The following is a 118,027-nucleotide window of genomic DNA, read 5'->3' on the forward strand; positions in this document are numbered from 1 at the left end:
TTTCTATCTACTGAAGATAGTAATATTAATGATTTTCTATCTACTGAAGAGAGAAATATTTATGATTTGCTATCTACTGAAGAGAGAAATATTCATGACTTTCTATCTACAGAAGATAGCAATATTTATGATTTGCTATCTACTGAAGAGAGAAATATTTATGACTTTCTATCTACAGATGATAGCAATATTTATGACTTGCTATCTACTTAAGAGAGTAATATTTATGATTTGCTATCTACTGAAGATAGTAATATTGGATTGGTTTTGCTAAACAGAACCGATTAGACATGCTAATATTTTAATCAATTTGCGCTATTTTTCCATATTAAGGCCCATTCAGTGATTTGTTCATCAGTGATTTGTTCATCCGGACGATCGTAAAAATGATCAAAATTCAGATTTTGGTACTTGTCATTGTCATAGATAGAGCTAGTGGTTCAGCCGAAAGCCATGTAGACAAAATAAGACATTTACACGAAGTCTGTAATTTATATACTGACTGTATATAAATTAGCTACATGTGTTTGAATGGGGCTTCAACTTCGTCAATTCTGCTGTTCTTTGTTTTTGCCAAATTTTTCATTAAAAAATACCAAGGCAATTTGATTTGCGCTGCGATCACTGAATGGGACTTTTATTTTTCTATAAAATGCTGAATAACAAAATATGATACTGTGTACAGGTGGAAGGTCTAAATCAGTGTTATTATTGCCAAGTTTTATAGTTACAAACACAAAACAAACTAGATTACGTTTAAATCAGTGCTTGAGGGCGTTGAAATGAATTTTTGATTGAAATATCACTACCATTGTATTCCATTGTACCAAAATATAAATGAAGACCTGAGAGCAAGAAGACCGTAAGTCCACTTGGCCCCTCAACATGTATACACTAAAGTTGCGCATAGTTTGGTAATGTTTTATACATGTTCAGGGGCCAAAGCAAATCTTTCACAACCTTTCATGATGTTTCACCCTGGAACATGTATTAAACATTATAAAACCCTAAGGGCGAATTTCTCGACGGGTGGCTTAGCAATTGGCTTGTCTAGCCTCAAGGCTTAAGAGGTCGTAAGATCAGGCTTAACTGAAAACGTATTTCCCGAAGCACGGCTACCATAGCCTCGAGGCTTCGTTAGCCCGTGGGCCAGGCTTGTAGGATTAGCCCCAGGCTTCAGTAAAATTTGCATTTCTCGAAATTAGTCTTCTGTAGCCGTAGTCTACGCAAGCCTGTTAGACCAGGCTTACAGCGGCTTTTCTTGGCCCTGCCTCAGAGCAGGTCTTAGGTCGTAAGCCTTGGTCTATTTCAATTTACAAATTATTTAAATTGTAACGCAAAGTTTATCTTTCATATTTTTGACGGTCTTTCAATTAACATGAGTAAGAATGGGGGAGTGGGGAGCTCTTGCCCCCCCCACAAGAAAAAGGTAAATTAGGCCTACTTCTGAGAGTTATTAATTAACCTCATTATTTGGTCATTTTAACCTTAAAAACTCAATTTTTAAGGTTAAATAAATTGCATTTATCCCACTTTTGTACCATTGGCCTATATGTCACCAGCTTTAATACCTTAAATATGGCATTTGTACCATAATTTTTTTTTTCAATCCCCTCCCCCCATGACAAAAAGAAATCTACGCCAATGTTCCGGGGACACATTCCAAGCAGATCCCATAACTCCTCAGACCCACTCCACCCCTTACAAACCCAAACAGCATGAACGATGCCTGCCCCTCATTTATTATGTTTGCCCCCGCTTTCCCCACCCCGCCCCCAAATGATAATGTCTAGTTACGCCACTGTGGGTAAGTAATTGTTCGATTTAGTTGAACATTTCAGCATTTTATTTTAGTGTTCATTTGAGTTAGTTGAATTTTTTAAGTAGCTGTTGCTATCATAAGACCTACTCATTTTGAATGATGGTTTTTTTTAACAACGAATATAATTTAAAAAAAATTCTTTCATCATCATCATGATCATCATGATCATCATCATCATCATCATCATCATCATCATCATCATCATCATCATCATCATCATCATCATCATCATCATCAAGACCTATATGATACCACCTGTCCCTATCCAAGACTTAATAGTTTGATACTCGTAGCCTACTTTCATAAGTAGGCCTATTACAATATTATTTTGGAGTGCCTATATATTATACCAGGTTGGACATCAATTTAATACAATAGAAGAAGGACAAAATTGGTAAAGATATAGTAAATATTTGACACGAAACAATAATGCATGCAGTATTAAAACTGATTTACGGATCTTGAAGATGCATATAATATTGCTATATCTTCTACTTAAATAATTATAAATATTGTACCAACAGATAACTTCATGTGAGATCTGAGAAGACTACTGATATCAGCAGTATATAGCACGTTGGTTGCTTTCCTTTTTAGGGGAATCACAGATTCCTTTCCATTAGGCTTACAGTTTTACCCTTTTTGGGATGCAAAGAAAGAATCACGAGTATAAAGCATAGACGTATCATTCATACAAGTTGGACTCATAAAAGTCAAGTGGAAATAAAATAATACATAAAAGACACAAAAACAGACAAAATATTCTTGCATCAAGTTGTGTACGGTATAAGCCCAAGCACAAGACCGCGGGTCCAGGCCCCGGGGGGGGGTCACTCCCATTGTGGCCTGTACACCATCCGCGATAATCAACTTTTGAAAAGCACCCTAAACAAGGATTTAACCCTTGGCTAAAACGACACCCTAAACAGGGATTTCATTCCTAACATCAAATTTCATACCCTAAATTTCATTTCCGCGTATTTAGAAATTGCAATTTTGCTACCCTTTTTTTTTTTTTTCATGTTTTTGACACCCTAAACGCGATACGCGCGGATCGTGCCTACCCACGAAAAACGACCCTTTTACGCGTTTTCATTATCGCGGATGGTGTACAGGCCACAATGGGAGTGACCCCGGGGTCCAGGCTAATCTTTGCGCCGGGAACATTGCGATAACGAGACGGCAACCTTGTTAGTATACGGTAAACCGTGAGGACCACAGCTTATGTACATCTACCTCCAACAGCCTATACAATTAAGTCGCTGGTTGAAAGGGACGAGGTTGTCAAGCGTTAAGCCTACAAGGCCACTAAGACTAGGTTGAATTTGCGTTGAAGAAATCCGGCTAGAGTTAAGACTCGGGCTTCGAGAGCGGGCTAGGCTTAGTAGCCTCAAGGCCACCTTAAGACTACGGCTTAATAAGACTCCTGTCGGGAAACTCGCCCTAAGAAACTATACGTAACTTTAGTGTATACATGTTGAGGGGCCAAGTGGACTTACGGTCTTTTTGCGCTCAGGTATTCAAATGCAAAATGAAAGCGCTTTATAAAATTTTAAGTACACAAGGCACCAAAAGACATCTACCGCGTGCCATTTGTCATCAATTGGCTTTTCCATTTAATATCCACACTCCTTGTGCACTGTGGAATATTGGGGGAGTTTGAATTCCAATTGGAACAGCTCCATTTGAATTTCATAAACCTGAATCTTCCACACAGAGAGATAGAGGGTGAGTTTCTAGTGTTGGTTAGTATGTTAATTCCATTTGAAGTTCATACTCACCCCTTCCAATAATCTTCTACAGAGGGAGTGTACTTTAAATAGATTAGTTCAATAGTCTGACTAACCCATACACCTATCGATGTGAACAAAAGACTTTATTGTTTGAATAAACATGTTCAAATATGTTTTGTGTTTAAATGTCACTGTAATAATTAATATATCATCATTCTTGAAGGTTTATTTCGTGATTTTAGTATCCTGTTTTAGGGTATGGTTCAATTCGCTGTCGTAGTGCACGGTAATAGGCTAGTAACCATTGTTTACTGCTCCAAGCCTGGGCTCATACACATGTTTCGTAAATTGAATTAAAAATTAATGTGAATTCTTGTTTAATGGTTCGACGGGTGGGGGTCACTCTCGAAGTACATAGGTTTACAACCGATTTTAAAATGAAAACTTTTTTTTCATTATTATACGCCTCATAAACCAATGCCGACGTCCAAAAATTACTTCAGGAATACTAATATAACAATGCCACCTCCGTTGCCTGCTCCGTAACAGGCCCTGCTCCGTACATAAACGTAAAGTGCGCCACCAGGCTTTTTGTTCACCAATATCAATCCTAGAGGGCTCTCTATTACATTTATTGACTGTCTCGCAGGGAGCCTGCCGCGCTCCCCCGGACTCCTCAATTTCGAACAGAAATTAATCAAAAATTAGTATACTAGTATTTTGGGTGTCTCTTTTTCGTCAAATTTTGTATATTTTTTCGGTATACCGGTAATACATGGCCTATGGTTTCAAAATCCCAGCTGCACATCCATGACCAAACTAAAACCGAGACCCCCACCCATGGGCATCACTGAGTCCGGGGAGACCGTGTGACAATGTCCCATCCACAAATTTGGGAGGGGGGGAGCTGGGCACAATATCGAATGCGCCCCCCATTTTCGGCAAATAGGTCCTAGGCCCGACCTAGGCCCTACCGTAGGCCCACTTCCTGTCTAGGGTCCTAAGGGGTGGTGCAATAATTATGTGTACCCCGGGGGGGAATTATAGGGGGGGCAAAGATTTTTGGCAGGCCAGAAGGGGGGGGGCAAGCATGTTTTGGAAAAGGGGGGGGTCAAGCGATTTTTGGCAGGTCGAAAGGGGGGCAAGCAATTTTTGGCACAGATATTTTGGGTACCGTTTCTACATTACGCCCTAAAAAGGCATAGCAAAACGTTAGGAACACATTCAAATATGCAAAATTTCCTGCTCGCTGCGCTCGCATTAGGTATATAGGCCTAAGACAATTTAAGGTTTTATAAAATTCGGGTTCCCCAAAATCTTGCATGTGTAAGGGGGGGCAAAGATTTTTGGCACGTCAAAACGGGGGGGGGCAAAGGTTTTGGGCACGTCGAAAGGGGGGCAAAGATTTTTGGCATGGCCAAAGGGGGGCAAGCGTTTTTGGCAGACCATTTTGAGAATTCACCCCCCAGGGGTAGGCCTACACATAATTATTGCACCACCCCTAAGTAGGCTCAAAATACAGGCATATACCTTGATATTTGGCTAAAATAGTATGAAATTGTAAATTTTCTCACGCTTTGCAGGCGCGAACTTCATCCTCTATGCCCATAGGCCTACATAAAATTTTCCAACGACTGAGGGTAGTAGGCCTACAGGGAAGTTAGAACCATGGACGTACTAATAAGAGTACGTCCATGAGGGAACCATGATACCGTAGTAGCTCTTAAAATAGGGCAGCACCAATACGAAAATGTCATACCGATAAATGATGTGTCTGAGGGGGGACACAACCCCCCCTCATCAGACACCCCCTGCGTTGCGCAAGCATATTTAACAAAAGTTGCAGTCTGAAAACTTGTGTGTCCATGTCCCCCACAATCAACTTCCGATTAACGCCTTTGCCCCCCCCCCCTAATTTTGGTCATTTTGTTGTAAAAACAACCATTCAATTTCAATTGGTACATTCAGTATGTGGTGTGCGCCCAGAAGCTATGTCCATCAACATTTTCTAACAGGAATTTTTATTTGTCCAGGGTTACAGCATTTTAAACTTTTGACCAATTAGCATGCCTGTTAGATTTCCACACAGCTTACGACAACTTCCGGGGCAAGGGTCATCTGAAAGAGCGGTTCAAAATGTCGTCGAAAACAGCATCGCAACAGTCCGATACGCGGTCAGAATTATCCGAATTGGTGAAAAGAAGGACAGAAATTGCAGTAAGTATTTAGACACAGCTATTCCTTATATTTTCATGTATCGAACTATAGGAACTGATTGTCGAGTATGGCTGTACAGAGTTGCAATCGTGGTTTCAAAGTTGATCGTATTGTTAAGCTTACTCAAAAAAATCAAATCCATTCACAGAAACTGGTAAGATTTCAATCATTCATGTTACATGTACAAGTGTTATTGGCTATTGCCATGCAGTATTCAAAATATCCGCCGTGCTGCCGGACATTGCTGTTTTATTAAAATTAGAAATGTAGATTCTGTGAAAGCATTTCTGCATTTCTTCAACATAAAAATCGCAAAAGATTATGTATAATGTATTGTAGTGAAAGGCTGTCGAATTCTGAAACTTAACTATTTTATACAGTAATTTTTGTGTCAACTTTGGCCTTCTTGTTTGATATGATGGCTGAGTGGTTAAGGCGTTGCGCTGCCGGCCGGGACACAATCAAACTTCTTACCAAGTTAAAATTATGCAAATTTCCTAGCACTGCCCCACCGGCCACGCACCCACTGCATGACATCACGTGCACAGAACTGACGAATCATGTGTGTAGGATCGGTGAAATTTTTGTAAAATTTGGCAAAAAACAGCTCGTGCATATTGTCCATCTCCGTTGAAAAACTGCAACCTCCGCAGTGAAATCCATCAATGCATCATGACCACTTGAAATAAGCTTCCAGCCAAGTCAGAAAAAATATTCCATGTCCAACAAAAAATTATAACCAAAATTACAGATAAATGAAATTTGAGTACCGGTATCTTCAGTCATCGAAATTTTTGCTCGTTTGACGCCAGAAAAAAGGCAATTTTCAAACGGCAATATTTTCCGAACGGAACCATTGATTTTCATTCTGTTTTCGCCATAGCCGAGCAGCCATCTTGAATATTACAAAATCACTGAATCAGCCCTCGAATTAAGGATCTGAAGGGGCACGGCAACTTTTTTAGGGCAAGTTGACAATTGCCGTGGATTTTCACTGAAAAGGCAAGGCAGCACGGCAATTTGTAATATTTCAAAAGGGCATCAAGGCAACTGTTGAAAATTTGAGAAGGGCACCAAGGCAATTTTTCAAAAGCGAATAGATGCATTACCGTCAGCTGAATTCGACACCAAAGTAAAATTCGACTCTCAACTTTACACTAAAACTAACCTGATTGCTTAAAAACCTGCTTTACAGTTTAATTTACTTAAATTTTGCGATCCCTAGTTCTGAGCTACAAAACTGACTCGAAATGTAGCGATGAAACAGCTGTAACTTTGGTAATAATATTGATCAAATTCGCCGGGATAAAAACTATTTCGTGCAAAACATATCTAGAGATGGGCTCACATGTACAAGATAAGACGATACCGGAAGGGTATCGCCATCGGTTTGCAATGGGAAGTCAATGTTTGATAATTGAGAGAACAATTGATTTGCCCAGCGCTCAGATTTTGTTCACGACACGAGGTCAAGGACGCTATAGTTACTAACAGCGTTTCTGATTGGCCGATAGTACGTTGAAGGTATTTCTCTGACCAATCGAGAAAATGAAATCAGATTTCTAGTAACCAGATAATGTATAAGCCGATGTGATTGGCTGAATATGTAAGCTTACGTAGGGGTAATGAATATTAATTCACAACAAACTATTGTGTATACTGTGATTGATAGCTGGGTTACGATGCTCAAATATATAGCGATCGTGTTCAAGATTTTCGATTTAATTTTCCACAATTTTGCTGGGATTTAACCAGTACTTGTTAATGATTTTATAATGAAGGGGCAGGGCTGGCCGGCTAGGGCACCCACGGCAACTTCATTTAGGGGCACGGCAAGTGACTGCCGTCGGTAAAGGACATATTTTGAGGGCATTGCGGCAATGGGGGTGGGCACCCACGGCAATATGCCGTCGGTGCCGTGGGTTAATTCGAGGGCTGCACTGAATAATGCATGTCTGAGCCCGGTAAGGTCAAAAATTCATTCATAAAACCATGTCGGGTCAATTGCAAAGATTCTGATCGGCCGAATAAGACCACGTGTTTGTGACGCGTTGGGTTCATGAATATTTAATGAGCAGCCTGACACGGTAAATAAAGATAACGGGGATCACCAAAAGTCCGATGCTATGCACTTTGCATGCTTAGTGGTGCCTGGCGTGCTAACTGGCCCCTTTAATTCTAACTTCGTACAGCGTGAATGGGGGTAGTTCGTTCGTGCGGGAGATACGATCGACGAGGGTTCGAGCCTTGGGCTTGCCTTAGGTGAAAATTCTCTTCCCTCCCAAAAAGTTCCTATATGGTCATTTTCACGGTAAAGGGTGTAACTTTGGATTTTTAACATTTTGATCCGTAGTTTTCTAATAAAGCCACAGAATTCCATGATTTTTGGCCACATAAGTCATCTAGTTAGCAGCTACCTTGGGTAGCATAATCATCTTCGGGAGTTACTGCGTTCAGTTTTAGCAGGCTTAAATGTACCTAATATTGCCATTTTGAAAAACTGTAAAAAACAGTAACATTTTGTAAAACCCTGTGTTTTCTTCAGTTAGTTCATGGATAATTTTTCTTATCCTGAAAGTACGGTCATATGTTCAGTAAACACTGCCACATTAGATTTAATTGTGAACAGCCCTGTATTTTTGAGAACCGGACTTCGATATTTGTCGTTTCAGGAGAATTCATTTTCCGTTAACAATTGTTAACAAACTTTGTGGGTATAGCTTTGGTTCATAATTCTTGGTTATTTCTTCACTTCTTCTTGATTCATAACAGTTGATATCTTAACTTGAAATGGGTAACAAAAATTAGTTGATTTGCAAGCTTTTAAAATTTTTATAAAATCTTGACTTCAAAGAGCCGATTTTCCGTTAACCTTTTTGAAGCCTCCGAAACAAACTGTTCAGCAAGCTTGGGCAAATATAAATAAAAGAGCTCATCCAATCTATTTATCAAAATGTAGCAAAGTAGATCCTCAAGTCACTTGTTTTTAAATCATGGAGATATATATCACCGTTTGAAAATGGGACCCAATACAAACTTTCCGTTAACAATTGAAGCCTCCGAAACAAATGAAGCCTCCGAAACAACAGTAAACTTAATTATCATCTATGCATATCTAAATTGGTATGTGCCATATTGATATCTGCATTGTAATTGTTGCATGATATGTGCAGAATGTCATAAAAAAAAAAAAAAATTGATATTATGGTTAATGCTTGAAAAATATACTGATATCCAAGAAAGCCCGTTTCGGAGGCTTCACATGCAAATAACACCATACTTAACAAATGGGTGAAAAAATTATCATGTTATAAATCTGCAATATCTGCCGCATAGAATCATTGATTCAATACACACAAAAAAATAACAGCTTAGATGATCCCAACAGTGAAAAAAAAAAAAAAACTACTTCTGCCATGTTTAACCATTGTAAACATGAAGCCTCCGAAACAAAAAAAATGACTTGCTGTGATAATTTAATTTTTGTCACAACTGAAATTCAATACTTGGAAGCAAAGCATGAAAATTGGTAATTGTGATATTTTTTACCTATTTTTTTATGTCAACTTGTAGTAGTTAGCCAAATATTTTACTTTTATGATCACCTGTGTTGTTAACTGAAGCCTCCGAAACACAAATCGCTTGAATTGCCAATTCTAAAAATAACTCCAATTTCTGTGAAACTTGGCTGGGAGGTTCCTTTCATCAAGTAGTATTTGTACATGAAGTTAGACATTTAAATTATTTTAGGAACCCAATTAAAACTTAAAAAATATGTTTAAGGTTGGGAAATTTCCATTGCAAATGACCCTTGATGTTAAAAATTTTCAAAATTGCAATTACAAACATAGCAAAACATGGTATAAAATTTAACTTATATCTGTTGACTTACTTTGGAATGGGATTTCACATGTATTCCAGCTTTCATGTCATAATTTTCTGAGCTTATGTAAAATACATTTTTTTTTTTTTTTTAACCAAAATGTTATGGAAATGTCAAATTTTTTATCAGAAATCAAAAGGTTTAAGCCTTGAAACACTATTTTACTGGAATTTAAGTTGCTTCTATGCATGATTACAGTCAACAGAAACATATTTAAGTGGTTTGAAATTTTGACCCTAAAAATCAAAAGTTACACCCTTTACCGTGAAAATGACCATATGGTCAGGAATCCTTCAATTCAGTTCAGAAATTTAATTTAAGAATTTAATTTAAGAATTTCTTCTCGCCCCCATACACTGCTTGCTTATCACGTGCAGATATAGGAATGTGCTTCGTCCGTGATTCGGAAGTCACGTAAAGCCGTTGGTCCCGTGTACAGGAAGAGTCAAACCCTGTGCACGTTAAGTGTCGGAGCAGAGCAGGAAAAGAGAAGGGGGACCATCTCGGTTCTGATATCTGCAATCAATCCTAGGTTCCAGGATCGTGCATAGGTAAAAAACTGTGCACGTTAAGCCCGTGCGACAATACTCAATTTGAGGTATGCACGTGTATATAGGAAGAAGAAGAAGATGAACAGTAATGAAGTAGGTATGACAGGTGAATTCAAATTTGCCATCAAACTGCATCATTTTATATATCAAATTAATGCCCTTGAGTAAAGAAAGACAAAACTGAAAACCTTTTTGTCATAGCACTTTCCGTAGCAAAGTTACATCTTGTCAAAGATTGACTTTCATCAAAAAGATTCTGCTGGCAAAATTCCCCAAAACGGCATTTCGGGGGTGTTTCTAGATCTTAGTCTCATTATGATAGCAGCTTTTTTAATGGAACTGCTATCAAAATCCCTCTAAGTACCGTATAGAAAACATATTTATGTAGGTTTCCTTGACCTACCTGTTCTTTTAAATTTCTATGTAAAATATGTATTGTGTTCTAGGCGAATAAGGTTTGCCTGGCATACCTAAATGAAGGAAGCAAATACCCTCACTGGGACTAGTCAACTGAGCTGTGCACTGTGTAGGGCCTCATCATGCTCTGTTACTTCCTATTCGGCCGGCAAGGAGGACAAACCATTGCCATCATTACCATCCTTATCATCCTCATCATGATCCTGGACAATCTTTTCATTCAAAATCTAATACATGTAGTCAGATTCGCTCACCGTGTAAAACAATGGAAGTTCAGAACTGCCAAGTACACACAGCCGGTCACGACGGGCGAACACGTCAAAAATGTTGTTAAAATTGCACTTCAACCAAATTTTGGATTGTTCAAAATTGGCAATCTTGACTCAAAAGTTGACTCATCAAAATAACTTCCATTCAAATTTCAACCAAGCCTCAAAATAAGCAGGCACCCAGGAGCCATTTACCCAATGGTCATAACATTTTGGCTCCTGGTCCACACCAAAATCAAGTGAACCAGGCTCTACATTTAAACAAAAATTAGAGCCTGGTAGTTAAACTGGTTTTTGTACACATACAATTAAAATCTAAAGTAAATGATTCCTACATGTAGCTCTTTAAAAATGACTCCTGGTTCACTAGATATTCACAGGACCAGGAGCTGCTTTTTCCAAATGTGTGGCTCCTGGTCAAGATCTGCTTATTTCGAGGCTTGACTTCAACATAAACAGAATAAAAACTAACATCTGTTCCGTTGCAAAATATGTTGAATGCTGACTGACCGAAAAACAATAGCATCACACTCTAGCATTAAATGCAAGGTCTTAGCCAGGTGGGTGTGTAGAAAAATAAAGTAGGGTAACTTTTTAGTGACTGCGCCGAAGGAGCGCAGCGTGTGCGCAAATTGCACATGAGTGTCGGAGTCCTTTTAAGATGCTTTCTGAGGCCAATTTCTATTCTTTGTTCATATTGTGACAATATGAAGCCTGAATTTTATACCATCTTACCGGTAATTAAAAAAAATCCATCAAAAAATTTCTTTATCATATTTATTTTTATTTACCTTTTTGCGGGAATAAATTGACATTTTACAATAGAAGGCTTTGGAAATTGGACTTCAATCATTGATACATTTTATAGACCATCATTACAAGCATGTATTCCATGTGGATTCGCATGAAAAGATCATCCTATTAGTATTACATATAAATTAGTCCACAAACACGATGAAATCGGCAGTCGTGTAATAAGCTTCTCACACCGGTTTATCTATATCTTGTGCATCACACTGCAAGCCCATCACTTGGTCTTCATTTAACGGTACCTACTTTCCACAATGACATTTTCCATCATTTTCGTAGGCATGATTTAATATTGATTCAATGAAGCAGCTGATTATGAAACTCAATTTTACAACTTAAAATTTCATATTTTTTTGTGAAAAATAATGCAATGCAAACTTGCAAAGTCTTAAACATGCAAGTAGCAATAAATTTAACTGGCTTAATACTTTCAATGAACGGCCGGCCAGGTAGGCCGTGGTAATAGAAAATCGGCCGTGTTATTTTGAATGTGGCCGCATAAATCACAGCCTGCACAGCTGACTGGCTAAGCCTTGATTGAATGACTAACTATTGTGTGCAAATCAGGCTTCCCGTTAGTAAAGCGTCATTGCGCCCAGACGCGTATTTTACAAATTTGGGACGCAAGTTCACATGGCTAATCAAGCATTTTTGCGTGCATGTCACATGCATGTGGACGCATGAACAAAACTTGAAATTTAATCATTAATTGATGATAAAATAAGAAATTTTATTCTTTTATATTTTTAAGATAATAAAAGCCCCAAAATTTTGACCCACCTGCTAAGAATTGAAGTAAATTCTGCAATATTTGTAAATGCAACGTCAGGAAATTGTGCACTTTTTGCATGCTTTCCGTAAAAAGATCGCTGTTTGATGGGGAAGTCCCGATTGATTTGTATACAAGCAAGCATGCTGGACTGACGACGTGCAGCTAACGTGTGGTTAATGTTTATTTAATTATTTATCACAACCTGACAATATTCTGTTTTTAATGTTTTAAGTTTATTTTCTCATAAATAATCTATGTTTCCTTTATTACGGTATTATCGTTATGATGAGCAATTTTAAAGACAAAATCTAAATGATAACCTTTTTTTGTATTATTTGTGGCAGCGCGTGTTTTAGCTTTGTAGCATCAACAACACGTTAATTTAAAAAAAGAAATGCAGATCGAAGTAAAAGTACGAAAATTTGCTGAAGATTGATAGACTTTGAGCATGTTTTTGCAGCTGTTTCTGACCATGTTTCGGACCAAAACTGACACAGAAATGAGAAAAATTATCATAGCGAATGGAGATGGAATATCACGACAAAAATGCACTTTTATTTTATTTTAACAATCAACATTTGATGAGGTGTAGACCCGGGGTACGTGTGTATCGTGAATTTCAGATGGACGCACAAAAATCTGTCTGGACGCAAGTTTTTGCAACCTTGTCAGCAAACTTGCGTCACTACGGACGCACATTTTTAAAACCTTAACGGGAACCCTGGTGCAAATTCAAAGATAGTGTTCTCCAGTAACTCAGTAAGCAGACAAAAGACCTGTCAAAACTGTTCCGGTTATCCAAACACTCGAGGATCAGAAGGATGTTTCACAATAGAGTGATTCATGCAGCAAAGTGGCAGCATGAATACATGTAGTATAGGGGTACGGCTTTAGCTAAAGATCTGTCCGGCCGTCATTTGGACGGCCTGTTACAAGAATGGAAGGCCTACATAATGCTAAAGCCATCCGAGAGGCTGTCCCCCCAAAAAGGCCTTAAATGTGATACAATCAGGCCAAAAAAAAAATTGTTGTGTTGCCCTCAACCGTCCGTTGGGCGTCATGTTGAATGTTACAAACCACTATTAGGAGCCTCTAAATGTCTAAAAAAGGCACTTTATGATGCGTTTTCGCAAGTAGGAGCCTCTAAATGTCTATAAAAAGGCACTTTATGATTAGTTCCAATAATTGGAACTCATGGCTCGACCGTGAGTTCCAAGGAGCTATGTGTATGTGTCGCCGCGATTTAGCGTGCATTCATCGCCATATTCACATAGTCCATGTGGACTTTTCACTGCTCATAAAAATCACTCAAAAATCATCTTTTTAAATATTTCTTTGGACAAAAGCTGATGCGTAGAATAAGTTGAGCAATCACAGATGACATACATCAGTGACACAGGTTTCTAAAGTGAGTATATACTAATGCAAACTTTCCAAAATAAAACCCTGGAGGCACCCTCACGGGAGTACCTACAACTTGAGAACAAGTCCTCAAACGTTCGAAATTTGTAGTTACTACAACTAACTTTATGATACATTTTCACAAGTTCAATCTTCGATGGGCGCCATTTTGTTTACTTCCTGGTTTGGTGAATCGCCAGATTTTGGCCATTGGCGGCGCTCTTCCAGAATCCCAGACTGGGTTGGACGCCCTGCTTTCAAATCCTGGCTAATGCCCTGAATAGGGGATTAAAAAGCTGTGAAGTGTTGCCATGTGTTTCTTTAGTCCAGTTTGTTATCAAGATTTTGTGGGGAAGCAATTCAGGCCCAGAACACAATCATGTTAGTAAATGAATGTTATGTTCTGGGACTAATTATTCGGACTGCAGTGCACTGGGACATACAGGATCAGAAAACTTGTCAAAACCTAGCTAAGACCATGTATACCGGAAGCATTTTGTAATATTTAATACAGACAACAAAGTTTGACCGCTTACAACTAATAAGGTCTTAAATCCAATTTTAAATGAAGTGGCTATTATTGGCTGCTGGTTCTAATTATGACACAATATCTGTCTTTGTTTAGGATATATAACTGGTACCTTACCTTAACCCTAACACGTAAAAATCTTACAAGGAAAACCACTGCGCATACATACATTCCACGTGATGCCATTGCATAATGACCCTAAGTCATTTATGGTCACTAAGTCGCTGGTCGGGACAGCGACTCCCCGTGGCATGAGGTTGGTGATGGTATGCGTGGCACCCGAGGGGTCCCGGGGGTGCCAAGTAAAATCTTTCTTCATCTTCTCTCCTTTTTCGTTCCTTCTCTGCCTTCCGATAGCAAAAAAGCATGTTCCTTGTTTGGGTTAATTCTAATTTATGGTCTGTTTTCTCGTCATTACACCCATTTACATAATTCATTGTGTCGCATTTTGTCTTTTCAACAGGAAACCTTAGCCAATCTTGAGAGACAGATCTATGCATTTGAAGGCAGCTACTTAGAAGACACAGCATTGTATGGCAATATCATAAGAGGGTGGGACAGGTACCTCACTAACAAGTAAGTTATTGTATTGTGTGTAATAGTAGCCCATCTAATAAATGCTCCCAGGGGGTGGAAGACACAGCATTGTATGGCAATATCATAAGAGGATGGGACAGGTACCTCACCAACAAGTAAGTTACTGTATTGTGTGTAATATTAAATAAACACAGCCAAATTAAAAAGTCGCCACTAGTTCCATACACAGGGATCCCCATTTAATCAGAGTCTGATGAGTTTATGGCAAAATAATTTATATAATAATTTTCTATACACTTTCCTTCGAAGGTTGATTCCAAATTTGATATCAAAAGTTTAATCATCGTGAGCATAGGAACCGTTGTTTGGAAATTTGTGCAATATATTTATTTTTTTATAAAAAATTAAATAAAAAGAACTTTGTTTACTTCATTGTGATTGGTTTATCTTTTTGCAGGAATACTAACAGCAAAACAGACAAGAGAAATCGCAAATTCAAGGAAGCAGATAGGCTATTCTCCAAGTCATCCATCACATCACATGTGAGTAGTTGAAATCATGCTCATCTATCAGGGCACAGTTCTTTAACCCCAATTCATTATGTACATTCATTGCATGACCTCTGAAAATTTGGGTACAAAAACTCATACCTTGCAACTTGAGGTCAAATTTAGCGCTATGATTGTTGAATTGAGGTTATTGAACTATGCCATTGGGATGAGGCCATTGTGGTCCAAAGTGGTTAAAACTAACTCACAATGACCTGCTCACACAAAATGAGCATAAAGTTGACAAAATAACTTTCTGAGATTCCAGATTTGAAATCCTTATTTTATACTTAAAAGTCATACCAAACATGTTAGGATGGCTCCTTGCTTTGGTCATCAAAATCAATATTTCCTCCAGAATTTCTTTTTGTTCTCTGTTGAATTTGGTCATGTTTAATGGACTTTATCTTCTATAGTGCCCTGCCACTGGCGATTTTACGCTGATTTTGTGGGAGCAGGTCATTATGAGATCAGGCTCTCTGGTTCTCAACCCTGGAAATGTTTTGTCAATTAGGGTATGTCAGGCCTTCTCAACTGGCGGCGTACACTCCACTTGTGGCGCTTGGAGTCAGTCGAAGTGGCGCACAGTAATTTTTCACATAAATTTTGAACAAAAAAGCTGTGAAAATACCAAATCTGGGCCTTAAAATCCAGGAGATTCAGGGGACGCTACAGACTCTGTCGCTACTTAGCAAAGTCCTCCCTTGACATGTTGGCACTTCATGATCACTAAAATTTTCCAGTTGGCGCTTCAAATAAACTAGTTGAGAATGCCTGGGGTATGTTCACCCTCAGAGGATGAATTGCATATTTCCCTGCATGCACAATGATTGGGAAATTTGACCCAAATTATCCAATGTAGCAGCACTCTCTCACTGTTGAATTGTATATAAAAGTGGTTATTTTGATATTGCTCTATATGGAGTGAAAAACAAGGGAGTGCACAGTTGTCAGCAAGCCTTGAAATAAGCAGACTGGAATCAGGAGCAATTTGTTTTGAACATTGCTCCTGGTTCACTGGGATTTTACAAGAACCAGGAGCAATTTCTGAAGAAACAGGAGCAATTTTCAATATTAAATCCTTTTCTGCATATATACAATTCAGCATACCAGCACGATTGCATCAAGTGCAAAACTGTAACCAGGAGCAATTTATTTTAGAAAATTGCTCCTGGTTCATGTGAATTTTACAAGGACCAGGAGCAATTGGTGGCTTTACGAGGGTAAATTTGCCCCCCGCGCCCGCTTATTTCAAGGCTTGGTTGTCAGCCTCCTAATGGACTTTCGTAAATAGGATGCCATGGTGGTTAAAAATACTTTTTTTGGACTTAAATTTTTTGGTTTGTTAATACCAAAATTTGTATTTGGGTGACAAAAATAAAAAATACCCTGTTCTATGGGCGGATGGACCTTTCAAGTAGGGTAGGTCGGTCGGGCATTTTTGTGCAAATGAGTATGACCCAATTTGCAATTTTGGGAAATACCCAACAAAAATTGTTCCTGAAATTTTCGAAATTTGGGTCGGCATTCATTTGTATAGGACAAATTTGTTTCCCAATGTTTTAAAAATCTGGGCGGTCAGGCCCCTTAGAACAGGTTTTTTTTTTGGTCACCTTGTCTATACATGTACACGACTACACATACATGTAACTCAACTCTTTGGTACCAGGACATAACTACTCTAGGTAGAATCTTAACAACTGTTAATTATTATGATTCAATTATTATTTTCAGGCATCACTGGGCCTATTGTCAGAACAACAATCTGAAAAAAGTAAGTACATTTAAACTGATGTAATGTTATCTACATAATTACACACAATACAGTAACTTTCTTGATCATCTGAACGCGGTGTAGTTTTACTCATGGACGTACATAAGACCTATAATAGATATAAAGACGCATACTAGTAATTGTACAGTTCATTCGTCAATGATTCAAGTTCAAGAAGTTTTGATCATATGAATAAGCCCTGCGAATTATTAGATAGTGTTAATTTTTACTGTAATTAAAGCACTTCAGGTCTTTAAAGCACTTCTTAGTCTTTCACAGGGTATTTAACTGCCACATTGGTAAATCACTCACTCTCACTGTCTCTGACATGCCATTGGGGCGATGTGATTGCAATGGCGACACACAGTTACCTCTTTTTTGGTCTTTTGTTGTTTTTGCCAGCTAGTCCAGAGATTTTTTTGTCCACTCCTGGAGGTCTATCCATAACTTGCCTTGTCTACCTCACTTCCAAGTCCCATCTACTTCTTCATGAAGAATAGTATTTAAAAGGCTATCCTTTCATCTCACATACATGTCCCAAACCACTGCAAATGACACTAGTGTTATTTCAATGCATTGGAATAAGAATTAAATTGAATTTGATTTTGGCCATTTTTCAATTCAATTTAGTGAATTGAATTGAAATGTTTGGTTATTTCGTTTCAATTCAATGCATTGAATCTAAATGTTTTTATTCTTTCATTTCAATTCAATTCATTGAATCGAAAATGCATACAATACAACATGTATTTTGATTCTGCCATTTCACCTGTATTATCAGCTTATCAGTTAGAATACACTTTCTCCCTGAACTGCTTTTAGCCAAATGCCCAATAAAATGTATCAGTGTTGGTAATAAGAATTGAATTTGAATATGAATTGAATTCAAATGCTGTGAATTGGAATTGAAATTGGTTAGCAGTTAATTTCAATGCATTGAATTGGAATTGAATCAAAATGATTTAAACCAAAGAACAATTGAATTAAAATTGCATCAAAATGATTTTATAAAATTGAGAATTTAATCTGAATTGAATTGAAATTCATTTTCTGAATCGAAATAACACTAAACGACACAATATTGCTTTAACCTGTATATTTAACATCTCACAGGAGAACCCAAGGAATCAGTGAGCAACAACCAAGAAGGCCACGTCAAAATAGAAGTGACTTCAGATGGAGGGAAAATACATAATGAACAAGCTAATATTCATGTAGGGGGAGAGACAACAGAGAAAGAGAAGGATAAGGAGCCTAAAGAAGAGGGGGGTGCATCTGGTACAGGCAATGGCGGAAACAGTCATAGTTCTTCCAAGTCTCACAGAAGTTCACATAAGAAGAGAAAAAACAAAAGCAGACACAGGTAAAATTTCTTTTGTGATTTTTGGTCATCTTTCGAGGCATATATATGGGTTGTTGAAAAATAGTCTAAAATAACACACAGCGAAATAGTTGTGTGTTGTTTATGATTGGCCATTGGCCAATGAATTAGCATAATTAGCTCATGAATATTTATGGAGTGTAATAATAGTTGTTGTTACTGTTAGTTGCTGTTTTAATGATCATACTTGTATGTGGAATATTATGAAAGAATGGGAATATTGCTAGTTGACAGGGTTTCTGCACAATTCTGTGTAATTACCCGGTCACACACTTTGCATACCGGGTACCCCTTCAAATGCAAAGTCCAACACATACAAAATTTAGAAAATGTCCTGGTTCATATATTCAATGATATAGAAATATCCGATATTTTAATTTGGTAGTGATAGATTACGAAAATTTACCCTTGTTATTATGAGAACATATCATGGGATTATGGCCATAATGATTAATAGTATTACTTATAAAAAAAAAATTGAGAAGAAAATCCCCATTCCTCTTTTTAGATTCTTGAGCATCCTGGTGGAAAGAAATTGTTACAATATAAAGACTACCTTTGGGGAATGTGTTATTGTTTCACAGTTGAATTCACAAAAATGTGGAATATACCCCTTCAGCAAAATTATACGTACATGATCTACTGGCACACTCGCAAACCGACCTTTACCGCACACACCGACATCGCCTGGCTAATAATTACTTTGTCAGCAGAGATACTAAAATCAATACCCAGGATCGATACACGTGAATGGACTATGCACGAGTTTGAGATGAGACGAAAACCTTTGGATACCGGGGTAGAAAATGATGAATATCTCCCGTAAATGATTTCGTATAAAGAAACCAGATAAGGTTCCTTGCACTTGAATATATATTTTGAACAGATATGATAGTCGTTAGCTTGCGTCATGAGAAAGAAGCTTGCGTCTTGAGTCAAAAACTGACAATAATTCTGATTTATATGTGCCGAATTATATAGCGCAGTGTATAGGCCAATCGTGGAGGTAGTCTAAAAGCATATGACCTATGGCGTACCATGCTCGACTCACACACAGCAAGGTCAGTCACCGGCCTAATCGGGGCTATTGTCAGTAGCCTTACAATGTAGTCAGATGTCCTTTGGCCCATTATGCGACTCAAAACTATTAAATAGGTCGATACAAAATGGCCATGCGTGGCGGTGGATTCAACCTACCATGGCGATTTCTGCCATGAAGATATCGGGGTGATGACACTGTGCCGCATGCTAGCCATATCCCCATTCTTTCAGGCTGGGGGTTTCTCAGGTTCATTGTTGTCATTTGGTTCCATTTTTAGAGTCTCATAGATTACCTCTTGATCAGTTTACAGTCACCGTTTGCATCGTACATGTAGTGTAAAGGTCCGTTCATACTATGCCGCAATTGGGATACGATGCTTTGCCGCACTGCATCGTGCTGCAAAATACTGCATTGTGGTATCGCAATAAAGTTAAATACATTTTCACTTGGAAATGTGACAAGTTGCGTGATTTGAGGCATAAAGTAATCGATATATCGGCACCGCACCGCAAAGCAATTGTGGCGTACTATGAACGGACCTTAAGTGTACATGCACTGTGCGCACAAGCTTCAAACATTTAAAGTGGTTATCTTTATAAACTTTCCATTATTATGTTCTACACCAATACCTCAATAAGGCAACGAAAAAAGAAAACCCTGTTCTACGGGCCCGACCGACCCAGATTTTGAACATTTTTCCTGTACAAATGAATACCGACCCAAATTTCGACAATTTCAGAGAATTTTTTTTTTTTGTATTTTCTCAAATTGCAAATATTTACAGATTTTGGTAATTTTTTGGGTCATTTCCAAAAAAAAAAAGCCAGACCGACCGACCCTACTTGCCCGTAGAACAGGTTTTCTTTTTTTTCGTCGCCTAATGGCAACTTGATTACTATGCTAGCAAGGTTGGTCACTTGTTAAGTTGTTTACCCAATTGCTAAACTTATAATTGTAATTATTTCATTTGATGTACAGATTGGAACAGAGACTGAAGAAAGCCAGAAGATCAGGTGGGTCTAGTGGAACTACTGAACACTGATAATTAATCCCATGAGCACTTACTACCTTCTGATTGGCTGCAAGAAGACTATTATGATTTATTGAGCCAATCAGCATCATGGTAAGAGGATCAGGTGGAGCAACTGAACACTGATAACTAACCCCCATGAGTACTACCGGCTGATTGGTTACAAGAAGACTATTATGATTTATTGAGCCAATCAGCAACATGGTAAGAAGACCAAGTGGGTCTAGTAGAACTTCTGAACACTGATAATGAATCCCATGAGTACTACCAGCTGATTGGCTGCAAGATGACTATTATGATTTATTGAGCCAATCAGCAACATGGTAAGAAGATCAGGTAGGTCTAGTGGAACTACCGAACAGGCGAGCACTGATAGTTAATCCCATGAGTACTACCAGCTGATTGGCTGCAAGAAGACTATTATGATTTATTGAGCCATGGTGGAGCTACTGAACACTGATAACTAACCCATATGAGTACTAGGTGCTGATTGGTTACCAGAAGACTATTGTGATTTACAAGAAGACTATTATGATTTATTGAGCCAATCAGCAACACAGTAAGAATAGTTGTAGAGCTGAAGAGGATTCATATTATGGATGCGGATCCCAAACTACCCCAGAGCAAGATGACAACACAAGAAATGCACACTTTGCATAAAAAATATATTGTTCGATTTGAAGGGCCAAATTATATACAGAATTATGTTTCCTTGTTTCAAAATGTGTCAGTGGGCATGAGATTTTGTAGGGTTCAAACCCAATTCATTAAAAAATTCAAGTATGGTAAAAGTGGTAGTTTGTGCACATGCAATTTTTTGCAATTTGCCAACTTTGAACTACTTTGCATGTACTTAAATTTATGATTTTTCATTTTTGTTGAACAAATTTGCACAATTTAAGTTTTGCGGTAGCTGTGTTGAGCGTGTACAGCGCAAACAAATTATTCGCCAAATATTTTTTCACTTTTACAGTTAAGTTTGCCATGTTGTGTTCTAGTTATAGTTTTTGTTTGTATTTTTTTTCAATTTTTCCCTTTCCACTTTACCTTGAATATTGATTATCATGCTTGTGAAAGAAAGGTCCGAAATCGAATGCAAGGCCATCGTAGGTGCAGTGGAATGTAATAGCTGCCATTTGCAAAATTTCAATCAATGTGCTTACTTTTGATCAAATTAAAATTTGAGGATTGAGAACCAGAAAGCCGTAACTCATAAAGAAAACTTTTGTTAGTTACGGCTCTCTGGTTCTCAACCCTCAAAATGAAGATAAGAGTACCAACTACATGTAAAGTTGATATCCTGTGTTAGCTTAAGGGGGTACTACACCCCTCGATAAATTTGTGTCTATTTTTGCATTTGTCTCAAAAACTAATAATACAGTGGTAACAAAAGTTATGTATATTATAGAGGGCAAGGAATCCAATTACTACACTGGAATTTCAGTGACCCAAGACAAGCGGTTTGTTATTTATGATCAGAAATAAGGTACCGCTAGGATGTACCTCGTTTCCTATCATATATACTGAACCGCTTGTCTTGAGTCACTGAAATTTCAGTGTAGTAATTGGATTCCTTGCCCCAATAATATACATAACTTTTGTTACCAGTGTGTAAGAATTTTTGAGAAAATGCAAAAATAGTCCCAAATTTACCACATGGGTGTAGTACCCCCTTAATGGCCATTACTAGGAAAGTAATACAGAACATCAACGATTTACAATGAGCAGGTTGTGCTGCAAACAATAGGTGTTTTACATAAGGCAGCTATTACATTCTACTGCTCTTTCAATGGTCTTGCACTCTGCCCACATAATGTAGGTTTGAAAATAAGAGAATGAATGGGGTATTCCAGTTGAAATCAGCGCCTGTGGAAGACATGACCTTATGCTCCCAAACATTTGGGTGTAGATTTCAAATGGAGTCGCCCATTCAGGTAAATCCCATTTGAAATTGTGTGGAAGATTAAGGTCATGTCTTCTATAGGGTTTATGGATTGTAACTGGAATAGCCCAATAGGATACTTAAGGCCAGTATACCAGAGGGTTATAGTAGATTTAAAATTGAAAAAGCCCAATTTGAAACAACTAGAAGAGGGAAATTTAATCTTGATGGAGAGAGAAACCACTATTGTGTTTCTAAGGAACGACAACCTATTATGGAAAAACAACCCTCTGAAATGATCAACATGGTGAACTTTTTGGAACAATTAAATATGAGTCTAAGATTATTTCTCTTTTCTAGATCCTTTCTTTCCCAAGTTTATGGCACACTTCTCATAATTGAGTGTTTTTTTGTATTGATTTATTGATGTACATGTATTATTTTGAGGGCATGGTAGACTAGCGGTATGGGCTCACACTCATAATCAGAAGGTTGCAGGTTCGAGGCTCAGTGGTGGTACTTTAGTGATGTACCCTCAGTGGAGTCAGACTCAAAATGCCAAGGAAAAAGAGATGGGCCCTATGTGAGCATTCTCCAGCATAACTATACCTTACTGACTTTACCCTACATTCTAAATTTGGTCACCAAACATGTATTTGTATGTATAAAGTTTATATTGTATTGTATTTCCATTCAGTAGAGTGTAATAAAATTGTACAGGATAACAAAATGATTTTGTTTCTCAAGATGAGCTTTCATGGTAGACTTGTGGTTAAGTTCAAGAGATTTCAGTTCATATGCATTACAATTGTGCGAATTGTGTTCAAGTTGCCGTATTTGGCAGAGTAATAGTACTTAGGGAACAACCCAAAAGTTTCATGAAGTCCTATAAACGAAAGTCCTTTCGTTACAAGGCTAACCCCCTCCCTTCTAACGTAAGTGTCAAATATTGAAAATTTCAACCCATATTCATAGGACACAGGGCAGTTGCTATGGTGGATGAGGTTGTGGAGGGGTGCGTCAATGCTAGGATATTGATCACGTGCATGGAAGAAACAAATATTTAATTTTATTTAAAAATATTTTTCTTCATACTTTTTGGCACAAAAAAATAAGACTTGCTGGATTTTCAAATAAAAGGAATCAAAGTGCGGTGCAGCTGCTTTAAAAAATGAACTTACAAGTTGCAGGTTGCGAGTACTTCACTCTATTGATTTGAAATCATTTTGAAGCAACCACTGTAAAATGTCAATATCGTACTTCAGAAAATATTAAAAATTATATATAATCCTCAAAAGAAGATCAACTTGGACTGATGTTTTAACTACTTTTGTACAAACGTAATTAGACTTTTTGACCCCCTCCCTCCCTAACAAAAGGACTTTCGTTTATAGAACTTCAAACTTTTGGGTTGTTCCCTTAGAGAGGTGATTAAATCTAGGCTATAGAGCCATTTCAACAACACCCCTCATTTCAGGCATGAGATTGCACTTACCAAAAAACAAACAAACTGAAAATGAGTGTGAAATTGGGCAAAAAGTAGTAGAAATATGTCATTGAACTTTGCACAGGAGGTCAAGTTCACAATTATTCAAACTTACTCAAAACCCACACCATCGTCATCCTCTGGCTATATAAGGATTCAGAAAAAGTATACTTTGACCGAGGCCTATGACATACGGTTATGGAGTTATGGGCAGAAGTGTAACATTGTGACATTATGTCAAACTTTGGCTCAGCAGGGGGCGAAATTGAAAATGGTCTCAAATTATTCATCTTGTTGCAAGAAAGGAGAACAAGAATACCGTATTCATTCCAATAAGCGCCCAGGGCGCTTAACAAAGTCATTTTGCATGGGCGCTTATTTTTTACCTGGTTTACCTAATTTTTCCGTAAGGACGTTTATTACAGACAAATTGACGTAGGTTATAAAAGGGTCCCGAGGCGTTCTAGTAGCTTTTCTGATGCAGAAAATGTATTGCAAGTTTACACAGGACTTGTAGTCCTCCAGCTATTTCACTGTATCGACGTCTATCTGTCACTTCAACATTAATGGTACCCTTTAGTAAATTGAAAATACCCTGGGTGGGCGCTTATTGGGGCATGGGCACTTATTGGAATGAATACGGTAGTTATAAATCTTTATAAGAGTATATAATTATCCAGGTAACAACAATTGTCAAGGTCAAATTGACTCAATATAGAATTCATCGCAACTCAATGGATATTGTCCTATTTTGCTTTCAAGGTAACGAAACAACCAGCATAGGGGAAAATGTTCTTTTTCTGATATCTCATGGCAAAACAAATTAATATTTTGAGACAATTTTCAACAAAATCAGAGCAATTTTCATTTTCGTCCCCTGTGGAGCCAAAATTCGAACTATTCAGTAAAGTTGCATGATTGGTAGATGTATAAATTAAGCATGCAAAACCATATCTTCTAAGTTTATTTCAACAGACACAAGACAGACACATGAATTGACTGGACATTTGTTTTGTTAAAATTAAAAACCTTTATTCAGAAGCAAAGCAGTCTTGAACCAATGACATAGAAAAGGACTAGCAACGTGTTCACAGATTCAAACTAGCGTAACACTGACTCTAAAGCTTACCATAGCTTTAAACTTGGCATTATTATTTATTTGGACAAGGACAGTATTTCACAGTGTCGGACTGAAACAGTGTCTTCTCTAGAAGTTGGGGCTAGCAGTAGCAACATATTGGACTGACGGTGCTCCCCAAATATGCCAAATTGTTGAGATTAGTTCAGTTTAGATTTATTCACATAATATCACATCTTAAAGGAGTATTTCGTGATCCTGGCATCCTCTTTTTATGATATTTTTCAGTACGTATCCATGAAAAAAGCTTATCCCCAAAATTTCAGTTGATTCCCATTTTGCATTTCCGAGTTATGCATGATTATGTGTATTTACACTGCTCCATAGACAAATTCAAATTTCACGATATCTTTGCTAAACGAATTAATTTGCAAGAAATTTTTTGTACATAAACATTATGTAGCCAGAGGTTTCCAGTGGTATAAAAATCTCAACTTTTTTTGAGAACAGTGGGGGATGAGGCTGTGGATCACGAAATGCCCTTTTAATATGAAAACAATTTATGAATAAAATGATATGGTTACAATTTAATAGTATTATAGAAATAATAAATTTACACAATATAAGTATTGTTGGCAATGGACAAGACAGAACTGAAAAGGTATAATTAACACACAAGATAATTAAGGGTAAGGCGACGAAAAAACCCTGACTCAGATTTTCCGTTATTTCGAGATTTTGCCAAAAGTGGACAGAGTTTGATTGAAATTGTTATGCATGTAACATCAGCTGTTTTTAGCTGCGGGTAGCAGCTCTATAAGTCACCATGTCTCTCCGTTAGTCCGTCCGTCCGTTAGTCTGTTAGTCCGTCCGTCCGTTAGTAACAAACGCTAAAAAATGCTGTTACGTCAACATCGTTTGTCGCATGGCTATGGTACTTGGTGAGAGGGAGGGCCTATACCGGCCCCATGCTGGAAAAGAGTTTCGTCCCGAAATATGCTAATTAGGTCATTAAAGGGGCATTACACGATTTTCAACAATTTAGTAACAAACGCTAAAAAATTTTCAAAAATTTTCTGCATTTTTGAAATTTAGATTTTTTGGATGCAAATACTCTTCTGGCATTATTTGCATCAACATCGTTTGTCGCATGGCTATGGTACTTGGTGAGGAGATGGGCTATAGGGCAATTAAGGAAAATTGGGAAAAGTGGGGAAATGAGGGGAATGGGGAAATTAAGGGCAATTTTGGGGAAATTGAGGGAAATTCAGGTGAATTAATTGAAATTGTGGGCAATTAAGGGAAATTGAGGGGAATTGGGGAAAATTGAGGGGAATTAAGGGAAATTTGGGGAAATTGAAGAGAATTAAAGGAAATTCAGGTGAATTAAGGGAAATTGACAAGAATTAAGGGAAATTTGGGAAAATAGAGGGAAGTTAAGGGAAATCCTCGATGTCAAGACGCTTTTTTCCCGAAAATCGTTTGGACATCAAAAGTGTCGAAATCAGTTTCGAACACTTTTGATGTCAAGACGCTTTTTTCCCGAAAATCGTTTGGACATCAAAAGTGTCGGTACAAAACGGGTACTTTTATTCAAAAGGGCATATCTTCAAAAGTTGTGAGCCGATTGAAATAATTGTTTTGGTTTATAAAAGCTAACGATTAAAGGGTTCTTTACATACCAAAATATATTTAATCAACTCTTCAGAAATAGGAGAAAAAGAGGGCGCAATGAGGGGCCTCTTTTTTTTTTGGGACACCCTGTACTTCTAGGACTTTCTGCACCCGAGATATAGCCAAATTAATTTTCACTGGCGGCCATTTTGAAATTTTGGCAGCCATCTTGGAATGATAGGCTCTAGGCTGTTGTATATTACTCAATTAGATTCCTTGACCCTGAAAACATGGGTATAGACATCAGAATCGTGCTGCTGGGTGCTTCTCTGACCAAGTTATGGTGATTTTAAGGGATTTTGGCGGCCATCTTGAAAAACGCCCTCTACCAAGAGTTCCCCACACTTTTCGATGGTGCAGACTCCTCTCATTTTATTCAGCGTCCTCAAATCTATAAAGAAACACCTTCAAAACTTGTTGTACTCAACCCGAGAAGGGGACTTCCATTCTGTACCCTACTAAAGCGCAATTTATGAGTAAAATATGGCAAATTTTCAATCACGGCGGCCATCTTGGATTTTAGGGACTAAACGGTCTTTAAAAAAATGGAAACATGTTTTATTTCAATCTTTGCCTTCCAATGCAATGAAATCAATTGAGAAATTGCTTTTAACAAACAAATCACACGACTTCCCCTTTGTTCAACATAGTGATGTGCACTATATGCGCAAGATAATTAAGGGTAAGGCGACGAAAAAACCCTGACCATGTCTCTCTGCCAAACTGCCTAATTTATAATAGATTGATCTACCTTAAATTAGTTTTTAGTAGCAATGGAAAGAATGCTTAATATTGTTTAAACGGCTCCATGGAATTCAAAGTTTAAATGCAGTCTTTTGCACTTTTGGTACGTCTCAAGATGCCCAAAATTTTTCAGAATTTAATGATATGACAAATTTCTTCTAATCTTAGTTTACCTATTTACTTGTACTTGTTCTTTAATAAAATAGTTTGTCTGCCACAGAGGGTATTTTGATTATACTATAATCATCGAGATTATCTCGATGCTATAATCAATCGACCTGGATTTTAATATGATTGGTCATAAAGATTTATATTAAGCCTCCAAAAAGTAATAAAGGCTATCCATAAGTGGGTATTGTAGTGGCTCTCTCCTTAAGCTATCCCAAAGAATGGATTGACTTTGTTGTAGTGGCATCCGGTAGAGTCCGGTATCTGGAAGTCATCATGACTGACAAAGCTGTCATCACCTGCTTTCATACATGATATCACGGTGTTTGGTGGAATTCCAACACACCTGCAAGAACAATATAGAAATGAAAATCAAGAAAATACGGATCAAGTAAAAAAAATACATTGTGGGTAAACCAATAGAAATTTCAGTTGATTCCCATTTTGCATTTCCGAGTTATGCATGATTATGTGTATTTACACTGCTCCATAGACAAATTCAAATTTCACGATATCTTTGCTAAACGAATTAATTTGCAAGAAATTTTTTGTACATAAACATTATGTAGCCAGAGGTTTCCAGTGGTATAAAAATCTCAACTTTTTTGAGAACAGTGGGGATGAGGCTGTGGATCACGAAATGCCCTTTTAATATGAAAACAATTTATGAATAAAATGATATGGTTACAATTTAATAGTATTATAGAAATAATAAATTTACACAATATAAGTATTGTTGGCAATGGACAAGACAGAACTGAAAAGTTATAATTAACACACAAGATAATTAAGGGTAAGGCGACGAAAAAACCCTGACTCAGATTTTCCGTTATTTCGAGATTTTGCCAAAAGTGGACAGAGTTTGATTGAAATTGTTATGCATGTAACATCAGCTGTTTTTAGCTGCGGGTAGCAGCTCTATAAGTCACCATGTCTCTCTGTTAGTCCGTCCGTCCGTCCGTTAGTAACAAACGCTAAAAAATGCTGTTACGTCAACATCGTTTGTCGCATGGCTATGGTGAGGGGGAGGGCCTATACCGGCCCCATGCTGGAAAAGAGTTTCGTCCCGAAATATGCTAATTAGGTCATTAAAGGGGCATTACACGATTTTCAACAATTTAGTAACAAACGCTAAAAATTTTCAACAATTTTCTGCATTTTTGAAATTTAGATTTTTTGGATGCAAATACTCTTCTGGCATTATTTGCATTAACATCGTTTGTCGCATGGCTATGGTTCTTGGTGAGGGAGATGGGCTATAGGGCAATTAAGGGAAAATTGGGGAAAATGAGGGAAATTGAGGGGAATGGGGGAAATTAAGGGCAATTTTGGGGAAATTGAGGGAAATTCAGGTGAATTAATTGAAATTGTGGGCAATTAAGGGAAATTGAGGGGAATTGGGGAAAATTGAGGGGAATTAAGGGAAATTTGGGAAAATTGAAGAGAATTAAGGGAAATTGAGGGAAATTCAGGTGAATTAAGGAAATTGACAAGAATTAAGGAAATTTGGGAAAATAGAGGGAAGTTAAGGGAAATCCTCGATGTCAAGACGCTTTTTCCCGAAAATCGTTTGGACATCAAAAGTGTCCGAAATCGGTTTCGAACACTTTTGATGTCAAGGCGCTTTTTTCCCGAAAATCGTTTGGACATCAAAAGTGTCGGAAATCGGTTTCCGAACACTTTCGATGTCAAGACGCTTTTTTTCCGAAAATTGTTTGGACATCAAAAGTGTCCGAAATCGGTTTCCGAACACTTTCGATGTCAAGACGCTTTTTTCCCGAAAATTGTTTGGACATCAAAAGTGTCGAAATCGGTTTCGAACACTTTTGATGTCAAGACGCTTTTTCCCGAAAATCGTTTGGACATCAAAAGTGTCCGAAATCGGTTTCGAACACTTTTGATGTCAAGACGCTTTTTTTCCGCAAATTGTTTGGACATCAAAAGTGTCCGAAATTGGTTTCCGAACACAATTTTTCAAATTTTGATTTTTTTTGGTGTGGATGGAAATTCTTCTACTGATATAGTATCGGTTGTTGGAGTGACAAAGGCTAATTACATAGAGCAGCCTGGTGCACAAAAGGACTAACTACCAAGGTTTATACAAAGGTTTAGCTTATGCGTGCTACAAGCTGTTGAATTATCTTCTCTGAAGCACACTCAATCAAATTATGTTATTAGAGGAGGTATCAGTAGCGTAGTAGAGTGCCCCCTGACAAAAAAATGAAAGAAAAAGTGCCCCTCTGACAAAAATGAAAGAGAAAATCAGGAGGGCAAAAGAAAAGAAGAAGGGCAAGGAGCCCCTTTTCTAGCAAAATTCAGGGCCAAAATAGTGTAAAATACAAAAAATTGTCCGCGCTACGCGCGCACATTGTAACAATAAAGCCCTTTTTAGCCGGATAATGGGCGAAAATAGTGTAAAATAACATTATTTTCGCGCTATGCGCGCACATCATCCAAATAAGGCCCTTTTCGAGAAGCTCGAAGACATACAGTCTCTATGTATTGTATGATGCAACTGCAATTTTTTTCGTCTGTGCCCCAAATTTTTTATTTTGCCCCCCCCCCCCCCGACCTAGTCTCGCGGCCAGACTGTATGTGGCTATCACGAGGATCGACGAGTGTCAGACCGACGCAAACTGGCTGTGTAGGAGACTACACCTGACCAAGAAAGCTGGCTACGCGGCCCTGGGAGGTATGTCCATATGAATATTTGAAATACACTAATCACATAAAGAAAGTCCGCGCTAATTTGCTACCAAACACTCTAAATTGACAAAGATTGATACAGTATATGAATTTTGGTGCATTTGTAAAAGTTGCAAATCAAAACGATGATGGAGTCGAAATTGCTTATCGTGACAATGTGGTCAAACTTGCTTGCCCACGATGGGCTACCTGTCGACTATCCTAAAACGCACGGATTGTTACAATGCTTTACTGATAGCTACTGATGAATACTAGGGCATGATGCGATCGATATGACCTAGCGCACTCTGCCATTCACCTCTACAGGATCGCGTGGTCCGTTTTTAATTTGCAACTTTATACAAATACACAAAAATTCATATACTGGTAACAATCTCTGTGAATTTAGAGTGTTTGGTAGCAAATTTGGTATCAAATTGGAGCTAACAATATTCTGCACATGACCTTATCAATCAAATTGTCATAACATGATCAGGTGTATATATATATATATGAATATTTATTTATATTACTAGCGGTCATCCGTCTTTTGCGGTCAATGTCTTTCGCGGTAACTGTCCTTCGCGGTAACTGTCCTTCGCGGATGCTCAGTCTTATCTCCAAAACGGACATTTACATTTTGAGCACATGTTGACATAATTGATCCCCATAAAAGCTGATTGCCTGCCACGGCTATTTGATGTGATAGCGCCATCTATAGTTTGCATTTAGTTAATAATGAAGCCTTCTATATACATCAAACAACAGTGCTGCATGAGGTATGAATAGTTAATAGTTGATTCAGTCACCGGATATCACCCAAAAAGTTAATAAATATGGCAACTTGAGGTGAATTAGTCCGTAGGGTACTTATAGTGCTTTTAAAACTAATTAATTTGACAAAAAACAAAATTCGATGTTTTATTGTGGTGCGGACAACCCTATTCTTTGCATTAAAAATTTTATCCCGGAAAAATATAGACCATAAAAGTTTTTAGCGTTACAAATTCGCCAAACTGCCTAATTTATAATAGATTGATCTACCTTAAATTAGTTTTTAGTAGCAATGGAAAGAATGCTTAATATTGTTTAAACGGCTCCATGGAATTCAAAGTTTAAATGCAGTCTTTTGCACTTTTGGTACGTCTCAAGATGCCCAAAATTTTTCAGAATTTAATGATATGACAAATTTCTTCTAATCTTAGTTTACCTATTTACTTGTACTTGTTCTTTAATAAAATAGTTTGTCTGCCACAGAGGGTATTTTGATTATACTATAATCATCGAGATTATCTCGATGCTATAATCAATCGACCTGGATTTTAATATGATTGGTCATAAAGATTTATATTAAGCCTCCAAAAAGTAATAAAGGCTATCCATAAGTGGGTATTGTAGTGGCTCTCTCCTTAAGCTATCCCAAAGAATGGATTGACTTTGTTGTAGTGGCATCCGGTAGAGTCCGGTATCTGGAAGTCATCATGACTGACAAAGCTGTCATCACCTGCTTTCATACATGATATCACGGTGTTTGGTGGAATTCCAACACACCTGCAAGAACAATATAGAAATGAAAATCAAGAAATACGGATCAAGTAAAAAAAATACATTGTGGGTAAACCAATAGAAACAATTAAAGAAAAGCTATTTGAGATTAGTAGTTCACCATCATTTTACAATGATAATAATTCTGACAACTAAATCTGGAATGTATCCTGAACGCAAAGCATGTTTCTGTAATATTGAGATGATGCGATAAAAGTAATGTGCTCCGGACGTGTAGCAAGTGAAATCATAGTGTTTTGAGAGTCAAAACAGAGTAACATGACAAAGCCATATGTTGTGATTTTGATCCATATCTTCATAATGATGATCTTAGGAACAGCAGTTAGTGAAGGCATACTGTAATTAGGCATATTAAAAAGAAACAAGTTTTAAGATAAACTGAGCTAAAAAAAACACCTATAATTTTTCACAAGGTCATATCTTACAATATTGTCCGTCAAAATGGACAAAAATTACACACATGATTACTTTATTACACTACTCAAAACACATGTCAATAAATAAGAAGTCTAACTGACACAACAGCAAAATGCGCTATATGGAACAGCTTCCTGAATCACATTCACAGCCCAATAATTGTCACCTAGCACAAGAAGTCTGTGAGAATATGTACAAGATCCTTGCACAGATGATAATTCCCAAAGAGTAAGTGGAATAGTGTGGAACGAGACCTGTTTCTTGAAGAAAGTGCATGCAAAGTAGAAACAGCACCATTTTATCATCCGTGCAAGGATTGTGTACGCATTCTCACAGATATATTGTGCTGGGTGCCAAATATTGGGCTGTGAAAGTGGTCCAGATTGCTGTTCCGTTTCAGTGCATTTTGCTGTTGTGTCAGTTGGACAACTGCTTGGTTACATGACATGTGTTTTGAGTAGAGTATTGAAGTAATCCTGTGTGTAATTTTGGTTCATTTTGGTGGATAGGATTATAAGATATGACCGTCTGATTCACAAGTTGTGGATAAGTTTCTTTTTGAGCTCAGTTTATTTTCTCAAAATAATCAAGAACCGCTGAACTAATGCTGTGCTTGTTTGTACTCATTTTAATGCCTTTTTCACTCTGATTCCAAACATTGGCATGAAAATGTACAATTTTGAAATTTTAAATTTTAAAAGAAAATTGGGAACTTGTCGACTGCAGCTGATACCGGTGTGGAGAGGGTTAACGAAATGGTCGACTGCAGATCCGTCGGTAACGCTTTTTCAATGGAAAATGAACTTTGCTGCTGGATGATGTCACGATGAGGTTAGCATTTATTCCGTATTGAAAAGAGTGTTCCGACGGATCTGCACTCGACCAGTCTCTAACGAAACTCACCTGCAGTAATCATCTCGGCCATCGCCATCTTCGTCTGTCATATACCACGTGTCCGTGTGACCAGCATCGAACCAATCAACAGCCTTGTTAGGGGAGGTGTAGACATGATCATCTGTAGAGCCAGCGAGTGCGCATGACAAGTACTGCTCACCACCATTTAATATTACCCTACAAGTGAACATCATATTTTTTAATAATGTACATGTATATATAGTTGAAAAGTTTACCATCCAGCTCAATATTACTTTAGTATCAGACTGAGTTTCCTGACTTATTTCCAAAGACAAATTCCTTTGAAAAGCATCTGTTTGTTTCTCAGACTGTCCGATGTTTTTTAACGAGAATCGGAGCCTTCAGGCCATATTTGTTCAGTTTTGGGTATTTTGCTAAAATAATACAGTTTATTTCTGAAGAGAAATATTCTGATCTTTTAGGAAATTACTCAAGGAAGCTACTGGTCACATTTATATTTATATTTTCACATGTATTGTGAAATTGTTAAGTTTAATGACAACATAATAAAAGGTCAAAAGAAAAGTTTTCGTTTATTGTTTAACCCTATTATATCCTAACCCTAACCCTGGATTATAGTTTAAACTTAGTATAACCTCTCCCTAACCCTGGTTTATAGTTGAATATAGTATACACTCTTAGAAAAAAAAGGGTTCTTCAAGGGTTCTTCAAGAGTTCTTCAAAATGATAATAGGGTTCGTGTACGAACCATGTGCGCTTGAAGTTGTTGAGTTTAATGACAACATAATAATCATGATAATAGGTCAAAAAGAAAAGTTTTCGTTTATTGTTTAACCCTATTATAACCTAACCCTAACCCTGGATTATAGTTTAAACCTAGTATAACCTATCCCTAACCCTGGCTTATAGTTGAATATAGTATACACTCTTAGAAAAAAGGGTTCTTCAAGGGTTCTTCAAGAGTTCTTCAAAATGATAATAGGGTTCGTTTACGAACCATGCGCGCTTGATTCACAGCTTTAGGGTTCCACAAGGAACCCCTATTTTACTTGAAAAGGGTTCATAGTGCAGGGCAAACGCCTGTTCCGACGAATGTGTCGACTCAAGTATCAACTCAATAAGTATCAAAAGATTCTTCCTCTTCTTTTTTTCTTCTTTCTTTCTTTCTTTCTTTTCTCTTTCTTCCCTTCTTTCTTCTTTCTGGGTCGGGGTTGGTAAATAATTACTTAAAATTGGTAATTTTACAGGTTTACTGCTTAAAATATATGGACTATATTTTTCACTCGTTGTGATACATTTTTTCATATATCAGTAAAACATACCCGGAAGCTTAACCCTAGTATAACCTAACCCTAAACTCTAAATATAGTTTAACCATAGTATAACTGAACTCTAGCCCTGGTTTATAATTCTCGGTGTCCGTTCTCGGTATTCATAATTCGTTGCGCCACCTATCGACTAAGCGAAATCGGCCGAAAATCACAAGTGCCCGTGTTGCTACCTGAGTTGCACGTAAATTCTATTCATTGAGGTAACATTTGGAATTGGTAATCTGATAATTGCTTTAGGCAAGATTGCCAGATTCGAATTTATTCTAAATGTATATTATTTTTCAGTGAATGACTAGGCTGATAACGATTGCAAGTATTTTGCTTGGGGAAGCCGTTGAAACCAAGATGTACCACTGCCATCACATAGCGATCGCACGGGGACCAACAGAATATGTCGACGGAAGTGGATCTTTCAGGGCTATATCGCTTTAGTCAATATAGATGGCACAATTTATTTCGAATACCGAGCATTGATTGCTATTCTACAGTATGCGGTGATGACGATGACATACGTACCGACAGTAATCATTATTGGCACCCTGTCCCTGTACATCAACCCAACCTCGAAATAACCACGGTAATCCCAAATCAGATAGGTCGGTACGTCTTGGTTTGATGTCTGTACAGGGGTCTTCAAAGTTGATGAAAATTTTAAAAAAGAAAGTAGAATTTAATACTTTTACTCTAGAGAATTAAATCGAAGTATTCTAGAATACTTTGATTAAAGTTTTATGAAGAAATGGGATATTGCATATATCGGGAATAATGGAAATACAGACAGGGCTGTCAAGCTTTTTGATATTTTTTATTGCTTGGCGTGAGATATTGTCGAAAGAGTAGAAATTGCATTTGGCGCTAACAATGAGAAATTGAATTCCTTCCCAGTAAGAATTAAAGTCTACCTTGAAAACGCGGAATTGTGACAATTATAGTTACTTACCCATTGTTGGCGAATTGGTTGTACTTGTAGGCATACAAGGTGGTATAGTGGCTATATCTGGAAATGAAAAACAAAGACCGAGAAGGCAGAAGGAATTTTTTTGAATGTCCGCCTTAAACATGTTAAAGATGCTTGCAAGGCAAGTTCCCACATTAAAAACAAATCCTCACAACCATTTACACCATCCTAAGTGCTTTGCTATTGATTTTTGAAAGGAAATCCTCTTAGGTATCATTTAGGTACTGCTAATAGGAATGGTGGTTGATACCCCATAGCATCTTACAAAACTGAATTATTTTTGGATACATACCACCAGCACAAATGACACCAGCGTCTTCATTGTGTCCACAATTGTGTATTCCCCATCCACGATGAGTGCAATCGCCCAATGTCTGTTCAGGCCCTGCACATCCAACATCATCCATCCAGATTGGTCCATCTCCTTGACCAAAGTGTGCATTCCCAACAGCTACTGGAGAATCATGTGGAAGTCCAAGCTGGCGACATACTACCGTTGCTTCATTGATACCCCAGTAGTCATGACACACAGTACCCCAGACGCTGCCAAAACGAATTTCAACTCGACCCTCATTAGGTTGATTTCCACCGACTAGTCGATATTGTGCTGGACCTAAAACATCAAGTAAATATTAAGTGACCGCAAATAAACATTAACCCTAACAAGGAACATGCTTTTTTGCTATCGGAAGGCAGAGAAGGAACGAAAAAGGAGAGAAGATGAAGAAAGATTGGCGATATTGTGCTGAACCTAAAACATCAAGTAAATATTAAGTAACCGCAAATAAACATTAACCCAAACAAGGAACATGTTTTTTTTGCTATCAGAAGGCAGAGAAGAAACGAAAAAGGAGAGAAGATGAAAAAAGATTGGCGATATTGTGCTGGACCTAAAAACATCAAGTAAATATTAAGTAACCGCAAATAAACATTAACCCTAACAAGGAACATGCTTTTTTGCTATCGGAAGGCAGAGAAGGAACGAAAAAGGAGAGAAGATGAAGAAAGATTGGCGATATTGTGCTGGACCTAAAACATCAAGTAAATATTAAGTAACCGCAAATAAACATTAACCCAAACAAGGAACATGCTTTTTTGCTATCGGAAGGCAGAGAAGGAACGAAAAAGGAGAGAAGATGAAGAAAGATTGGCGATATTGTGCTGGGCCTAAAAACATCAAGTAAATATTTTGCGGGTACTTAAAAGTAACCGCAAATAAACATGAACCCTAACGAGGAACATGTTTTTTTGCTATCGGAAGGCAGAGAAGGAACGAAAAAGGAGAGAAGATGAAGAAAGATTTCACTTGGTACCCCCGGGAATTGACCCTGGGACCCCTCGGTGCCACGCACACGATGACCGACCTCATGTCACGGGGGAGTTGCTTGCTCGGCCAGCGACTTGGTGCCCACAAATGACTTACGGTGATTGCGCAATGCCATCACATCACGTGGAATGCATGCATGCACAGTGGTTTTCCTTGTAAGATTTTGTAAGATTTTTAGGTGTTAGGATTATTATATAGGCCTTATAATGGAAAATTCGTAAACCAGAACTATCAACTCTCACGCCTAGGTAATAAAATATCATGGGTGAAATAAATAAAAATTATTGTAGTCGGTCAACAACATTGTTTACTGTTATTTAAATAAAATGTTTTTAGGTTAATTCATATCAAGATATGACAGCTTACAGTGACCTCTTCATTGAAATGACAATCTGCTGCCATGTCAAATGATGAATTAACCAAACAAGAGATCATAGACCTTCAGACCTCTTCTTGGCCTTTCCTTGAATTCGTTCATTGTATGTATTCTATTTTTGTTATTTGATGAGTGAAAAATAAAATGAATGAAAATGAATTAATGAATGTCAACAAGGGTCAAACATTATTTAGAGGTTAATAACTGCGCATCGGTTATTTGGAGGGCATTGTGAAAAATCTAAACATTTTGCCTTTGGAACCGAGGGATATTCCGAGGTCCAAAGCAAAATTTTTCACAATGCCCGACATATAACCGATGCAAAGTTATTAACCTCATTCATAACCGTCACTTTGATCTTTTAACTTAAAAAATAACACAAAATTTTCCTCAAAAGTTTGTAAAATAAACAATTTTACATCTTCCCTTTCCCAAAATCGATCAGGCTAAAACAAAACGACCAATAACAAAAGTGCGTATCAGAATCTGTGCAAATATGGTAGCGCGCAATCCAAATACGGCAGCCAGCGCGCGCGCAGTTCGTTGGAGGCACAATACGGCGCACGCAGAAGTCAATTGTGTGCGACATTGGAACAATTACGCATTTTGCGGTCAATTGTGAGATATTAATGACCTCGATTTGCGTTCGCGTTTTCACAAATAATAAAATATGATTGGATCGCACGCATCGCGTTTATTAATGAGGTTATGAATATGCATTGATACATACCGTCAGTACAAATGACACCAGCATCATCGTTGTGGCCACAATTATGAACTCCCCATTCACTATGGCTGCATTGGTCCAAACTGGTTTCAGTTCCATCACACCCTACATCATCCGCCCATATAAATCCAGAACCTTCTCCGAAAAAGGCATAACCAAAAGCTATTGGAGAACTGTATGGAAGTCCAAGCTGGCGACATATAACTTTAGCATCATTCGCACCCCAGTAGTCATCGCACACTGTCCCCCATCTGTTACCAAGAAGTAACTCAACTCGACCCTCAGTAGGATTGTTGCCACCAACAAGACGATATTCAGTTGGCCCTTTAAAAACCAGAAAAAATACAACACAATATGATCATTGCATTGCATCATATGAAGCACCCGGTTACTAAATATGAATGTAATAGAATTCGATATTATTAGAATGCGGACTTTATGCATGCAGTTTATGCTACAAAGGCGCAAAGTAAAATATTTTCGGGACAAATGTATGGAATGAATTCGGCTGTTCAATGTGATTACATTTACGTGCCCAAAGAAGGGTACTTGCAAACCAGTCATTTGTTTCGCGTAGCCAATGTGCTACTAATCCGTCTAGAACGAAGGAGATTTGGAGTACAAAAAAGTACGCATCTTTCACAAAAAGGTATTTCTTCTTCCGTCGACATTCTCTGGTTTATGAACCGTCATTTTAATGAAACAACACTATGAATATGTTCCTGAAGAAAGCGAGTGAGTGGTGAAATAGCACCGTTTTGGAAATTATCATGATTATCTGTGCAAAGATTTTGTAATACTCAAGTCAACAGTGATCTTCGCCGGACAAGTTTGAATAAAGGTTATACTTTAGTCCAGTGGGGCAGCTAGAGGTAAGGGAGGGCACATACACTGGGCGCCGTCTTAGGAGGGCAAATGATGGCAAAGAATTAAGCAAGCTATCTCCAAGTCTACAGTGCAATTCATAGGATCTAGGTTTGGTTAATACTTCAGAGAAACCGATCAGCACAAAGAACAATATTTTTGGTTGAGTATCACTATTATAAAGATTGTCATGACCTTGTTGTAATCCTAAAGCAGTGATTGTTATCCTAGATTTTTTTTCTTACATGCAGGCCCGTACGCAGGATTTCATTGGGGGTGCTGATTTGGAAAAAGTGGACTTTTTTTCAGGGGGGGCAATTTTCTGAAAAGTGACTTTCTTCCCAACATTTGGACCTTTTTTGTCCAAAAAACCGTAAAAACCTGATTTTTTTGCTCGCTAAACACTCGCAAATTCTGATATTTTGGAACTTTTTGTATTGTTGTGTATATTTGCGTGAACTTGGAAGAGGTGATTTTGGCATTGGGTATTTACTACCCGTGGTAAGATATATTACCAATTAAATTAATTCTAAAGCCTCAGTGTCACCATATAGAATACAAGTTTTCTATTTTGTGACAGTAGGAAGTAAGAAGAATGTAGCTTTTCAAAGTTTGATGGCGTAAAGAAATAAAAAAAAATCGTCCTGTGTCGTGTCAAATGAAACGAATAATCATCATTCCAAAAATATGACGGTGTCAAAGGTCACAATTTCAGATTTTTCACAGTTCCTGTGTTTATGATACAGCTTGTCAAAAGTATATAGGACCTGTCACAATTCCTGAATTATGGCAATTCATACTTTTGACGAAGCAACATGCTATTAAATCTTTACTTCATACATACCGTCAGTGCAAATGACACTAGCATCATCGTCATGTCCACAATTATGAACTCCCCATTCACTATGGCTGCATTGGTCCAAACTTGTCTCAGATCCGTCACATCCTACTTCATCTGCCCATATAAATCCCGTACCTTCTAAGAAAAAGGCATGACCTAGAGCTACTGGAGAGCTGTATGGAAGTTCAAGCTGGCGGCATATAACTTTTGCCTCAGCTGCACTCCAGTAGTCATCGCACACTGTGCCCCATCTGTTACCAAGAAGTAGCTCAACTCGGCCCTCAGTAGTATTGTTTCCACCAACAAGGCGATATTCTGTTGGCCCTTTAAAAACCAGAAAAAAAATACAACACAATATGATCATTGCATTGCATCATATGAAGAACCCGGTTACTAAATATGAATATAATAGAATTCGATATCATTAGAATGTGGACTTTCCAGTTTACTACAATGTAGTTTGCTACAAAGGCGCGAAGTAAAATATTTTCGGGACAAATGTATGGAATATATTCGGCTGTTCAATGTGATTACATTTACGTGCCTACAGAAGGGTACTTGCAAACCAGTCATTTGTTTCGCGTAGCCAATGTGCTACTAATCCATCTAGAACGAAGAAGATTTGGAGTACGAAAAAGTACACATCTTTCACAAAAAGGGATTTCTTCTTCCGTCGACATGCTCTGGTTTATGAACCGTCATTTTAATGAAACAACACTATGAATATGTTCCTGAAGAAAGCGAGTGAGTGGTGAAATAGCACCGTTTTGGAAATTATCATGATTATCTGTGCAAAGATTTTGTAATACTCAAGTCAACAGTGGTCTTCGCCGGACAAGTTTGAATAAAGGTTATACTTTAGTCCAGTGGGGCAGCTAGAGGTAAGGGAGGGCACATACACTGGGCGCCGTCTTAGGAGGGCAAATGATGGCAAAGAATTAAGCAAGCTATCTCCAAGTCAGTGGAATTCATTGGATCTAGGTTTGGATAATACTTCAGAGAAACGGATTAGCACAAAGAACAAGATTTTTGGTTGAGTATCACTATTATAAAGATTGTCATGACCTTGTTGTAATCCTAAAGCAGTGATTGTTATCCTAGATTTTTTCTTACATGCAGCTGGCCCGTACGCAGGATTTCATGGGGGGCTGATTTTGAAAAAGTGTACTTTCTTCCCAATATTTGGACCTTTTTCTTTGCTCGCTAATTCACTTACAAATTCTGAAATTTTGGGACGTTTTGTATTGTTGTGTATATTTGCGTGAACTTGGAAGAGGTGATTTTGGCATTGGGTTTTTACTACCCGTAGTAAGATATATTACCAATTAAATTAATTCTAAAACCTCAGTGTCACCATATAGAATACAAGTTTATTATTTTGTGACAGTAAGAAGTAAGAAGAATGTAGCTTTTAAAAAAAATCGGACCTGTGTCGTGTCAAATGAAACGAATATTCATCATTCCAAAAATATAACGGTGTCAAAGGTCTCAATTTCAGAATTTGCACAGTTCCTGTGTTTTTGATGCAGCTTGTCAAAAGTATATAGGACCTGTCACAATTCCTGAATTATGGCAATTCATACTTTTGACGAAGCAACATCCTATTCAATCTTTACTTCATACATACCGTCAGTGCAAATGACACTAGCATCATCGTCATGTCCACAATTATGAACTCCCCATTCACTATGGCTGCATTGGTCCAAACTTGTCTCAGATCCGTCACATCCTACTTCATCTGCCCATATAAATCCAGATCCTTCTAAGAAAAAGGCACGACCTAGAGCTATTGGAGAACTGCATGGAAGTCCTAGCTGGCGACATATAACTTTTGCCTCAGCTTCACTCCAGTAGTCATCGCACACTGTGCCCCATCTGTTTCCTAGAAGTAGCTCAACTCGGCCCTCAGTAGTATTGTTTCCACCAACAAGGCGATATTCTGTTGGCCCTTTAAAAACCAGAAAAAATATAGCACATGTGTTCATTGCATTCCATTTGACCAAACTAGTTATATAAAGAAGAAACGCAAAGTGCTCTAATAAAAAGAAATGGACAAATACATAGTCAAAATTTAGAGAATAAAGGTATTGTTTTAACCACTGGAGTGCATCTATCGTCTCATATAACACGGGCGACACCCATGTTATATGTGACTGGACGCGGCGAATCAGCCGTAAAGTTGGCCCCGGTCCATTTTGTTTTATTTCGTGTTTAGAAAATATATAACATAAGCTTTAAAATGGTATATCATTTGACTTCAAACGATATCCAAAAGCGGGGTTATGATTTGTTGAACTCTGTTCCTTCGACAAAATTGTATTTTTATCGGTTCTACATGTGTCTCTTTTCTACATTTCTGGTAATAAATATCCAACAGTCATAATTGGCGGTCATTTCAAATCATCCCCAAGTCAACGACGAGGTTCAGAAATATCGTTTCATTGTTCATTGTTGATTATACATACCTAGACAAAATACAATGCTTTGTTATCTACCACTTGAACAGGATTTAGCCAAAGCAAACAAAGTCAAGAACTATTCTATAGAAATAGGTAGAAGCTTACCGTCGTTTTATCTTTTCAGTTTCTGTTTCCGTATCCGTAATAGTTTTTGTAAGTCATTGTTATTCTGAAGTGGTACTCTCCTAGGTGTGACCAATCTTTTATTCTAGCCTTTTGTTAGTTACTGAAAATTTGAAGCTCGTGAATTTCAGTTTTCGTTTTGGTAAGTTACATTGATTTTAGTGTCAGTTCCTGCAGAACTGACACCTTTAGTACAGGTTTGACGATCACGTGACAAATCGAATCTGTGACGTCAATATTAATATCGATAACAATTTAAGGCTGTTCTAGTTAAATTACATACCCATTGGCATTTTGGCTGTTCCATTTAATTTACATACTCAACATTTCCCTGTGCACTTAGTCCATGAATTGATCCTGATATGCATTGTCGTATAGAGTTATATTTTTGTACACAACAGGGATGTTACTATTGTTTTAACTAAATGAAGCATAATTTTGCTTTTATCTTTCTTTGTCCTTTATTAATTATAAATTAGGTGATTTAATTAATATAATCCTTTGTTTCAGCGACCCAGGGGTAAACAGACAAACAAAAACATAGGCCAAAATCGTTCAATTTCTGTGAAAATTGAACAAAAAGTACCCAAATCCCTACATTTTATATCTCCCTGTGTTATAGACAAATTGTATACGTCACATTTAAAATCATTTAAAATGACTTATAAATTGCCTTATGCTATAATGGGGTCTTATACATTTGTATTGTGTGAACTTTGTTTTTAAATGCCTTTGGCTTCCAGGTTAGTTTCTCAGAGCTGGTGAGGTGTATCTGGGTGTAACTTGGTAGGGTGGTGGTAAGTGGCTGCCCTAAGACTTGATGCATTGTTTGGCGCAAAATATGCAAATTAAGTAGCTAATTTGCATATTTAACTTAAAAATTGTTTTTTTGGTTGTTTTTTTGCCATTTCGAAGACTGGTGAGGTGTATAGGGATATAACTTGATGAGGTTGTGGTAAGCATGGTAAGCGGCAGTTTCACGGAGCTGGTGAGGTGTATTGGGGTATAACTTGGTAGGGTGGTGGTAAGTGGCTGCCCTAAGACTTGATGCAATTGGCGCAAATTAGGTAGCTAATTTGCATATTTAACTTAAAAATTGTTTTTGGGTTTGTTTTTTTTGGTTTTTTTGCCATTTCGAAGAACTGGTGAGGCGTATAGGGATGTAACTTGATGAGGTTGTGGTAAGCGGCAGTCGTAAGATCCGATGCAATTTTTGTCGCAAGATATGCAAATTAGTCACCACGTTTGCCTATTTTTTTATTTGTCGAATTGCTTTTGGCCATTTTTCGGAACCATCTTTAACATTACATTCAAATAATAATTACATTGTAAATTGGAACTGACACCAATTTTTTTCAGGAATATCTTGTTTATATACATAAAACCTTGAGATGTGCGGTTGGGTGCTAATCTAGACAAAAGAAGAGTCTAAATTTTACGGTCCAAAATTCGCGGTAAACTGTACGGCTTCAATTGACTTGTGTTTGGTGTATATGCACTTACGCCTAGACGTAAGTGGCTCGTAAAAATTGTCTTGCATTGAAATATATACTAACCATGTTGCCAAGTTATAAGCAAAAGTCTTTCATATTGGCGATGAAACGAGCGTCTGAAATAGTCAAATATCTCCCAATGAGGCGCGTACAAGTGGTGATTTGGTAATCATGTTTTATATTGAAATGCAATACAAAACAAGAATTGCATTGGAGCAAAGATAATGTATTCTATTCATTCGTACCAATGGCAAGCTAATCTGATAATTGGTTGGGCCTATATGCAAGACTCGGGTTTATTTTAAATGTTTATTTTTGCAGAGCTTATTTTCAGTCATGGATCATACTGATACATTTCGCAAGGGAGGGGGAGGGAGGGGAGATACTTGAGACTGCACAAGTAAGAGTGGGAGGGGGTGAGGAAGAAAGAGAGGAGAGGGATAGACGGAAAGACTAGAAAGAGAAAGCTCCAGAGGAGAGAGTAGGGACCGGGGAGGGAGTGGGGAGCCTGATCATGGGGGGGGGCAGGAGGAAGCAAAATAGGGAGATAAAACATTGATACGAGGGAAGTGCGACACTGTGGCCCTGCACAAGTGCATTGGGGCGCGTCAGGCTCATAAGCAGACCTTTTGTGATTTAAGGGCTTATTTTCAACGTTTTTACAGAAAAAAAGTGGACATTATCATTCGGATTGGAATACAATTTGTCAAATTAATATAGATCAATTTAGCAATGCAAAGACGAGAGGGCGCTAGACCATTAAAAACATCGGTCTTGTCTCTCCCGCTTTTATTGACATAGGCATCTGCTTCTATTGAAATAAGCTGATTGGTACTTTAAAGGTAACAATGAAGTCAGATTACAGTAAACTTACTGAATCACTTGCGTTTTCGTATCTGAACAATATACTTACGGAAACTGAAAAGATAAAAAGACCCTTACCGTCGTTTTATCTTTTCAGTTTCTGTTTCCGTAACCGTATCCGTTTTTGTAAGTTATTGTTATTCTGAAGTGGTAGTCTCCCAGGTGTAACCAATTTTTATTCTAGCCTTTTGTTAGTTACTGAAAATTTGAATTTCAGTTTTCGTTTTGGTAAGTTATATTGATTTTTTACATAAAATCTTGAGATGTGCGGTTGGGTACTAATCTAGACAAAAGAAGAGTCTAAATTTTACGGTCCTAAATTCACGGGAAATTGTACGGCTTCAATTGACTTGTGTTTGGTGTATATGCACTTACGCCTAGACGTAAGTGGCTCCTAAAAATAGTCTTGCATTGAAATATATACTAACCATGTTGCCAAGTTATAAGCAAAAGTCTTTCATATTGGCGATGAAACGAGCGTCTAAAATAGTCAAATATCTCCCAATGAGGCGCGTACAAGTGGTGATTTGGTAAACATGTTTTATATTGAAATGCAATACAAAAGAATTGCACTGGAGCAAAGATAATGTATTCTATTCATTCGTACCAGATTATGCGGTATTTAGCTGGACTGCCACGCAGTCTATATTTGTTTATGTTTTACTAACCATTGCAAATCTAGACTACGCGGTAGTTTAGCTAAATAACGGAAAGATTGTCTCACTATAAACATGCTCTATGTAAGGCTCGGGTTTATTTTAAATGTTATTTTTGCAGAGCTTATTTTCAGTCATGGATCATACTGATAAATTTCGCAACGGATGGAGAGTGAGGGAGGGAGGGAGGGAGGGTTGGAGGGAAATACTTGAAACTGAACAAGTGAGAGTGGGAGGGGTGAGGAAGAAAGAGAGGAGAGGGAGAGACTGAAAGACTAGAAAGAGAAGAACTCGAGAGGAGAGAGTAGGGACTGGGGAGGGAGTGGGGAGACTGATCAAGGGGGGGGGGCACAAGTGCTTTGGGGTTCGACAGGCTCATAAGCGGACCTTTTGTGATTTTAGGGCTTATTTGCAACGTTTTTACAGAAAAAAGTGGACTTTGTCATTCGGATTGGCATGCATTTTGTCAAATTAATGTAGATCAATTTACCAAGAGGGCGCTAGGCCATTAAAAACACTGGTGTTATCATTATCTTTTCTCTCCCGGTTTTATTGACATAAGCAATCACCTCTATTGAAATAAGCTGATTGGTACTTCAGAGTTAACAATGAAATCAGATTACAGTAACTTACTGAATCCCTTGCGTTTTCGTATCTGAACAAAAGACTTACGGAAACTGAAAAGATAAAAAGACCCTTATTATCCTCTTCAGCAGTAGTATTATTGATTGATTTAAACAGCGTTTATAAGATACTTGTCGCAACGAATTGATACACCTATGAATACGACCTTCACATACATTTTACACTTTAACTCAGAATACAATTTGCGGAGTTTACGGCTGATTCGCCGCGTCCACTCACATATGAGACGACAGATGCACGACAGCGGCTAAAAACAATATCTTTATTCTCATTCTTAAACATTTCAATTCAAATAAAAACATCATAAGTATTACAAATTTTAATCAAACTAAATCTTGCATTTTACAAGGAATTACCTAGTGCTTAAAAATCGATCAGACCCGCTGTTCCTATACTCCTCCGATTGGTTCAAATAGCGAGTACGCGCATCGCATCGATGCGCACTCGCTGACCTGTGTGATATCATGTCATATCACACGGGTAAGAACCAATAAGATTGCAGGAACGTTCTCAAGTGTTAAAGAATGATAAATAAATGTAGCTCAGTGGTTAGAGCGATCGCCCTGCAAGCGAGAGGTCTGGGGTTCATGTCCCCGCACAGGCGCGGCAGGTATGTCCGGAGTATTTGCTCTGCTTTATCTGCCTATGCATATGTTTCCATTTGAACTAGTGTGCGATACGTGATTCTTTCCCCCCTATATCGATATATTATGTGCTATTCCAGTGTTATATGTTTTAGCGTATGATGCGTAGGCGTCCTCCCTTGTTTGTATGAAAGAAAGACACAAAGGAACAAACTCCTTTCATTTATTACAATTAATTAATCAATTCACTTATTCATATGAATGTATCTAGGCATTATTGTTTAATCTTAATAATTATTATGTTTATTTATTTGTCAGTTTTCATTGTCAAATTCACCGTAATAATCTTTACTTCATACATACATACCGTCAGTGCAAATGACACCAGCATCATCGTCGTGTCCACAATTATGAACTCCCCATTCACTATGGCTGCAATGGTCCAAACTTGTTTCAGTTCCGTCACAGCCTATACTATCTATCCATATAAATCCCGCACCTTCTAAGAAAAAGGCACGACTTAGAGCTACTGGAGAAGTGTATGGAAGTCCAAGCTGGCGACATATAACTTTTGCTTCAGCTGCACTCCAGCCGTCATCACACACTGTCCCCCATATGTTACCTAGTAGTAGCTCAACACGCCCCTCAGTATAATTGTTGCCACCAACAAGGCGATATTCAGTTGGTCCTTTAAAAAACAGAAAAGATAACAAAAAATGGTCATTATATTGCTCCATGTGAAACACCCTGTTGCCAAATATGAATGCAAAAGAATTAGAATGGGGACTTTCCAGTTTGCTACAATGTAGTTAACTACAAAGGCGATAAGGAAGATATTTTCGGAACAGATGTATGGAAGTGTTGTATTGGGCTTTTCAATGTGATTACATTTACGTGCCTTCAAAGAAGGAAACTTACGAACCAGTTATTTGTTTTGCGTAGCCAATGTTTTGGATTACGACAAAGTGCGCATCTTTTACAAAGAGGGATCTACTCTTCTGTCGACATGCTGAAGTCAATGTAAGTGGAACAGCACTAGGAATCAGGCTATACATCAGTCCAGTGGTGTATTTAGGAACAAGGGAGGGCACGTGTCCTGGATGGGGGGAAGGATTATTCCAGTTTTCTCCAAGTCTACAGTGAACCTCTTGGGATGAAAGAGGTGATTTAAGCATTGGGTATTTTGTATCCCTAACAAAATACCAAGTTTCAATAATTCTAAAACCTCAGTGTCATCAAGCAGAATATCTATTATATACATACCCCATAAGTGCATTAAAGTCCCTAACACACGCAGTTGGATCTTATTGTACTTCCCAGCCACCCAGCCAGAACGCGCTACTTAAAGGTGGGTGACCTGATTGACAACCTCATCCCCTCACTTTACCCCATCAAAATGCAGATTTTGGCATCAGGTATTAAAAGCTTATATTTTTCTCATTAACATGCTGAAATTTGGCGTTCCAAATTGGTATACTTCCGGAGAAATCATCAAAAAACTGTCGAATTAGTCTCAAATGTGGTATACCATATTTTAGACTAATTCAACAGTTTTTTGATCATATCTTCGGAAATACACCGATTTGGAACTCCTTATAATCAATATGTTAATGAGAAAAATAGGATCTGTCATTTGATCATGATGATTATCATTAATAAAAACACTGTAGACTACCAAAATCATGCTGTATAAAATGTCAGTAATTCTATAAGGAATTAGTCACATTTACAAGGAACATTTACATGTTATTTATGCATGAATGTTTAAAAGGGACGACATTTAATGTTATAGATAAGTATTAACGAATTTGATTTTCCAAATATACCAGGTCACCTTCCTTTAATGTCGAATGTTGATACTCTTTGTTCTACTTGCAGAACATGTAGGTTCCAAGATCGAGCATAGTACATAATGTATTTATGACGGAAGGAAGGAAGTTAAAAAAATTCTTACTTTTTTCTTGAATTTTGATCAAACTTGATAGACAAAGAATGAACGCAACATTCACTAATAAAATAAAATGGCAAATAAATAAGTAAAATTGATACATTAATGATTAATAAATAAATAAACTATAAAAGAAAGAACTCAAGGAATAAATTCCTTTCTTTCATTATAATTAATTAAAATTAACTTCCGGTCACAATTCCGGAATTTTCATGGTTTTTGATACAGCTTGTCAAAAAGTAGGAACCGTCACAATTGCGGAATCGTGACAATTCATACTTTTGAGGAAGCAACATCATATTCATTCTTTACTTCATACATACCGTCAGTGCAAATGACACCAGCATCATCGTCATGTCCACAATTATGAACTCCCCATTCACTATGGCTGCAATGGTCCAAACTTGTTTCAGTTCCGTCACATCCTATACTATCTATCCATATAAATCCCGTTCCTTCTCCGAAAAGGCATAACCTAGAGCTACTGGAAAACTGTATGGAAGTCCAAGCTGGCGACATATAACTTTTGCTTCAGCTTTACTCCAGCCGTCATGGCACACTGTCCCCCAAATGTTACCAAGAAGTAACTCTACACGACCCTCAGTATAATTGTTGCCACCAACAAGGCGATATTCAGTTGGCCCTGGAAATCACAAGTAAGATTATTTTAGTAGGTATGTCCACTGTCAGTAAATGTGCTACTAGAACGGTTTCCGATTTACTGTTGTGTGAATTTATCCATGTATTGTCAATTGTGATGTGCCCTGAGTAATTTAATTTGATTATCTTTGTTTACAATTAAAATATATTTTATGAGACATTTTAGGGATTCCCCTTTCTTGCATCAACTTGATCAAAAACAAATTGAATCATTTCTAATTTTGGATCATATGGGAATACCCCTAGAGATTGTAAAGTAAAGATGACATCATATATGGGATTCCCCTCAGGAAGTGATGTAATGGGATTTCCCCTCAGGAAGTGATGTAATGAGTAATGAGAAAGGTTAATGTTATAATTAAGGCTTGGGAATTTCCAAGTTCTCATCATGTGTATTAATACTTGGGATTTCCCAGGGCCTGATATATAAGAAAAGGTAAACATACGAGGGGCAGTCAGTATGTTTTAAGAGTTGACTCGTGACGTCATATGTGGATTGTTTTCATGGCATATCTCAATGATTACATAAACACTGTACCTTGTCTTTCAAACAACACATGTGAAAATTATATCATACACATGATTACGTAACAGCATTAGCATAAAATCAATATACTAGGGACACTGCCAAATCACGCAAAAAGGCGGGCCTTTTAAATTACAGAAAAAACACGTGTTTACAATGTCTGAAAACAGCAAATGTACAAGGTGCATATGGCTAGTTTTGGGCAGGAATAAACACTAGGTCCTCCGTTTGCATTTGGTAAAATATGAGACTTGCCATTAAACTTTGGTGGAAATGGGACGTCTGTAAACTTCAACAACTTTAGGCCTTGAATGGAAGCAAAATTATTCTGCAAAAATGGCGAAAATGAAAAGGCAGTTATTACAAATGACATTAATTATCTCCAAAATGAAACAGACTAAAATATAATGACTGGTCACGTGTGAGAGCTGGTACTCAGTGCGATGATAACTGGTGCAAATGAAACAACAATCTGCGCATGCGCAGGTGGGATGACCGATACAACATGGTGGAAATGCACGAAAATGGCTAAATTCCATGTAAATAGGGCCTAAAATATTACAAAATGCTATGAAAATTGTAATTTAAATATTCATATGAATTTTTATTGATGATCTCAACCTGAAATGAACAGAAAAGTTTTAAAAATAAATTTCTCGTTCACACGATGGCCTCTCTCTTTGTACCACTACTTTTTGTATAAATGTAACAATGGTACAATAACAGTTATATTTTAATCACGGATTCAAATGTTTTCTAGGGAGACTCCCGTTTAAATGTTTGGAGATTAGTCAACAGAACTGGCAAAAAAATTTAAATTTCCACGTTTGCTATTTTTGGCAATATCAAGATTTTTAAAGAAAGAAAAGCCTTGTTTTTGTCATAAAAAAGACACAAAATTTGACCACGCATTTTAAATAAACTAAAAACCTTTACAGCCCAACAAACATGGTTTAATAAACTGGTAGTTTGTGTTCTATTACTGTTCCAAAAGGCAGCATTCTCCATGCTTTAATTCCTGAGAAAATATAGAAAATACAACAATACCTCATTCCAGCCTCTTATTTCCCTTAACAAAAACGACACAATTTCACCAGGTGACTCTAGACCATTGATTTTATGCTAATGCTGTTATGTAATTATGTGTGTGATATAATTTTTACATGTGTTGTTTGAAAGACAAAGGTACAGTGTTTATGTAATCATTGAGAAATGCCATGAAAACGATCCACAAATGACGTCACGAGTCAACTCTTAAAACATACTGACTGCCCCTCGTATTTCTTCACAGTTGATAGTGTTGATCTGGGCTAGCTAGCTAATATGCTTACAGTCCAATTCCTTCAAAGAAAGGAAATTGCAAACCAGAAATACTTTATGTAGTCAAAGTACTACTATTTGCCAGTGTTGTCGGAGAAGATCTAGAATACGTCCAAGAACGTACTTCTTCCAAGAAAGGAATATATATTCTTCTGTCGACTTGCTGAAGTCTGGTGTTTTGATTCAACGCAACTGTCAAAATAAGTGGGGACAACTGCATCGCAGTCCTGCTTCCTGAAGATATTGTAGTTTACTACAAAGGCGATAAGGAAGATATTTTCGGGACAGATGTATGGAAGTGTTGTATTGGGCTTTTCAATGTGATTACATTTACGTGCCTTCAAAGAAGGAAACTTACGAACCAGTTATTTGTTTTGCGTAGCCAATGTTTTGGATTACGACAAAGTGCGCATCTTTTACAAAGAGGGATCTACTCTTCTGTCGACATGCTGAAGTCAATGTAAGTGGAACAGCACTAGGAATCAGGCTATACATCAGTCCAGTGGTGTATTTAGGAACAAGGAGGCACGTGTCCTGGATGGGGGGAAGGATTATTCCAGTTTTCTCCAAGTCTACAGTGAACCTCTTGGGATGAAAGAGGTGATTTAAGCATTGGGTATTTTGTATCCCTAACAAAATACCAAGTTTCAATAATTCTAAAACCTCAGTGTCATCAAGCAGAATATCTATTATATACATACCCCATAAGTGCATTAAAGTCCCTAACACACGCAGTTGGATCTTATTGTACTTCCCAGCCACACCCAGCCAGAACGCGCTACTTAAAGGTGGGTGACCTGATTGACAACCTCATCCCCTCACTTTACCCCATCAAAATGCAGATTTTGGCATCAGGTATTAAAAGCTTATATTTTTCTCATTAACATGCTGAAATTTGGCGTTCCAAATTGGTATACTTCCGGAGAAATCATCAAAAAACTGTCGAATTAGTCTCAAATGTGGTTTACCATATTTTAGACTAATTCAACAGTTTTTGATCATATCTTCGGAAATACACCGATTTGGAACTCCTTATAATCAATATGTTAATGAGAAAAATAGGATCTGTCATTTGATCATGATGATTATCATTAATAAAAACACTGTAGACTACCAAAATCATGCTGTATAAAATGTCAGTAATTCTATAAGGAATTAGTCACATTTACAAGGAACATTTACATGTTCTTTATGCATGAATGTTTGAAAGGGACGACATTTAATGTTATAGATAAGTATTAAAGAATTTGATTTTCCAAATATACCAGGTCACCTTCCTTTAATGTCGAATGTTGATACTCTTTGTTCTACTTGCAGAACATGTAGGTTCCAAGATCGAGCATAGTACATAATGTATTTATGACGGAAGGAAGGAAGTTAAAAAAATTACTTTTTTCTTGAATTTTGATCAAACTTGATAGACAAAGAATGAACGCAACATTCACTAATAAAATAAAATGGCAAATAAATAAGTAAAATTGATACATAAATGATTAATAAATAAATAAACTATAAAAGAAAGAACTCAAGGAATAAATTCCTTTCTTTCATTATAATTAATTAAAATTAACTTCCGGTCACAATTCCGGAATTTTCATGGTTTTTGATACAGCTTGTCAAAAAGTAGGAACCGTCACAATTGCGGAATTGTGACAATTCATACTTTTGACGAAGCAACATCATATTCATTCTTTACTTCATACATACCGTCAGTGCAAATGACACCAGCATCATCGTCATGTCCACAATCATGAACTCCCCATTCACTATGGCTGCAATGGTCCAAACTTGTTTCAGTTCCGTCACATCCTATACTATCTATCCATATAAATCCCGTTCCTTCTCCGAAAAAGGCATAACCTAGAGCTACTGGAAAACTGTATGGAAGTCCAAGCTGGCGACATATAACTTTTGCTTCAGCTTTACTCCAGCCGTCATGGCACACTGTCCCCCAAATGTTACCAAGAAGTAACTCTACACGACCCTCAGTATAATTGTTGCCACCAACAAGGCGATATTTAGTTGGCCCTGGAAATCACAAGCAAGATTAGAAGCATGTATTTTTATATTAAAAGTTGGAAAGATAAACATTTACCATCGATCCGTTGATTTTTTTTCTTCAAAATCGATTTGCTTTTCAGTAATCTGCATACTCTGCAGACAGCTACATACCTATTGTACTATTATTAATTAAGGTTTAGTTAATGAGAACGTGCTTATAATTCAAGGTATTACCCACTCTTAATATTGGTATGGTTTATTCTATAGGCTTAAATGAAAAAGTGTTCGGGATTACCCACTCTCCCCTATAGTGTCCGCTTTATTTACTTACGTAATTCAGCCAGCTGCCTTGAAAATCATTTTGCTTCGAGCGGGAAAAGGACCTCTTTTTACGAATAAAAAATTGCAAACGTGACGAGTGTCAACTTGTAATGCAATAATTATTCTCTTCGAATGGAGTTAAACTTGTCCGAGCAAAATATATGCCCATTAAAATGAAAACTTAAGACATCTCTTGACAATCAAGATCAATAAGTCATAAACCAATCCCATCAGTTTGAAAAAGAAACAGAGTCTTCCTGTCGAAAGCTCACATATGTGAACAACTTTGACCATTATCTTGTGACTTGTTTTTCTCTGCTCAGAGGAAATGTGTCAACTGTGTATAATTCAAAGCACACAAATGACATTTACGCAAATCAAAGCCAAGAAACTTGTATTGTATTTCCTTTCTTTCTCTCGCTACAAATAAGGTACTTGTCGACACATTATAAACATGTATCAAAAATCTTTCAAATCTTGCGTTACCTTCATTTAAATGTACGCTGCGACATCAATATTTGTACCATTGCAACAAATGAGGTGTCATAATGCGAGTCAAATGCATAGCCCACATCTGGCATACGATTAATCGTTCCTTAATAATGGTTGAAGGGTGTTCCTTAAAGGGTGGTAATTACTTTATGTTATTATACATTTCAATTGTAATTATTCTTAATATGCTATTCATGTAAATTTTAAAGTATAGAACATAGCAAACTTATTTGATGGTTGTTATAATACGTTCCAGCCACGGTATCGATTGACGTGTGAATGCAACAAATTAATCTGCAAGCAATACATCCTTGATTTGCTATAAAGTGAACAGGGCGCCTATCATTACTGGTGAACACACGATAATTCGCCCAATTAGGCCAGTTCCAAAAATGGCTTAAGTACATGCCCTATGGAGAAACCCGTTCTTTTCTTGTGCATTCACCCATATAATAAAAGCAATCAGATTTTGGGATGGATGTATACGGTTATTTGATTATAACAGAAACACATAATCATTATTTGCCTTTATTATGGATGAGTAACCAAATGTTGACATAACTGTAAGTTGGATATCCACCACAATAGATTCATAACCTCATTAATATGCGCAGCAAGTGCGATCCAATCACAGATAATAACTTTTAAATACGCGGACGCAAATGCAGGTCATTGAAAAAGTATAATGACCGCGTCTCGTGACGTAGCTAAAAGTACGCCCTACAATAACCGCGTTACGTGACGTGTTACGCGTTCGAACAATTTACGCGGACGCTGACCGCCGTCCGCAATGTCAAATTGGTATCATTTTAAATCCCTCGGGGCTGCGCCCCTCGGGATATTCCTCGGTTCCAAAGCACAATGTTTAGATATTTCACAATACCCTCAAAACAACTGATGCGCAGTCATTAACCTCTAAATAGCTTCTGGCATTTATTTATCTTCTTAACTCCGTTTCTTTAATTATCTTCTTAACTCCTCAACAATGGTCACTGACTTTGTCAACGGACTAAATCTACAGAACTTATCCATAGCAAATCATGGCAAACTCTTTGAGGTGTGTAAAGGATCAAGAATATTTTCTAAGTTATTGTTGGGCCAACTATCGAGTGACCACCGAGTAATGTCTCAACAAACCACTCTAATATCTCTTCGAAAGTGACAGAGGTGTTATCGAAGCAGGAACAGATAAAAACTACTCATATTCTTATTTTTGTAATCTAATTATTAATATTTTTTATATTATTAGTGTTATTATTATTATTATTATTATCATTATTATTATTATTATTATTATTATTATTATTATTATTATTATCATTATTATTATTATTAGTAGTAGTAGTATTATTATTAGTGTTATTATTATTATTATTATTATTATTATTATTATTATTATTATTAGTGTTATTATTATTATTATTATTATTATTATTATTATTATTATTATTATTATTATTATTATTATTATTAGTGTTAGTGCTATTATTATTATTATTATTATTATCATCATCGTTGGTGCCTTATTCAGTTACGGGAAATAATTTGTATACCATCAGTACAAATGACACTAGCATCAGCGTCATGTCCACAATTGTGAATTCCCCATCCATTATGGCTGCATCTGTCCAAGCTTGTTTCCGTTCCTGAACATTCTACATTATCCATCCATATTGTGCCAGATCCTTGTCCGAAGTAGGCATACCCCAAGGCTGCTGGAGACATATGAGGAAGTCCAAGTTGACGACATATGACCTTGGCATCATTTCTAGCCCAGTAGTCATCGCATACTGTACCCCAGATGCTGTCATGAAACACTTCTACACGGCCCTCGGTAGAATCAAGGCCACCGGCAAGGCGAAATTCATCTGGAGTTAAGAATGAAACAACAAATAACAACAATTATTATTTCAAATTGTATCTTTTCTCCAGTGTTGTACAACGTTATAGGAAGCCCCAGTAAGTTACCACACTCTAACAGATTAAAAATAACACCAAGAGAACTAACAAACAAAACAACAACAAAAAACAAACAAACAAACAAACAAACAGACTAACAAACAAACAAACAAACAAACATAAAACTTTACCAGAACAGGCGAGGGGGGATTTGTGATTGGCATTGTTTTAAAATGAAAGGTAGGGGCCCGAAAGCCAAGATAGCAAAGGTAAAATTATGCGAAGAACAAACTGCAAGAACTAACTGCAAGAACTAGTGAATGTATAACTTTACTCAATAAATGTTTTTTGTGTATATTATTGCATCTAGGTTGTAACCAAGAGGTGAACTACATGTACACATATGAATATTTCCTAACAATTAAAATAAATAAGGAAATGAGATGGTTACTGTGAATATATTTTTTTGATATATAGACATTTTAAAGGATCCTAATAATGTTAATGATTGAAAACCAAACACTCGAAGAATCTAGAAATACCACACAGAAAATCTTGACCTCACAGGTATCGTCTTAGAATTATTCATATTAAGGAAAAAACAAAAACACATCAGATAATTATTATTGTTGAACTCTGAAATAGCAAAAGAGCCAAAAAATATTTTGCACATTCATAATACCTCATTTGTATCAGAGATCCTTTAATATAGAGATAGGACACTCTCCACAAACTGCCTATACCGTGCTATACCGCAGCTGAAGACAGGCAATTCGCAAGCGTCGTCGCCGGCCAAGTCTTACTACGATCGTGTAATGAGAAGATACCATAGAGTCCTACATAGAGATCTGAGGAAGAGACGGTCCGAATTGACCTAGTGACCTATAATTTATCCGAGAATCACATTTTTAGAGTATAAGTCCGCCCACCGCTGTCAGTCATTCTAATGAACAAATAAACAAGCTCTGGCAATGACGTAATCCTAATTATAAATGAGAGAATCACATTGTACATGTACTGTCTGCTGTACCATATGTCTTCCAACAAGTGCCGGAGTGTCGCGGTCCTGTTTGTATATAAAGCCCAACAAATTCTCGCAGTTGTTGAAACGGTTATCAATTAAGGCAGATTGAGTACAGTCTGTCCACATAGAAGTACAAAGTAAATAGACCTCGGAAACTGGAGGTATGAGAATAATTATTTCGGTACAATGCGTGCGTAAATGCTTCTTTGGCGCGCCAACTGCTGCGCGATTTGTACTGGCTGAGCGCACTACGCTATTTACGCGTCGCTTTTTTTTAAAACACGCAGTGCGTGTGACGCGAAGCATCGACCCCCGATGCCACAGATTTGGTTTGTACTTCTATGTGGACAGTAGGTATTCAGTGTAGGTTTGAAAAATGCATCTTTGAAATATGCGTGGATTTTCAGAAAAATTAAGTATCAAAATGTGGAGAATATAATTAGACATCTTATTGCTATTTCAACTGAAAACATCAATGCACAGAAATTTAAATTTGTTGGAGATAATTATAGATGACTGTATTGATACACTTACCTTGCGCAGCAACAGAAACCAAAAGAATGCTGACGGTTAGAACTAGCATACTTGCTTCTAATCTTCCAAACTGTTCCAATTGTTACAAAACTCTCACACGTAGTATAAAGTACAATTTATATATATAATCTGACGCTCCAAAATGGTAATATACATGAAGAAATTTACCGGCACTGTTATATATACTCTGGTTTGCTTCAAAGTTGGTAGTGACGTCACGTTAAAACTACAGAACAAGTGAAAAATTAACAATGTATACGTCCGCACGAAATAAAGTAGCTCCGTTTTTTTTATTGCATTTATCAAGATCTCAAACACAACACAGCAGAATTCAGAATAATGTGGAAATAATCTGATAACAGCATATAGATGGGTTATTATCCGGTAGTGTGCCTTTAAAAGCTTTTTCACAAGGTTCATTCATTCATTCATTCATTACACAGCCGTTGACGTTAGTCACGGCTGTCTCTTTTTTCATACAGGATCTTCTTACACAGCCGTGACATTAGTCACGGCTGTGTCTTTTTTCTTACAGGATCTTTCTTTCTTTCTTTCTTTACACAGCCGTGCCGCGGCTGTGTCTTGTATCGTACGAAAACTTTCTGTCGACCTTTACATTTGCTCTAGCACTCACATGCTTGCACCGATTTTGACCCAACTTAGTCACAACCATCATTGACCATGCCCCTACATGTCACATGAAATTCGTGGGGTCAAAGGTCACGCAGGGGTCACAGGGGTCAAAAACACGATTTCAACTCAAAATGCTACTTCTCCCACAAATTTCGCAGGACAGTAACGCCACTTGCACACATGCATTGATATCACACAGTGTCTATAAATCAAACACAGATTTGAGGTCAAAGGTCATTAAGGGGTCACTTCCGGTATAAAACCAAATTCCTTCAAAAATTTGTATTAGCTAAGAAAAACATAGGAGAGTGACGGTATGTGCACATATGAATTATGTTGACCTAATGTATATGTGGTATTTTTTTGTTTGAGGTCAAAGGGCATTAAGGGGTCACTTCCGGTATAAAACGAAATACCTTCAAAATGCTACTTCTCCCACAAATTACATAGGACGGTGACGCAACTTACACACATGCATTGTTATTACCCAGTGTCTATGAATCATACAAAGATTTGAGGTCAAAGGTCATTAAGGGTCACTTCCGGTATTAAACCAAATTCCTTCAAAAATTTTTATAAGCTAAGAAAAACATAGGAGAGTGACGGTATGTGCACACATGAATTATGTTTACCTTATGTATATGTGGTATTTTTTTGTTTGAGGTCAAAGGTCATTAAGGGGTCACTTCCGGTCCAAGACGAAAACATTCAAAATGTCCCTTCTGTCACAAATAACATGGCAGAATGATACTATGTACACACATGCATTGACATAAGGCAATGCCTGTGGGGTTTTCGTAGATTTTGGGGTCAAAGGTAATTAAGGGGTTACAACACGGCTGTGTTCGTGGTCTTAGACCACAGCTAAGTCTAGTTCTTCTTTCTTCTTCTGCCGACCATTACATTTGATCTAGCATTTTGACCTTACTTAGTCACTATCATCACTGACCATGCCCCCTACATGTCATATGAAATTCGTGGGGTCAAATGTCACGTAGGGGTTACAGGGGTCAAAAATGTGATTTCAACTCAAAATGCTACTTCTCCCACAAATTTCTCAGGACTGTAACGCCACTTGCACACATGCATTGTCATTACCCAGTGTCTATAAATCATACACAGATTTGAGGTCAAAGGTCATTAAGGGGTCACTTCCGGTAAAAAACGAAATTCCTTCAAAAAATTTTTTAGCTAAGAAAAACATAGGAGAGTGACGGTATGTTCACACATGAATTATGTTTACCTAATGTATATGTGGTATTGTTTTATTTGGGGTCAAAGGTCATTAGGGGTCACTTCCGGTATAAAACGAAATACCTTCAAAATGCTACTTCTCCCACAAATTGCATAGGACGGTGACGCAACTTGCACATATGCATTGCTATTACCCAGTGTCTATAAATCATACACAGATTTGAGGTCAAAGGTCATTAAGGGGTTACTTCCGGTAAAAAACGAAATTCCTTCAAAATTTTTTATTAGCTAAGAAAAACATAGGAGAGTGACGGTATGTGCACACATGAATTATATTTACCTAATTTTTTTATTTGGGGTCAAAGGTCATTAAGGGATCATTTCCGGTCCAAGGCAAAAAACATTTAAAATCTCCCTTCTGTCACAAATAATATGGCTGAGTGATACTATGTGCACACATGTATTGACATAAGGCAATGCCTGTGGGGTTTTCGTAGATTTTGGGGTCAAAGGTCATTAAGGGGTCCCAACACGGCTGTGTTCGTGGTCTTAGACCACAGCTAAGTCTAGTTTCTTTCTTCTGCCGACCATTACATTTGCTTAGCATTTACATACATTCATCGATTTTGACCTAACTTAGTCACTATCATCACTGACCAGGCCCCTACATGTCACATGAATTTCGTGGGGTCAAAGGTCACGTAGGGGTCACAGGGTCAAAAACGTGATTTCAACTCAAAATGCTACTTCTCCCACAAATTTCGTAGGACAGTAACGCCACTTACACACATGCATTGTTATTACCCAGTGTCTATAAATCGTACACATATTTGAGGTCAAAGGTCATTAAGGGGTCACTTCCGGTATAAAACCAATTTCCTTCAAAAATTTTTATTAGCTAAGTAAAACATAGGAGAGTGACGGTATGTGCACATATGAATTATGTTAACCTAATGTATATGTGGTATTTTTTTATTTGAGGTCAAAGGTCATTAAGGGGTCACTTCCGGTATAAAACGAAATAGCTTCAAAATGCTACTTCTCCCACAAATTACATAGGACGGTGACGCAACTTGCACATATGCATTGCTATTACCCAGTGTCTATGAATCATACGCAGATTTGAGGTCAAAGGTCATTAAGGGGTCACTTCCGGTATAAAACCAAATTCCTTCAAAAAAATGTATAAGCTAAGAAAAACATAGGAGAATGATGGTATGTGCACACATGAATTATGTTTACCTTATGTATATGTGGTATTTTTTTGTTTGAGGTCAAAGGTCATTAAGGGGTCACTTCCGGTATAAAACGAAAAACCTTCAAGATAAGAAAAACATAGGACAGTAACGGTATGTTCACACATGAATTGTGGTTACCCAATTCATATGTGGTATTTTTTGTCATTAAGGGGTCACTTCCGGTCTGAGACGAAAAACCTTCAAAATACCCCTTCTGCCACAAGTAACATAGCAAAGTGGTGCCACGTGCACCCATGCATTGACATTAGCCAATGTCTATGGGCGTTTTCATATACTTTGGGGTCAAAGGTCATCAGGGGTCACAACACGGCTGTGTTCGTGGGTTAGACCACAGCTAAGTCTAGTTCATATTTTATTTTCATCAATCATCAACATCAATATACAAGTGATACTAATAGCTCAACAAAGTAATAAAATTAAGGTTAAGGGCTGGGGTATGAACGTTTGGACAGTATTTATTGTGGGACATTAGATCCCTTAAGGTTAAATAAAATTTTGATTGGCTTTGCCTCCTGAAAAAAATGTTATTACCTTATACGTAAGAAAACATGTCTACTTATCATGTAAAATAAAACTAGAGCGGTTACCACACCATAGCGGAACCATGGGTCTTTGGCAGTATATTGTGGTATACCACCCCGGTATACCACTTTCACCAGGTGGTCATACCTTCATGGAATTTCGATTTTCGAGATATAGACCCAAAATAGGAATATCGACTTAAGTCTTATAAGAAATGTCACCCCCGATGGGAAAATTATTTTTATTATATATTTTTTCTCTTTCATTCGGGGGGGGGTCATACCTTCTTGGGATTTAAAAAGGACACAAAATAGGAATATTGCACGGGTCTTATGGAGAGTTTCACTACCGGTATACGGAAAATAGTTGTTAATATATTTTTTGCTTCTTTCTCTTTCATTTGATACCACTGGCATTTTGAGATATGAAAAACACTAAAAATATGACTATTGACCTACAATCAAAGAAATTAATATCGGCACACTCTCTCTTGCACCCCACATACACCCCACTCACAAAACGATACACACCGAAGCCACCCCACCCCCCCCCCACACACACCCCAGCACGTGGTATGGCTTATATACCGTAAACCGTCCACGGTTTATACTATTGCCGCACGTATTATTGAACGGTTTACAGTAATCTAAGAAGAAATATGTATGTAATGTTATTTCTCTTACTAAAGTGCTGATCCTCAGCACATATTGAACATGTATTTATTGTATTATTAAACATGTTTATTCCACTTTTGTCTATATGGGATGGTAAAATTGATCAAAATCACACTTTTTATCACCGTAAACCGTTGACGCTTTACTATTGTACATCTCACCAGTTCTAAATATAGCAATACACATTTATCTATTTAGAAACCAATATTTTCACTGAAAATAGTGAAATTTTATATTTTTCATATTACACACTATCATCGTTTGAATATTTGTTTTGATGAAAGTATCATAAATATTTAAATCTATATCTTCGTGTCATCAAAAATTGCCGTGATATTACGGCGAATTTTCTTGTTTTTCAAAAGCTACGCATGGCGATTTTGTTCAAGATAGGCCGACTCAGGCTAAGCATACTATTTACACGATATGAGATACCACAGAGTTTCTATTCTATACGTTTTTAGGATTTGCGCATGGTCAGTACCCCATATGATGTTGCCATTACAAGAAATGCGATTTGTTGTTAGGTAAAACCGAGGTTTTGTTTTTAATACACTAACTGGAAATTAAATACACTCAGCGGCGATTGCTGCATTTTATACATAACGATTTTTTAATCGTACATTAAAAATGTGATATATTCAACTGTTGAGAATTATAATCATATAAAGCTCAGATCCACGTACTATATAGAATATTAAATCACAAGTCTATAATACAATGCACTATATCGAGACACTATGCAACTTCTGCGTCAATAATAGAATATTGATTTAAATAGAATTGAACACATCTTTACATTTTGAGTTTGTAGTTCATCACTGAGCTATCTAGCGATCGATTCCTAGCCAATCAGATAGGACTCCTTTTCTTACGTTCGGCGTACGTAAAGGGTGCCCTCCGTGTTGTTAGTCAGTTGGGGAAAAGCTGGGAACATTTTGGGCTATCAATAATTTTGAACAGTCGTGGAATCGAGATCCGTGTCACGCCAAGTTAAATCCTGTGAATCGTGCTGAACAAATTGCGCTTGTAGCGCTCGAAACTTCCCACAGATAAATAAACGTGCCGTCAAGAAGTTGCGTTCTCAAGTTAAATTCGCGAGCAGTGACTGCTTTACCGTTTGAAAATTATTTATTTACGATGATAAGTGTTCGAAATTGGCCATTATCATGCACAATCCAAACATGACTCTGATAGTGTAAGAAATAGTTTCTTGTTTTATGTTTAGTCAAAACTAATAATTAACCTGTTAATATCACGCAAAGCACATAAGCGGTTGATATCAGCTACCTTACGCCTATTAGATATACACATAATGTCAAAACATTGTGCAACTTTCACTAATTATTTGTGCCTTAAGATTTATTCAACATTTCTAGTTTTGCAGCGAAAAGTATCTTTAGTCCCAGGCTGGGAGCAAAAATAGCGCAAAATATTTTGACTTTTGCGCATCTTTCCAATAAAGCCTTTTTGGGAAGCTTGAAGACATGTCTCTCTAAAATGCAAACCCGTGCACAGTCTCTCTACACAAAACCGCTATATGTATGATGCAACTGTTTTTTCCCCGAAATTTTATTTTGCCCTCCCCACCCGACTAAAAAAAAATGGTTACGTCTCTGCAACTGAGCACCAGGGGATCTTTAGCTGGTGTATCAAAAAAGATTCTATAAGTGTACACAAACAAGTAAAATAAATGCTAAAAACTGTGCAACAATATCTACAATAATTAGCTTAAACAAGACAAAGGAATTGTATTATGAGAAATAAACATTTGGTTATCTAAGAAGATAATAAGTCGCCAGTTTACGCCGATCTACACCAAAGGCAAACATATTGATAACATGCTATTATCCTGTTGCAACACATAGTGGTGTACGTGCAGGAACAATTAAGAGAGTTTGCGAAATATAGGTCAAATACAATGGGCATCGAAAAGTTTTGAAAACAGAAACTTCATTTTGATATGTGATCCCTAAAGCCATAATGTACGATCTTATAATATAAAATTGGTAAAATTTTTTCAAACCTGATTTTTTTAAATTTTGTAATGGAATCGGCCAAATTTGTTGTCTTTGTAGGTCAACAGAGTTAAAGTTTGACATATTATCATAATTTAAAAATTATGATAATATGTCCTCCCATAGAACTGCGTGTTAAATGGCCAAAATAATCAGTGGGGTTTCTTTCACTTTACCTTGTTATTTTAACAGAAAATGGACAGCAACCCTTCTCGTCAGTTATTACTAATATTATTTCAACATAAAGAATAACAAAATCTATATTTGACGGAAATCGTACATTAAGGCTTTACGACTTCTTTTCATAGTCACTGAGCAAAGTCACACAGATCGCCATTGAAGAGATCCTCATATTGAGAAGATCTCAGAGTCCTTAAGACTTCTCTACATAGGCTCCATTAAGAGTGAATCATTTACTACAACGTTTCTTGACACTGCGCATGTCACCACTGTAGAAGTCCTCAGATTGCGTGTAATAAAAAACTGTTCCACCTCTTGAATGACCTCATCAATGTCATTAAATCAGATACCCTGCAGTGGGAACAAAAATCACTTGGAGCGAGATCAAGAGAATAGGGCGGATGTGGGAAGATTTCATGCCTCTGGGGAGGAGTCAGCAAGTGCGGAACCCACGCGTGCTGACACCTAAATACGCCTAAGATAATACGCCTAACCTTACACGCCTAAGATGCCATCTTAGACGTCGAAGATACAATCCTAGACGTCTAAGAATTTTACGGTAGACTTGAACCAACGAATCATAGGGCCAGAAATTCCAAGCAACCAATCATCCTAAGTGTATTGACCCATGAAATCTTAGACGCCTTAGGTTTTAGAATTTCTTACACGTCCAAAATTGGATGGTTTGAACCCAATACTACAAATTTATTGGTCGATTTATGAGTTTTAAAATTTTGGACGAGACGCAGTCGAGTCCATTATTTTAAAACTCATAACGAGACCAATAAATTTGTAGTATTTGGTAAAAAAAACCCCACCCATTTTTATCATTATTATGTTTTTAGAGTCTTTACTTGTATTAAATCCCTAAGGAAAATTAGTTTATGTTTATCGTAGAACTTTACTAGGTTTGCATGCATTCAGCTTCAAAGTTTATGGCCAGCAAAATGCAGTAACATTCGATGCAGCTCAGTGAGCTGCAATATTTGAACGATTTACCAATGCTAGCAGTAGAATCTAGGGAGACTGACACCTGTGGCACAATGTTGGCTTCATACTTTTCTGCTGCTGTGCTGCTGTGACAACAACTTTACTGCACTGTACTTGAGTCGCACCAGGAACCCCTACGGTTAACAGCAGCAAGCCGAGATATCAACCAATCTACCAGTTTGCCCAAAGCGACAGATCGCTAGGTCTAGGATGCTGCGACACTCTGACGTAGTCAAAGACCTGGCAGCTGCGTAGGCTAGCAGTTCCAGTACTACTAGTAACTAGAACGTACTAGCACTATAATTAAAGACCGAGATAAAAAGAATTTATCGCGTCTGACGTCATCTGTCAATCAAATTCGAGCACGGTTTGTTTACAAGTGTCGTGATGATGATGACTTGCGGAACGCGGATTTATAACCGGCCGCCTTATTGTTAATTTTGCACCTTTCGACATGCAAACCATCTCAAAAGTTAGGTATTTATAGTAGGAAACTTTCTTTGGTGAAAGCACCATGTCCACAATGCCTAGAAAAGCTGCTTTTTCGCCATTTGCTGCTATTCCTTTTCTCCGATCAGCACCAGATAGATCGGTCTTCCTTTTACGCGCTGATTAACCTGTGTTAACCAATCAAGGATCGTAATTGACAGTAACATCAGACGCGATAAATTCTTTTTATCTCTGTCTTTAATTATAAGAGGCATTGACATTGGGCTGATTAAGGCCTAGGCTAAGCCTTAAGGCTGACATAGTGAGGCTAAGCTTTGTGATTTGTGTTGTCTAATCATCTCTTGAAATAAATAGAATAAACCTACCTTTCTAGCTTCACACAATGCAAATTGCAAGCACATATTATAAAGCATGTCTTGTGCAACTTCCAAAATAAGCTTCCCTTGGCCTTGACTCCCTTCTTATGCATTCTACTCTAAAAACATGAACAATCTTGAAAAGTACCCTTAAGTATTTTAAAGTATAAAATAAAACGTCGCTCGCAACACACAGTGGCGTGGGTTTGGCAATTGTATGAAATTTTGCCCATGAAGTTAAATATCAAGTTATTAATTAATAACTTTAGTGAGAAATAAGCATTTGGCTATCTAAAAAGATAATAACTCGCCAGTATACGTCTCCAAGGCAAATCTATTGATAACAAACTATTAATTATTACCTATTCAATACAAACATGCGTACTAATTTATGTGAGTTGGTTTTCAAAATCCTCATCATGTCGATAGCTTCACGCAATGTTAAATAGTGCCAATTCTTAAGTGTAGTAAGACATAAGCATTTGGTCATTTAAGAAAATAATAACTCACCAATCTACACCCAAGATGGAAGTATTGAAATAAGATTGTTATAACCTACTTTATTATTAACTACAAGCAGGTGTAGTTTATGTTTGAGCCCTTGTAAATGTAATTTGCATTATGATCATGACCATGATGACATCATTACAAACGGAGACTAGCAGGGAGTTTTACCGGGGAATTTTGGTACAGGGTGTCCCAGAATGATTTATACCGGAAAAGTTGAATTTTTAGGCATGAATAGTATTTTTTTAAATTCTAAGTTTGACACATATTTAGATTTCTTCGAAATTTTAGATATCAAAAATTGAACGTTTCTAACAGAAGTTACAGAATATTGAGGAAAATGGTGAATTCGAAGTTTTGACAAAACAACCTATTTTGAAAATCTGTAAATTACTAACCGTTCAGAACAAAGTTTTTTGGAAAAAGTTATGCATGTATTTTTGTTGTGTCCTATTCTTACTTCCACTAAACGACAATATCTATTGATTACTTATGATGTTATAAAGCAATCCTTATAAGGAATAGAGTATTTGTTACGCTTGAGTGACTTTATCCTATTCTTTCCTAGGTGACAGTTCTGAAGATAATTATTGTGTGTGAGCTTCATCATTTGAAATACCGGCAGAGATGGATTTGGATAAAAGTATACGGTGTATTTCCTATAAAGGAATGTATGCTTTCTCCACTATTGCACAGTACGGCTGGACGATGGTGATAAAGTGTATCCATGTGTTATAATAGGGCCTTTGCACGTTAAATTACACACATGCCATTTTCACTAATATCAATGCACACGACTAAACGAATCAAGCTATTTCAATGAAAGTCACATAATAATTGTATTGCACGTAATAAAATTAGATGTACACCGTGGATTATGTGTAATATTTTTTTCAAACACGGTATAGATCATTCTGGGACACCCTGTATCAAAGGCAAATACGATGTAAACACCACGTGGGTGTGATATTTTTCACAATGTCAAACATCTGGTACACAGAAATCGTGGTAGAATATCACTACGCGTAAAAATAAGCCTACGTAGTATATTATTCACGAAAGCGATCCCGGAAAGCGATAACAATAATAGGCGAATAGATTCTTATTTGTTTCCCACAAAATGTTACTTTTCAATGATCATATATCCCATTTTAATATCGAGTCAACAAATGGGGTAAATAAAAGAAAATTGCTATTTCCTTCCAGGTTTAGTCTTTCACATGATATTTTAGTACACCATTTAGAGAATAAAGTTATTGTTTTAACCGCTGTCGTACATCTATCGTCTCATATAACACGGGCAACATCATTGTTTTAAGTAAAACAACGAGGCAAAGCCGAATTGTTTTACACCAAAATAATGATGTCACCCGTGTTAGCGGCTAAAACACTGCCGTTATTCTCATTCTTAAACACTTTAATTCAAATAAAAATATCATACCAAATTGTAATCAAATTAAATCCTACATTTTACAAGGAATTACCTTGGGATTAAAATCGATCAGTCCCGTTGTTGCTATGCGCCTCGTACGAGTATTGCGTCGACTCACACGTGCCGAATTGCACGGCTAACCACCAATAAGATTACAAAAACGTTCTCTATTGTTTAAATATGGGCATCGCATCATACAAAATGAAATTCAAGACAAGTCGAGGGCGTCAGTGTGGAGCAAATTACATATTAGGGTTTTAAGTCTGTATCGCTTAATATAGTCATGAAATGGTTAGCGTTTCATTTTCAAATTATCCATTCAGTCATAATTAAGGCAAATCCGGCAAGCATCATTAATTGATCTCGTACGTTGGTGTGTTACGTAGTACCTTGACTGCTTATATATCTTTTAAGTCCCCACACAGGCAGATATGTCTGGAGTTTGTTCTCTGGTTTATCAGCATATGAAGACCTGAGCGCAAGAAGACCGTAAGTCCACTTGGCCCTCAAAATGTATACAGCTAAAGTTGCGTATAGTTTCGTATAGTTTGGTAATGTTTTATACATGTTCAGGACCTTTCAGGATGTTTTCACCCTGGAACATGTATTAAACATTATAAACCCCTAAGAAACTATATACGTAACTTTAGTGAATACATCTTGAGGGGCCAAGTGGACTTACGGTCTTCTTGCGCTCATGTCTTCATATGTATATCATGTTTCCATTGTAATTTCATGTTAAATTTGGCAAGTGTGCGATGCATTGTTTTTCTTTCTCCTGTATATTAATTAAGAATTACAATTAAGCATCATTAATTGGATCTCATGCGCTAGTTTGTAATGTTTCTATGTTACAGTTTGCGATGCGTGGGTCTCTTCTCTTGCTTGTATGATATAAATTATATTAGGCTGGCAGGTAAGCATCAGTAATTGATCTCGTACGCTGGTGTGATGTGTGTTGTTTGTACTGTTTACCCTAATCATTACACAAATACCAGTGTATAATACCGAATTTATTCATTCGTTTTAAACAATATTCATTGATGCTAGCACTGGTAGCGTCCATTACTGCTTGTAGAAAGGATGTCTAGAAAGGTGACCTCCACCCTGTGGGTGGTCTTCCTGTGCTTTTAAATGGGACAGCAGTACCCTTGGGCAATTTTTAGACCAAAATGTTGGATTTTTTGGATTACAGTAAAATTAGGGCGTGTTCACATTACACAATGTGGGTTCGTACCTAGGTAGTGAAGTGGTGTCGATCCACATCGAATCCACATTGAGTTCGCGTTCACACTACCAAGCTAATCTACATCGAAAGTGGGTTATGACGTAAGTGGAGCGAATCCACATACCTGGATGTTAGAACGACCCGGAAGTAAAGCGCTGTTACCACGCAGCATACTAGTCCCAGAGAAGCGATTAGCGGTAACATTGTGGCGGCTAAAACGCCGAATACAGAACCATAGGCCTATACTATGATCAGCTCTTAATAGGCGGGAATTATTCGGTTTTTGTTACTGCGCGAGTCAATAAAGTTCCAACTTACGCACGCGTAAATTCACAAAAGCACGCGTCATTCACGCAAAACGCAAAGCGCAGTTCGCGTAGGCGCTGCGCCTAGCTGTGTGTACGCCATTCGTCATTTGTTCCATTGACGTTCACCATTTCGGCCCGTACGACCACGGCCACTTCCGGTATATGTGGAGTCGATCTGGATCGACTCCACATTATCGCGTTCACATTACGAAATTTAACCCACCTCCTAGGGTCGAAACTACCTCAACCAGGTAGTTTCGATCCACATTGTTGATGTAGGGTCGAATCCACTTACTTTGTGTTCACACTACACAGGGAAGTGGTTTCGATGTAGGGTCGACTCCACGTCCCTACATCAAAAGTGCCTGATGTGATCATGCCCTTAATGATTTTAATTTAGCTCTTGTAAAACTATTCCAAGAGCTACTGCTTTTTTACTTGTTAGTTATGTTGAAATAGTCATAGTTGGTGAAAATTGCATTTTTGTAGAATTTTTATCCGAAAAACAATAATTATGCCTATACTTTTGTACATAGCCAGAATTTCCCAAATTTACATGGGCGCCCTCACATTATGACGTCATAGCAACATTATGTGGGATATGTTTGTACTTATTTTAGTATCACTGCATAGAAAAGACCCATAGCTTTACATTGGTACCAAAGATAACAGTACACTAATGACGTTTATAATTGAAAATTAGGGGGTTGTAACAACCCTCTCCTTCGTTGTTCGTGTTACAAAATATGGCTCAATAGTTCTAGGGTTAAGGAAACAAGAAGTTTATTTGAACGGGAATGATGATGAAATCATGGAACTTATTTATTAATCTGCCATTTTGTGAGTGTCATCCTCATCCATCTAGGGATGGGCAACCTTGCAACCTTTTTAAACTGCCTGTCCAGTAACAGCCAATGAAAACTGTGCGGGCTGCACAATTTCAACCTGATTTGATAACGTGCGACTTGTAATTTTTTTTATACATTTAAAACACAAAATGAAAGAAGGAAAGAAAGAAGGAAAGAAAGACAGAAAGAAAGAAAGAATGAAAGACAGAAAGAAAGAAAGAAAGAATGAAAGAAAGAATGAAAGACAGAAAGAAAGACAGACAGAAAGAACATGAAGAAAGAAAGAAAGAAAGAAAGAAAGAAAGAAGGAAAGTAAGATAGAAAGAAATTATAAACGAACGAAAGAAATGTAAATTAAGTGAATGAATGAAAAAGTCCTGTAATGAAATAGGAAAAATAAGAAAAATTTAAAAAAGAGGGAAAAAAAGAAAGAAAAATAAGAATAAACAAGGACAGAACAAAAAATTGAAAAAGAAAAGACAAAACACAATAATAATAAAAAACTAAAAATTATACAATAGGCAACAAACAGAACTAGACTTAGCTGTGGTCTAGCCCACGAACACAGCCGTGTTGTGACCCCTAATGACCTTTGACCCCAAAATATATGAAAACGCCCATAGACATTGGCTAATGTCAATGCATGAGTGCACGTGGCACCACTTTGCTATGTTACTTGTGGCAAAAGGGGCATTTTGAAGGTTTTTCGTCTCAGACCGGAAGTGACCCCTTAATGACATTTGACCCCAAATAAAAAAATACCATATACACATTGGGTAACTGCAGATCATATGTGAATGTACCGTTACTGTCCCATGTTTTTCTTAGCTAATAAAATTTTTGAAGGTTTTTCGTTTTATACCGGAAGTGACCCTTAATGACCTTTGACCCCAAATCTGTGTACACCCCATAGACACTGGGTAATAACAATGCATGTGTGCAAGTGGCGTCACTGTCCTACGTAATTTGTAGGAGAAGATGCATTTTAAAGGTATTTCTTTTTATACCGGAAGTGACCCCTTAATGAGATTTGACCCAAAATCTGTGTACACCCCATATACACTGGGTAATAACAATTCATGTGTGCAAGTGGCGTCTCTGTCCCACATAATTTGTGGAAGAAGACGCATTTTAAATGTATTTCTGTTTTATACCGGAAGTAACCCCTTAATGAGCTTTGACCCCAAATAAAAAAATACCACATATACATTGGGTAACTGCAGATCATATGTGAACATACCGTTACTGTGCTATGTTTTACTTAGCTAATAAATATTTTTGAAGGTTTTTCGTTTTATACCGGAAGTGACACCTTAATGACCTTTGACCCCAAATCTGTGTACACCACATAGACACTGGGTAATTACAATGCATGTGTGCAAGTGGCGTCACTGTCCTACGTAATTTGTAGGAGAAGATGCATTTTGAGTTGAAATCACGTTTTTGACCCCTGCGTGACCTTTGACCCCACGAGTTTCATGTGACATATAGGGGCACGGTCAATGATCATTGTGACCAAGATCAAAATCGATGTAAGCATGTGAGTGCTAGAGCAAATGTAATGGTTGACAGAAGAAAGAACCTGTAAGAAAAAAGACACAGCCGTGACTAACGTCACGGCTGTGTAACAAAACGTGTAAGCATATATGTACGCAGATAGTGCACTCGTGCGATGAATTCCTTATTTCTAGTATTACTTTTGTTAAGGTGGTATTGAAGGTATTGTGGAAGTGCTCTAAGCATGTTTTAAAAAGATAAATTGAGTAGAGCAGAGCACACTTATCAATAGGTGACCCCGGCCATCCGGGTACTTATTTTACATAACGATACACTTACGCTTTTCAACCCACAATAGATTGTGGAGCTGAGCGACTAGTTGAAGAATTGTAGCAGAGCTGACTCAATTTGTTTACATTCTGTTTTGACCTCAAATCGAGCAAATTTCTGGGCCGATTTCGGTAAAATAAAGGTTTACTTGGCTGAACACACTTTATTTTTGTTGTTGGCTGGAGGCCCCATGTCGAGAAGTTATAGAAATGGTAGTATTGTGGCCGATTTGAAAAGGGACAAACCACAGAAAACTACCAAGTTGATTTTTGAATCGGATTTGTTGTCAACGGAGGTCAACGGCTTGTGACGTCATTCCGGGGTCACCTATATGCCTTTTGTTTAGAGCAAATCGGATGATACGGTTTTCAAAATATATCAATTTATATTTTCTTTATAGCTTATTGTTTTTATCAATAATCAATAAAATTAATGAGCTTAAAAATTCATGCATAAATGTTCAGCGTACTTTTATTTTGCATACTTTTGCATTGAAACTTGGTCAGTGTTTTTAAAATGTTCTAATATATAAGCCGCTCCCTGATTTGCATATTTGTATAATTAATTAGCACTTATGCAAATTAAGGCATGTTGATCAGTGTACTTAACCCTACTCAATCTGTTTAAAACATGCTCAAAGCATTTCGTAATTTCTAGAAAATACCTCCAATACCACCTTAAGGGAAATCAACTAGTTATAGTGGTGGTAACTGTCTTCATGTTAATAAGCATTTTGGAGTGGAAAAGTATTACATAAAGTATACTATTTGTGTCAGATCTTTGTAACGAGACTGGAAGCAAACATGCTAGCTTTAACCATCAGCATCGTCTTGATGACCATGTGCGTTACTGCCCAAGGTAAGCGTATCAATATGTCAGTTTTTATTTCCACCAATCAATATCATACCGATAAGGCTTTTGACCTTGTAGAAATATGCCTAGGTAGAAATATGCCTATAGACTACACCAGGCACAAAAAGAAACTCGTCAGTTATATTCATCCTTGCTGTTCAATAACTTTATAATTTTGGATTATTCTGAAATATACATTTTGTTAATTGGACTTTTCTTTCTCATTTGACACCCTGTTCCTGAACATTGAGTAAGAATTGACCAAGATATGCGTCTCCAAACTCTCAAACCCCAAAATGAAAAGTTGCAATTTAACGATTCAATTGTGCCTGTTACACTGTGTGCTTTATTGATTGGCCCGTGGTGCCCAACGATGCGTTCCCATTGAAAATCGTTGAAAATGCAACTTTTGATTTTGGGGTTTGAGGCTTTGCAGGCGCATATCTTGGTCAATTCTTGTTCGTTTTTCACGAACAGGGTGTCAAATGAGAAAGCAAAGTCCAATATTAAAAAATGTATATTTCAGAATAATCCAAAATTATCAAGTTATTGAACAGAAAGGATGAATATAACTGACGAGTTTCTTTTTGTGCCTGGGGTACAAACATTTTTCCATTCACTGCAGGGGCTATTTTAACGTGCCTCCTGGCACGTTCGTGCAGTAAGAATAGAAATCCGTGCAGTGAGAATAAAAATCCGTGCTTAAAATAGTTCTATACTAGTTTCAGCCCGAAAAATGACTAAGAAATTAAAGAGAAGTTCCTCCACAAAGTAAGTCTGATCTAGTCGGGAAATCCTATATTGTATAGTTTGTGGCGATCAGTCAAACATTCAGTTTGCAGGGGAAATTTGGGATGACGCCCCCATCCCAAAATGGCCCAAAAAATCCCCGTTTTTAACCCCAAAAGTCCCGTTTGCGAGCGTAGCGAACGAAAATCTTTTAAGCCTTCTTGGTCAAAAAAGGTCCAAATTTTGGAAAAAAAGTGCACTTTTTCAAAATCCGTGCCAGTCCAAAAAGGTCAAAATTCTATAAAAAAAAAGGTCCACTTTTTCAAAATCAATCCAGCCCCCCCCCCATAAATCCTGGTTATGGGCCTGTTTGCGATATATTAGTAGAGTGGAGTCCAGATCAGTGAAAAAAGCACTGCTTAACCATATGATAATTATTAAAAAAATTTATTGTTTTTTCATTTGCTAAATGCATGTGATATCAGCCGGTTTAAACTCTTCTATGTGCTTACAAGGTAAACGTATAGAGGTAAATACTAAATTGAACACTTTCAACGCTAAACTAAACACATCAAATCATTTTGGTATTAAACGTATATACAGGGTGAATAAAAAAAGGGTCAACGAATCAATATTCACGTAAGAACCATGTTGAACTTTCCCATTATTGAAAATGCCACACCATCATACACAACTTGTAAAAAAAAACCAAGTGAACCCTTAAACTTTTATGAGTCATTTTACGGTAATACCCATTTTAACTCTTTGTCCACGAGGCACCATAATTTGAATGAGAGCACACAATGCGAAATAAGGACACCAGATCTTAAACTGGCTTTAACTTAAAGCATTAAAAAGCTGTAAAATATGTCATAAAAACAGAACGGCAAGTGCTAACTATCATGTGTTTTAAATCCTAAAAGTTCAATCTGGTTATAAAACAAAGATGGAGTCTTTGCACTTTTTGGACTCATCCTGTAAATTGCTTGTAGAAAATAAGCACCCTGTTTATGGACTGAACATCTAGGTTGAGCACTACAGACATTTAGTTCATGAAGAGTGTGTTTAATCTTTTGTAATGAATTTGTATGCAACTTTTTATGCAATTTGCCGACAACTTATGCAACTTTGCATTACTTAAGTTGCAGAAATCTTATCACATTCACATTGTGAGAACTTTACGCTACTGTGCGACAAGTTAAAAGATGGTAGGGACACGTGTGCATTTCATTCAACATTTAATAAAGAGGTTTTGTGTACTTTTATGGAGTTTTCAAAAATGACAATTCAATTAAATGGAATGACATTTTAAATGAAACCTATTACCTTTCTAAGTAAATCAAAAGGATTTTTATATTATTATTATATTTTACAGATACAGGGTGAGTCAAAAAAACTGCAATAGAGCAAAGAATCAATATTTATGTAAGAACCAGGTCGAACTTTCCCAATATTGAAAAATTCTATAAATGCTACACTCAATGGCCACTTTCTGTGAAAATATGAAGTGAATCGTGACTACCGTTTAATTTTTATGAGTCCTTTTGCTGCGATACCCAATTTCGTTATTTGTCCACGAGGTACCATGTGTTTTGAATGAGAGCACACAGTGCACGGTAAAGACACCATATCTGAAACTGACTTTAACTTAAATGAGGTTGTTTTTGCGTTATATTAATTTCTTTTTTTCTGTTCAAACAAACTTTCTAACATTACTTTAAGTCCTTCATACCTCACTCGACTCCAACACCAGTTTTTTAATCCCAATATGTCCAACTTTTTGGATATTTTGAAATTCACTCCACTTCAATTTGCGCGCATTTCATTTTGACATTTGAAAAACTCGCCTACAAATTTGTATATTTTTGATTTGATAGAGAATAAACATCTTTAAAGTAAAGGTAAAATGAAAATAACAACAAATAATGTTTCTTCTCCTTAAACAAGACCAAGGGCAATAACAGTTTGAGTGCTCCATTTTATTTTAATGCCAATGAGGTTAAGAAAATAGCAGTTGTTCCAAATCTACCTAACACAGAGTGGGCTGACATTCAAATTTGAAATGTCTCTTGGACAAACATTAAAATTGGGTAGCGCTATAAAATGTGTCATAAAAACAAAACGGTAAATGCTAATTCCCTAATTTTTTCACACAAGGTCAATGATGAATATACCATATATAAAATGTTTTAAAACCTGAAAAGTTCAACTCGGTTCTTAAATAAAAATGGATTCTTTTCTCTATTGCACTTTTTTTTGACTCACCCTGTATAAATTTGTGCAATTTTAGGCACCTGTGCGCATTTTATTCATTTTTGCAGAGATTGTATTCGTTTTTGCATATCAATACCATTAATACCATAAACTTAATAACGTTTATGATCCTAGTGTGTACTTTCATGGAGCTGTAGGTAATTATAAATGAAATGAATTAGTGAAATACATTAGTGAACCAGACATGAATCAATTTTCAACTTTAAGTGCATATCATTAGATTGATAAACTTAACTTCGGGGATTGCTAATGTCAAAAATGTCATTTTTTAATATAATTTGTCATAAAATTTGTATTATATCGCAAATGTCAAAAATTCAAAAATTATTTGATATCAGTTAAGGCTATTCCTCGTATTCAGAATGCAATTTGGTATGTCTGAGTGATGTGCTCTCTGCTCTCAGCCCTTAGCGTCAAAAATGAGTCAGTAAAAAGCGTGATTGTAACGCGTGATTGGTAAAAGTTTACAGAACTTGAGGGGATACAACCCCTCTGCCAGCAACCCCTTCCCCTCAAGCTTGTCTCCGCTAGCCGATCTTTTAGATTTTACTTTTGCTAACGCGCAGTGACTTTTTTCTTCTAAAATAGCCCCTGATTCACTGGATCATGAAGTATCGTTAGACGCCATGATAAATATAAAATAATAAAAATTTTATTGATTAGAGTCATGCACTCACTGGCTGTAGCAGTTTCTTTACTTAATGTACGATTTCCATCAAATTTAAATTTTGTTATTCTTTATTCAAAATGTTGAAATAATATTAGCATTGCTGTCCATTTTAAGTTGAAATAACAAGGTAAAGTGAAAGAAACCCCAATTGTTATTTTGACCAGTCGTACTGACTCAAGGCCAAAATCACCTTTTACCCAAATTCACACGAATGCACAACACAAATACACTGTTGATTAAGCTAACAAAATCTAAGACTTTAATTGAAAACAAAGTATGATTGGTACATATAACAATATTGCATATACAATAAAATCACACAATCACAGTTTTACTCTATCATTACTTAACCAGCGGTTTTCTTGTTGGTGATTCTAGAGTTCTTGCAATGTTCTGGACGACTGATGTAATCCTTATTCACTTGTCCTGCGAAAATCAGCGAAGTCCAGTGTACCCTTGCGTTTATAAATATCATTGCGTATGAAATCCTCACACGAAAATGATGCTGCTTTCTCCAATCACTTATCTTCTTGCGCTGCTTTCTCCAAAATATATCTCCTTGCGCTGCTTTCTATAAATTTAGTGTTTCTTTCACCAATCGCTCTTTTTCCACTGTATTTGACAGATGTGTGGTTTTCATAAACATAGCAAACTCAAGCAATTCGACAGAAGAACTTTAATCCATTGATGAGGAAGAGCACATTTAGGTGCTCGCAATCTCCTTTGTTGCTGTATTAAAATTAGCTCAATTATTGGCTATGTAAACTGGTTAAAATGTACTTCTTTTTTGAAGCACGAAGACCATCACACACATGTGGAGTTTCACAATCTCCCATGACATTCTGTAAACTTCAAACTCAAGCCTCCAGCTTTTTATACCAGTACTCATGCAAAACCCATCATCTATTAATAAACCATCACTTCATTCACATCTTCACAGATGATGCAAGCTTGAGATTTCCCAAGATTAATTATACACATTAACCTTTCTCATTACATTACTTCCTGTGTTTTTTTCTCTATGGTGCAATACACTGAACTGGGGATTTCCAAGTTCCAAACATAGATCTGACTTTGTTTACAATAATTTTTTTTGGGGGGGGGGGATTCCAAAATGACTTTCCACACCATTATCTTGCAAGTACAAGGGGGTTTCCCATCTCATGAAATACTTTCAGCTTGTAAACAAAGTTAAATAATTAAATTAAATTACTCAGGGCACATCACACTATTGACTACAAACATTTTCACAGTTCATTGGAATATGAAGTATCGTTACAATAATTGAAAGAGACACCATGATAAATATAAAATAATGAACATTTTCGTCGGCCGCACCACATAATGGCGTATTTGCAAAATACGCATTTCGAGAAAATCGAACTTGAAAATCTAGCGATTTTTATTTGCTGCATAATCTTGATTAAACTATTATTGTCGATTCTATTACCCCCACGACCCATTATTCAAAATCGCGCACTGTGATTTGTTGAAACGCGTCACGTGACAGACCATTAATTAGCGATAAAGTGTCAAGGGCAACGAACTTTATGTTCTTCTATCATCACAGCGCACAGCACACCTGCTTATGTAGGGGAGAATGGAATGTCAGGGGTGTGTTATTGTATGTGCATACCTGCTTATAGGGAGAATGGAATGTTAGGTTGTGTTATTGGAATGTGCATACGCTTTGGCTACGCGTATGCGCTCCACCTTGAGGTAAACAACTTGAAATATTTGGGCAAAAAAATTGATATTTTCTCTTTAAATCACACTATTTTGTGGTAATAGAATAGAAATAAAGGGTGCAGCATTATCTCTTTACACGCAAATAATGTGTCCTCGGCAGTAAAACGTTTAAATAATGGGTTCGGCTGCGCCTCACCCATTATTTACATTTTTACTGCCTCGGACACATTATTTTCGTGTAAAGGATCATGCATTACCCTTTATTTCTTAATTAAAACCAGTTTTTACAGTAATGCAAATATACCATATTTTCAATATAATTCACTTATCACTATCAGAGCATAACTTATTCTGCAAAAAATCAATATTAAATAAAATACGTCACTATGTGAAAAGGACTAATGTCAATTTCGCCGTTCAAATGACAAATACGTCGCGCAAATACGTCAGTATGTGAAACAGTTGCGCAAATACGTCAGTATGTGAAAAGAACAAAACAGCAATTTTGCCGTGCATTGACAGAGTCGCGCAAATACGTCAGTATGTGAAACGGCAAATTCTTCAAATTGCAGATACGATACACTGGGCTTGCGCATTATTATAGGTGATCGGCAAATACGTCGTTATGTGATGCAGACATTTCAAGGTTTTGTAAATACGACATAATTAAATTAATTAATATCTTACTAATTAAGCCACTTTGAGGCATGATTTTTGGTGAATATATAGAGTAGAACATAACTAACTAACATACCAATTTTCTCAAAAATGTTAAAAATGTCGAATACGTCAGTATGTGATACGGTATGATCTTATAATATGAAATTGGTTAATTTTTTTCAAACCTGTTTTTTGGCATATTTGTAATGTTCACATATGTCACAACTTGCACCTAAATGGAATCAGCCAACTTTATTGTGTTTGTAGGTCAAATATTATCAAATATTACATTATATCCTCCTTTAGAACTGCGTGTTAAACGGCCAAAATAACCAGCAGGGTTTCATTCACTTTGCCTTATTGTTACTAGCATTATTTTAACATTTTGAGTATATAATAACAAATTTAAAATTTGAACGAAATCGTATGTCAAGTGGTCATAGAGGAGTCCAACGAGCCAAGTGATTAACCAAGATATGCGCCTCCAAACTCTCAAACCCCAAAATGAAAAGTTGCAATTTTAACGATTCAATTGTGCCTGTTACACTGTGTGCTTTATTGATTGGCCCGTGGTGCTTGCGTGCAATACAACGATGCGTTCCCATTGAAAATCGTTGAAAATGCAACTTTTGATTTTGGGGTTTGAGGCTTTGGAGGCGTATATCTTGGTCAATTCTTGTTCGTTTTTCACGAACAGGGTGTCAAATGAGAAAGCAAAGTCCAATTAACAAGATGTATATTTCAGAATAATCCAAATTTATCAAGTTATTGAACAGCAAGGATGAATATAACTGACGAGTTTCTTTTTGTGCCTGGTGTACATGTGCTTCATTGACTATTCAAAAGCATTTGATACTGTTCACATCAAAAACTGTGGGACACCTTAGTATCAATGGGCTTCCCAAAACATGTGGTAGAACTGCTTAGGACACTCTATGACGATCATGAATCAACTGTAAGAACAACATGTGGTGACAGTACCTGGTTCAAAATCGAGCAAGGGGTGCCCTTTTAACATCTCCTTTACTAGCCTTATCCCTAAGGGAACAACCCGAAAGTTCGATCAAGTCCTATAAACGTTAGGAGGTTGAACCCCTCCCCTCCCTCTAACGTAAATGTGGTATATCGAAAATGCCAGTATTTGTAGGCAATAAGAAAACTAAGTGGCACAAAATTATATGGTTTAATTAGCCATAAATTGGTAAATGGTCATTTGAGACTCACTTTTCTACATTCAATCTTTAATATACATCAATTTTAAGACCGCTGTTAAGGGATCTAAAATGAGCGTTTACTGCGTTTCGACAGTATTTTTTGTGGGACATGAGAGCACCTAAGACCTATCGAATTGCATTCTGAATACGAAGCATGTCTTTCTGATATCAAATAATTTTCATTTTTTGAAAATCACAATATAATACAAATTTTATGACAAATTATAAACATTTGATATTTTTCAAATATTTGATATATAACAGTCCTCGAAGTAAATTATATAAATCTAATGTTATATTCTTAAAGTGTATGTAGAAGTGAGGAAAAACCGACGGTCAATTGAAAATTTTGACCTTTCATATTGAAGATATGGATTTTTTTCCCAAAAAGACCTAATTTTTTTTGGTGTTTTGGGGAAAAATCCATATCTTCAATACGAAAGGTCAAAATTTTCAATTGATCGTCGGCTTTTCATCCCACCTACATACACTTTAAGTATAAATCATCAGATTTCTAAAGTTTACTTCAAGTACTGTTAAATATCAAAATATCAATTTTAATGATTTGCCATAAAATGTGTATTAAATTGCGAATTTCAAAAATCAAAATTATTGGTATCAGAATGACATTCTTCGTATTCAGAATGCAATTCGATATGTCTGATGTGCTCTGATGTCCCAAAATAAATACTGTCCAAACGTTCATACCCCAGCCCTTAAATAGATTAACATTTTCATACTATACATAAATAATTAACACACAGGAAACAAGAGGCAAACATTTTGAATCTTTTTTTTTTATATTATCTGGAAATGATGTTAACAATGGTTAGCGTATTTACTCATCTGTCATTGATGATGAGAATGTCATCCTCATCCATTTAAGGGTATGTATTGTTGGTCGAAGCAGCAGAAAAAAAAGTAGTTCACAGCATCTTGCGAATGGTAGTGGGCTTTAGCAAAAATTGCATTGCTCAATTCACAGCGAGCGTGTAGAAGAATTCAAATATCACAGATATACTTTTGTAGGTCCTGTGGTTCTTGAGTTATGTTGTAAAGAGGGCTGAAACAAAAAAGTATAATTATGATTTGTAGAATGAACTTTTGCAAAACACCAAAGTGTTATTTTTCAACAATATATTGATTCAGATAATGAAAATCGAATTTTTTGGCTGCTTCGACCAACAATACCTCGTATGCCCTTAAAGCAGTAGATCATCTTTTTAACACACCGGGCTAGAAATAAACAATGAAAAACTGCACATTTTTTTTCTTCAAATTACCATAATTTAATTTGATACCTATTTTGTCTGAATTGATTTTGTAACTTAATTCATATGTTTCCCTGTTCGCTAAAATCTATAATCCTTGCATGGTTATGAATTTTGAAACTTTAATTGACTGCAAAAAGATGGAAAAGGAAGTCATTCCATATTTTATCATATCGTAACTAAATTTAATAGTCATAAGTCTACCTGTAACATGTGTAATGAACTTCTAAGATTCTTAGTTATACAGAATTCACGGGTCATTTGATCATTATGAAAATTCTTCTTCTCATGAATCAAGAAGTCATGGAAACCTTTGAAAAAATAATGTATACATAAATCCCAGTTATATAAATCAGTCAATGTCAACAATTTACACATTCTATAGAAAATAACTGACATTGAAATAAGGAAAAAATGCGAATACATCCCACGTACGTACACGCGTATGTACATGACTCATTTTACCATGCACTGCCTCATTTCAATTATATAGTTTTAGTTTTGGTTTGGTTTTGGTCACGTGGTTTCCTATTGTCCTGCCTAACCACTTGAATCATAAGATATCGAACTCATTGTTTCTACTTTTTGTTTAAAACCTAACATTTGTGTCAGTCAGTTTCGGTTTTGGTTTCAGTTTCTTATAAGTGGTGTGGATCGTAAAATTATTTGATTTGAAGTTACCTACTCTAAGTATACAAAAGAAATGTTTAAATTTCGCAGTGCAATATTCACGAGCAGAGAAGTCGAACAAAGCAGTCTACATTTGAAAGCATTGATTTAGTTTGAAAGCATTGACTTGAGACTACGAATTAGCCTAAGCTGATTTCACTGTGAAAATATATAGACCATCGAAATATTTCCACAGACATTACAATAGCCACTTGACAGATTATGACTTCATTGATATCAACACTATTATACATAACTCTATTTATGTGCATGTCGCATGACGGAAGATCAATATCATAGAAAGCTGGTTTAAACTAACTTTTATTCAATTTATTTATTGGAGAATAGAGAGAGAGATAGAAGAGATCGCCAGGGAAAGAGGGTATGTGTGTGTGTGTGTGAGGGGGGAGGGGTAAGGGTAAGGGAGAAAGAGAAACAGGGGAGAGAGCATTGGAAGTGGGAAGGGAAGGAGGGGGAGAGGGGGGCTCAAGAGTGGAGTGGAATAATAGGGAAGAGTCGATATCGAGTGTGGGGAGGGGGAGGGAGGAGGTTATATATAGGTGGCGGAGGGAACATAGGTAAGAGGTATGGGTTGTGCTTTCCGGGGAATAATCTAATTCATAATCAAATCATCTATATCATCATGCATCGTATATATTTCAGACAAATAAACAAAACACCCCCCCCACCCCTCAATATATGCACATGATTTCTACATGTAGGCCTAGGTCTCGTATATATCCAAAGATGTCTATGCATAACTTATCAAACCAATCTCGGAAGTCGGGTGTAATTTGATGGTGTCATGGAAGTGTGCCATCTACGGCAAAAGTCGCCCGCGTTGATAGATATCGATAATGAAAATGTGAGCACAATAGGCTATTATATACGTATGGTTATAGTCCATTATACTTTTGATTATATATACCCTCTTGTGTCCTCCCAGCACAATAGTGTTATGATTGCATACCAGTTCATCTCCACATTTTAATCCCTTGATTTTGGTTTCTGAACAATAGAGAAACCAAAACTATATATTTGAAATGAGGGACTGTTGCGTTTAACAATGGAGATTAGGAGCGCTGCTTCAATTGCTGAATTCAAATCTAGACTCAAGACTTTTCTTTTCAATGATTATTTTGACTAATGTGTTTTTATTATTATATATTCTGATGCTGTTATTATGTTTTCTTGCCATGAATTGAAGTTTCAAGGTTCTATGATGTGTAATATTAAGGTTGTTATACTGTTATATTAATATGTTTTATTTTGTTTTCTTGCCATGAATTGTAGTTTTAAGATCTATGATGTGTAGTTTTAAGGTTTGATGTAATTATTTTTCTGTATTTATATGTTCAGCGCTCAGAGGCTTTTGTAATGTGCGCTATATAAATCCCTTGTTATTATTATTATTATTATTAACAATAGTAATGTTAATATACTTACTATTTCGGTCAAATTTTAACTTGATTATTCTTTCCCAAAACAATTATGCAATATTATTAAGTTTTCCGGTCATTTTAAGCCTAACTAATGAGGTAAAGTAGCAGAAAACTCACTCATTATCTCAGGTACTTAACTGTGGTATTCTAATGGGGATAGCCTTTGTAAGAAAACACAATGACATGTGATTGCGAGCCTACCTTAGGACCTGCATAAACAAGTCACATGGATGGACCCAAAAATGTTATTTATTTCTGTCACCTAAAAGAATGAAAATTGATGATGCATTCAAACCCATTGTGATGCGTTAACAATAGGCTACTACACCACCCAATCATCATTATGTACTTAACACTCTGCATGCTAGCCACAGGCTTCAACATACCGTAAATACCGGTAGGCCTATGCCCTAATTCCAAGTTAAAGTTTTGAGATATTTTCACAGAATATCAAGAGCCCGGATCAAGAGCTATCTCAAGAACCACTGTACCAATATTAGACTTGTTTGTACTCATTTTAATGCATTTTACATGCTGATTCTAAATATGGTCATGAAAATTTACAATTCTTAAATTTTTGGAATTGTTTAAACAATTCATGATGCAGTCATGTCTACAGTAGAATTCATCTCGACCTTTGCAGGACTTAAACCCCATTAAAAGCTATTAAACCAAGATAACACTCATTGAAGCAGCTCAACTGATTAAATCAGATCTTCTCTGGTTGTGCACAAGTGTCTGTTTTCAATGTGCGACATCGCAATAAAGCTGGTATTATAGCTTCAGTTGGGTAACCGATTATAAAGGAAACGAAAGGAAACAAAGGTATGTGTACCTTTGTTCACGAAATGAGACAAAGACCTGCTTTTTGTTAACCAGCATTCTTCAAAATGAGCAACATAATGATTGTTGACTTAACACAGTTTGGAAATAATTTCTTCATATTTTTGGTGTTATCTGTCGTTTACATATCCTTCCTAAAACACAAAAGTGCGACCCTCTCCAAACATCTAAATTAGCTAAAATTTAGGACATGTTACAAAACTATATTTTCTAGAACCTATTTAGAATAGTTTAAATGTAGCTTTTACCGTTTTTTGTGGCATCCTTCAGAAGTGAGCGGTCCGATACCAATATTTTCGGTCAAATCTCCATTCAATTAACACGGGGAGTTGGCTAGCTATGCCTTGCCCTCACTCATATTTTACAAAAGTGCGACCATTTCTGAACATCTAACCTAGCTGTAATTTTAGGTCATGTTAGAGAAATATATTTGCTAGAAGTTTTGGAGAATAAATAAAATATTGGCTGGTTATTTTTCACACAGTGATGTTAACTAGGCAAGTGTCCATTCTTTCCAACATACATCATTTGTTGAGGTCACGCGTCAATGGTGAGAGCACTGTGTATTGTGTATAGACCACTTGACATGTGACGTCATTGCCCGGCAGTATGCGCACGCATTATGGTATTTTCCATTGTTCTTTGCCCTGCAGAGTGCGTGCGCATCGTAGTCTGCTCAGGGCATGTGTATTTTAAATCTCCCACCACATTTCATATAGTACAAGAAAGCCATTGAACAGTGAAGCGGCTCGTTCGGGCATATCGACAGACCAATCCCTCGCCTTTGTTGATAAACAATAATGTAAAGTGGTCTATAGGAAAACGGACAGTAACTGCAGTATGTTTGAAACTTGTCCTCTGCAGTCGACATCCGCGTGGAGAGGGTTAATCCAAACGCGAGTTTTGCATGTCGTCAGCTTTGGAATTGCAACCGGTAGCTTTCTGTGATCCTACTAGTCGTGCACCGAATTGAGCCGTATTAAGGTCATAAGTTATGCCCTGTAATCGAGAATCGCAAAATGTATCGTTCACACGGCGGTAGAACTCGAGGATCACTCAGGGAAATCGTGAAATCCCCTAAATTTCTTGGGGATAAATTTGGGTATAAATGTTTGGGCAAACTTAGGGTTGGAATCCTCCTCAAGAGCGTTCACATGGCAGATTACCCCAAGTTTTTGCTTGAGAACCGCGTTGCATAAGCAGAAAACCCTCCGTGTGGACGGGCCTAGTACTACTTGGTATGTGATCAGTTGTCCTTCATTGGTTTATCTCTATTATTTGTAAGTGACAATTCTATGAATGAACTCTGTATTCAGTCCTATTCAGTCAAATGGATGAATTGGGTTTATTTGTTGACTTTCTTGGGATTAAATATGTGTCCTAGTGCAGGAGCAAAGGTAGGCTCGCAGTGACATGAATTTTGTTGAATCCAATTACGAGTAAGTTGGGACTGGCATATATTATGTAAACATTATAAATATGGCAAAAAAATCAGTTTTTGAAAAAGTATTGACCAAACTCATTTTAAAAGATCGTACATTATGATTATGGCTAGATTAACTACTTTTTACTAACGTAATTGACCTTTCGACCCATTCTCCCCTAACAAAAGGACTTTCGTTTATGAAACTTCCTCAAACTTTTGGGTTGTTTATTCAAGTTTATATTTCAAATCTTTGCACACCAAGATTTCTATACTTCCTTGAGAGTCATCATAATACATCCGTATTAAGGGGGTACTACACCCCTGGCCAATTTTGTGCCTAGTTTTGCATTTTCTCAAAAATTATAGCGCATTTGTGACAAGTAAGATATGTATAATAGGGGCACTGAAAATTCAGCAACTCATGGGCAAGTAGTTACTGATTTATTGATCAAATATTGGTTTTCCCTCATTTTTGACTCTAACTCCACAACTGTTGGCTGTGCTGAAATAAAATTTCAAGTGCAGTAGTTGTAGTACTTGCCCCTATAATATACATATCTTACTTATCACCAATGCGCTATAATTTCCGAGAAAAATACAAAAATAGGCACAAAATTGAGCAGGGGTGTAGCTATCTCACATTTGTCCAACAACATGTTCAACACACACTTTCATACATTCTGTCGAGATTGTTTATAATATATGCCTGATGAAGGCAATGTATTATATCGGTTTTTTTTCTTTTATTATGTTGAACATGACAGCACAATTTACACATAATTTTCCGACATACAAGGGCCTCTTGCTACTAATATTGTACATCACCCCAAAATTGAAATGTTAAATTTGAGGAGTATCATTTTGGCGAATTTTACAGGGGCCATCAAAATCTGGTTGTTGATTATTGTTGACAAAACACTGCGCTTACATAATAATAAAGTGAAAGTATGGTCAATGTTACAATTTCAGCCATGAAGGCGCTGCTTTCGTTTATCTGAACCTCAAGCTAAACCGCTTATTTTATTTTTGATTTTGCTCAGAGCCCTTGAACTTCGTCTACCCTGCCCACCCGCTTGCTACGCCCCTGCTAGGATAGGAGCTTGTGAAACCATATCGTCATGCAGTTATTGTTAACAACATGTATGCACTAGGGGCACTCACAATAGGCAATTGACCCCTACTGGTAGCGCTGTGTTGTAGATATAGGAGATGAGCTAGTTAGCGTCATATATGAAAAAGTATAAAAGCTATGATTTTAGTACTTGGTCTATGTTTCAATTACTTATTCTTTTCAAAATATCTGAATTTCAACCCGGTACAAGCTTTAATAATGGGGGAACATACATTTGTATGAGAAATAAATAATATTATACCATCTATATCCAAACTCCCGTGTTATTCCAATGCACATTTTGCTTCACGGGGCCGCCCTGGCTTGGTCGCATTTGCAAGAAGGGTGCCACGAAACCGTAAAAAGGTACAAATATAGAGTACCGAAGTGATGACGTCACAAAAATCTTTTTTTTGCATTTCAGCATTTTCATGACCATATTTCAGTAGAACATGATGAAAAATATCTACAGTCCCAATTTGGTGGGAATCGGATCATGAGGGCCCGAGATATGACCGCATGAATACCTAATTAGCCCCATTGAAATCAGTGTTAATTGGCCTGGTTCCAAACAGTTATGAACCAGGCCAATTTGACTTTGGATGTTTTTCAAATGTTCTACTGAAATATGGTCATCAAAATGTTCTGAAATGCAAAAAAGAAAATTTCATGACGTCACACTTCGGTACTCTATAGTACTTTCTGTCAATCAAGAATGGTTTATTCTCTACACGTCAATCTTTAAATCATTAGCATAGTCCTTATAATAACGGGGACCGCCTTGATGAGTAAAGTACAGCAAACCAGTGAAAAATACCCCCAAACTCAGTCAGCGGAGCTCCGCCCGTACATTATCGATTGGATTAGTCGACCGTAGCGGACAATTCGATCGCTCATTGGATTAATATTATCACGTGGTAATACAATTGTATTGGACAATCGATTACTATAATGGTTTAGTACTGCATATCTCGGTTTAATCTTCACTAACCGGGTTTATGGCTGGAAAGGTCACGGTGAATTTGCCGTGGAGATAACTGCACTATGTGATTTTGTTTTAGCCATCGTATACTAAACAACATAGCTTCCAAACTTTGTACTATATATAGGCTACATTAGGCATTCAAATGTGAGCGTTGATAACAGATGTTACACTTGAATTATTTAAGGCAACATGATGTGATAACCTCCTTTTTCAAATAAAACGTTGGTAACAGCAGACTATTTTTTTTTTTTGGTGGGAGGGGGTCTGGGCCAGACCAAATTGTGGAGGCCCCAAACTCACGATGAACAGCGTAGGGCGATACGCAAAATGCGCAGCGTGACTGTCTTTCGGCTTGGTGTCCAGGAGGCGAAGAGCCCGGAACACAGTCATCGCCCCGATATCTTCATGGCAGAAATCTCCATGGTATGTTGAATCCACCGCTACGCATGGCCATTTTGTTCCGACCTGTTTAATAGTTTTGAGACGCATAATGGGCCGAGGGACATCTGACTAAGGCTACTGACAATAGTCCGGTGACTGACCTCGAGCATAGTTTATCAAAAATCTATGGTGTGAGTTAGCATGGTACGCTTTTAGACTACCTCCATGATTGACCTATACACTGCGCTATATAATTCTGCACATATAAAATCAGAATTATTGTCAGTTTTTGAGTTCAAGACGCAAGCTTCTTTCTCAAGACGATAGCTAACGACTATTATATCTGTTCAACATGTATATTCAAGTGCAAGGAACCACATCTGGCTTCTTTATACGAAATCATTTACGGGAGATATTCATCATTTTCTACCCCGGTATCCAAAGATTTTCATCTGAATATCAACATCGTGCATAGTACATTCACGTGTATCGATCCCGGGTATTTATTTTAGTATCTTTGCTGTACCAAGTAATTACTAGCCAGGCGATGTCGGTGCGCGGAAGCTGTTGGCATTTACAGAAACTTGAACTTTGACCCATACTGTGAAAGAAATTAAAATTAAATACCAAAATGGTTGGCAAATATGATTTGTTTATAACGAACGTTCGATTTCCAACATTTACGATAAAAAACAATATTTTCATTTTGCGGGTCTCCAAAATTTGGGGCCATGGGTTCGGGCCCATCTTCCCCAGCGGGAAATCCGGCCCTGGCTAAACAAGACTGATTTGTTATTAAGCAGTCTGTATAGATGAGTTGACATGTGTTTACATTTGATACGCCCTCTGTTGATCTGATATCAAAACTGCCAGGCAAAAACACTATAGTTTACATGGAAGAAGTTGATTTTTTTCATTAACTTTGGTTTCAAAGCAAGTACTACTAAAAATGTTATCAAACTTGTTTACAAATGCATCAAGCTATATACATAATATCACATAAAACTTCAAAGGTTTTTAAAAGTTTGGTTTTGAAGAGATTTATGGGGTCTGCCATAGACACTCCTGTGTTATTTTGCCTGGCATGAAACAACAGAGGGCGGTCTGAACGTAAATATGTGACATTATAGGTCAACTCATCTATAGCTTTATGTTTACAAATGTTTGTTTTGCATTACAGGTGATCAATGTGAGCCGCCTTGTCTCAACGGAGGAATATGTACTGGTGATAACCTATGTAACTGCAGAAATGGTTACGTTGGCGATTATTGTGAATTTCGTAAGTTTTATTGTAGTTTTTATGTGGATGCTTGCTGTGTGCTTATTTGTATCACATTCCTTTTATTATATAGAAAACAAAATAAATTTATGTTTACTTCTCATGCCACTTTTAGATATTGATGGCACGCTGAATAACCAAAATTATATTTGCCTAATCCCACCACACGAACGCCACCTCACGAATAACTTGGTGTTTCTGAAATGTAACAGATTTTGAAAGTTTAGCCAAATTGTCATAAAAAGTCAGATCCTGCTCATTTGTCACAGAGAATCTATTTTCCAGGCCTAAATGAGGATTAAATAATAGTTGGGTTTTAAGCCTTTTCTAATGGATTTAATTTAATCGTATTGCACGTTTCCTCATTTAAAACACTGATTTTTTTCTCCCAGGGTGTAGGAGACTTGTATTTACTGGTGTGCATTCTTATCAATAATTTTGAAAGTGGAGCATCGATTTGGAACAGTGCCTTAATTAACGCAATCAATTTTATATCTTTTTTAGCATCACTGTCACCCAAATCCGTGCCAAAATGGCGGGACATGCATCAATGAAGCAGACAATTATAGATGTGTCTGTCCATTTGGTGTTTGGGCTGGACCAAATTGTACTATTCGTAAGTAGCACACGGTTGTTAGAGGGCATGTACAACTGAGTCATTTTTAATTAAAGTTGAATAATGATGACGCTATTTGTGACGTGTCATGTAAAAAGGAGAAACTTTATGGGCAGGTTATTAATGTTGAGGTTTTTACATATCTTAAATAATAAATTATTTATTACGCCGTTTTCCCCGATGAAATCGGACCTCCCTAAGCGAAAATATTGACTTCGTAAGTTATAGGCCGAAATTGAGATATCGGCCTTTAAAGAAATGATTAACAATGTGTGATGTGCCCTGAGTAATTTAATTTGATGATTTATCTTTGTTTACAAAGTTACATGAGTGATTACATTTTGGGGGAATTCCCCTCTCAAATTGAGCAAAACAAGTTGAATCATATCTAATTTGGAATATTTGGAAACCCCCTGAGGTTGTAAAGTGAAGATGACATCACGGGATTCCCTTCAGGAAATGATGTCACGTGAAATGTTAATGTTATAATTAAGGCTTGGGAATTTCCAAGATGACATTTGGCTATTAATATTTGGGATTTCCCCCTGCTTGGTATATAAGAAAATGGAATCACAATTATTCACAGTTTATAGTGTTGATCTGGGCTAGCTAGCTAATATGCTTACAGTCCAATTCCTTCAAAGGAAATTGCGAACCAGAATTAATTTAAGTAGTTAATGCACTACTACCTGCCAGTGTTGCCGGAGAAGATCTAGAATACGTCAAAGAACGTACTTCTTCCAAGAAAGGAATATAAATTCTTCTGTCGACTCGCTGAAGTCTGGTTCATACATAGATTATCCAAATATGATGATCTATGGTTTTTGATACAACACAGCTGTCAAAATAAGTGGGGACAACTGCATCGCAGTCCTGTTTCCTGAAGATATTGTGTGAAAGGTGGAAATAGCACAAAGTTTGGAGAAAGCAGCGCAAGGAGTTATTAAGTTGGAGAAAGCAGCTCAAGGAGTTAATTTTGGAGAAAGCAGCACAAGGAGATTTGTGTGAGGATTTTATACACAAGGATATTTATCAATGCAAGCGTACAAAGGACTTAGCTGATTTTCGCAGGGCAAGAGAATAAGGATATACATCAGCCGTCCAGAACATTGATATGAACTCTTTATGATCACCAAGAAGAAGAATGCTGGCTAAGTACTAAATAGTTGAAACTATGTGCTTTGATCTTTTATAATGTTTTTGCTTGTGTCAGATATATATGCGTGTTATTATCATGTTTAAGTTAAGTATATCTGTAGCTTAAGGTATTTCATTTGTTCAGTTAAAGACTTAGATTTTGTTAGCTTAATCAAACAGTGTATTTGTGTTGTGCATTCGTGTGAGTTCGGGTAAAAGGTGATTTTGGCCTTGAGTCAAGTACGACTCGTAACAAATGTTGAGAGTAGGAATTACCTTGCAAAATGTCTCAAAAATACAAGATGTCAGTTATATTCCGGTCTGAAACTATCAGACAATATTTTAAACATAAATAACATCACAAATTCGCAACAAACCCACATTGTGAAAAATCCCCACCGGTCAAATTTTTGGCTATTTCTCATGCATTTACGATCCTGCCCAAAAGTGTCTCCTTTTGACATGACACGTCACATTTACCTCCAATTTTGTTTGCATCTTTACAAGGAGTAGACTCTTGTAACACTCTTGTAATGGCGTTAGAACATCATCAAAGACTAACAAAATGGCAAGGACATTGTCAAAAAACATTGTAGGTCGGAACAGTACGGAATTTGTTTTGATTTCAAGACAGAATTTGATAAAATCTAGCGAGAAGCAGTATAAAAACCTGATTTGTTGTTCGCTCTGCTCGCAAATTGGCATTTTGAGGCCCTTTTTAAAACCTTTTGTTTTGGAGGGTGCGGCCGCACCAACCGCATCAACGCCAAAAGGATATCTGAGAGGAGAATGAATCAATATTTGGAAAAAATCAAGAAAAAAGTCCATTTCGTGGACAATTTTGACACTACTATATATGTTATCATTTAAATACTTAAAACAATTAGTGTATACAGGTGTCCAAAGCAGAAGCCAAAATTCTTTATCCAAACGCATGGATGCGTCTGATTGAAAAAATGACAAAATAAAGGCCTAATTTCGTGGACTATTTGACAATATATTTGTTATCATTGCTTAAAACAAATAGTTTACGGATGTCCAAAACAGAAGTCAAAGAGGGCACTTCATTATCCACACATTGATGGAGAATGTCTGGAGAGGATGCTACCCCCTGTATTTGAAAAATAAAATAAAATAAAAGCCGAATTGAAGCCATTTCGTGAACCGTTTTTTTTAAAAATTAAGGTTGCACGGGCCGGATGTGCCCCAGCCTGGATCCGCTATTGGCATGGGATGTCGTTGATTATGATCATAAAAATATTGAAATGAAAAGTAAAGCAAACGGGTTTTATTTTTCTGCTAGGAAATTATACAAAAATGTATAAAAAAAAATTTAAAAAAAAAGGACCCGAAAGGGAGGAGACAATCGCTAATAGCTCAGCGATCCAGCTATGGGGTTTCTTCCAAAATGAACAACCTAAATGTAATTGTCATTGTTTAAGGTTAAAGGAATCTTTCAATGGTCTGTATAGAATAGTAAACTCAGGGACAAAGAGTTCATGTTTCTTCATTGCATATTGTATGGATTGATTTTATTCCTATAATAAAAATAGACTACATGTTGTGCTACATGGTGGTGTAGATTCCCTTGATGTGATTACATTCTCAAACCCTTTAATTTATACCATTATTTTTGCTTTTGGAACAAAACATTTGAAAGACTTTGAACCACAGTGAAATACGGCAAGCGTTACTGTGCGTTTTGAAATTCCATGCTGCGTCTTGAGAACAACAACTGACGAAAAATTGAATTTATTTGGGTTAACAATCTGAAAAACGATAATGAGCATGAGCAGATCGTAAAAACGTGTCATTTCAGCTAACATGGCTAATGAATGGAAATGCTGTGGTATCTTATATCGCCCAGGTGATGTAATTCGCCTGAGCTGAGTCGATCGGCCTATCTCGAACAAACTCCCCATGCGTGACTGTTGAAGAACAAGTGGATTCGCACTACTATCATGGTAATTTCTGACAAGAAGATATAAGGATGATGACGCTGTGCTCCGTTTTAGAGCTAGAGCAAAAATATGTTACAATTATTATTTCCATCTGTACCGAAGAATGGCCCTAAAACTGGTTGCATAAAGTATAATCGTACTGCATGTCTATGTCAAATGTAATGTTTGTATGTTTAAATTATGGAAATAAATTATTTTGTTTTTTAATGTTAATACATAGATTGTTATTTTTGTCGTTACAGGAGTGCACCGTCACTGGATGAAGTAATCACAACAAGATTGGTCATACAATATAAAGACCACAGTCCATGACAATGTACAATATATAGCTTCAAGAAAATTGACTAAACTTCAGAAACTTCAGTTGCAGATGTTTATTGTGTTGAGGGGAGGGACTTTATGTGTAGTTTTGCATACCCGTAGTAAAATACAAGCTCAAACATTTTCCTTTAGGAACAAGACAATAATAAAATTAAATAAAAATAAAAAGATCGGTCAACGGCTTGTTACGCCAATCAAGCAATATTATGACTTATTTGTAAAATGTAATTCATTAACAAAATCTGATACTCTCAATTTTAAGATCATGAAAAACCAAATTAAAAGACTATTTTTTAAGCCGAATTAAAAGACCTGCGAACCAGGCCGTAAATACCATACTGCGCAGGTCAGCAACCAATCACGCCGCGCCTTTGCCCTGACGTCAGACGCAAACTACTCTGTTTTACATCGGTCTTTGATATAATTTCAAAAAATAATTTATGTTCGCACTAATTTTCAAATCGCAGATATGGGAATAAGCTGATCAAGATTTAAAAGGCTTCTGAAAAGAATTTTGAATATCGCGTGTTGAGAGCCGACTGTTTTTATTCGTTTTTATGGTCAATATGAGTTTTTTTCAAATAAAACAATGTGATTCGTGCTTGATAAATATTTTTCTAACATATAAGGCATAAATGTTATGATTGCTGGAGTCCCCCTTCAAGTTCTAACGAATGTTTGATGACGAAAAATCGATAATATGTTACGTATTATTTTGTATCACAACCCCCCCTGATTTGGGTACATAATTAGGGAGACTGGCTCTTAACACACTTTATATGTCCGATATGTCTGTGTAAGATTAAATTACATTTTTTTATATTTTTCTTTAACAAAAAAAAGTGGTTAAATAAAGCAGTATGCAGACTTTTTATTAGACATACAAAATTGTATGTAACATATCTACGTTATTTAATCTATTGCCATTCTATTTCTAGTAATGTTTAAAGGAAGTCTCCGACAATCACAACATTATTCCTTATATGTTAGAAAAATAATTATCAAGCACGAATCATGTGATGCAGTAAAAAGCCCACATTGTGCTGCGCGTCATTATGAGGGGGAAAATAAGGCAAATTGACCTCCACAATGACGCTAAGTCCATTTTCAAAAAATCAGAAAAATATGAAGATCAAGAGATCCCCAAGCAATTTTTTGGCTCTGAGCGAAGTTAAAAGGGCCTATGTGATCAGAACAATTAGAGAGCCAATTCGGGCATTGGTTTTTATGCTAAGGATGTTTGTCTGTTTGATATTTGGTCTTGAAATTTGTTTCTAAATTTTGCTTATTTATTTTTTAATCGATTGCACTCAAGGTGGATTTCAAATACTGTCGATAAAATATGATTTTTTGGTAAAAAAGCCACGATGAACGAGTTGTTTTGTGGTACCCCGTGTGTGCTCGAGATTATTTTGGTCTGTATAATTTAAGTTGCGTGAATGTGACGGAAACCAACGGAGGGTAATTTCGTAAGATTCAGTTTAGATTCAGAAGTTATTTACTATTTCATAACTTTTCTTAACTATTTCTTTACAATTTAAATAAAGAAATAGTTGAGGAATGTCAAAAAATGGTCAAGAACATGTCTAAATCTTGAATAAATCTGAATTAATGAATCGGGTAAATGAATTTCCTAGTGGACTATTTTTCCTTGCGCAAGTGCACATATTTTTATGACCTCTCCATATTTGTGCAAAAACACGGACCGAAAGTCATTAAGTCATGCAAAATGTTCGTATTTCATCACACTCATTGTAGTTTTGTTAGAATCATGATGCAGTCATGTCTACAGTAGAATTCATCTCGACCTTTGCAGGACTTAAACCCCATTAAAAGCTATTAAACCAAGATAACACTCATTGAAGCAGCTCAACTGATTAAATCAGATCTTCTCTGGTTGTGTACAAGTGTCTGTTTTCAATGTGCGACATCGCAATAAAGCTGGTATTACAGCTTCAGTTGGGTAACCGATTATAAAGGAAACGAAAGGAAACAATGGTATGTGTACCATTGTTCATGAAATGAGACAAAGACCTGCTTTTTGTTAACCAGCATTCTTCAAAATGAGCAACATAATGATTGTTGACTTAACACGGTTTGGAAATAATTTCTTCATATTTTTGGTGTTATCTGTCGTTTACATATCCTTCCTAAAACACAAAAGTGCGACCCTTCCAAACATCTAAATTAGCTAAAATTTAGGACATGTTACAAAACTTTATTTTCTAGAACCTATTTAGAATAATTTAAATGTAGCTTTTACCGTTTTTTTTGTGGCATCCTTCAGAAGTGAGCGGTCCGATACCAATATTTTCGGTCAAATCTCCATTCAATTAACACGGGGAGTTGGCTAGCTATGCCTTGCCCTCACTCATATTTTACAAAAGTGCGACCATTTCTGAACATCTAACCTAGCTGTAATTTTAGGTCATGTTAGAGAAATATATTTGCTAGAAGTTTTGGAGAATAAATAAAATATTGGCTGGTTATTTTTCACACAGTGATGTTAACTAGGCAAGTGTCCATTCTCCCAACATACATCATTTGTTGAGGTCACACGTCAATGGTGAGAGCAACGTGTATTGTGTATAGGAAAACGGACAGTAACTGCAGTATGTATAGTTAAAAACAGTATATTTAATCATATTGTGGACATTATTTTGAGGAAAAATTATATTTTCAATGAGATTTTACTTTACCCCACTTCGCAAAATTGAACAACTTCCGTATTTTTCCATAGCAAATACAGTCTAAATTAATGATGTTCCACTTTGCACAACAATTTTATACTTCAGAATATCAAAGATTGATATGTTTTCTCTTGAAAAACAACATGGTTTTTAGGCCAGGCCTTCTTAAGAAATTTCAAGACCAAGGTTTATTTGATCGATGTTACGTCGATGGTCCCGATCTCGCCATGATTTTGGACTGCAGCTTGCTTGTTTTATGTTTACAAGCAGGAGGAGGTCATGACCTTTTGGCGTATTGATCGATTCTGATCTGTTCTGATTAGATGGTCTCAAGGTCGTCACAGTTATGAATGAATAATTCAAGGTCATAAGCGGGGGGGCAGTATTAAATAGAAAAGTTCAAAATAATGACTTTAATGTTAGGTGATGAACATAATAATAATAATTATTAAATTCAAATGTGACTGAAATTAGTGGTTTCAAAAATCATTGATTGCAAGTTGCAAAGTTTCATGTTTTACTCTAGGCTGTGCAATATTTAATCATGAGCTAAATTTTGAGAGAAATCAAAAGGAATGGCAAGCGATCAATGACAGCAGGGGGGGTGGGGAAATCAGTTTTTTAAGTATTCCTGGCCTAATCAGAAAAAAGTTACAAAGATCAATTATTTGACCCGATGGGTGCTAGTTCGGAAACTAGTAACAACTGTCGTAGGCCTATGGGCATGAAACTTGGTGGGTACAGTAAACATTTGGAGTAAAATTTTTGGAAGGTCATTTCGGGGTCACCAGAGGTCATCTGAGGTCAAATTAGTAAAAACTGTCATATGGTCATGAAACTTAGTGGGTACAGTCAACATTTATAGCCAAATTTTGGGAAGGTAATTTCAGGGGTCACCAGAGGTCATCTCAGGTCAAATTAGTAAAAACTATTGGATGGGCGTGAAACTTGGTGGATACAGTCAACATTGGAGTCAAATTTTTGGAAGGTCATTTTGGGGTCACCAGGGGTCATCTGAGGTCAAATTAGTAAAAACTGTCATATGGGCATGAAACTTGGTAGGTACAGTCAACATTTAGGCTATAGCCAAATTTTGGGAAAGTCCAGAGGTCAAATTGATAAAAACTGTTGGATGGGCATTAACCTTGATGGGTACGGTACAGTCAACATTTGGAGTCAAAGTTTTGGAAGGTCATTTCGGGATCACCAGGGGTCGTCATATGAGGTCAAATTAGTAAAAACTGTTGTATGGGCATGAAATTTGATGGGTACAGTCAATATTTAGAGCCCAATTTTGGAGGGTCATTTCAAGATCACCTGAGGTCATCTAGGGGTCATTTGAGTTCAAATTAGTAAAACCTCTTATATGGACATGAAACTTGGTAGGTACAGTCAATATTTTAGTCCCAATTTGTAGTGACATCACTCTGCGTGTTTAACATACCGAATTTTACAAATTACTCTTATCAAACAATGTGTTCTTCATGCGCATTAGTACCCCCCACCCATGTGGTCCCCTCCCACATACCCGAAGGGGTGGGTCAAAATGTGATGAATCATTGTTTTTATATTGCGCATTATATATATCAATTTCAGTCATGTAGGCCATGTTATTAGGGCAAAATAAAACTTAGAAGAATGTCTCTCGTGTACAAAAGTATGGGAAACTGAATATTTAAAACCACTTTTTTAGGATGAAGGAAGCATTTTTTAAAAAAAAGTCTAAAACAGGTTTTTATGTCAAAAATGGTCTCTTTTGGGGTGCTAAATCTGCTAAAATGTTTGTCGTCCTGAAATTTTAACCAAAAGTACACTGACCGTCAAGGCCCATGATGGGATGCCGGTTGGTGGGGGTGGGGTGGGGGAGGCAGTGGATGCCAAGCACAAAAATGATTTTAATAATTAAAATTATTGCCTTATTGATCTGCTTCACATACGAGGGGTGGTCAATAAGTTCCCGCAACTATGGTGTATCTCCGCTCATGCATGACTTGGATGACTGTTACTTACACTAAATACAAGTTTGTACTTTTGTCTTTCAAAATAAATATGTATTAGCGATGCTGAATACTTGATTACGTAATGACATTAGCATAAACACAGTAGTGTATGGGCACTGCCTGATTTATGGTGAAAAATAGTCAAGAAAATCTTGCACCAAATTGAGGTATTGTTACATAATTCCAAATATCTCGAGAATAAAAGTATGGAATCTGGCGCGGTTTTTGCAACTTTGTAGACCGATAACATAGGAATGATGCTCTACTCTTTTTAGGTTTATACCATTTTTATTAAAGAAAAAGGATCGTGTTGAATATCTCCAATTTTGAGTAGGCTTTATCACCTATTGATCTTTACATAATAAGAGATAGAAATATTAATCAATGACAAAATTTAACAAATGGTACCTGGTTTGATTGGGTATCTACTGATTATTAAAAAGGGAGATCCCAGTGGTGAAATCACAAACATTTCTTTCTCAATAAACCTTTGTTTTCAAAAGGTCTTGTTTTTGTAATCAAAGTAGCACACCATAGAGAGGCTCTGGATTGAATAAGAAATTTGAATTTCGAAAGGTGTGTCTAATCTCTAGCATAAGACTTGACTTGGTATAGCAATTCACTCACACGGCTACTGTTCCGCAAACATTGTATTGGTCATATTTTTAGCGCTTTTTTGATGAAATTTTACTTTTTTCATACATTTTTGGTACTTTCAATCATGCGTACCATTCACGTATGCGCACATTTCTATTTTTATTGCAATTAATTCTATTGTCCTGACTATGATCTCTCATACCATACCAATAATCATATTTGTTTTTGTTTTATTTTGGAGGTAATTTGGATTCTTTCTTCTACCGTGTGGGCTCTTTTATCCAGATTTTCACACCATTTTTGTTTGTTGTTAAGGCCTATTTTTTGGTGAAATTCAAAGACAGTCCCTTTCCTGATCTGTTGACGGATACATTTCTTCTTTCACAATTATCAATTGAATATACTCAGATTACCTCATAACAAAAATAAGGCTTGTAAATTGCTTTGGTCCTTACTTCTGCTTCTTTTTATTACACGTTCCTCAACAACAATTCAAATTTCCCGCCAATGTTGACAATTGTCAGTGTACATATGGCAATGACTTTATGCAAATGAGATTACGTAATTAAAGGTACTCTGATACTAATTGTTGTGTGTTTGGAAAGACAAAGGTACAAACTTTATTGATCGTAAGTAACATTCATCTAAGTCATGCATGAGCGGAGATAAATAATGGTTGCGGGATATTATTGACCAACCCTCGTATATCAACATCAGCCATATTGGTTATGTAATAAAGCCAAAAAACATTTCTTAAGGCGATATAATACCCCGATTTTCATCAGTACCCCTCTTCTTTTTTTTTCTTGCAAATTTATTAAGTACATATATATGTTTATCACCTCATGTCCTGAACTTATAAAATATATCTACATATAAAGTGAATTTCAACAATTTTAGTAAGTCATTTTAGCCCTATATATTTTTTGTTTACTGTAACCTAGTAACTCAGATCTGTGTTTCATAACAAACCATAATTTATTCTTTTGAAAATGTTCAAGTAGGGTACATGAATAGAATACATTAAATCCTTTGTTATACTCTCTATAGAAAATCTATAGTGGTGCATGCAAAATACCTACCATGATATAACACTGAATAAATTAAATAAACACTTATACAATGGATGCATGGTCATTAGTTGTTAGGAGAAGAAAAGGCTATTAGGTCACCGTATGTCAGGTTATAGGTCAATTGGTTCAGGTCAAATTTAAGCATCAATTTTGAATACACATGTGAGAGTCTGTGATATCATATGAGGCATAATTTTGATATTCTGTCTTTAACTGGATATATATCGAGAAGTGCATGGTGGATATACTAATATACCTTGGGATGTAAATGGTGAGTACAATTTAGAATGCCTAGTTGAGACGGATTTCACAAATAAATATAAAATAGTTACCAAAATCACAAAACTTAAGCGTACGGAAAACTACCCAATATGGTTGTATAGGTGACAAGAAATACAATTTTTTCATCATTGCTGTAGTATGGTTGTTGTAACCTGTTACCTATGGCTTAATTAAGTTTCAGTGCAATAATGTCGCAAGTTAAAAATGCAAAATATAGCTCAACATTGAAAATAGAAGCATTTTAACCAGTTCCTTTTTGATAGTTGTGGAGCACCAAGTTCATGAAGTCATAAAAGAAATCAGGAACCACTTATTCCCATTTTACATATCAACTTTATTTCCCTAATGTGTTAGCAACACATATCCAAAATTTTAACGAAATCCGTTGATAGTAAGCTTTCCAAAATGAAGTGAATTTAAATCATCAGTGATGTACCTCCTTTTGGCTTCTATCTGTAAAAGCATGTAAGCTACATTGATACCGATACCACCAATAAAACGAGAAGATTTGCCCCTTCATTTTGCATACCACTTTGTCCAATTTTTTTTGTAATTTCTACACAAAATAAAAAAAAAAAAAAAAAAAAAATCAATGGGTGTAGTACCCCCTTAAGAGTGTCTCTTGTGCATAAAAGTATAGGAAACTCGAAACTTTATAGCATGTTTTTGGAAGAAGGAAGCACTTTTTATTAAAAGTGTAGAACAAGCCAGGAGCTTTGAAATGTTCTTTTTACCCTCTGAAATGGCCTTTCCTGCATGTGGTGCATGAGGGTGCAGGAACCCTCTGGACCCCACCGGGGACCCTTAAGCGGGCCTCGGACCCTCCGGCCGTGCTGGACAAGAGCTCCGCTCGCTATGCTTAGAAAAAGCAAGTTCAGGATTCTTTTGGGTCAGATCCATGTGGCTAAATAGTAATTCCCAAAATTGATTGATGTATCATTGTATGCTCTGCAAATGAGATAGCTACCAACCGACCAGATGTACCAGTGAATGTAATATGTCACACAATGATTTCACCTGTTGCACATTCGACTTTCACTGTCACCAAAAAGCACAGAGCCACAGTACCATTGGTGCTCTTGTTTCAGTACTTGCAGAGAATTACCTCTTCTTTGATGAAATGCTATTCGGAGAGTCGGGTGACGTTGGCGCGCAATAATACAGGCATGTAAAAATGTGCGAAAATGGGAATTTTTGACCTTTGACCTCTGTTAACTACGTGCGCCATCGAAATCCCAAAAACTTTTTGCTGAAAAATGAAACTTACCATTGAGGTCTTTAATTTCAAACTAGTTCGGACTTGGGATCTTAATGGCGCAGACCGTTCTGTTGCTTTGAAGTTTGCACGAGGGCGCTTTTCATCAAAAAGTTGGATTTGCTGATTTTGTGCGCCATCAAGATCCCAACCTTTTTTCTTGGTTTTTGTAATGTAACCATTTGGTACTTCAAAAAAATGCAAAATGCAGGTTGGGATAATGATGGCGCATGATGTTACGCACCTCCTAAGTTTACCATTTGCAAGTAAGGCTCAGAGAGGCTGAAATTTCAAGAATTTTTTAAAGCTGAACGAGGGCGCTGTGCACGCTCGAATTTTGCATGAGTGTTGTTGGTGTTAATATGTACCAAAATTATTTTTTAGAGAAAATTCTATTATTTTTTGTATCACAGATGGGTACATAATAAGGGAGACTGGCTCTTAAACTATGAAACCATAAAAGTATATAGCTCAAGTATATCAGCATTGAGGGAGTGTTATCTCGTCGGGTAGTTACAATCAAATTTCTTAATGTTATATTCAATTAAAGAAATAATATATCAATATGTAAACTCTTCTATCGTCGCTTCATAATAGTATGTTGTATGCGATCTATCGTTGAAGACAAAAAACAAGTACTACCCGGAAAAAAAATGTTAACAAGCTGATTTTTGCACCAGATAAGCAGAATGCATTATAGAACAACATATCCAAAATCCGCAAAAATCCACCATGGGGAATTTTTTTATCCAAGATGGCCGCCAAAATGGCCGCCATAACATATATTTGGCTGTATCTTAGCTTCTGAACCAGATATAATAATGATTTCAGCGTCCTTGAATAGGTGTAAGAGGTCAGAGAATTCAAATTTGTACATATCTAGAACACTGATGTCTTCATTCACACTGGAATCCAAGATGGCCGCCAAAATGGCTGTCACAACATATAATTAGCTGTATCTCAGGTTCTGAAGCAGTTATGATGACAATTTTAGTCTTTTTGAATAAGTCTTGGAGGTCAGAGAATTCAAATATGCAATAATCTATAACACCGATGTCTTCATTCACACAGGAATCCAAGATGGCTGCCAAAATGGCCTCCACCATATGACATTATTAGCTATAGCTTTGTTTCTGAAGCAGATACGGCAATGATTGTGCGTGTCTTTGAATTTAGGGGACAAAGAATTCAATATTTTACATATAAAAGTACTGGAATATAAGATGGCCGGGAAGATGGCAAACAAAAATGGCTAAAATTATACATAATAATTATAGCTCTCGCTATATATACAGGAGATGATTTTAATCTATCTTAGCATTAGGTTCTGAGGGAATAGGTTTTAGGGGTCACATATGCTAATTCTGCAGGTATAATATCCTCAGCATTCTGCATTTTTCTCCCGTACAATCCCCACATGGTATAACAGCTTACAACAGATTTAAGTCTTGCAAGACGAACATCCGTTACTTCGAAGGACTCCTGGAGGAGAGCTTACACTTGCATCGAACAAATTGAAGCAAGATTTGAATTCATGACTGGTGTCAATACATGTACTGGGTGCGTCAGAGAGTTTCCAACCCCATTGCCCTTGAAAAGTCATTGCTTGTGCCCTTAACCCAAAGCATTGCTCACCCGCTTGCAAATGAATCCAGAGGCTGTGAAAATATGTTGCTCTTACTAGGTGGATGCTTCCGTGCATTAAGAGATACTTTGTTTGAGGATACCAAAGTGATGAATTTGGCGAAGCGTGGACCGTTTAGAGAATCGTCTTTCTTGCCATCACATTAAGATTACAAACAATCTGATGCTGGCTTCACCAATTTGTTGAATTTGTTCTACTATCGCCTCAGGGTTGTGCATGATGCATCACCATAGGTATCTGCTGTAATTCCTCTGGTTGTTTTTCTTCAACAAATTAGTTTTCCCATGGCCAGCAGAGGTGGTGTCACAATTACTCACTGCACGGATGAACAGGAGATGGGATGTCACTACTTCACCAGCTTTGTTAGCAAGGTCTTGAACTCAGTGGTACATCAAAAGTACAGTACATTATCTTGCCTGGCAGATTGAAGGGTACATGTCACTACAATGTATCAGCATATCCAGTACTATTGTGCACGATATGAACATTTGCTTCCAAGTATCGAACCAGCAACTAGATGAACTGACTTCTTTGTCATTAGGTTTAAAAGCTATACTGATAGTGATGGCGTCAACTGTAACAAGACAGAGGCTGTTGGGGGCAAACATTAGAAAAAAGCTTGACAATAATTATGAATATAACAGAAGCGTCATTAAAAGAAGTGGCCAAGTGCAGTCTTTCAGTTGAGCCAAATCATATGTTTTCACGCCTTGTAAATATAGTACAGAGGGAAGACAACATGACTCCATAGTTTAAATATGAATTTGCCACAATTCCCACTTCTCTTTTCAAGAAGAATGGTATAATGCGTAAACCAGTAAAAGCACAACTAGCAATGTCCTTCTAAATAGTGTGGAATCTCCTGAGCAAAGGGCGCATCTAATGCATGATCTTGATGGCAGCGCCCTTCTTCATCAGGTTAACTGGAGTAAGAAAGTAAAATAAAAAGATGCATGGTAGCAATGCAATAATCAACCATCCATAATCAAGATATGGAAACTGTTGCGCTGTTTTTGATGGCTATACGTACAGGGTCCATCAATAAAAGACCTCGTTACTAGGTCGATATTTGGAAGCCATTGATAGTAGCATGCATCCTAATTCAACCAGAGGAACTACATCAGATATCTATGATGATCCTGAGGCAACAGCAGAACAAATTGGTGAAGCTGGCATCGTATTGTTTGTTATCTTTATAATGATGGCAAGGAAGTGGATTATCTAGCTCTAAACGGACTACTCTTCGCCAATTTCATTACTATATGGTATCTTCTAAAAGAGCAGCATATGTCCACAGCCTGCGGATTCATTTGCAAGCGGGTGAGTAATGCTCTGGACTAAGCTCACAACCAGTGAGCTTGATCAAGACAAGAGCAATGGGGTTGGAAACTCTCTGACGCAGTACATGTATTAACACCAGTCATGGCAGATTTGAAAGGAGCATCCCAAAGTTTGTTTCAGTTTGTTTGATGCAAGTGTAAACTCTCCTCCGGGAATTCTTGTGGAAGTAGTGGCTATTAATTATGACGAAAACAGTGACTGAGGGTTTGTAATTACTTCAGACACTGATACATGGCCAATTGATTCTAATGTGATGAGCAACTTCAGCGTTAAAAGAAATAGCACAATATTATTACAATCTGTGACCCCTATTCCCCAGAACCTATTCAAAGATTAAAATCATCTTCAGTAGCTACCCAGCAAACACAAAACGTTTTCGACATCATTCGCAAAAGGGTATAAAAGGTTGTCAGAAAACGTTTAAATGTCGGGTTATATAAAGGGTATATTAAGAGTATAAAACGTTTTCATAACCTTAAAAACATTTCTTGATAATCTACTGCTCAGCAAACAAAAATGTTTTACAGAAAACGTTTAAATGTCGGGTTACATAAAGGGTATAAAAACGTTTTAATAACATTCCAAAAACATTCTTGAAAACTTGATACAAAACATTCTAAACAGAATGTTATTTTGGGGAAGTTGAAAAATATTTTGCGAAAAATGTTTGCCCAAAATATTTTCAATAACGTTTTAAAAACGTTTTCATGACCTTTATATAACCCGACATTTAAATGTTATTAAAAGGTTTTGAAAAAACATTTTAAGAACATTTTTGTGTTTGCTGGGTTCAAATATTTTAACATAATGTTATTTAAGTATTGACACAATATTTGGCAAAAATGTTTGCAAAAATAGTTTACAATAACATTTTTGAAAACATTTAAAAATATTGTTGTAGTGTGTTTTCGTACAAAACGTTTTAAAACGTTATCATGACCTTTATATAACCCGACATTTTAATGTTATTAAAACGTTTTTACCTAAACCAAAAGCCAAAATATAACTTATTTAAAACGTTTTTAAACGTTTCTGTGTTTGCTGGGTATATAGCGAGAGCTAAATCAGCTAATTATGTAAATTAGTCATTTTGGTGGCTATCTAGAATTCCAGTGTGAGTGCAGACTTCGGTTACAAACTTCAATTCTTTGTCCACTTTTTATTCCCTGACCGTCTGACTCCAGGAGGAGTGTTGGCCAGTACTAAATCAAGAAGAAGATATTCAAACTCACAAAAATCATTGCATTTCATGTACATATCCTTAAAACTTTTGAATCCATGCTTTCGTCAAATGTTTTCAGCTTTGACAGCCAGTTGCCATGGCAATTGCCATGAGCATGAAGGTCACCATACTATATGCCCTCTGGCAATTCCAGCCCTGAAACTCACTCCCCTGCCCAGCTGACCTCCAGAGCAGCAGGAATGTGTTGACAAGCAAAAGGTCAAACATCAGCAGGTGTCGAGGTATATAAGATCAAATTATGAAATCCAATATCAGAAAATGAAACCAGTGGAACAAAATTTATTACCCTCGCTTTTCTCTAATCGAGGGTAATTTTGCTTAAGTTCTTTAAGGACCCGTCGACGAAATGTTATATCTGCTTCAGACGCAAAGCTATAGCTAATATCTATAACACTATAGCTAATAATGTCATATGGTGGTGGCCATTTTGGCAGCCATCTTGGATTCTGGTGTGAATGAAGACAGCAGTGTTTTAGATAATAACATATCTGAATTCTATGACCTCCAAAACCTATTCTAAAACACTAAAATCGTAATCAAATCTGCTTCAGAAGCTGAGATACAGCTAATTATATGTTGTGGCGACCATTTTGGCGGCCATCTTGGATTCTACTGTGAATGAAGATATCAGTGTTATAGATATGTACAAATTTGAATTCTCTGACATCTTACACCTATTCAAAGACACTAAAATCATTATCATATATACTCTAGAAGCTGAGATACAGCAAATTATATGTTATGGCGGCCATTTTGGCGGCCATCTTGGATAATAAAAATTCCCCATGGCGGATTTTTGCGGATTTTGGATATGTTATTCTATAGTGTATTCTGATTGTCTGGTGCAAAAATCAGCTTTTTAACAATTTTTTCCGCGTCAAAATGTTCAACGACCATACTAACAACGCACCTGACGTTTACATATATTTTAAAAGTAGTACAATTTAATCGTATATCTTCTACACATACTGACCGTAAATATTGTAACATCTTCAAAATAGAGGTTTTCAGTAAAAAGAGGGATCCATTTTATAGAACCCTGGGTTCACCCATACCTGTTGTATGTCGGCTTTATTTGTCTTGATATTGAGTGCAACACCGCCACCAGGTCATGCCCCCCGATCGCCTTGATCAGGAAACCTCTATATTGGTGATATTAGTATTACAGATAGTATATATATTATGGCATGTAAATGGTGTATCTCAAAATGTTATATTAATCCAAAGAAAAAATAGTAAAAACACATGGGCTCTCTTTGTTTACTCAACAAAATAATAACTCAACACAATGGCTTATATCCAATCTCATTTTGATAGCATTTACATCCAAAAATATGGTGATTTACATTAAGTAGAGAAAGTCTAGTTGGTCTATAATTTTTTTCCCTATGAAGACTTTACAAAAAGTAACCATGGTAACGCAGCCGTAACAAATGAACGTGTTTATAAAGGCAACGGAAAAAGTCCATATTCACCGATATTTGGCATATTATCTCTGTTTTTCCGCTGCCTTTATTTGTTTTCGTATTACTTTAGAACTATATCATATTCATAATATTTTAACATAGAAGGAAATGTGGTTTATGTACACGTGTGCATTTTGACCTTTAAAACCCGCTATCTTCGCGCTGAATTCAAATCAATGTACAACTTACTGCAACTATTACAAAAATGCTGTATTGTTGATATTGAACGAAATTAGGCATATGGGGTATCAAAATGCTCGTACATAAACCACCATTTTCTCTATGTTCAAATATAGGCCTAATTGTGAATACTTTTGATAGTTCTGAAGCTATGCGTATTTTTAACGGCTGCGTTGTTTTTTGTGAAGTCTTCATGATACTTAGCGTGGTGTGTGCGCCATAATGGTTCAATGTAGGCCTATATAAATTGTACCAGAGGAACTTGAGCATGGCTAATTAAATTGACTGTCACTTTAATTCAGCATGCCCAATTACATTGACTGTCACTTTAAAACAAAAGCTCACATAGAAAAATGCTTGGCCGACATGCTGCACACCACTTGCCGACATCATGCTACACACCACCAATGAAACAATATTTTTGATAATCCTTTTCTTCCAGTCAACAAAAATAATTTCAAATTGTAACATTTTTTTGAGATGCACCCTGGTGATGGGAAAAAAGGTTATATAATACCCGTATTATAATAACCATGTTAACCTTATAAAGATTAAAGATTCTTGTAGAACTATGAAAATGAAACCATTATGTGTTGAGAGCCTGTTTATTTAAATTGGATGTGGTATTAATGGAATCTTAAGAAAGTTAGTTTGGTACAGTCCCAGGGGATGCACGTTAAAACCACGCACTGCAAAAACAGCAGAGCAACACTTAATAAACACTTTAACACTTCATAAATATTTGTCTGTACAGTGAAGGTATAGGGGTGTTAATTTATAAACACTAAAATAACATTAAAACACGTCAGAAATATAAAGATGTTTATGTTTTTAACACACGATAGTGTTAAAAAATCTTGTGTTAAAAACATAAACATATTCATATATTTTTAACATTTAGTGTTATTTTAGTGTTCATAATTACCATCACTATACAAACAAGTGTTTAAGTGTTTATTACTCTCTAAATGTAAAAGAGTAAAAAACTCGTTCTCCAAAAGAATGGTTTACTTATAAAACTACTCAAAAAAGAGTGAAATGTGTTTTTTAAATTCAAACCACTCTAAAAAGAGTGAAAACCACTCTAAAAGAGTGAATTTTAACTCGTTCAAGGAGTTAAATGAATGACAACACGTTTTTAGAGTTGTCCTTCATTTAACTCGTTGAATTAGTTAGAATTCACTCTTTTAGAGTGGGTTTTACTCTTTTTAGAGTCGTTTAAAGTTAAAAAACACATTTCACTCTTTTTCTGAGTGGTCTTATAAGTGAATCACTATTTTTGGGGAGTGAGTTTTTCACTCTTTTAGATTTAGAGAGTTAGTGTTGCTCTGCTGTTTTTGCAGTGTGTATATACAGGACCATTATGGAACAGACAAAACGATAGATGAAAAGAAATTAGTCTGTCTAGGGAGTTAATAAGTCGATCATACGTTTCTCCTACTGATAACACTTTCAAAAATATCAATTTTATTTTGACCCACGGATGCGGAGGACGGGTCAGCTACGAAACTAGTTAATATAGCTTCATCATACTTTTTGATTTGTTCCCATCCATGTAAGAGAAGAAGTGGTCAAAACAACATTGACGGTTTTGTAAAAGCGATGCATTTTAAGACTTCCTCCTTCCCTCCGTAAGAATTCATAATAAAACGGCATTTTAAGACTCTCCCTCCGTAAGGCTTCGTCGACCTTTAATTTGGCTATGCAGGCTGCTGAATGAAACATGTCGGTCAAAGTGCTCACGAGTAGTAAAGTAGATTTATGAATTATCCCTGAGCTCCTCATGAATATTAATGTGGGCGTGGCTGATTAGCATTTTCACAAGATGAATCTTAATGAGGTGGGTGTATCCTCTAACCATTTGACCCCTACATGACCTTTGACCTTTCCATGACCTTTGATACCTATGTGACAGTACATGACCTTTGACCCCATCTGACTCTGGAGTAACCTTTGACCCCACATGACCATTGACCACTACATGACCTTTGACCCGAAAGTGACCAGAGTGACCTCTGATCTGAAAGTGTCCTTTTCTGACCCAGAAGTAACCTTTGACCTCTATATGACCTTTGACCATGATGTTACCTTTGACCCCTATATGACCCGGTCTCAAAGTGCTCATGAGTAGTACACTTAGGAATTATTTATGAGCTCCTCATGAATATTAATGTTGGCAGAAATAGTAATGAGGTGGCAAAATCTCTAACCCGGATGTGACATTTGACACCTATGTGACCTTTGACCTTTCCATGACCTTTGATACCTAAGGCTTTGACCCCGTTGTCACTTCTTCATGTCCTTTTTGACCCAGAAGTAACCTTTGACCCCTATATGACCTTCGACCCCGATGTTACCTTTGACTCCTATGTGACCCGGTGTCAAAGTGTTCACGAGTATAATTTGGTTCGTCTCAAGTTTGGTAGTGACGTATGTGCGTATTTCCCGTGCCGCAGTATCAAATCGCGCGCGTAAAGTTAAACGCCCTAAGTGTGCACGCACACGTACATGAGCATTTTGTTGGCACGCTTGCAGCGCAACCGCGAAGAAGCATTGACGTCACTACCAAACTTGAGGTGAACCAAATTATAGTAAAGCAGAATTATTCATGAGCTCCTCATGAATTGTAAAGTTGGCGTGGTTGATTAGCATATTCACGAGACAAGTCCTAATGTGGGCGTAACCTCTAACCCAAAAGTTATATTTGACCCCTTTGTGACCTTTGACCTCTCCATAACTCCATAACTGTGACAGTATATGACATTTGACCCATATGTGACTTCTGACTCGGGAGTGACCTTTGACCCCTACATGACCTTTGACAACTACTTGACCTTTGACCCGAAAGTGACCTTTGAACCGGGAGTGACCTCCATTATGTCTTATAATGTAAGAAAAATAATTATCAAGCACGTATCATGTGGTTTTATTTAAAACAACTCATATAGTGACCATAAAAACGAATACAAGTATCCGTCTCTCAAATATTCAAAATTCCTGGGCGTCGAAATTGTCTAGTGCAATGACGTCCCAGTAATACAATGAAGGCTGACGACAATTGAGTGCAAAGAACCATTACGTCATTGCACATAGACAATTTTGCGCAGGAATTTTGAATATCGCGTGTTGAGAGCCGACTGTTATTTTTTTGTCAATATGAGTTTGTTGTAAATAAAACCATGTGATTCGTGGATTTTGATAAAATTATAAGGCATGTTATGATTGCCGGAGACTCCCTTTAAATATATGAGATGTTGCAGAACTCTTGGGAGTTAGTTCTATAGCCCCGGTCTATAGCTTAGGAGCAGTGAAGTAAAACGATCTATCAGCATGATCAGCAGCAGATTGAAGTTTCCTGGAGTGAATGGTATGCTCCACTAACCGGGTAGTGTCTGCAGACGAACGCAGTCCAGTGCGGGAAGGTGTGTAATTATTAAGGTTAAACAATATCTTTTCAGGCTTTGTCAGCTCAAAAAATATATTATCATCTTACACGTAAGAAAACATGCATACCAATCATGTGAATTTAAAAAATTCAAAAAAAAAGTGTAAAAATGACCATTTCAGCTTATTTTGTCACCTTCAGTCATCTCCTATTGTTCAATTTGTTTACCGATGCTTGGTAACAAATTTGATTGACAGGCATTAGCTTGTCATCTGTCATGCGCAACACAATTATCTCTATTATAAACATACTATAAAGATGTCAGCCTCATGTTAAATCGCCCGTCAAATCGTCTGCAGTTGCAAGCTCGACCGGCCCAAGACGCACTAGGCCTCAAAGACACTGCCCCATTGTAATGCAGCCAGAAAAACCCGACCGACCCTGTATAGTTTTTGAGGCCTGTGATTGGTTTGGGGGGGGGGGGGCCCCAGGGGGAATCGGGGGGGGAACATCTCCAATTTTAAAATGAAAACCTTAGAATACTGACTGGATGAGTCGGCTAGATAATGGTACTCATTTAACATGCATGTGGTCAAATCTTTTATATTATTGAGAACACCTTTTCAAGCTTTTTCATGTCCAAAATTGATGAATTTTGATCCGTTATCGGACAGCATGTTATACTCATAATACTGATTGTGTCGGGTTTTGCGTTCAAAAACTCGTCTCTTTTTCCTCAATGAATATTACCCAAGGAAGAAGTATGTAATGTGTATTAATGAACGATGACGTTTGAGATGATGCTATACTGATGTATATAGGCCTATGTATACTCTAATATCAAGTCATGTTTAAGTCTAAATGGAAGCAAATTTCGGTCAAAAGGTTTGATATGAACCTTTTAGCGGTATCCTTTGGCTTTATGTGGCTGTCGGGGTGGACTTGGGGTGGGGAGGTTGGTTGGGGGTGTGTGGGGTGTGTATAGGCCTATGTATTTCCCTTGGGATAGGCCTACTATTTTAGTCCCAATTTGTAGTGACATCACTCTGTATGTTTAACATACCAAATTTTACAAATTATTCTGATCACACAATGTATTCTTCATGCACATTAGTACTTCCCCCCACATGGGCCCCCTCCCACATACCCGAAGGGGGGGGGGGGTCAAAAATTTAATGAATCATTGTTTTTATATTGCCCATTATATATATCAAGTTCAGTCATGTAGGCCATGTTATTAGGCAACAAAAGAACTTTGAAGAATGTCTCTCATGTACAAAAGTATAGAAAACTGCAAATTTAAAACCACTTTTTTAGGGTGAAGGAAGCATTTTTTCAAAAAAAAGTCTAAAACAGGTTTTATGTCAAAAATGGTCTCTTTTGGGGTGCTAAATCTGCTAAAATGTTTGTTGTCCTGAAATTTTAACTAAAAGCACACTGATCGTCAAGGCCCATGATGGGGTGCCGGTTGGTGGGGGTGGGGTGGGGTGGTTTAGGCAGTGGATGCCAAGCACAAAAAATTATTAATTATTGCCTTTGTTGTTTGCTTCACATATATCAGCATCAGCCATATTGGTCATGTAATAAAGCCTAAAACATTTTTTAAGAGTGTCTCTTGTGCATAAAAGTATAAGAAACTCAAAACTTTAAAGCATGTTTTCTGGCAGAAGGAAGCACTTTTTATTAAAAGTGTAGAACAAAGCCAGGAGCTTTGAAATGTTCTTTTTACCCTCTGAAATGGCCTTTCCTGTGGTGCTAAATGGGCAGAACCCATCTGGCTTCAGGGGCTTCACCCCTTGACCCCACCGGGGGCCATAAGCAGGCCCCGGACCCCGCCCGTGTTGGGCGAGAGCTCCGCTCGGCGCTACGCTCGCTTCGCTTCGCAAGTTCAGGATTTTTTGGGGTCAGCATGTGACATCTCTGAGTTTAGTCCCAATTTGTAGTGACATCACTCTGTATGTTGAACATACCGAATTTTACAAAATCTTCTTATCATACAATGTATTCTTCATGCACATTAGTACCCCCATGTGGGCCCCCTCCCACATACCCAAGAGGGGGGTCAAAAATTTGATGAATTATAGCTTTTATATTGCGCATCACATATATCAATTTCAGCCATGTAGGCCATAGTATTAGGCAAAAACAAAACTTTAAAGAATGTCTCATGTACAAAAGTATATATAGGAAACTCAAAGCCTTGAAGCATGTTTTCTGGAAGAAGGACGCACTTTTTATTAAAAGTGTAAAACAAGCCAGGAGCTTTGAAATGTTATTTTTACCCTCTGAAATGTCCTTTTGGTGCTAAATCTGCAGAAACCATATAGCTCCCGGGGGCTTCGCCCCTCGACCCCCACCGGAGCTTAGTCCCTTAGCGGGCCCGAAACCCTTGGCCGACAGCTCTTTTGGGGTTGCCAAAAATACCTACCGTATTTGCCAATTTGGTAAAATTTTTGATGACCAAAATGTAGGCAGTCATATCTGATGACCACAGATAGTTTGTTTACCCGGGTGTCAGTATTTTATTCAAAAATACTGATTTCAATACAATTTTAGTCTGCTTAGGGGGTAAGGTGTACGGGTGGTTGGGGGTCATAAAATGCCCCCAAAAAAGGGGGGGGGGGGGTTGCAATTTTATTGCCCGTTTTATTGACGCCGACTTTTTATAAAGTTGGAACCCCCTCTTCTGAAGAAAATGATTCTTATTTCACACAAAAATAATAGGCCCCTAACAAAAACAAAATAGTAGGCCTACAATAACATCATTAAAAAGTGAAGTTAGGGGAAGGTGGGGCATAACGGAACACTTAACTTTGAGGATGCTCTGTGACGTCACCATAAGTAATATGACTGTAAAAATTATATGTTCAGTTGAAGTTTGTATTTACCTTTAATATACCATTAACCAATATAACTTTAATCTTACAATTTTTTATAAAAATGAAGAAATATTTTCAACAAAAAAAAACCGTTTTGCCCCACTATCGGGGCAAAACGGAACCCCCCTATGGGGCAAAACGGCACCCTGGGTGTAAACTTATATCAGTTGTTCCATCGGTAGGCCCTAGGCCTAGTTATATGTAGGCCTATATTCAGTTACAATATTAAGTGGGCCTACCATCTCTGTGGAGTGAGTAATTAACTTCTTATAGGCCTAGTAGGCCTATAATATGTATGACCAATATTTGATCAGAAAGAAATATTCAGTAGGCCTACCATCTCTGTGGAGTAAGTGGTTAACTTTTAATCATTAATTCTATCTGTAGGTCTAGTTATATGTCTATGTTTCAGCGAAGTGTTTACCATGTTCGAGTAGGCCCTAGATAACGCCTACATTTCCTTGAGTGAAGACAAGTTATGTCCAATTGGGGCAAAACGGAACCCATCTGTGGGACAAAACGCCCGGGCCAAAACGTAACCCTGTTCCGTTATGCCCCACACCCAGGGTTCCGTTTTGCCCCATACCCGATTTTTAGAAATAGGTTGCATGCATAATACATCGTAGCATATAGGCCATGCACTTAACACAGCTCATGGCTAGTACCTTCGTGTTTACAATATACACAATTATTTGGGAATCCGATATTAATGAAGTAAAATTTCAGCGCATTAAACATCTACATATCTTACACCAGACGGGTAGTAATTTTTTGACTCGATCTTGCTCGAATGTCAGTGGATTGTTTCAGATAAAATTTTTGTTGTAAATCCTCGTAGCCAAACTTGTGTTCCTCAATATAATTTGCATACACGGCAGTATTGCGAAGGCCTATTTTTCCAGGTGGTTCCGTTTTGCCCCGGGGGTCCGTTATGCCCCACCTTCCCCTACTTCCTTTCCCATAGGGCCTACCCCATGGTCGTACATCCCGACGCACGATTGTTTTATGCTCGGCACTCGACCAATCATGTGAATGAGAGGGAAATTCGTAAAAAAATATAAAAGGTAGGCCCACCTTATGGACCCGGGCCCGTTAAAAGCAAAGCCGAACGTAACAGAGACCTTAGGCCTATCCGGGAGGCCTATAAAAGTGAGTCCGAAAAAAAACCCGAAGGGCCTTTTACAGGCTCCTCCGACCCTCAAACTCCACGGCCAAACTGGACCCTTTACCGCTCCTTTCTCCCCCCATTTTGGGATCCGTGCAATGGCCAACAGCAGTGTAGGCCTATAGGGGAGTAAAGTTATCATTTGATCTTTTACAGGAGGCGGAGGGGGCTTGATTTTTACACATAGGCCTACGGGCCTACATTATTCTCCTACCCCGCGCGCACCAATGTATTCATGAAACTCCCTATTTACTATTAGGCCTAGGCCTATTCATTGAAGTTTTGCAATAATTTTCATGCTCTTTTGCTATTGTATTTCTTCTATGATATATTTTGTTCTTCTTTAATATAAAAAAATATACTTATTGCTTTACGTAGGCCTATTTATCTAATTTCCTTTATTGTATAGGCTATAGATTTATTTTAGAGAAAGGGAGCTCTCCAGTGGTGTATAGTCATGGGGGCATATTCCCCAATCGATCTGTCTTAAAAATTCCCGTAGGAAAATTGTCGAAAAACGGCTCGTGCCCCTCCCCCAATCAGACCCCGGTGCGCCCCCAATCATGGTCGGTGCCCCCCCCCACCAATGTGATGAACCATACTACGCCACTGATCTGTGGCGTAGCGTCATAGGGGCACAGGGTAACATGCCCCCAATCAATCTGAAAATTTAGAAAATCCCATAGGAAAATTGTAGAAAAATGGCTTCTGCCCCCAAACCCCCCAACCAGACCCGGTGCCGCCCCCCCCCCCCCCCCCCAATATGGTGACCTACGCTACGCCACTAAGAAGAGAGGGTGCAGGAGAAAGAAGTGGAGGCGGAAGAAAACGGCATAGAAATTGGAAACAGTTGTTTGTCATAGTGGTGCAAATTGGTATTGGGTCGAGTTAGTCTTAGCCATGCCGTTAGTGTCACCGAGGTCGTGACCTCTTATATTTATCGTATTTATGAAACGTGTGTGCCGGAGAAACATCTCGAGGAAATAATACAAAATTGTAAAATTTTCACCATTATGCTGAAATCATGTAAGTATTTAATTGTTGGCTGCAATGTCACACTAATCATTAATTACCATGCCCATTGTGCAATCAACAGATTGAAAGATAAAGCTAATACAAATGATTTTGTTCACGTGTATGACTTGTCATGGCCGTAACCCGAGTCTTGAAATCCGTGAAAATGACAGCATTGATGTGACAAAACACACAGATATTTCATTTTTGGCGAATCCTAGTAAAATTAGCATACCACGTGTGAGTTAAGAAGGTATCATAGAAATAATGTAGCTAAGAATTCTGGCGATAACATCAGACACAAAACGAATATTATTGTTGCAAAATGACAATAAAGTGGTACCAGATTTCACTCAAATTCTGTCAATGCATAAGCTTATAAAATGAAATTCACACAAGCTGTGTTTTAAATTGATAGGAACATTATTATATTGACCTGTTTATAATCTGCAGGCAAATCGAGAGAGAAATCGGGGCTTGTGTCAATAAATTATGGCCTCTGTCACAAAAATCTTCATGCTCATGATACGTGAACAAAATTGAAACACTTTCAAAGTACATTTGTGTATGAGCTAGATTAATAAATAATAATTAATAATAATGCTTAGAATGTTAGCTTCGAGATGACCTATGATTTTTAGGCCTACGATGTTTATTTTCTGAGAAAAAAAATGGTTTAGGTGGCTGCGTAACAGCCAATTTGAACCTAGAACCATCCAAATTCTGTGTAACCTTAAGCAAGTTGGAAGCAAGATATACGAGTTGTTTGATTGGAATTCACACTATCAAATCCATTTTTTGGTGACATACCTTGTTACAGTTTCATGCTGCTACGCAGCACTTCATCAGACTGGCAACCCAGCTTCTTCTTCTTTCCTGAAGTTGCTGCCGGTGGCGGCGACTAGAAGCTGGTCGAAAATATTCGAGTATGAAATAATTCCCCTCGTCTCTGTTCATGGTGTTTCGCCCTCGTTTCCTGATCCAAATTGCCTCTCTAAGGAACCAAATTAGAGAGGCAATTTGGATCAGGAAACGAGGGCGAAACACCATGAACAGCTTCATGGTGTTTAGCCCTCGTTTCTGATCAATTGTCTCTTGTTCCTCAGAGAGGCAATTTGGATCAGGAAACGAGGCGAAATACCATGAACAGAGACGAGGGGAATTATTTCTTTTCGACCAGCTTTAGCGCCGCCACCGGCAGCAACTTCAGGAAAAAAAGAAGCTGGCAGTCTGATGAAGTGCTGCGTAGCAGCATGAAACTGTAACAAGGTATGTCACCAAAAAATGGATTTGATAGTATGAATTCCAATCAAACAGTTATAATTGACAATCCAGATGAACCTAATAATGCAACAGATATATGAGTTGCTGAAAGATCTGGTTCGCAAACACATACAATAGTGGACTCGGTAGACAACGTACAACCAATGTAGCATTTAATGGGCTGTATATGCTTCCCTAAAGCTAAACTCCCACATTGTTTTTCTGAAGATTTGATATTCAGGTTATATGTTGATGGCAAAAGTTAGAGGTTCAGATGCAAGTCTTATCCATCGTCACTGGTTACTGATATGTGCACTCATTTTGAAAGCAAGTTTATTTACCCATTGCACTTCAACTTAAAGTTTGGCAGACGGGTGTGCCCTGAACTTTGGGAACTAAGAATAATTGATTTTCGGGCAAAATAGAGGCTTCATGGACTAAAATTGCAACATTTTGGGGGTCTAGTGAACTAAAATTGGGCCAAATTATAGGCTGCTCCCCAAAAAATTTTTGTTCCAAATTCGAGCTAAAAAGCTACAATTGTCAGAGTTTGAGGTTCAAAGAACTGGAGCGTGATCCAAATGTGGGTTTTATAAACAGTTGCTTGACCGCTCCACATACCCATACCACCTTTACATGTAAGTGACCCCCCCCCACCACCCCCGGAGCATTGCTTAGGAACTCATGACACGTACATATCCTTAAAAAGTTTTGGAAGCAAATTTTTAAAGCTGTCAGCTAGAATTCCTACTGGTGTGTTTATACCAAAATGTCATTATTGACTTGTTAACAACAGGTGGATGCATCGTATGAACATACATTATGCCCTTTAGGCACTGTGCCTTGTCTGGACATGAAGGTCTCAGTATATATAATATTTACACCAAGCTATGTTCACTACAAGTTTTACTTTGTTCTAGACTCTGGTTATAATTGTTATATGTTTCTGTTGGTATTTCAAATTGCTTCTTTGCACTAAAACTACAGCTTAAATTAGTTTCATATAATCACATGAGGAAAATTTATGAAGTGAAAATAAGTAAAAATAAAATAGGATAAAATATCAGTGTCTATGGTCAGGCAGACAAAAAATGTCCTGGGCAGTCTATTAACTCCTTGCATGCTGCAGAATTCACCAAGATTCAACATTAACCAAGGTAAAATTGTTACTACTGCATAAAGAATAAGGTTTAGAAAATATTATTAAGAGAAAGAATAACTATCTTAATAAGAAAATATTAAAAGAAAGAATAACTATCTAAATAAGAAATTAACCTCTGCATGTTGAATCACAAAGTTGAACTTTACCACATAGGTCTACTAAGTCC

At 37.0% G+C, this 118,027-nt stretch overlaps 3 protein-coding genes across 5 annotated transcripts; 2 read left to right on the plus strand and 1 right to left on the minus strand.

Moving 5' to 3' along the window:
• Nucleotides 1-5,614: 5,614 nt before the first annotated feature.
• LOC140141467 (chromatin modification-related protein MEAF6-like) lies at nucleotides 5,615-21,229 on the plus strand. Of its 2 annotated transcripts, XM_072163341.1 has the most exons (7): nucleotides 5,615-5,772; nucleotides 14,868-14,980; nucleotides 15,399-15,483; nucleotides 17,224-17,263; nucleotides 18,377-18,626; nucleotides 20,665-20,722; nucleotides 21,084-21,229. In XM_072163341.1, exons 1-7 carry the CDS (start codon nucleotides 5,692-5,694, stop codon nucleotides 21,087-21,089), a joined length of 633 nt encoding a protein of 210 aa, XP_072019442.1. In that variant the 5' UTR covers nucleotides 5,615-5,691; the 3' UTR covers nucleotides 21,090-21,229. The 2 variants fall into 2 exon arrangements, with proteins under 2 accessions (XP_072019442.1, XP_072019441.1); XM_072163340.1 differs by having other exon boundaries at nucleotides 20,665-21,229.
• Nucleotides 21,230-31,754: 10,525 nt separating this feature from the next.
• Nucleotides 31,755-57,314, minus strand: LOC140140645 (scavenger receptor cysteine-rich domain-containing protein DMBT1-like). Its single transcript, XM_072162402.1, has 13 exons — nucleotides 57,266-57,314; nucleotides 55,362-55,676; nucleotides 52,702-53,022; nucleotides 48,964-49,131; nucleotides 46,908-47,228; nucleotides 41,344-41,664; nucleotides 39,720-40,040; nucleotides 38,015-38,335; nucleotides 35,874-36,194; nucleotides 35,564-35,620; nucleotides 35,140-35,254; nucleotides 33,320-33,487; nucleotides 31,755-31,984 (listed from the first exon to the last, which is right to left on the minus strand). The coding sequence occupies exons 1-13, from the start codon at nucleotides 57,312-57,314 to the stop codon at nucleotides 31,843-31,845; spliced, it is 2,940 nt and encodes a 979-aa protein (XP_072018503.1). The 3' UTR covers nucleotides 31,755-31,842.
• Nucleotides 57,315-72,391: 15,077 nt separating this feature from the next.
• LOC140140785 (uncharacterized) lies at nucleotides 72,392-93,948 on the plus strand. 2 transcript variants are annotated; one of them, XR_011857288.1, is made up of 4 exons: nucleotides 72,392-72,549; nucleotides 89,088-89,186; nucleotides 89,691-89,802; nucleotides 93,143-93,948. XR_011857288.1 is itself a non-coding variant. In XM_072162529.1 (4 exons), exons 1-4 carry the CDS (start codon nucleotides 87,854-87,856, stop codon nucleotides 93,166-93,168), a joined length of 333 nt encoding a protein of 110 aa, XP_072018630.1. In that variant the 5' UTR covers nucleotides 87,804-87,853; the 3' UTR covers nucleotides 93,169-93,948. The 2 variants fall into 2 exon arrangements, 1 of the variants encoding a protein (XP_072018630.1); XM_072162529.1 differs by lacking the exon at nucleotides 72,392-72,549 and adding an exon at nucleotides 87,804-87,949.
• Nucleotides 93,949-118,027: the final 24,079 nt, after the last annotated feature.

This window comes from Amphiura filiformis, chromosome 19 (assembly GCF_039555335.1).
Source record: "Amphiura filiformis chromosome 19, Afil_fr2py, whole genome shotgun sequence".
Taxonomy (NCBI): Eukaryota; Metazoa; Echinodermata; class Ophiuroidea; order Amphilepidida; family Amphiuridae; genus Amphiura; species Amphiura filiformis.

What these genes read in the sequence shown, in the direction of transcription:
- LOC140140645 (XM_072162402.1), bottom strand. Translation starts at nt 57,314, where the DNA reads ATGCTAGTTCTAACCGTCAGCATTCTTTTGGTTTCTGTTGCTGCGCAA. An exon ending in GGTTTCTGTTGCTGCGCAAG is followed by an intron (nt 55,677 to 57,265) that starts GTAAGTGTATCA and finishes TCTTAACTCCAG; the next exon opens with ATGAATTTCGCCTTGCCGGT. An exon ending in TAGTGTCATTTGTACTGATG is followed by an intron (nt 53,023 to 55,361) that starts GTATACAAATTA and finishes TGTGATTTCCAG; the next exon opens with GGCCAACTAAATATCGCCTT.
- LOC140141467 (XM_072163340.1), top strand. Translation starts at nt 5,692, where the DNA reads ATGTCGTCGAAAACAGCATCGCAACAGTCCGATACGCGGTCAGAATTA. An exon ending in AGAACAACAATCTGAAAAAA is followed by an intron (nt 17,264 to 18,376) that starts GTAAGTACATTT and finishes AACATCTCACAG; the next exon opens with GAGAACCCAAGGAATCAGTG. An exon ending in AAAAACAAAAGCAGACACAG is followed by an intron (nt 18,627 to 20,664) that starts GTAAAATTTCTT and finishes TTTGATGTACAG; the next exon opens with ATTGGAACAGAGACTGAAGA.
- LOC140140785 (XM_072162529.1), top strand. Translation starts at nt 87,854, where the DNA reads ATGCGCAGCGTGACTGTCTTTCGGCTTGGTGTCCAGGAGGCGAAGAGC. An exon ending in TGGCGATTATTGTGAATTTC is followed by an intron (nt 89,187 to 89,690) that starts GTAAGTTTTATT and finishes TATCTTTTTTAG; the next exon opens with CATCACTGTCACCCAAATCC. An exon ending in TGGACCAAATTGTACTATTC is followed by an intron (nt 89,803 to 93,142) that starts GTAAGTAGCACA and finishes TTGTCGTTACAG; the next exon opens with GAGTGCACCGTCACTGGATG.